The 144,179-nt window shown below is 39.0% G+C and overlaps 1 protein-coding gene across 1 annotated transcript; it reads left to right on the forward strand.

Annotated features, from left to right (window-relative positions):
* Positions 1-212: 212 nt before the first annotated feature.
* Positions 213-69,468, forward strand: SLC26A7 (solute carrier family 26 member 7). The gene is made up of 18 exons (XM_086609454.1): positions 213-405; positions 15,724-15,834; positions 18,526-18,698; positions 26,912-27,076; positions 34,985-35,137; positions 35,843-35,925; positions 37,501-37,648; positions 39,329-39,442; positions 43,500-43,577; positions 45,024-45,119; positions 52,145-52,251; positions 54,818-54,884; positions 59,448-59,564; positions 61,345-61,393; positions 64,062-64,162; positions 66,888-66,942; positions 67,032-67,135; positions 69,433-69,468. The coding sequence occupies exons 1-18, from the start codon at positions 213-215 to the stop codon at positions 69,466-69,468; spliced, it is 1,950 nt and encodes a 649-aa protein (XP_086465580.1).
* The last annotated feature ends 74,711 nt before the right edge of the window (positions 69,469-144,179 follow it).

The raw sequence follows: 144,179 nt of genomic DNA on the forward strand, positions 1-144,179 counted from the left end.
GCTGCTTATATGATTGAAGCGTTTAATAAGTGTTTTTATTGGGTATAGTTAGAGAGCAGCTGCAGAAATCTTAAGTGCTTCTGTTCTTTTTTTTTTTTTCTCTGTAGTTTTGCAGCTGCAAAATCTCAGAAGAAAACTGGAGACTGACACAGATTAGGGTGATTGTCAACTGTGTGCTCTTCTGAAAGAGGAACTGCTTTTGTGGGGTGGTAATGATGACAGGAGCAAAAAGGAAAAGAAATGCAGTCTGGAGGAAGGTCCAGGCTGTTCGCTTTGAAGATATCAAAGTCTGGTGTATGAGAAGGATACCCATCTTGAAATGGATGCCCATCTACAATTGGAAGGAAAATTTGATTCCCGATACTGTTTCTGGGACGATGCTAGCCATCCAACAGGTGACTCAAGGTACAGTTACCTCATTTCAGATTCATGTTTTGAAATCCGGTGGTGTTGAATTGGTCTGGTCTTCTTTTTCTTTTTTTTTCTTTTTCTTTCTTTCTTTTTTGATATTATAGTTAAGGTTTGGTTAAAACAAAGACATGTTATATATCTAATGTTGACTTAATCTAAATCAAAATATAAGGAAAAAATGTATAGTATTAACTCTTATGTCTATACAGTGGATGTGCAAATGTGGATAGAAATTCCTTATGTTACTGTAGCTGATTTCTGTGAGCTGGAACTTTACTATGTATCCCACCTCTTCGAGAATTTTTCAAAGACTTAAGATAGAATATAAGAGAGCAGTAACTCTATTCACACAGCATATGGTTATATACAATGTCTTATCGGTTAAATGACCACCTTTTCCCATACTTCCTATGGAAAACAAAATATATCTACATGGTAATTGCATTGTAACAGATGGTGTTCTGGAAGAAACATTGGCATTATACTATTACCTGTGGAAGCCCAGAGCACAACAGGATAATTAATGGCTTGTGAACTTGAGCTTCTGTGTTGATTTAATGCTGTATTACATTACCTACCACGTCCCTTTTCAAGCAGCAATACAAAGTAGGGGTGGAGCTAGACTCTATTCGGCAGCTTGGGAAAAAAAAAAAAAGGAAAAACTACCCCCCAAAAAGCCTGCACAAGGACCTTCAGAAACCTAAAGTCCCAGTCATCTGGGTTTGTAAAGCGGTTGCTACTGGGAAATAAATGCTTTTGTCGGTTTTTGATGTGTCTTTGATAGTGTCACCTTCTTTTGCAAATATTTTATATTTGTCTCAGGCAAATCACAGTTTCTTATCTGCCTCAGACGGACTTTAACTCTTTCCTTTATATAAAATGTAGATATGTTTTAACAATTTCCTATATTAGCTATGCTTAACTGTCATTCATGGTGTTAAAATATAAACACTCCTTTAATTGAATTATGCTGGAGCTGGAAACAACTGATTTGTGTAAGTATTTGTGCTTTTAAAGTAATTAGGAACATCTGCATTGGCATGATTTAACTTAAGAAACTTAATACCATAACACTGCAAAGTATCTAATTTCACTGGTATGTGTGTATACAACAATTGCAATTAAAATGCTGCTAACAGTATGTTGAAATTCATCAAAAATATTAAGTTAAAAAACAATTCGGCTCTGCTAGTAGTTTTAGCCAGGATTTTCTTGTTTGGGTCTTGTACCAAGAAGTAATTTAATATAACAGAAAAATTTAAGAAGATCCAGTGAAGACAGAAAACATTGGTTTTGTTTTTCTAGGTTACGTTTAAGTACTCCAGAAATAGTTTTATTATCATTTTATACTGTTTAAAACAAATACATTGAAACTCTTCCCTCCTGCTGTCCTGTTTTGCTTTCTCTCTCCTCACTGCTTCTCAAGATTTCAGAATGATTTTAGGAGATGGAAAAGGAGGAGAGTTAGATACCAAAGCGTTTCTTCCTGTTCATGATGCTTTAACTGGAACACAATATTTTTATTTAGACCTTGCTTGCATTAGCTGTTTTCCTAGTGTTGTAAGCCTCCTAGTTACCAGGACTATCCTTTAATTCTTCCACAGAGAGGGTTATGCAAGAAAATAAAAAGATCCATTTGTTATATAGCACGAAGGGAAAAGACCTCAAATTTTGAGAGGTTTTATTTTTGTGTCTGTTTCCTTCCACCCACAAATTAAACCATGAAATTTTGCAATGAAACGAAAGGCAGAAATTCTAACAATGGCAGGAAGAAATTAGTAACCTGTGATAACTGACATGCAGAGCACAGTGTCGTTTGGTGTTGCAGCAATATGTTTAAGTAAATTCAAGTATATAGAAATAAATACGGAAATATATGGAAAAACCTTCCGTTGTATTCATATGCAACAGTTTTCTGAGTGATGAAAGCTGAACACTCCAGGATAGAGAGGAGTCCAGTAGCCTGAGAATAATTCAGAAAGACCTTCCAACTGAGCTGTGTTTTTCGCAACTTCCTACTCTGAGATTTCTTACTTATGTGGCATTGGCCATGTTCAGACTATTCAGGTTGGCAACTGCTCTGATCTGGTGTAATGTGTCCATGTTCCAACTTCTAATCTAAATTTTAGATGATATAACTGACTTCTCTTTGTAAAGGAAGGAAGGAAAGAGGAAAGCCAATGTCCTTAGTATGTCATAGTGAATGCAACAAAGATAATGCTCGTAACTGCTCCTCACATAATTTTCAGAAATCATTTCTGGAGAATTCCTATACAATAGCATGTTTTGGTGTCTGCCTTATAAGTAAGAAACAAAAGAGCATAGAAATATCAGCAAACAATGTATGCAGATAATGTTTTCTCTGAAAAAATCTTTTATAAAGATATTAGATATTTCAGAATAGCTGTTCTTATGTCATCTTTCTTTTTGAATAAAGTTTTAAAGAGCTACTACCATTCATCTTCTGATTTTCAGAGCCAAAATTATTAGTTTCTAAATGTGACTTAAGTCTTCAAACTCCTGTAAGATACCTTCAAGTCAGCTACTTGAAAAATTTAAACTGAGCTCATATATCAGTTTAGGTTTAAATGTCTTCCATAATGACACACATAAACGAGAAACTATGTCCAGTGGTGTCAGAGTCTAGGAATGGTGTACGAGAAAGGCATGTTACCTGAGTATTTAATTGCCTTTACTTCTGTGTACAGTGTGGAAGAAACGGATCTTTAGAAGGTAAAGTGTTACCTTGCCTAACATTGAGCTAAGGTAAAATCATATGCCTGTGTGTCTAAGGTGTTATCCTACTCTCTCACAATGTTATCCAATAGACAATATAATTATTAGCAAAGAATCCATAAGAAATTAGATAATATTTTCTGAAGAGAGTGAATCTTCTGATGCTAATTTCAAATGCTTTTTAAACCCTTTTGAAACATGCCCAGGTCATATTTGAACATTCAGAGGAAATTAATTGATCAACAGCATTCAGTACAATGAATGAATTCAGTACTGGGGTGGGGAAGAGGAAACTGAGGACTATAGGGAGATGGCAAGGAAAGACGTGGGATTATCATGATGTGCTGCTTGGCATTTGTGATGAAAGAGTCGTTGTGAAACCAAGCAGTCATTCTCCAACTGCTTCTATAGTTTCATTATCTGCTAAAAGTGCCAAATTCATCTTAATTCATGAGTCCCAAATTTCACTGCTGAACACTTCCATCCTATTTACATATTGAGACAATTTGAGACCTTTAGCTAATTCCACAGAAGATGGAGAAAGAAGTGTCAAAGATAATTATGTTTCTACAAATTTTGGGAAAACTGCCAGTGGAAACAGACCCTATAAGCTCCAAAAAATGGTAATAAAAACTCATGCCTTGTCAGGCATTAGATAATCTGTGTAGAAAAAAAAATAAAAATATTCGCTTTCAAATACAGCAATTACTGGAAAGATTCAGTTGGAGTTTGCAGTGTCTCAGACTGCAAAGTCAGTCAGCCATGAGTCAAAACCAGTAAAAGAAACTTGGTTTCATTAGTTCCAGTTATCATTTAATATTAGTTCCAACTGTCATTTAATAATACAGAGCTCCACACCTTATTTTTCAGACACAGAATCTTTTTTCTCACTCTGATACCTAAGGTTGAAAATAACCCTTGAGTCTAAAATTAATTTTGTTATCCAGTCTTGAAGTTTGCTGTATGTTTTCACAGACAGTTAAGAAATTTGAGCTTTCGTATTTTGGTAATTGCTACCTAATTCGTCTATATTTCTCAAAAATCTGTTATTGATAGGCTAGAGCAAGATGTCTCTAAATTAACAAATCTTTAATTTGCTTCTTGAACATTTAATTGCTCTCTTTCCTCTCCCTTTAAAACTTGTTAATACCCCATCATCCTGGTTTCAGCTCGGATAGAGTTAATTTTCTTCTTAGTAACTGGTATAGTGCTGTGTTTTGGATTTAGTATGAGAATAATGTTGGTAACGCACTGATGTTTTAGTTGTTGGTAAGTAGTGCTTATGCTAAGTCAAGGACTTTTCAGCGTCCCATGCTCTGCTAGGTGCAGAAGAAGATGGGAGGGAACACAGCCAGGACAGCTGACCCCAACTGGCCAATGAGATGTTCCACACCATATGATGTAACGCTCAGTATATAAACTGGTTGGAGCTGGCTGAGGGCAGGGTTGGATTGCTGCTCCGGGACAGGCAGTGCATGGGTTGGTGGGTGGTGAACAATTGCACCGTGCATCACTCATTTTGTATATTCCATTATTATTACTTTCTTACTTTTCTGTCCTGTTAAACTGTCTTTATCTCAGCCTATGAATTTTACTTTTTTTCTGTTATCCTCCTCATCCCACTGTGGGGGGAAGGAGTGAGTGAGCTGCTGTGAGGTGCTTAGTTGTCAGCTGGGGTTAAACCATGACACACATCGACAGTCATCATATGAAGATTTTTCTTTTGTTTCATCCTGTGCTCCTAACCCAGACACACAAATTTAATTGGTAGGTTCATGTAGATGTCTCACAAGTGCCTAATCTGTTTTTTTTTTTTTTAATTTCCAAATTGAAATTGTGCTAGTAAAACAAAGTTTCTGCAGCTTAGGTATCTAGTTCTCAGCAAGACTCTCTTGCATTCCTTACCAGTCAATGGAGATTTAGTTGATAAGAACTTATGGTGTTCAATCGGCTTGTGGGAGGTGGTGAATGTCTACCATTACGTCACTTTTTTTTTCTTTTTTTTTTTTTCCCGTTCACTTATTAAACTGTCTTCATCTTGACCCATGAGTTTCCTCACTTTTGATTTTCTGATTCTCTCCCCCATCCCTGGAGGGCAAGTGAGTGAGCGCCTGGGTAGGTGCTTAACTGCTGGCCAGGATCAACACCGCACAGGCGTGATTCATCTGACTAAATCTAACTGCCTACTTTGTTAAGGTTGATTGATTATATTGGTAAGATTTCCACGAAGTGTAACAGAGGACTGGCTCAGGTGTAGACACCGATGATGTAGACATCAAAATTTAGGCAAGATGTGTCTCTGTCATTAAATCTGTGGCATTTTGGGTAATAAACTGTTCATGTTCAACATGGTTAAAGGCAGATCTCACTGTTTTTTTTTCCTGTAACTCATCCATTGACCTGTCACAACAACACAGAGCTCTTTTTGTGGCTTTTTCTTGGGACCTGAACACCACCTACTTGTACAAGAAGCATACTTTGATCAAGTTGTGTCTGAATTTTTCTCAGTTTCCTTGCATGCTAATATTAAGTTGCATCATGTTGCAGTCTTTCCATGCAGCTAAATCTCATAAAGCTGTCGTGTCTTTTTCTGTAGCCTTCTGAACATGTGCTATAGCCCCTACATATCTCTTCAGAATGCAGCTGCTTAGCTCATTTTCACAGTCTGTGGTAACTTTTTACTGCACCAAGCAAATTATTCATCTTTACTTTCAAGGCCTTTCATAGATGGTATTTCCTGGCATCATTTATTCATCACCAAGCTGTTGATCCATCTCTCATTAATCTATTTGCTAGCCTTCTTCACCCAATCTTGTCTTTTCAAACAAATAGCTTTGTGCCTTCTCTCAAGATTTAAATTATGTAATGTATATTGGTTGATACATCATCTGTTAGTATTTGCTTTTGGAATGTTATTTAGAATCTGTTTGATTCTGGGTTTTTTGTTTATTTGTTTGTTTGAGTGTTGTTTTTTTCTGGGCAGAACTACGCATACTGTCCATCTAGAAGCCATGTAAGTAATGCTGCAACCCATCAGTAAGCCTCTCTGACTGTCATGGACTGTAAAAATGTAAGTCTGAGTGTATCCGAAAAACTCTGTGCAAATACACGCTCTGTCGTGCCACTCAGTTCATCGCCAGAGAAATTATCCCCAAAGTTAGTCTGCTTGTATATATATATATTAGTGTACATAATTTATTTACATATTTCAGTTCTCTATATAGTTAGGGGACACAAATGTATCTGAAGTATTTTGGTTAGAAGATTATATAAGGTGAAAATCAAGTGCTCTGCATAACACCTGAAATTGACTTACTCTTTCTGGATGTAAGTTCTTAATGTAGGTACCTAACTTCAGGCAATGCCAACCTTTCCCCACAAGCTTCTTCCAAGATTTCATTTGAGGTTTTGACAATTATAGTCTTCTTCTGTGAGCCATTAATGATCAGAGAGAGTCCTGCTTAGACAAATACATGACTTAATTTCTTTTTGTCATTCACTGAGTGGTGACAATGCTTGCATCCTGGAGATTTCATTATAGCATCTTGGAGCTCTTTACATTGCCCAGTAATAGAAAAGTATATAAGCAGGGAAATTAGATACACAGAAGTGCTTTTGCTTGAAACACAGAAACAACTCATGCAATACTGTATTGACAATTTATGGTGCAAAGAACATAGGTTTCAATTGTTCACTACTAATATGAATGTTCAACATCACGACTGGGTTAGACTCTTCCAAAAAAACCAAAACCCACAAATGTTTTTTCAGCCTTAGGAAAAAAGAGGACAAAACAAAGACATGGTACTTTCTGCTTAAGTATTTGGTCTAAACTCAGTACAAAATTACGACTCAGTACAAAATTAGTACTTTGTCTCAGTTTTCCTGAAGAATGATGATTTTACCCACATGTGAAATGGTCAAGCGCATGGATATGTAACTATGATTAAACATAGGAAATGAAACACACTCAGATCAAGGGTAATGGCCGTATCACGATTCTGAAAGAATAAGTAAATGACATTGCAGATCCAGTAACAAGTACCTTTGATGACTATCAAATTTGGTATAATATTCGAAGATTGGATCATAGTTAGCACTGTGTTGTATCCAAGTTACAAGTCTGCATTGCAGTTGATGGACTGGACCAGATGAAAGCAATAGAGGTGTATTTCCCTCTAATGATAATAAAATAATATTTACATGGATAGCAATAAAAGATACTAGAGTGATTGATTCTGGACCCAATTCTGAAGCAAGGTTCTAGGACAGCTAGAGGGTTTTTCTTAAGATTTATATATGCATTCTAAAGACAAGTCTGCTGATGGTCTCAGTAAGGGGTAGTTTTAATGATCTGCTGAAAAATAATTAGCCTATTTGAAAAAAATGAGTTGTTAGGTGGGTTAGGAGCTGCAAAGAAGCTGATCACCACAGGTAGTGCTGACCGTTGATCCATTTTCTGAAACATAGTGTGCAATTTTGGTTGCCTCTGTTCATGGAAGATGATTTCAAACTTCAGTAGGAGAAGAAAAGGCTAGGAGAAGGATCATAAAACTAAAGATTGTATCTGGGAGAAGACTTAAATGGCTTGGACAGGTTAATTAAAACCTCATAAGGTTTTTCCTTATTAGGAAAGACATTTAAAGTAAAAGATAGTTGCATCACATGAACAGATGAGTATAAAATAGGATGCATATATGTAGACTCCAAACTGGAAGCAGTTCTAAAAATATTTCATTAAAATAATGGGACAAGAAGATGCATCTCCTTATCACATGATTCCATTCATAGATGTACTAAGCCATATGTTTGTCTGTTATAAGAGGGAACGGAACACAGGACACGAGGGGATTCCTTCGCAAGTTTATGTTTCCTTTCAATATCTGCTGCTGCTCAAAAAACCTGAGAAGCTTTGAACTGAGCTGTATCTATTAATAAGTTAAGACAAATGTTTGGAGTTTTTCAAACAAATACTGTCACTGTATTTCTGGATTCAATCTTTATCTTACTAATTTGCTGGTATTTGGCTGGATTCATGAACATTATGCTATTTGTTTTGAAATAAACATCTGTCCATGTGCTGTACTGTGTATACTCAAAATTTGCCTGTGGACAAGCATAACAGTATCAGATTTGGACTTTCAAATTTATCAGATTTGGGACTATGGCAGTGTTTGTAATTTTTAAAAAAATATATTTTTTGTAGTCAGGTAGCACATGGATATATTTCATATAGAATTTATATGTAGTGTTATACATTTGTTGCATTTCCTGTGACCTATCATGAACAAGAAATGCTTTGGCTCAAGCAAGTTTTGGTGGGCTGTTTTTCTGGGAGGTGGAGGGCCCTTGAGACATATTTCCTATAAAAGTGAAATATGTAGATGGCATCTGATGAAATCAGTATTGTTGTTCCTGCCAATTTCTTTTTTCATTCTGCAAGCCCAATAATAACTCACTGAGGATCGGTGTGCTTTGTATGTTTTAATTAAAGTTAATTTAATCTGGAGCTGGATTTATTGCTGAACAACTAATTCCTTAACATTGGCTGGAGACCTTGCCATTAAAATAATGAACTATACTGCCTTCATGCATTCCAGAGCTGGTGCCCAGTGTTTTGGAAGGTATGATGCCAAAAACTTTTATATATATATATTTTTTTTTTTAGCTTTTCATGGAGGAACTCCAGCTGTGTCTTCTCAAGAGTGATGGTTGCTGTTTTTTTTTTTCAGGCTCTGACCATAAATGTAGACGTAAATATACTCTGAGCAGACTAACTGGAGCTAATAATTTTATTAAGGGGTAGAGCTGTCTTGTAAATATACATCTGGCATACAAATAGCATGTGTAGATGAAATTGAATAAGCACATTTGGAAATAGAGCCAGAAAAATCTCCTAGAGAATGCATTGGAGAATCCATGTAGTTCATAAATGATTTGTGGAAGAGAGTCTCCAGCTGAACTCTGTTATAGTTCTCCCATACAAAGAACAGTGATGTAAGCTGATCATGAAATGTAACATGTTAGTACGTAACTGTAGGAAAATGTTTCACATTTATACATCTTTCCAGCAGAGGAGTGAGGCACTGATGCTGTTGCACACGCAATATTTCATTTCTAATGTCTATTAAATTCTTCCAAGTTACACATGTGCTAATACAGACCTGTGTGATAGACTACTAGAAATGTGAATTCAGCTTCTGAACAACCTCTGAAACGTTTGGCGTCTAATGTCCAGGTACACTTGTCTCAGAATGACCAGATAAGCTGTGCGGATGTCCGATCCCTGCGCCTGGGAGGTGCCTGAGCACCATGGACAGAGACTGACAAACCCAGGAAATGTTGATTCCTGAAAGGAAGAAGAAATAACTTCACCAATAATCTTCCAGGTCAGAGAGATCAGAAAAACTCTTAGTGCTGAGATCCTTGGCCATTAATTTGTCAAAATGGATACCCTTTTCATGGGTTTCAAAAAGTCTGGTTCATCTTAAGGCCTGTCACCAGTCATGACAGATCTGTGTGTTTCCACAGTGTTGATCCTTCTCAAAAGACTACCTCATAATTACCTGCTTACCAGAAACTTCTAACGGGTTTTGTTCTCTGTTTATTCTTACTGAGATGTAGAGGAATTTCCATATAATTCACTTTAAAAATGCCTCTTTAATTTTATTTTAGAGGTCGCCAGATTCTTCAGGTATTATGGCTGACCAGTGTATAACAGTTCATAGAATTCTCTGTATAATAGTTTATAAAATCTCTGTGGTGTTCAGATATTGTGTCAAATTCATCGTAAAGAGTCTAAACATCTAATCTCTGAATGTCTGTCAAGAGTCATAGTTTTTTTCCAGGAGCTCCACTAAAAGAAAAGAAAATGCTAGAATTATCTTTCTGTCTGTTTTGGGGTATATCCAAGCTTTTTTATGTGCAGAAAGGTCAAGCTAACTCGAATAGACAATTCATAAATGGGTCATGCAATTCACTTGTTTCTTCTACAGTAATACTTGCATACCCTTTCTTTGGAACATCAAGATAGAAGTTGTCAGTATCTGGAGATCTGCAAAGTGGCAGAATAGAACAGTGCTTTCTCAGATACACCTTTGATGTAGTTGTTAGGTGGTATAACAATTATATGGGAGAGCTGTGTTTCAGATACTGTGGAATACTGTGAATTCAGGTACTATGACTAAAACAGCTATGATGCTTAAATCTCAGCAGACTGAAGGAGACAGTTGCATGGGAAGGAACTGCACTGAAGCATCCTTCAAAAATAGTGAATGGTTGCTAAATCAACATTGTGTGGTCTCTGAAAGATTTATGGTACATTTCTCAGAATTTGACCTCACATCTTGCTTTTACATTCCTGATTTGTCTCAGGCTTCGAATGACAGAAGAACTAAGGAATGAATTTAAGCTCTTGGTACTTTGTCTTTAAGTAAGTCAGACAGAAGATACAATCCACACTTGCTGCTCCAGCAAAGAGTGCCGTTAGGAAACTGAGATCTTGCAAGCATGAGGTGTGTATATACACCATTGAGAGAACCGATACTGAGCTTTCTAGTTTTGGAAGCAAATGACATTTTTTCCGAAGGATCATTTTGAGTTAATAGCTCAATATAATAGATATGAAATGATAATAGATGAATATGAAATGCAATGAAATATATTATAAAAATACATTAATTTGAAATATATGAAATATATTACTTATACATATGAAATACAATATTAAAAATGTTTTCAGTGGTAGTTTTATTTTTCCTCAGTAAAAGTTACTGTCCTAGAGTTAGAAATTAAAGCCTGAGATATGAATCATTGAGTGTCTGATTTGTTGGTTCTCCAAGAAGGATTGATACGAGACTCATTAAATAGATGTTAATTCTACATTTTAGGGTATCTATAGGAAATACCTGTCTTGCTACATAATTCAGCTTTGTGAGCAAAGGGAGAAATTGTCTTTTTCTGACACTTCAGAGAGTGACCACAACTACAGATAGCATTTTGAGTGGAATAAGATGCATTAGTGCCATTTTGGGTTTCCTAAACTTGGGGTCTGACCATCTTAATATAGTCACATTTAAGAATAAAAGGTTACAATAGCAAAAAAGCTATTTGAATATATACACTACCAGAAAAATTTTTAAATTTATATCTTTTCACAGAAAATAGTAAATGGTACAAATTTTGAAGTGCCTTAAATGGATTATAGACTTACTACTTCTTCTGCTTCTTCATTTATATTTCGGGTATCAGATTTCTAAAAGACACGGTACAGCTTTCCTCAAAACATATGTATGTATCATGAGCGTATTTCCAGATGCAGAAAATTGTTAATTAGTTGATTGTACTCTGGTGATTCATAGCTCTTTCATGGAAAATATTTTTTTACTGCTGTAGTTTTGGCACTAGCCTAATTAGCAGAAACTATTGACTTAAAATGAGACCTTTCTCCTGTGGTAGGACATGGCCTTGTTTCTATTCATATCGAGCTTGTTATTTTGTAGTCACATGCATTTGACATTTACCAACAGCAGTGCAATGTCTCTTGCTTTTCGGCGTGGCGTGCCAGAGGATTGTTATGCATCTGGTGCTAGTCAGGGAGCAAGGTTTTCAATGAAAAGGTGTCGCACAATGTTATCTTATGATAAGGGGGCAGTTAAAACAACGAACCACAATATTAATGTACCGTATCCGAACTCACTGTTCATTTTTTGTTTACATTTCTTTCCATGGAATTTATATTCTTATTTAAAAATCTTAATGTCACTGCCATGGAGGATTTTCCATGTTACCAGTGAAGATTATGTGGGATCCTTATTTTATGATCTATTTCTTTTGAATATTATTACTGTTTGGAATGAAAAAATTAAAATAATAATTTCTGTCTTTTGACTAGTTCTTGAGCATATAGAATGCATTGTAGTGAAGTTTAATAAGAAAATTAGTGAAAGGAGCTGAAATATACTACTGATTATACCTTTAAAATTATTTGAACTTCCAGAGCATTATATGCCTAATCAGAAAGCCTGAATCTTTACTAATTCTGTTTTTCAATGCCTCTCTGCTCTTGCACACAATTAACATGCTTCAGTAATAGGAGCAAAAAGCTAACAAACAGATCCAGTACTAGAGTCAAAGGCTGGTAATTTTAGCTCTGTCCTGACTGCCATGACCACACCATGAACAAAACGAGACACTGCTTCTAGAAACTTAATACGAAAAGACTGTGAAAGGTCTACACGTGAAAGGGAAAAAACAAGGGCTGGATTTATGTTTAGATTATCTGCCTGTAAACAAGAGATATTTCTCAGCAGCAAAATTCCTGTTGGATGCTAGGGTTTTGCTGGACAGGGTAACCCCTTTTCCACAGTTTTACAGGACTCATGCCACATTTCTGTCAGCCAGTTCTTCTGACCATAAGGGTTCATTCAGGTTGTGCCTCTCTGTTGCCCTCAGCCCTATTTGGAGGGCTGAATTGAGATGTTGACACAGTTTCTGCGTGCGTGACCTAGGGCTGGGTTGAACTTCTTGTGCTTTACCCACAACATGTACAGTTTATGCTGGATCAAACACAGTCTGGCCATAATTATCGAATGTTTCAGATTCAGAAGGCCTTAGGAAACATAAACCCAAAGTAAACATGTGTAAAGAAGCGAGAACTGGCTTTTACAACCAGATGATGACAGAATATTCTGCGGTAGCTGCTTTTTTCCTTGTAAATGTTGAGAGGAAAGAACAATGTATAACGTTCTTAATCCTGGATCAACTGGAAGTATTTCATAGTAAAAGAGCTAGTGGTCTCTCTTGTGGAAATATTTTAGCTTAGCCTGAGGTGTATTACTGTACCCTTCAGTTTTGTTTTGTACAACTTCTAAGCTAACCTCCTCTTGAACTGAGTGATGAAGTTACTTTGGGTGAAAATCTATTAAAAGTGAACTGTGTAGATTTTAAAAGGAAAACTTCAAGGTCCGAAATCAAGACAATTGAAGCACAAACTTAAAAATGATATGCACATAATCTGTTTTCTGAAAAATGAACTTGATATTTCAAAACATATCTTTCAAAATTTTTAACTTTTCCTATCAAAGAGGGAGTTTTTATGCTTCACTTGTAATAACTGACGGAGTCCAAAAATTTGAAAAGAAAATACAAAGAAGAGAGCATGTAGGAACTCACTGAGGTGAGTTCTTTATGCATTGCATAGCTGTTCTGCAGTGTATGAATAGGAATTTTTCAAAATAGAGATGTTTTCAGATGAAAATGTTCTGTATTTGTAATTGTCTGGTTCAGTGCTAGAGAATTCCTTTCATTTAATGATTGAGTATTTAAACACAGGGAATTTTGCAGCTCATCTTAACCAGGATTTGCAGACCTCTTCCCAATAGTGCTTGTAAAGTACATACCTGGCTCAGCATACAGTACTGAATCTTTTGTATTTCCCTTAGGCTTGTCCACACAGAAAGGACACTTCATTTCAATTATGTTGTTATAGTTAAAATGTGGCTGAAGTTGTACTGATTTTGTTGGTTCCCTTAATTTTTGGAGAACAGAATAAATTAGTCTTGCATAATACTTTTTTTTCAAGACTGGAGTATCTCTGTGAGTGGCATTCCACTAGCAAATTAATTACAACATTTTTGTTTGGTTTTGGTTTTGTTTATAAAATGGTTATAATGGAAGAGCTTTTCAGTGTTGAACAAGTGTAAAAAATCTCCTTCTCCTTTTCCTTATTCTTTTTCCCCCATGCTCACTTTTGTCTGGATAAGGTCATGCAATCCTCTCCTATGCTGTTTTAATTCTCCTCAGGCACACCCTTCTGTGCTGCTCTTGGGTCAGAATCTTCTTTAACACCTATTGATCATGTGAACATGGACGTAGAACTATAATTTCAAAGATCTTTCTGGTTCCTGACAATGGTGTGCTAAGAGAAAAAAGCAGAAGTGATGATCACTAGATATGCTGATTAAAAGGCAAAAAGCAATCAAGTTCATTTCTGATTAAAAGAAGGCATCAGAGTTATTAACCATGTTTTAAAATATCCTCCCTGCTCTCCAAGTCATAACTGACAGTACTACTTTGTTGAGCACCGTGTGGATGAAGATGATCCATGTGAGATCCATCCTAGCAAAATTTTCACTGTGATGTTTTTTTAAGAACAGGTGAACTGCTTTGCAGTGAACGAGACGCTTCTGGCCTTTTGGCATTTTATTGCCTCCCTCCACCATGTGCTCCTTGGTGCAGACTCAAATGCAAATTCAAGAAGAGAAATCTTAAATCAAAACATTCCAAACTGAAAGAAGAAAGAAGAACTGAAAGCCTAAAAACAAAAATGTTCATTGGCACACTTTATATTATTAAAACCCCATACACCAACATTTCAGATACAAATACTTTCTGGAGCAGTCAGGAAAGTTTGATGAGAACAATTAATCCTACACATTTAATTGTCTTTGAAGATTTAAAATGTACACAGAAGGCAACTTCACTTCATAGATTTGAATCACCTCTGTCACAGACCATGCGTGATCATTCTCCCAATACACACACACACACTGGCTTAGACCAATCCTGTTTTTGCTGCTGCACAATAAGATATTCACCAAGATTTATAAAGCAACTTTGACAGGCAAATTTCTCCTGCTCTTAGTTTCTAGGAGTAAAAACTGTGAAACGGCAGTAGAGGCTGCTGGTCCAGAGCGCAGTCTGGGGAGTCCATTTCTGCTGACTTGCAAGAAGTCAGTGCAGACTTGCTTGCTATCTTAGGTATCTAAAATTGTACAGCAACAAAAGCTACTGCTTTGCAGGAATGTTTCTGTTTAAAAATGATTTCTTGGCGTATTCCGAGACTTTCTAAGAAAAATATGGATGCCGTCCTCAATAGCTAAGCAATGAAAGTAACTAGTAAGTCTGCAAAGCTAAATCCTAACCAATTCAGTTCATTCTCGGTCTCAACATGAAAGTCAAATACTTTTCGTTTCTAGACTGACAGCTTTACATGAGGAAAAAAAGTCTTAATATCTAAACGATTAAAAAACCCAGACACCTGAAGACAGTGAATTCTGGAAATTTTTTTTGTTTGTGAAATCAGAAGAAAGCAGACTAAAGGGGCTCTGTCCAAACCAAAATTGTAGGTTTTGAACTGTTTCTAAGAAATGACCATCTGAACACCTGGAGCCCTGGCAGTGTCAACTTGTGTTTGTGAGAGTGGGGATGAAACAGTGCTGCTTCTTCCTGTGAGGATAGTCTATTAAAAAAAAACGTTTGGAACCACTGACGGAGATAGCCTGGAAACATGGTAACTGGTGCCGTGGCTTATATCTGTGACCCATTTGTTTCTGCTGGTGATCAAGACTCAGAAGAAAGGGTGAGGAGTTTGATGACAGACAACAGATGAAAAACGATCTACAGTTCTTCCTGGTCCTCATTGTACAGTAGTAGGCTTATGCTTTGGGGTTTTGTAAATAAGGGCATTTTTTTTCCTGCTTTTAACAAAATTGTAGATGCTTCTCCATTAAAAAAAAAAAAAGCAGAACAGTTTTCTCTTCGTATCGTGAAGTAATTCTATTTAACTTTCCATAGGGCTGGCCTTTGCAGTTCTGTCTTCAGTCCATCCAGTTTTTGGTTTATATGGCTCTTTCTTCCCTGTCATTATATATGCCATATTTGGAATGGGACGTCATGTTGCAACAGGTAAGTGTCTATTTGCTGAAATAATTTTCAGAAAAATTGAATTGGAAACTGAACAGTATTTTTTTTTTGTAATAAGATCAATGGAAGGAAAATTGTCTAAGACTAAACATAGATAAGATGGCTTCGTGCTTCTTTTACGACTATTTTTGCCAGTTTAAGTGCTTTAAAAAGCTTTATTAAGAATATATTGAAGTTACTTCTTCAATTATAATTTAATATTGCTTTGACACTTCCTTTTTAAATGTAGTTTATGAAGAGCTTTTGTATTTTAACTCTACTTTAGAAATCTGCTTCAGGCTAAGATTTTAACAAAGGGCTCAGCCAACAAGATATATGTAAAAAGGAATGAAAAAGACTCAGCTGCTTCTAAAACCATAGAAAACATACATTACTTCTCACCTGTCTAAAACACAAACCCTGCATTTCTCAGAAAAAAAGCTTTCTGTGCTTATTACTTGTTAATGTATTAAAGCTAGAGATTCTCCCACTAAGTTCAGTACAACTCCTGTCCACTTGCAGAGTAATTAGGTAGGCAGCAAAAGGTGCTCTGTGGCTACCATGCTAGTAGTTATGAGCTACTTGTTTACCCTCAGCAGAGCCAACAGCAGCTGCAAGAGTTGAATGACTTAAATCTCCTAATAGGCTGATAAATGCTCTGTTTCTGACTCCAAAGAAACCAAATTGTAAATGGAAGTTGGAAAAAATACTCTTGAGACTGAACCATGAATGCTTTGGAGTGCAGAATCATAGAATCATAGATGCACAGAAAGTATTTGAGCCTTATGATGTCTGAGAAGGATTTGTGGATGCTGTTAGTGACCTGATGTTCTAATGAGTGATGGAATGTACTCAGCTCATGTGAAGAAGAGAAGCATTCATAAGAAAGTGAGAATTTAGATTTCGGAAAATAATTTTGACTCTTGCATAGGGTTAGATTAGTATACTTATTAAAACATGAACCTATGTTAAAAAACTTTTTCAAAATGAAAGAATTTAGCAGTGTATTGTCAGCAGTTTGTTGGTGTAAGATTATTAGGAAGACAAGAATCCATCATACGATCAAATGTAGGAAAGTAGATAAATCGGTCAAAACATATGCAGGAAGTTTAGAAGGCTAAAAGAAGAAATTTGAAGAATAGCATGGAGAGGATGATGGAACTTGGTAGCTAAAGGTTCTTTACATACATCAAAATCAAGATGCTGGGAAGGAAACTCACAGAACACCTTTCTAACAGAGGTGTAACAGGGACATTCTGTGACAAGGTCACAGGATTGTGAAGTTACCAGTGTGATTTCATTGTCAGAAGGGCTCTGGAAGGAATTCAGGGAACTGCACACCTGTCTATAACAAAAATAAGAACACTGAAAGATATGTGTAATCGGAGTCTAATAGGAGCCCTGTAAAGGAAAATCCCACCTCACTAACCTCCTAGAGTACCGTATGAGTTTCAGCAAGCACATGGAAAAAGGAAACACTTTGAATATAAGATATCAGAATGGCCAAACAGCTACCGATAAGGTTCCACACCAAAGGTTATTAAAGAAACTAAGTTGCCCTTGTGACAGAAGAAAAATCCTTTTATTAATTATTAGCAGGTTAAAGGATAAGAAGCAAAAGGTAGGACTTGGTGGTCATTTTTCAGGGTGGAGGTGTCCCTGGTAGATTCCTAGGGAATTCATGCTGGGACATTTACTCTATGAAGGCCAAGGTGAAAGTAGAACTGTGTTCACCAGGTCCTGCAACAGCAGAAATAAGGAGACATCAATGAAACTGGTGAGAGATCACTTTAAAAAACTTTTAAAGTATAGATTGAAGAAAATACTACAGCAGATGGTGAACTTTTGGAACCTGCTCCCAGAAGACATTATGGAGGCAGAAAATACAAGCAGGTTCAAAGCAAGCTTTGACAAACTCATGAATGCTTGTCCATAAACAAAATGTAAAAGGGTCAGATAAGGATGTACTTCCCTAACAAAACAGCTATGGATGCTGGGGGATTACGAGGGGAATGGCCTACAGAAAACAGCCAGGCTTTTGTGCTTTCCCTGGATAACACCTCCGATTGCCACTGCTGGAGGCAGAGTACTGTGCAAGATGGACCATTGGTCTGACATTGTAGGACATTTCTTATGCTCTTAGAGCTCTGAATGAATGTGTTTGTGCCTTTTAATATCGAGTTATCATCCTTATTTATCTGTGTGTCATTAAACTTTCTTTACCTCTCTCAGCAAGTTAATGTTTCTCTAGTAATCTGCCTCCATTTATTAGAGTGCAGATTGCTGAGTTTTGAAACATACACATCTGCTAACTATAACGGGCTAGGCACTCTCTATACAGCGTTAATTAATTGCCCTAGAAATTTTAATGGTGAACATTTGGGATTCTCAGACAAAAAATGTTCTGTCACATCCAAGGTGAGTTAAAAGCATTTCTGATAACTTGAAATATTTGTGACTTGTTGTGTTCGAACGTCTTTTGTTCACATGTCTAAATGAGTGTGCTCACAATAAATTTACTTTTAATTCACCTGTACAAATGGTATTTTATCGAAAGAAATGTGTGTTAAATAGAAAGATCGACAAGAATACACAAAATGGCACTTCTACTAATAATGGCCAAGTTTTGAAAAAGAGACTGTGTGTACAGACAGATATAGAATTATTGGTGACTAACAAGTGACTTTTTTATAGGAACTTTTGCTTTAACTTCCTTAATATCTGCCAATGCAGTTGAGCGTCTTGTTCCTTTGGTCAGCACTAATTTTACTGCAAACAATAATTCCGGAGTTTTGGGCCTATCGGAGTTTGAAATGCAGAGGATTGGAGTTGCAACAGCAGTTTCATTTCTAGGAGGAATCATTCAGGTTGGTGGTGAACACATATTCTGTATGCTATCGGTGCATCACATTTGGGACAGCTACAATTTTTGTAATATATTTTTTTTTCACTTCTCTGAGAAAAACTGACCATGGCTCTGGTTCGATGTTCATGAATGATTCAGTTAATGAGTTTTAAGAATTTGCTGTTTTTTTGTTGAGATGCAGTAATTGTCTGCATACATACTCCTAGAGTGTTGCAATATGAAGTAAAACCACATTCAGTCAGCTCTAATATAATATTTGGTTGCTGTTGATGCTTCCTTTCCTTCCCCTTCAGAAAAAAACATGAATCGTCTCCTGGTAAGCACTGACATATTACTGAGGTTCTCTATTGCTCTTGGCTTGAAGAGAAATACTGTACAATATTCAATAATTAAAAACAGTAGGGAAAATATCTTTAAATTCTCTTAAGAGTTCACACACCCATCATTAAAGCTAAATAAATTAGTAAAACAGATGTCTTCAAATGATTCTCCAAAGCTTACTCAAATGATCAGAGGCCTTTTAAATTTATTCTCTTTTCTTATTCTGACCACGAGCACTGAATTCCTTTATCCACTGCCAGTTGCTTAAGTCTTCAAAGAAGGCTTCCCTCTTTCCTTGTAAATATTAAAATGGAATAAATGTTCCAGCACTCAACATTGCAACGCCTCCTGGGTACCTGGCCTCCTGAAACAAACCCAGACCCCTACGCTTGATCCCTTGAATCCCTCTACCATGCAGATAGGATAAACAAAGGAGCCTAGAATGGGATCTCCAGTGACCTGCACACTTTGCAGGAACTGGGGTGTATGCTTATGTTAATCAGCTGGAAATATCAAGCAGCATGGTAATTTCTATTGCGTTTTTTAAATTCTCTTATTGGTTACAGAATTATGACTAGTGGCAGCAGTACGAAAGACAATATACAGAGTAGAGCTGATGCTGATTGTGGCTGGCTGCTGCATGTGTGGCACCAGTGTGTGCAACACAACACTGCATCATGTGCAGGGTGCTTGTAACAGCAGAGTCCTCAGAGCTTGCACAGAGCTCTTCATGTGAGAGTGCTGTGCTCACAGCCTGACAACCTCCTACATCGTCCCAGAGAGGCCAAAATGCCTCAAGCGGGAAGATGGTGTCTGCATTTGATCTAACTTCAGAATCCGATATAGAAATTCTTGGCTTAGCTGCTGCAGAATCCCATTAGGTGTGTAAATCCTCTAGACCTCTTACTCTTTCATTCTGAAAAGTTCTGCTTTTTCATATGCCTTCAACCGCACCAGCTGACGTATCTCAGCCTATGTTCTGTTAAGCCTGACTGGAATGAGAACTAGAAAATCCTTTGCCTGCACCTTCAAAGCAGGTCTGATTGATGGGGTACTGTGCCATGTGCGTGGGCTCCTCTCCCAGGTCAGTAATGTCACTCACATCAGAGTCACACTAATACAGCCGGTGCTTGTAGTGCTGCCGCTAGCCCTTTATGCGAGTTTAATGGTTAGAGACCAGATTAAAATATTTATTTCCTAGAGGAGTGCCTTGAAGCTACTGATGTGTGATATGCAAGTGAAAGTCTCGAGCAAGGCCGTGATTAAACTTTGCTGTCGTCCCAGGTGCTGTTGAGTGCGGGAATCCATGTTTCTCATCATGATTCCAGTCTCCTGACTAACAGCTGCTGCAATTCCTAGATAAGGTGACAGGGCACATCTTACTGATAAAGGAGAGCTAAGTCAGTAACTTCCTTCTACTTATCAGACTAAACTAAAAATTAATTAATAGCCTGGAATAGATGAGGTACTCTGGGACATGAAGAACAATATGATGTATTTTGGGACAGCAGTTTTCTGTTGAGGATATCCTGAAATATAAAGTAGAATCATCAGTGTAGTTGGGATGGTACTTCTTTGGGAAGAGAGCAGACCTGACTTATGATGTCTGCCCATAAAACTGTTTCTTTATACTGAAAAAAAGATAAAAACGTAGTGCTCTAACCAGCCACTAATTACCCAGAAACAACTGATGCTATGACTATTCCATAACTCGGGCAGCTTCTACAGGAGGGATGAAATGTACCTCTCCAAAACAGCTGATTCCTTTTGAGAAAGTGTAGGTAAAGACCTGAACCTCCTGGGCCAGAGAAGTAACTTGATATTAATTTTCCAGTAGCCTGGCTAAGTACTCTAATTAGCAAATAATTTTAAAGAAACAAAGGAAAAGCTTATGAAATAGTAAGTCACAGAGGGAAGGCAAAGGGAAGAGGTGTGTTTTGAGCTGTACTGCTGTTTAGGCTGCTTTGTGTTTTGTGAAGACCCCAAGTGTGCATTTGTGTGTGAGGCAAGCTCTGAGCAGGTTCTGTGAATCCCAGTGCCATCAAGACATGAAATAAGTTTGAACTGGTTTCTGATCACCAGGAGCTTATAAGATTTGAAATTTGAGGCTTAGCTGCCTAAATTTTTTCAGGTATTAATTTCAGATTCCTGAGTGCTCATAAAAGCGGGAAGATATTTAATTATCTTAAGAGGTATCCTGATGAAGATAACACAGTATTAAAAGAGAAAAAAAGTAACATAAAATAAAAACTGTAATTACCAAAAAGCTTTTAATATAATGCATTCACAGAGGCTATTTCCTTTTAAAAGCAGAATGGAAAGTACAATGCAGATTTTTTCTTATGTTTATGTAACTGCTACTGTAGAAAGATAAGCAGGGCATGGAAAGCTAATCAAGTTAACGGACTTATTCCCTGATATTAAGTACCTTAGCGGTATTGATGGGGAGAAGAAGTGACAGAACATAATAGATACTTGTGGGATGATTTTGTAATCAGAATTGGATGATGCTTTTACAGCTCATCCTCAAATAAAAGCTTTAGGTATTTTTTTTTTCTATTAGTACATTATATGTGAAAGAATGCTTTCATAAACATATGTGTCTATCAGAAACCTCAACATACTAAAGTGGAATTCAACATTAAATAAATAAATAGAGGAAAGCTACTTGCAGATCAGAGAGAGAAAAAAAAAGTAATTTTATCCTAGAAAAATGTTGTATTCTCTTAACAACCACAGTGCTACAAACTTCAGTTGTGTTACTCTTCTGTAAATGAGAAATGGCTCGTTATTGCATTCCAGCCTTCTACATTTTTACTGGTAAATTTTTCAGCTACCATATTTTAAAAACTTATATATAATTAGTTGGTGATGTACAGTATTGGAAAGAAAAAATATTTCTGATTATGTAGAAAAACAAATTTACATGGTCTATTATCACTTTGCCTAGTAATGAAGGAGAACATTTTAAGATGAAGCGTGTGTTTGTAAATCTTATATTCTCGTCCAAAGCTTGTTTCTCTGTGGGGAAAAAATATGCTGCACTATTCTATGTTATACACAGTTAATGAAGTACAAACATGAGTCTTCATCATACAGTGATAATTAGGAAAAGAGTTCATTTTCTTTCACAGTAGAAATAACTTCTTGCAGGATCATATTGTGTATCTTGAAAAGGACAACTAGGCTGAATGGGAGTCCTGGTTCTAACAATTACGGTACAGTATGATATGTGTTAGTCCAGAAAGAACACAGACAGAAGACTTTATCAAGTCCTGGAACTCACTCCACACACCCTCGGAAGCTACCAAACACTCTTAAGACACACACAAACTCAAAAGACTAAAAGCTCTCAATTATAATGTCTATTGAAATAGCGCGAAAAGAGTTTAAGTTGGTGACTAAGTCAAGCTGAACTGTCCATGTCTGACTGTTGTCTCCAGACAGTCCATGGATGTCTTCACTTTTCAACCTTTGATACTGAGATAACCAATACAACATACTAAATGGGAAACTCACAGCCTGTACTGTTTCCTTGCAAGAGGTATTGCCTGTGGCTGACCTTGTCCTTTTAGTCCGTGTAGCAAATGATCAGAAAGAGTACCACCACTTTCTGTCAGTCTAACAGTGAAAAAACAGCTGTACTTTCCAGAACGTGGAGTTTTGAGGGGTTTAAAATTTGTTCTCTAAAACTGAATCACGCAGCAGGTAACATGATATCAGCCTTTCAATTACTGTGAGCAAAATGTTTGAGAATAGTGATTTCCAAAGTGACTGTTATGTGATAAAATTTTTTACTGGCCATAAAGTTAGATTGACTACACAGTGAGAGTGGAATTTAACGATAATACATGGAGTGCGTTGTCATGGGAAGAAAGCATTGAAAGTGGACAAGAACCAAAGGGCTTGAATTAATGAAATTGAGGGATTTGCTTTTTGCAATTACTCGTTTCTTTTCTCCTGGCTAAATCCCCTTCTTCTACTTGTCAGGGTAAAAGGACAGTTGCAAGAAAAGGTTTCTTTGCATTATCTTTCTTCCATTCTTCATTTTATTTTTCTTTTTTTTTCCTATATTTTTTTTTAGAGATCCCACCTTACACCACTTCTGTCTAATCACTTGGTTTTATAATTTGTTTCCATGACCTTTTCTCTCGTACTGTGCGTTAACTCAAGGCTGCTTTCCCTCACTTTCTCCCTCTTTCCCTCATTTTCCCTCAATTTCTCCCTCAAATTCTCTTGAGATGAATTTTGAAAAGCAAAATTCATCTCAAGAAATTTACTTCTTAATGAGCCTTTTAACATAGTGTGATGAACTGAAAAAGCTGCACAAAAAACTGTAGCCACACACCTTTCAAACCGTTTTTGTTACTGTGATTGTTCTCTCTCTGAAATATTCCTTCCACTCCTAGGAACTAAATTTGAAAAATGAAAAATTCTGGTGGCAATCCTAAAATATGTGAAAATTCTGTTCCTTTTACAGTTTAAGAAAAGCCCAGTACTAGTACAAATAATGAAAAGAGAAAGCTATTTACCTTTAGCAATTTTTTTTGTATATTATGTTTTTACTGTTCTGACACTTCCTTGTTAGTTTTCCCTGTAGTTTTTCTGAATCAAGAAGGAAGAAAAATCATACAATAGATCAGAAAATAAGATGGGAAACCTACATCATGACCACAGCAAAGATAAAGGTTTAGAAGTATTAGGTTTAGTATTTAAAATATTAGAAATTTCTTTAAGAATATTGAACTTTCTACATTTTGGTTATTGCTTAGTGGGTGAAAGATTTTATGACATAACACAATGCGATGTAATTGTGTGCTTTCAACTCAGCTTAGTTTCAAATGGTGTTTATGCAAAAAGCATTGGCAACCAAGCTGTGAGCTGCACAGTTTAACTGGAGAGTTGATCTGGGCCCGTAGAAATGCTAAAAGTATCAGAATATCTGTCAAGAAAACTCACATGCAACTAGGTGTGAGAAGCTTGTTTCAAAATAACTTTTTGCCCTCTCTTCGTCTAAGCAGTTTCTGTACATTAGTCAAGTTGCAAGGGCAGCAGGATTTCCCAAACGAGTTTTTGCTGAAAATTGCACCTGCCTCCCTGAATATTTTCTGTTCTTGTTTTTTCATTGTTAGATCTTTGCCATGGAAGTTACATGGGTGCACATTATATTTATTTAACTATAATGTCAATAAGGTGTAGAAGGTACATAATGATGAAGCATTGCTGTTGTTCCTGGAAGTCCTGAGCTACCTTCTGAAGTAAGAGATGGGGGACCAGCGTAGGCCGCTGCTTGTTTAACTGAGTGACTACAGAAATTGTCTTCCTGAAACCATGCTCATGATTTGGATGTATTTTACATAACCCATGTTTATAAACTAATAATAAAAAGTATGTTTGAAATGTGACCTTTTATTTATTACCTCTGAAGGGGGGTTATATCCCCCTAACATGCTGAAGATTTAAAGTAAAAAAATTAAAGTTTTTTAAAAAAAAGTATGAGAATGATACTGGAATTTCTACATTCTGCAATCATGACACCATTTCCCTCTAATTCACCGTAGTAACTTTCTCTGAAATGGTAATATTAACTAGTGTTTCTCCATAATATTATACACTTCACAGAATTATCTCTATGGTTTTGAATCCACAGTTAAGTAAACATCCATCTCATTCTCTGGAAACTGAGCTATTACATAGAAATTTTACATCCATACAATACAAACTGATGTTAGAAAACAAACAAAAATTCACTAGGGAAGGGAGAATTTGTTTCTTATTGAACTTCGCTACTGTGAACATTGTTTTAAATATATGAATAGGCACACCGCTATAACAAACAGCTAAACAAGATACCCCAAGTTAGTAATTATCGATTTTAGGCCTGACTGACTAAATTACTACTCACTGAGAGTATAACAGTAATTATCATTATTGGGGTCTAATCTTGAATGGCAGTCAATGTTCTGATTGCTCATAGTACAGAGCCGTTTACATGCTATTAGTGGAAAATAGAAAAAAAAATCTCAGATTTAATCTCTCAAATGGTAGAGGAAATTGCTCACTAGAGGTTTTTCTGGTAAATTAAAAACCACTCACTTTGGTATTTTTGTTTCTTTTGTGCTATTATACCTGTAGCTCAATGCATACAGGTGAAATCTGTGGTGATGAAGAAAAAGATATTCAGGCATAAATAATGATAGTATTTGAAAATTATTCTTTTAACTTCAGAACAAAACAAAATAAAGCAAAGCAGAGGATACTGTGATATATTCCAAAAGGATTATTTTTATTATGGTAAACACAAAATAATCCTCTTAGAACGTATTGTAACAAACAACTCTGTGCCAAAAACATGTAATTTTCCGGCAGAAGAACAGCAAATGCAAAAGATTATAGAAGTAAGAAACTGCTTTTTTAGCTAATGAATCTGAAGAGCTCATTGTAAGGGGAGATGATTTAAAGGTAACTTAATATGGATCAGAGAAAGATTAAGTGTTATGGTAACCACAGTAGAGCATCTGTGGGTATGTAACAACCTTGTTAGAAGAATTAAGAGCTGTCAAATCTCATTTTCCAGAGGAAAAGAGTGATTGCAGTCTGGGATAAGGAGAGAAAACACAGTAGTACTTTGGGTATTTGTTCTATATTCTTACCAAGTATCTACAATAGTTGTAGATTCAGCTGTAGTCCAGATTTCTGGATTAGAGAGAATATTATTCTTTCATTACATGCCTGTACTCTGAAATAACTTCTGTAAAAATTGCAACAAACCTGAAATAATCTTAAAGCTGAAATATAGCTGAGCCAAAGACAACTCATTTTTCTAACAGAGAAATCCAGTTTGTATATAGGATTGTGTTTATGAAATTGAATGTTGAATTTTTCTTCCTGTTTTGAATTTTGTGATACAGATATTCTACTTTAAGTTTGTTCAAGTATTTCTCAAATGCACAGGAAGCAGATTTTAAAGATCTTTAAAATAGTTTACTTTTACTCTAAATTTATGAAGTTTGTTCATACAAACCACAAAACTATTATATAAACATTCTTGTTTCTCTGTAAAGAAGATATGCATTTTTATATCCTCCATCATCTGAAACTTCTGTCACTCCCTTACCTGAACACCTGCAAAACCAGAAACCTCAACTTACAAAGCTGATGTAACCAGAGGTAATGGACTGGCCATGCTTGATGTATTTGATATTATGACACTGTAGCATGAGAGCACCAAGTATCATGGTTTGTTAAACCATATGCATAGGGTCAGTGGGATGTCAGGAGGATAAGGGTCTGCTGTCAATCAGTTGTGTGACTGCGTGGGAGGGAAAACTGATGGCACAGCAGCCTAGGGTGGGGCAGGGCTCCGCGAGATGATGGGAATTTCACCATGAGACTCATCTCTGTGGTTTTAGCACCTCATAAGTTTGCTGGCTGTTTAAATTACTAACGTTGAGAATCCTGATATCATCAAGTCGGCAATTGATAAGGTGGACCAAGATACAACCCTTTGCCTACTCAGGCTGAATATCAGCGGAGTAGGAATGAGTCTTGGCACCACCCTCACCTTTTCAGTTGCTTTACTTTGCGTCACTGTGTTGAGTTCCTATTTTTCTAGTGTTTATTGTGCTCACGTATTTGAGCGAGAGAGAATAATAAGCATTGCATGAAGCCAGTTTCTCTGAGTCTGCTTTTGTTACTAAACTAATGTTAGAGTCTGGTAAACCAGTGATGTGAATAAGGCAATGCAGGTAAACCCAACTAGAGTCATCCTTCTGCTTTTCATCTTTATTTCATTTATCTTACAGTTTATTAAAAGGGCCCTGGCTCATTGTCCTATCACGAGGAGACTGCATTTTATTATAATTGCTGACGCACATACCTTTGCCTTTTTAGGTAGCAATGTTTATGCTGCAGTTGGGCAGTGCCACTTTCTTGTTAACAGAACCAGTGATAAGCGCAATGACAACAGGAGCAGCTACACATGTTGTGACTTCACAAGTGAAGTATCTGCTGGGAATGAAAATACCATATATATCAGGACCACTGGGATTTTTTCGTGTGAGTTCAGTAAAAGAGATGGGTTATTCCATTAGCTAACATTTTCTTCGATAACTGTGCTATTTGGCTGTATCTAAGTGTAAGGAATTTGCTATGCATGTGTGTGAATTAACAGAAGATGTAATACCAAAACCTTCATCTTTCTAGATCTGTTTGTAAGAACAGATTAGGAAAACTTGATGAAGAATTAGCAGGAATGGGTCTTCTTTTGAAAGGATACACTAATCAATTTAAAAAATGTGTTTTAGAGCATCAATAATTCCATTCATTAGACTGAGCAATTACACATTTGTAAAGGGAGGGTTAACTCTTTCTGGATCAGCATGTGGGAAGAACACATTGTGATACATTCCAAACGTAATTCTAACTATCCATTCTTAATATTTTGCTGAATGAAATCTGAGCATCATTATGATAAAAGGAACATGACCCATGATTTGTGAATGTCCTATGCAAAAATTACCCTGGATGTGTTACTTACTGCTTTATGTCATGATATTACTTTTCTATCAACACAGCAAGTGTATAGCTTTAAGGTAATTTTTGTAAAATGCATACAGCCTTTCACATAGGATCATGGTTACTCCCTTTGGAAAGTAAATATTGTTTACTGAAACCTTAAAGGGTAAAGTTATACGACCTTATTGCATAAAAGAGATGAGAACACATTCTTTAAGGTAACTTATTCCAGGAAACCCTATGTTTAGATGTTGTGAGCATAATCTCTTGACAGAAGCATTAGTAGTATTACAATAGTATCTGTCAAAATGATATTTTGCTCATAAGAAAACTTTAGTTACTTGCTGAGATGTTATTTACATTGCACATATCAATTGATGAACTGATTACCAGATCAAGTGAGGCTTCATCTAGTCAGTCACTAAATTAGGACACTTTATTTAAAAAAACTGACCATATTTTCTTGCACTGCTCTGCTCTTTATTTTCTCCTATTACTTTGAGAAATTTGTTAATTCAAACTCTGTGATAAGAAGATGTTGTTTTTTAGAATGTTATTTCATAGTATTTTATAAATTTGTTAATGTTTCATACGGATAATACATTGGTAAGTTTTTTACAGGATCAATTTATTACTGAGAATTAGGAGCACGTAATAAAAACAGGTAATTTATCTTGTAAGTACATAACTAAAAATGTCATAGACATTTTTATGAAGAGTCAGTTGGCCCGTGAGACTATTACAAATAATTCATCATATATTAAAATATTTTCTAATTCTTTAAAAACCTTTTCATAAATACTTCTTAATATAAAATGTGATTAGCTTCTTTTTCATGGTGTTTCCATGGAGACTATACTTACATGTAGGAATATTGTCATCTTGTAGAGACGACTGGTGTTAAGTACCACAGCCAAGACATAATCAAAATATACATTATGAACAATAATAAAGAACAGCAGTGATATGAAGAAATATTTCCACATTGGTGTGCTGATGATATAATAAATGAGGTCATTCAAATGCTTTGAAAGAAATATATTCCCTTACCCCTTGTATTTTTTAATGTGTCTGAAACAAGTTCTTTGCCCTTCACTTCACTTTTGAAATCAAACGCCTTTGAACATTTTCCAGATAAATTTTTTCCTGATATTTTTCAGGTTCTGAGTGGCTCTGTAGAATTGTGTGAAAGCAAATGAACAAACAAAAACCCCTCTGTACAACTTGAAAGAACACTAAAAATGTCTCCATATTTAAAAGGGACAATTTTACCATATAAGTAATTTAAAAGGCTTCTGGTACCTCTTCAGACTTATGGGTTGCCTTAGAAGGTCCAGTATCTCAGTCAGAAGCACCAGATTTAGATATTGACAAACTTTTTTTTGTGTTGGTAGTTTTATATGAAAATTATATTAATTAGATATAAGTTAGTGTGCACAAGTAACTAGACAGTGAAAGACAAATTTGGCATCTTTCCCCAGACATGTGCTTTACTCCAAATTCTTGAAACAGAAAGACTGGTATTTTTGCTTACATTTTTTTAATTTCTCCACTCTAAAACACCTCCCACTCACAAAGCTGATTGCTTTGCCTCAGGCAGCCTTTGGGTTGGCAAAGGAAGAATAAGAATGTTTAATAAAGTGTGATAGAAGAGTTGAAAGTAAAGCAAGCCAGTGAAATGGATTTTTTTATAGCAAGTGAGATCATGATTAAATATGTAAAAATGGGCTTTGTATATGGAGAACAAATCTACTACACTGGCATTGAGCCTATGGGATTTTTGTGTTTACACATAGTTTATGTCATTTATTAAATTTCGTTTTTCCTGTACATAGAATCATAGAATCGTTAGGGCTGGAAGGGACCTTCAAAGGTCATCTAGTCCAACCCCCCTGCAACAAACAGGGATATCTCCAACTAGATCAGGTTGCTCAGGGCCTCATCCAACCGGGCCTTGAACGTCTCCAGGGATGGAGCATCCACCACCTCTCTGGGCAACCTGTTCCAGTGTTCTACAACTCTCATGGTAAAAAAATTTTTTCCTAATATCCAACCTGAATCTACCTCCCTCTATTTTAAAACCATTACCCCTTGTCCTATCACAACAGGCCCTCCTGAACAGCCTCTCCCCATCTTTCTTGTAGGCCCCCTTGAGGTACTGGAAGACCGCTATAAGGTCACCCTGGAGCCTCCTCTTCTCCAGGCTGAACAGCCCCAACTCTTTCAGCCTGTCCTCATAGGAAAGGTGCTCCAGCCCTCTTATCATCTTCGTGGCCCTCCTCTGGACCCTCTCCAACTGGTCCATGTCCTTCTTATGTTGGGGACTCCAGAACTGGACGCAATACTCCAAGTGAGGTCTCACGAGGGCAGAGTAGAGGGGGAGAATCACCTCCCTTGACCTGCTGGCCACGCTCCTCTTGATGCAGCCCAGGACGCGGTTGGCCTTCTGGGCCGCAAGAGCACATTGCCGGCTCATATTGAGCTTCTCATCCACCAGTACTCCCAAGTCCTTCTCCTCAGGGCTGCTCTCGATCCATTCTCTGCCCAGTCTGTATTTGTGCCTGGGATTGCCATGACCCAGATGTAGGACCTTGCACTTGGCCTGGTTAAACTTCACGAGGTTGGTACGGGCCCACCTCTCCAGCCTGTCAAGGTCCCTCTGGATGGCATCCCTCCCTTCCAGCGTGTCGACGGCACCACACAGCTTGGTGTCGTCGGCGAACTTGCTGAGGGTGCACTCCATGCCACTGTCCACGTCACCGACAAAGATGTTGAAGAGGGCCGGGCCCAACACGGACCCCTGAGGGACGCCACTCGTGAAGTTTACATAGTTTGTAACGCTGCAGTAGAGCTGCACATTGCAGCATCAATTGTTATGTTACAAATGAGAAAGTCAAGCTGAAGGTGAAGAAGAAAAATAGTGAGGAAAGAATACATACAAAGTCTAATTTTTTACAAGGGACACAAGAAAACTGTCATCAAGTTTTAGGTAGTATCCAAAAACAGAAAAATATGTCTATATTTGCCTTCTATCTATGCATAGATATATTTATCCTTCCACAGGTTTCTGAGAAATTTCAGCACCGCAAAATAAACTTCTGCAACGTAACAAACCTACTTTGCAAAGAGGCACCTTTGTGGTTGTGTTGGAAGTTTGTCGAAAAAATCCTTGTGATTGTGCTGCAACTAGCTGAAAAAACCTTCATGTTCCTGCTACCAGTCCTTTTTTCCCTCTTTTTCCCCAGTTTGTTCCCTATATAGTGCAAAATAGTTGCCTGTACATTTTTCCCACAGTGTGTTATATTTGTCTAGCAAACATCAGAATGAAACATTTTTGAAAATGCAAGGAGACCATGTACTGTCAAGCTGTATTAAATATTTTAACCCATATGTTCCTTTAGTTATTTTGTTTGCTTCGGTGTCTATACTAATTTTAAAAACTAATCTTTTGGGTTTTTATGTATACATTAAAAAAAACACCTCAGAGGATTTCATTACTACATCAGAATACATGTTCTTTCTAGAATACAAACCATTACAATGTTCATTATTACCCTATGAATGTATGTGGAAAATATAGTGGAATTCAAAGTCATGAATTTCCCATGAGAACAGAGACATTCAATGTCTCTATATGTGCGTGTGCAAAGTTAGAATATTACTTTTTTCACTTATGTGCAAATTTATATCGGTTGCCAACATGTTCACTGATTCCTCATAATATTTCCAGATCATTTCTATTAAAAATCTTCACATGAAACTAGCAATAACAATAAAAAACAAGGGGCAAACAGCGCAATTCATATATTATTGCTGTATTTTAAAATGTTGTTAATTACATGATGACACAAAAAATTTCCTCATACACTGCACTATCAAACTAAGTTCTACTACAGTATTTCTAAATTATTTCATTAAGTACATCATCAAAATGTATAAAATGCTGAATTCACAATGGTTTGTGACAAAAGCATTTATAAATATTTCTTTGAAATCAGATGTCAGTGCTATTACAAGCTTGAGCTTTAGGTGCTTATATTGAGGATTTACACTTTGGATGAGTGCAGGAACTGACTGGACAGTATAATGTGTGAACTGTATAGCACAGAGAGATAGCTATAGTATATGTTAACCACATTCTCTTAAGAGCCACATGATTTTTTTTTCTTGAAGAGCCTGTGAGTGGTTTATTAAATGGTCTCCTGGCTTTGCTGGTCACATAATGAAATGAGTGTTTTTAAGTTTTCAGAGAAGGTTTACACAGGAACAGAGTAGTCAGTGGAAGCTCTTTAGTCTGCCATAGTAATTGATTTAATATTTATGTATTACCACCAGAACTGTTTCAGTGTAGTACAGACACTTTGGGAATAGGGCTGTTGGTGCTACAGAATTTGTATGAGCTACAAAACATTGGTAATCCCATGCTTTTTCATTTATTGGCTGATGTAGACTACATAGTGAAGGGTACAATTTGAAAAGAAACACCAAAGAGTATGCTAGGAAGTTCATATAAAGCGTTTGTTGTGAAATCTGAAAAAGCTGTGATAAAGGTCTACAAAAGTCAGTTACATATTTTAAAAATTAAACGGAAGTTTCATTTATAGTCAATTTGTAAAGAAAGACAGAAATTCTGAAAGCTTAAGCATACTTCTTTGTAATCTTTCATTAAAATTATATTTATTAACCCAATCTTATGTCTCACTTTGTCTGGGAAAATAAATTAAATGCCATAAACACAAGTAACTAACTGACACTTCAACAGACACCGTTCATTTCAAAACAAGCCCACATCTCTTCGACTTTGACAATTAGGAATCAATTTCTTCCCTTTTCTTATCACTTCACCTTAGATTTAGCCTTTGGTGAATTTGTGGACACAGTTTGCAATACAGTTTTCCAGATTGCCTCTTTTTGTCCTAATTAATCACAGCTTCTGCTTGCGCACTGAGCCAAGTCCTGTGCTCTCTTGAAAATGCATTCTTGGAAAATGATGGGTACAGAGACTAGTCCCAAGCCACTCAAGACACAGTCTGCATATTGTCTGATTACAGCTGGGCAATACGTGGTTAAAAACTGTGGTTTGGATACCGTTCTTCAGATTTATGACATACATAAATCATATTATTTAACAAGTTGATTTTAAAATGTTTCCCTAGGTTCTGAGAAATGTTTGTGCTGGATTATGCTGTGCATCCTAAATCAAAAGTCCAAGGGCTAAATTTCAAAGGACTGGGCTAAATTTTCCTCTTTGTGAGCAAAACGAACATCATCTCTTCAAGGAGTGACAGAATCAAAACAGTGGGCAAAAAATTTACCATCATATTGACCGCCTTTCTGCTAGAATAGGGTTCTTTCCTAAGATAATTTTTCTAGTACTTTTTCCTGTCCAATATGAATATATATATTTAAGCTCCAAACTGTTCAACCTTGTTAGTATTATACATCTATTTGAGAATAGGTTCTCTGAGGCAGAAAATGATTAATCTTTATTTTGAGAAAACTACAAGTGTCAATTTTCATTTATTTTGGTGATCTTCTTAGTTGTTGCCAGAGAAAACACTTTTAAAAAAATATTATTATTTTAAGCCTCAGTTGCTTGATTTTATTATCCTTAAAGTTGTGGTTTAAAAAGAAGTTACTTGTGATGCGGTCTAAATCTACATTCTAGATTGTAACTTCTGTTCTCTCTATGGTTTACATTTCAGGCTACACTATAGATCCCAGAATATAAACACAGAATTCAAGGGACTGAGCCTACCTTGTTGTATATTTTTCCCCTGCAGCATTAGTAAGCATGTGTATTATTACATCCATTTTCATGCCTCTTTGCTTCTCCATGCAATAGACTATTGCTTTTATTCATGAGGCCTGAAAATAACTTGTGATAGGGATCTTATTATTTCTTTGTTTATCGGAAGAGAAGTTGCCTCTAACTTTCTTCAGTCCTTCTTACCATTCTGGTAAGCTTGTACATTTTTTCATTACTGCCTGTTAATCTGTTATCATACTGATTTATGCCTCATTTTCTGGACTCTCAAATTCAGAGTAGAACTGAAATTACAGTTCACTGTGTTTTTGCCAGTGTAAAGACAACATTCTTCTGAATGTTGCTTACAACGCTGTATTCATCATCAGAGATCCCTGTTACTCATCACCATTGCTCATTCTATTCCTATTCCATATTTCTATTTCATATGTTCCTTACATTCAGCACCATATTTCCTTTCTTCCTCATAGACCCAACTATATTTTTCTAACCATGTTTCATGCATGTTGCACCACACCTTAACCTTTGAAAAGCTGAGCGCCTCCCATTTGCAGCTCCATATGGCTCTCCTTTAGTCTCCTCTTTCTCTCTTAACACTGCAGTCTACCTCTTGCTTGCAGCGATGTAGCCATTCCCCAACATCTCAGGGCCTGCTGCAGCAGGACCTTGAACCTCGTGGTCCAGCGTGTCCCACCCTCACACCCTTGCACCTGCAATTCCTGTACCTTGCCATGGAGAGTTTCCCCTGGAAAGTACTTGCCACTGGTGTGTGAATCACCTCTTCTTTCCCTACCATCTTTTTCCCTCTTGTTTTGCAGCTTTTAACTTGTAAGTTTATGCGAAGGAAAGAAACAGGGATTAGTAGACAACACTAATACAATATTTATTGTTTAAATAGCTAGTAACATAGGCACACAGAGTGTGACAGCTAATTAGTGTGTGCAGCATCTGGACCTGATCAAAGCATGCTCCATGGAGCACTGTTTGTACAATGGGCAAGAGCAACCCAAAGAGACTGAGTGTGCCCTGCTGAAGTTATACAGTTACTCTGGAAAAATATTTGAGTGGACCCCGTCATGCACTGGAAAGGATGCCCTGAAGAAGACGCACATCTAGGAAGATTCCTGTTACTTCTCTTCCCATCCAGCCACTAATGTATTTTTCTTTCTTTTTTTATTCTTCCTGTCTCTTTTTCTTTCCTCCTGTCTTTTAAAATTCTTCCTCAGAAGTAACTTCTAGTGTTAGAGTTGATGGATGTTATGAGCTAAGGACACTGAAAATAAATCTTTGTACATGTAAGCATCTCTCAACATTTTTGTGCAATGCTCATTTATCTCACTGAATTTAATGAGACTGAATAAGAAAAGGACACATATCACATTTACTGGAATTTTCTTGCTTGCTTCTACCAATATAAATTTGTAACTACACATATATATATATTCACTGATTTTTTTTGAGTTTTCCAAAACCCATAGTATTTTAGCAATAATAAATTGGTGATTTTCTTCCTTGCAAAATCTTAAGTGAAAGCCAGCTTGTCGGATAACTCAGTTCCTGCAGTATTGATTCAACTTTCAGGGATACTTTGAGTTTTCTGAATATGTGTAGAATATGCCATAAATCATGACCTAGAATGATGTATTTTTTGATCTGTCATTTTTATTTGTCGTTCACTGTAGATTTATGCCTACATATTTGAGAATATTGGATCAGTTCAGTTGGAGGCTTTACTTCTCTCCTTGCTGAGCATTGTCGTTCTTGTTCTTGTTAAAGAACTGAATGAGAAATTTCAGAGAAATGTTAAAGTTGTTCTTCCCATTGATCTAGTTTTGGTAAGTACAAAATCAAACATCAAACTTTCTGCTTTGCAGAGCTTTCAGTGGTACAACTAATCTGCTGCAGTTTACTGTGTTGTCTATAGCTACTCACAGCCACACCTGCTGCTTATTAAATGGATAACTAATTTTCATGGCTGCATGTTAAATGTAAGAACAGGAAACAGTCCGGCTAAATAATCAAGAAAGAAGTGACATACATTCCCAAACTGTATAATATTTTTCATGTGTTTACTACTTTTTACATAATCACAAGAACATGATGTCTAGAACATTGAAGCGTAAGTTTTAAACAGAAAATGAAAAGTAACTGGCACATCGTAACTCCAGGCAGGGCTTGTGCTGGGTAGTTGTGGCTTAGATGTTGCTTGTTATTTATCTGCAACAAAGTTAAATACTTGTGCTACTGCTTTCTTTAATTTTCCTTACAGTTTTCCTTTCATGTGGCATAGGCTAAATTGAAATTAGCTATTGCGTTGCAAATCCCTACTTTAAGGATTAAGCAAATAACTGAACCTTAGTTTCTTTTGCCTCTCTTCCATATTTGCAAATATTTTTGTAATATACTTCCCTGTCTTACTGTATTAATGTAAGAATAAATGTGTGAACACTGTCAGGTGTTTAGGTATGGCAATAATGGGGACCATGGGAGAAGCTAAAAGCGATACAAACATATCATCTTTTTCTGTATTGAATCAATAGATAATTGCTACATCTGTTGCCTGCTACTATGCTGATATGGAATACGTCTACGGGTTACAAGTTGTGGGACCTATTCCTGAAGGGTAATGTGTTTTTTATTAGCTTGTGGCTTTTAAATATGTTTAATTCTGAGAAGTCTCTGAAGAGGTCAAAGAAGCTTTCTGAAATAAGAAATGGCAAAAATCTATTGTGTTAATTTCCAACCTCTTCAAATACTATCTCACAATTCATCCCCATGTTAACAAGGTATATATGTATGCAGAATTTCTTGTACCTTTTCATAGCTTTTTCATGACTTTATGGAATAAAAAGTAGGTACTAAGTACCTGATGATGGCTGATGGATGTATGACAGGAGGGCAGAGCACCCTCTACAAGATTATTGCAATCTGCTTTTTGAAGGTTGCCTTGGGTTATTGTAGCAGAAAGGACTTGCAATGAGATAAGACTTGTAGATTATTACACTTCATTCTTCTCCACTCAATTATACAGTAATTTTAGAAAATAGGATTTCTGAGGAAAAGTAAAGGATTTAGATATGCTTGATCTAGAAAAGAACATTCTGACTACAGATAGTCATACATTTTTCTCTGTGACCCTGAAGACAAGGAAAAAAAAATTCAGTACGATTAGCTGGAAAGAGAAATTAGATTAGATATTAGGAGGAATGTTCAAACTCTAAGGGTTGGTAAGGAATAGCACAGCTATTTTGTAATGTCCCTTTTGGAAATTGTAGGGTTTCCCCAAATTTCACAAAGTAGACTCTTAAGCAGTCTAAGACAACATGGGTGCATGTGTGGCAGCTGGCGCTGATAGAAATAAAATAAGGGAAGTCACTGAGAAAGAAAATTGTTTTTAAGTGTATAGGGCATTATATTACATGCTATGTATCTGAGGTTAAAACAGGGTTAAGTATCTCCTTTTTATATATGTTATGAACAGCTAAATTGTATTGTAGCTTTACTCAGGAGCTTATTTTCTCTCTAACCTCACACGAGCAGATTCTGTAGTGTTGAAAAACACAAGCAGAATCTGGATCATTCCTATGTATTTTTAGGCACCTACCTGAAATATCTAACTGCCTTGTCAGTGGAGAGCATTAGAAACCTTCAGAGCACAGTTTGGCTCTTAGGCAGTGTCATTTGTGCTCTGGAGAGACTGAGATATTTTAGTGGAGCACGATCTGGGGCATTTCATTGCAATCTCCATTGGAAGGTCTCCATTAAATAGAATAAATGTCCACACTGTCCGTAACCTACAGGAATACTAAATTGTTTAAAAGGTTTAAATTAAACTTTATAGGAAAACAAACTATATAAAAAAAACCCCCAACAAAACATGATAGAGTTTCATTTATTGCGTATTACAAAATTTGGTAACGGAGCTAATTTATAAGGATCTCTTTATAATTTCTCAAATCTAAGCTTGCAAACAGAAGACTCTATCTGAAACTGTATCATCTTCCTGTACAAATTCTCCTCTGCAGTTCCTCATAGACCAAGATCTTACTAATCTAAAATATTGAAAAATGTAACTTCAAAAGTATTAAAAAAATCAACTGTTCATGTAAAGATTATTTCTATTGTATTTTCACGAATTGCAGCCGTATCGAGGCTATGTTACAGGCTTTGCAAAAAGGATTGTCTTTATTTTTTATAGGTTACCATCACCGAAAGCACCACCCATGAATGTCCTGCCTGAAGTAGTCACTGAAGCTTTTGGAGTAGCACTGGTTGGTTATGTAGCATCACTAGCTCTAGCCCAAAGCTCTGCTAAGAAGTTTAAGTACACTGTGGATGACAACCAGGTAAAGCTTTTTCTCCTTACTCTCAGTAAGCCTTGAAATGGCTTCACCATTTTGGAAATGTATTACAGATGAATGACCAGTAAGAAACGGTATGTTATGTTCCATATGGCATCCTGAGGCTTTCCAGTGATTACAGTAAAACCCAAATCTAGTCTGAATCAGCTCTGCAAAATGCCCTAGTTAGTCGAGATGCTCCTTTTGGGGAAGCGCATCCTTCAAGATAATCTCGTAATGCTGCATTCGGTGAAGCATTTGGGTGTTAATGCATTTTCCAGTGCTTGAAGATGAGACTTCTCCTCTGGCAGCTGAGCTCTTAAAGACCAGCTAAGATGTTAAATCAGCCACTGATCAAAGAAACAAAGCAGTTATAAAAATAAACCAGTTACTTATAGCCCCAGGACTTATCTGATGTTATAAGATGAAGCAGAAGTAGAAGTAGAAAGCAGAAGTCTCTTTTGAAATAAAGGTTTATTTGTATAAAAGAAGCAAGGTGTGTTCAGGAAGTGCTGCTAAATTTGCAGCCATAGGACCTTTCTGTGCAGAGTTCCACTTTGGAGTGGACACACTTAAATAAAAGTAGGATGTTACTTTCTGCATTACGCCACCGCTGATTATGGTGGGTGGGTAACTCCAAGCCAACTGGAAATCTGTGGAGACAACAGTTCAAGCACTGTGGTAAGAAATAACTCGATTTTAGATAACTGGCAATAGTGTCGTGTGATGAAAATGCTACCCCCACCTTTGTCTGAAGTGATTTACTGTAAATGAAAATATGATCAGAATGTTCTTGTCTACTCAACTGTCTACGATTCTATGATTCTATGATTCTATGATTGATTCTATGTGGTGTGTGAGGCTGCCTGGGGAGCTCTAAGGTGGTGCTGTTCTGTGCTGTGAAGACAAACTTATGATCTGGTGTTGCCCTGGCTGGATACAACACTATTTGTGTCCTAAGTACATCTAGCAGTACTGAGATCTCTTCTTACTCATTGCTCTCAGCAGATGAATGAGCTCTTTATAGTCTGGGGAAGAAGACTGGTGCTGGGTAGCCAAGTCGAGACACTTTTGCAGAAAACGCTATTCAGCTTAGGATGCAGATACGAGGTGGCTTCTCTACTTTTTCTTCTATGAACCTTTGTTCCGACATGGCTGCATTTTGACTGTGAATAAACACCAAACACATTTGTAATGAAAAACGGTATGCAGATAGTATTGCTACCATACTTCACTTTCACTAAAGCATGCTCCAAAAGAAAAAAAAAAAATCAGTGGCTGTCTTTTTTCAGTAGAGTCATAAGCCAGAAACAACCTGGACACTGTCCAGATCCCACTACTTGAGACTCTGGCCTGTTAAAAAGCAGATGTGGATCAAGATGTTAATATTTTGGCTGAACTTCATCTGCAAAACTCAGCAAAAGCATTTATTCTATGAATGAAATGTGCCTCCTGCTTGTGATGAATCTAGTTGAGCAGCTCTATTGTTCAAATTAGCTCTGAGTTGTGAGAAGATGTATTATGCTGGGAGATCTTTTATCATGTACATATGTGATTTTTTTCCCTGAAAAATATGGCCATCCTTTGTCATTGCTAATATTTACACAGAGGACTCCTTTGTTGGCAAGAAGCATTGAAATGACAGAACAATAGGAAAAAAACATATTCTATTTAACAACTTTGCAGGAATTTTTGGCTCATGGCCTCAGCAACGTGATTCCTTCATTTTTCTTTTGCATACCAAGTGCTGCGGCGATGGGACGGACGGCACTTTTGTACAGTACGGGCGCCAAAACACAGGTAACGGGTTAGAGTGAAGTACGTAGCAAAATTAAAGCTATGGTACAGCTCACTGGAACTTGTACTGATTTATCCATTGTATTTTTCTATTCTTCCTCTTCTGTCCTGGGAAACGACTCTGCCCTGCCATTTTTAACAATCTGCATGGAATTGTATCTGATCAGCAACTGTTTTACAAGAAACGCTGATAATTCCACTTATTCACTTTTGCCTGTTTAATTTAATGTAAGCTCTAAAGTCTGTGGCAGTAAGGCGGTTAGGAGTCAGGTTTTCAGACTGCAGGAAACTACGCACAAGTTCTTTCAGTTTTATGTGAATTTATCAGCACTGTAACAAAAGTGCCCTCTAATGGTGTTTAATAGATTTAATGGAACAGGCTAACTCAAGGTTTAGAACAAATCAGATTTGATTTAGTGCTTCCATCTGATTTTCAAAATAAAGTGAAAATAAACTTAAGAGTTGCTTCTTTAAAAAATGCAAGTAATCTCCCAACTTCTGCCTTATGACATGGTGTACTTGTCCTATGTCTCAGTATACATTGAGCCCATGGAGATGATACTCTGGTTTTTGAGGACTTTTTGGGCTCACAAGATCATATTGCAGCAGCTCAGAAAAGAGGGAACTACAGTTGATGAAAATGATAATTGTGATCCTGTAAGGCTGTTACCCCCTTGAGCCATGCCAGTAAATAAGAGAGGCAGCAAACTGCTCATCTGTGACCTTTGCGAACGGTGGCACCACATGGGCCACCGCAGCTGGGACATCCCTGGGACAGCTCCCTAAGTACTGCCTCTCCTTCCTTCCTCTGAAACTCAAGGGTCCATCGGTGGCATCCTGCTATATAAATGCTATGTCCTTTGGAGTTTGTTGTTATTGTCTTTTTATATCTGTTGCTCTTGCCTGTGTAAAGGACATTAATTACAAGGAAAAGGGTAATGAGGTATAACTGACAAGGCAAAGCATGGTCTATAGGTGGTGTTTCTTCTTGACCGTGTCCTGCAATTATTTCTCATCCAGATACCACAATATTAAGAAATGATACAGGGTTTTATTTCAAAACTCTACATGTTAATTACTTGCTGATTACCCTACACAGTACTCTGAACTCAATTAATCATAATGAATAATTTATCCAATAACCATCTTTAAAAGCATTTATATGCAAATAATTTAGCTACCACTTTGCTGTTAGCTATTTCTTAACTTTGAGTTGGATTCAATGTCATACCATGTGCTCTCATCCTCACAGAAATACTCTTTTGTTACTTGTTCACTTATTGTCTGTATAATTTGTGGTTGTACTGCATCATGGTTTTCCAAGGAAGTTTTAGGGTAACCTGAAGACCTATATGGGTAACCTGAAGGCATATAGGTTATCCTAGTACTTTGACTCTGGTACATGTAGGTAAAGGCGCTGATAGGTTATTCAAGATATGAAACGGAAAAAGAAACCACTGTGGTTTGATTTCAAGATAGAAAGTACATGGTAAAAATAATAAGTGTCTGATTGGTTTTATCTGTTGGTTTCACAGTGTAGCAGAGCCTGCGTCCAAAAGTTAAGAGTGTGGCCATGAGTCAGCACTATGAGAGTACTTTGGTAAACATAAAATTCTCTCTTCTGCCTTCCTTTTGGAAAGTGACACATCCCTCAATCCTCTACTTTTGGGAGTGTTGTGATAGGTTGACCTTGACTGGATACCAGGTGCCCACCAAAGCCTCTCTGTCACTCCCCTCCTCAGCTGGACAGGGGAAAGAAAATATAACAAAAAGCTCGTGGGTCGAGATAAGGACAGGGAGATCGCTCGCCAATTACCGTCATGGGCAAAACAGACTCGACTTGGGGAAAACTATTATTACAGATGACAAAACCAAATCTTTAAAAAACACCTTTCCCCCACTCCTCCGTTCTTCCCAGGCTCAACATCACTCCTGATATTTTCTACTTCTTCCTCCAGAGCAGTGCAGGGGGACAGGGAACGAGAGTCGAGGTCAGTTCATCACACATTGTCTCTGTTTTTCCTTCCTCTTCAGAGGGAGGACTCCTCAGACTCTTCCCCTGCTCCATTGTGGGTTCCCTCCCACGGGAGACAGTCCTCCACGAACTTCTCCAACATAAGTCTTTCCCATGGGTTGCAGTTCTTCATGAACTGCTTCAGCGCGAGTTCCCCACGGGGTCACAAGTCCTGCCAGCAAACCTGCTCCAGCATGGGCTCCTCTCTCCCTGGGTCCACAGGTCCTGCCAGGAGTCTGCTCCAGAGTGGGCTTCCCACAGGGTCACAGCCGCCTTCAGGCATCCACCTGCTCCAGCGTGGGGTCCTCCATGGTCTGCAGGGACACAGCCTGCCTCACCATGGTCTTCACCACAGGCTGCAGGGGAATCTCTGCTATGGTGGCTGGAGCACCTCCCGCCTCTTCTTCTTCACTGACCTTGGTGTCTGCAGAGTTTTTTCTGACATATTCTCACTCCTCGCTCCAGCAGCCATTGCGCAGCAGCTTTTTCCTTCTTCTTAACCATGTTATCTCAGAGGTACTGCCACCATTGCTGATGGGCTCGGCCTTGGCCAGTGGCGGGTACATCCTGGAGCCAGCTGGCATTGGCTCTATCGGACACAGGGAAAGCCTCTAGCAGCTTCTCAAAGAAGTGACCCCTGTAGCCTTCCCACTACAAAAACCTTTCCACACAAACCCAGTACAGCTGTCTAGGCAGAATGAAGAGATGAGACGAACATCATAGAATGAATGGTGGTCGGATTATAGACAAAAAGAAGAGCGAGGAGTTGCTTTGACTACATAGAGAGAAGTCAGTTTACTTTGGCATATGTCATGAAAGAAATGCAAAGAGCCTTCCAGGAGCTCAGAGCAGCCCTTTTGTCTCCAATGGCTATGGCTGAGATTCAGTGATGTCATTTATTCCCCAGTGATATCTTTTCCTGGGAGAAAACTGAAGTGAGGGATCATATCATGGGCTGGAAGTGTCCTTCAAATAGAATCAGCACGGGTTTTTTTTGCTTTTTGGGAAGGCAGAAAGAGGGAAAAGTTCCTTGTGACTTTACCAGCAGATTTTGTGTCCCTTTTTGTGTAAACACTCTGTCTATCCTTCTTGAGGGTATTTTTAAGTACACCATAGATTTAATTTTCTAGTGTTTTAACAACTTGTCTGGTTTTGTTTTTAACAACTTGTCTCTTAAAATGAAACTTAATTATTTTAGTAAAGAAACATATTATCAATATAAAAATAAAGTGAGCATCTGTCTACTTATCATCAAAAACCTTCTGTGAATCTGGACTGTATCTTAATGAGACCAAAAGAAGTCTACTTTGTGAGCAGTCATAGTGGAGTAGGAGACTGCAATTTTACTGTAGTCTTCCATCAGATTAATGCTATATAATACTCTGAAGAAATATAATTGTTATTTATTTTATAATTATAAAAGTTCTTAAAACATATGTTTGTCAGGATTCACGTCACTTGCATTAATTGTAATTTTTAATATATATTTAAAAATTTGTTCTGACATTTTCTAAAGTCTACTGATAATAACATGAAATTAGTGGTTTCTGACTTAACACAACCATTTCCTTTTAGCATTGATTCCAGTAAAAGATGTTAGAAATCTTCTCTTGTGCGAAAACAACACAGTTTTCCATAGATCAGTTTTGCTCCATGCTGTGACATGTCTGTGATTCAGTGCAACATAGGGTGCATGGCTATAAATACGTCACAGAATGACAGCAGGTTCTGCGAAACTTCTGGGAGGACGTGTTGCACACACGCTCCATTTAATAGCCGAGTGTGTAAGTGATGCTGTGGTCTGTCTGCGCTGTCAGCAGGGTCAAGCACAGATATTGAGATCTCTTACTATGTTTTTACTGTAGTTGGCTGAAGGTAATCACCAGAGATTAAACCTGAAATTATATGCATCTGCAATCCACAGAGATATTAATAGCTAAGATGTTCAATCATTCTCAACTTTATCTACAATATTTGCTAATTAATCCTTTAATATTTTTTTTTTGTTAGATTGAATGATCTGCTTTTCTTGTTTATTTGTTTTAGGTGGCTTGCCTTGTCTCTGGTGCATTAATTCTTGTGGTGATCTATGCAATTGGACCTATGCTATACTGGCTGCCTATGGTATGGTACTAATATTTTTTAAAGATTATGTCAGACATTTTCTTATTACTTAATTTCTTTTAAGGAAGGACAATGTTACCTCTAAAACAGCTCTATTGAATTTCGATGGAAGAAAGAATAGTAAGGGCACAGCAAGCCTCAAAATCATGAAATACAGCAGTGACAACACAATACAGACACATTTTACACATATATAGTTGAAATACAGGCTATTGCGTAAGTATATAAGAAAGCATTTCTCTTCTACTTACTTTTGGCATGTAGTTTATGAAACATAAACATCCAGATTGCTGTGGATTTGTAAATTGGCAAAGTGTGGTAGAAATTAATGAAGATCTACAAGTTTTCTCCAGTTATGCATATGATGTATGACTTTGCTTTTCAAATAAATATGACACAAATGATTGTAGATAGAGATCTAACTTAATTACTGAAAGAGATGAGATATTCTTATATCTCTGTCATGGAATACATCCTCTGAAGCAATGTGGTGTGTTTTCATGTGAACTATATCTAGCTTTTGGTATTACAAATTAATAGCTAATTTTAACTAGAGGCATGCCAAAGATGCAAACTACAGCTTCAAAATTATCTGTAATTCTGCCATGTTTGTATATGAAATTTCAGCTCAACTGTAATTTAAATTTACTTCGTGCTGTTGTTTAGTGTCACATGAAAGTTGTCACTTTTCAAACACATCCTTTTATAGTTTATTTTAATCATGCAAGGACACTCGAAGAAGGATACACAATATGTCTTTTTTCTTACTATACTGCTTTCCTCTCCTCATTTTTTATATAGATTATATGTTAATTTTGACTGTCTTTTTTTTACTGACTTTCTTCCCCATATTTTAAAAAAACCTTTTCATATGTTGCCTTCTTGATATTCTATTTCTTTTCTACTATGCTTTTTCAGCCCTCCCCACCCCTGCATTGCACATCCGTCGCTTTGTACTCCATCTTTTTGGCTTCAGATGATTTTTTCATCCCTCTCCTCCCCCTTTCTGATTTGGAGAACAATAAATTATTTTGTTTGCCTCAAAGTTAATGGATTTTTTGCTCTGGAGGCTTTCTCTAGGTGATGAAGAAGGGGAATTAAAATTCTTCACTCTGTAGAAACCGAGTGCTGAGTTGCTCCCGAGTCCCCCGGACTATGGCAGAATGTCATTGGTCTGGTGACACATGGAGGGTCTCAGGATGGCCTGAAGTTTCTGTTATTTTCTCACAATCGGATGGCCTATAGAATGCCTTCAGGAAAGAAAAATTAGGTTTGATACTGTTACGTTGCTGTCCGAAGGACACCTGTTCTTATCTCATTTTTGAAACACTAACCAGTTTTTTGATAATTTAAATACAATATTGACTGCTAAACTGAAGAAAGAGCATTCATTTTCACTACCAATTCTGCAAATGGATTTTTAAAAATGTGTTTATTTCTTTGCAGTGTGTGCTAGCAAGTATTATTGTTGTGGGCTTGAAGGGGATGTTAATGCAGTTCCGAGACTTAAAAAAATACTGGAATATGGATAAAATAGACTGGGTAAGTGAAACTCAATCTAAAGAGGTTTTCCTGAGACCCTTTAACAAATACCTGCTAAATAAACTTTATAAGTTCTGTGGCCCTAGAAAAGGTAATTGCAAGCCTTATTATTAGGTTTTTGCATACTATCAGCTTATTTTCTATATGAGAATAACAGCATTTGTAATGTCAATTGTATTTAAAAAATGGAATTTTAGCAAACGATAAAGAATCAAACCTAAATTTAATGCTAAAAATATTTATACAGACAGATGAGATTAATTTGAGTGGATGTGTGTCTAATTTTGTGTGTCTTCACTGGCTGGTTAGCATGCTGTTGTTACTGTAGTATTATCAAAGAGATTTTGGTATCTTTGTCCTCTGGAGATATGGAATGACCATACAGGACAAAGAGAACTGAAAACACTAGAGATGCAGAAAGATACATGTCGTAGGGTACTGTAGGTAAATTGTCTTAACTCTTTCAGATTTTGTGAACTGAGTATCTGTTGTTAGATAATTTGAAAGATTCTGCAGTATGAGAGGAGGAATACATCAGAAAAATCAGATAGATGGAAAGAGACATAGTATGAAAATCTAGCTTAATGCTTACACAGAATTCCTAGCAAATATTAAAGATGAGTCCATGTTTAGGAAGACTCCTAGATTTCTCTTCTGAGGGAGTTTTTGAATGTATTGACCAATTAGTGGAACCAAAACACTAACCACTTACACAAATACATACTGACATCCCATAAAGCTTTTGGAACTTTTATGTAGCTTCAGTTAACAGATCTTCAGAAAGGTATTTTGGCCATATCTTTGTGGTGGGAGACATAGGTTACTGGAGGTAATATTGGACTTTGTTGAACTCACCAGTGACTTAGAATTCTGCAGCAGTAATGGTAAATCTAGACTGAATAAAACATTTTTTTCTAAAAGTGTGGATTTCATTGGGAAAGCAGAGATGAGTAAACAACATCAATTTTGCCTATGCGAGATGTTTCACATTTCATTACAGAAGACTAGAGATTTTTTTTTTTTGTATCATCCAGAAGAAAAGCTCTATCTTTCATGAAATCTTATGTTCCTCAAGCAGCAAAATTATCAAAATATTTTCTACCACTTGTACTGTATTTGGTGTTCAGCTTAATCTAGATTTCCAGTGTCCCAAGGGGCAGATGATGCAGATCAAGAATTATTCTGGGGACAGCGTACTTAAGAAAATTGGTAGTTATGGGAGAGAAATATAGCTTCTCTATCAGTGCACTGTGGTAATAAGTAGTTAAGTTTTCCAGCAGGATCATCTGGACGATCACTAGACTTAATGCGTCTTTATAGACGGACTAACCTGACTGATTTTTACTTTTGCAGTTTTGGAAAAAATAATGAGTGAGTAATTAATTATTACATCTCTGACATCTGTCATTGTTTCTAATAGAGGTTATAGAGAGGGAGAGTTTTCTGGGTTTATATTTTTGACCGGGCATACTTGAACAATGATTTATCTTCAAGGATTTCCACCATCACTCCTTAGCCTGACACGGTAAATCATCTTGCTTTAAATAGCATCATCTGAAAAAAGGATATAAGCGTTGATCTTACATTGCTGCCTGGTCTGAGGAGCCCCACCAAGCCCAGTGATTTGAGTAACTACACTGGTGTTGATTTTGGCCTGAAAAGATTCACTCCAGCAATTGACAGCACATTGGAAACGAATCGGTTCCATTACCCAGGTTATCCAAACTGTTTTCAAGATAGACACTGTAAAAAAAAACATTTGGAAATAATTAGCAGCTGTCCTTTCTGGAACTGATTCTTTGAAGGGCGTGTGTCATGTAACATAGAAGTCAGGTTTGTTATGCTCATAGGCCTGGCAAACGAGACCGCATAGACACAGAATATTATGGCTTTTGTTACCTTGCTCCTGTGCACTTTTTTAAGCTTCTCATTGAACACAGACAAGAGGAGTAATTTTTATTTGTTGAGTAGTTCTTTATAAAACATAATCCTGTTAAATGTAAAAGGTACAGCTTGAAAGGTACAGCTCAGGAGTTGAACTCCTTGTAGGTCCCTTCCAACTCAGGATAGTCTGTGAGTCTATGCAATCTCCTTTCAGCCAGGGATTGCTTTTTCTTGCGGATTTAATGTTTAGGAGCAGCTGGGTTCAAAGGAGCAGGTAGGTTGACAGACCTAAGTAGCTAATATTAAATATTATCAGCTGAATATTATTATGTGTATTTGTTTCAGTTTTCTTTCAACTTGTTTTTTATCAGCCCTCAAGGATGTCTTATTTTTACATCCCACCTCTCAAATCACATTCAATTTCTTTCCAGCTAGAACTCCACCGCCCTTACTGCAAAGAGCCCTTTCCTGACATTCACAGCACTCAGATGAACTTCAAAGATCTCTTGCTTCACTTAGATGTTCTGTCAGTCCCTACAACCTCTTGGATGACTTCAATAATTTCAGATCAATAATTGCTCTATTCCCCTACATATGCTAAATACATAACTGTATGCATAAGAATATTTGTCCTTCCTCTTCTGTCTTCATCTTTTGCCTGTTTCCAAGGTGCTGATTCCTGTGTTATCTGTGATTTGTACATTAATCTGAGAATGATGTCTTGAATTTTTGCCTACTTTGGGGGAAATACCAGGAAGTTGATCTGGAATTCTTCTGTAAATGTATCTCATTTTTCGGGTCTTTAGATCAAGCTTAGTTCCATGTCCTTCCTGACAGCCTAATTTCTTATGCAGGTCTACTTCTTGACTGACTTCCCTTTTTTATTCTCCAGCTTGACAGTGCACTTTCCTAGTATCAGCAAAAAGGCCAATCAAGTTCTTGTTAACTCTTGTTTTTAAGGCTGAGCATCCCAGATGAGCTGCAACTATTCAAACTAGGCAAGGACTGCTGCCTGGTAATGGATTGCTGAAGAAAAATGTTCTTTTTGCTGTTAATAGTTGGACTTGAAAGTGACAAAAATGGGAAAAAGTATCTCAGAAGGTGACCCACTAAGTGAAAAATTACAATAGAATTAGGATTATTTACACAAGTTAATTATGTAACAGGGATTTGGGCTATTCAACAGAGAAATACTGTGGTGTTTAAAGAGAAAAACGTGTTAAAAATTGTACAAACAGCTCTGCCAGGAAATGACCACAGCTGAGGCAGAGCTAAGTTGTATGCCTGACTTGTAAAGCAGAAAAAAAGGCAACAATTTATGGTTAAAATTACACATTCCCTGCATGGTGCTGTGATGGTAGTTATGGATGTAAGAATTGTAAGTGTACGCACATGTATTTATACATAAGGATGTAAGGAACTCTACTAATTCAACAATTAAAGTAGAGGCAACAAAGACAGTCTCACTTTCGACAAGCGTCCTCCAAGGTCTTGCCAGTGTGAGTTTCTAAGACGTGGAGTCACCACCCTGTCAACCTATTTTGTCAAAATAGACTGGAGTAGGGGGCCCAGGGAAGGTCTTCCATGGAATTTAGGAGCTCACTGGTAATTTCACCTATTTTTAGAACTTTTGAACATATTATTCTCAGATGGGAGATGAACTTTTAGATTTTTTCAGGTATTCGTCACATAGGGGCCCTGATTCATACGAGAGCATTGAGGGCTTTGCTATATAAACAATTTTCCGAAGAGTAGGAAGCCATCTCTTGTATGATAATAATTTTACACGAATGACATCCTAGGGAGATTTTGTATTCTTCCCTCATTACTGAATATGCTACCCCGAGTTATATTTGTTTTGCTGTGGTTAGTCTCAGTGAGGGGAAAGAATTTACAAATGCTTAATCCCTTGAAAGTGTGATTGCCGTATAAATTATTTTTAAACAATAATATTTATATCAGTCCATCTGTCTCCAGAGCAATGTGTGCAAATAAATACCTTCTCAACCATCGTGTGTGGAATGTTTGTGAAAAATTCTATTAAAGAACTACCATGCCACTTTACTATTAAGTGGTTGCTGGTTTATGACTGTAGTGGTCTTCACTTCAGCACTCGAATCATAAGTTTTGATGAAGGATGCCCTGGGGATGTATGCACACAGTCATTTGCCTGCAGAAGGACATGGGACCCTGGCCATGCTACACAACCGCCCTGAAGCCAGAATCTCCTCCTGGACTTCAGCATCTTCTCTGCCAAAGCACCCCTTGAATGAACAGGACTTTTATAGGATTCTTCTTCTGGTTACATACTGGTGACTGCAGCAAGGGTCTCTATGAGCAAGTCATCACAGCCTCATGTTGTAGGCAGTACAGAGTTGATCAGTCAAGTCATATTAGGGTATCATTCATCTCTTCTTGAAGTAGGCAGCAGTGTAATCAGGTAAAAGTCAGGTGAACTGTTTCCTCACTTTCCCTCACTCTTATAACCAGGTCTATATTGATTAGGGTGAGATTAGCTGTAGACATCTGTGCAGTAGATAGTTATTGCCAAATGAAATGAACCCTACCCATACAGGCAATAGTTCATGACCTCCTCAGTTTGCAACAAAAAGGGAAATTTATAATCTGGTTTCAAAGTGGTAGAGAAACATTTGGTATCACAATATCTTAGTATTGCGTTGTTTAGCCATTGGCTCAGAGAGTATTCTCCCACTTCACCTATTTATATACTTTTTTACACACTAAGTTCCCATTTCACACTCTCCTCAAAAGTAGATGGGTAGACATGAAGTGAAGTCTACGTGGAAACACACTGTCCACAGAGTTTCAGAGGCAGCTGCTATGTATGCTATATCACAGTACTTCTCAATGCTTCTGACACTTTCTGTTATATACAGAATTCTACATAAATCCATATCTCCTACTTATTTCTTTTCTCTCTCTTTAGAATATTTTTAGATTAATACAGTACAAGCATATTTTGAAGTTGGAGTTTGTTTTGCCTTTTGGGAATAATATGTGTTTATAATACATAATTGCTAAGATTTGAAGAATGATTAGATTCTATCTGTCCTGGAATATACAATAACCGTCTTGAAGTAAGTTGCCAAAGAAAACTTTGATGTTTTTACGACTTCTTTGTTGAGCCTTGTGACAACTCATGAATTGAAAAAATGTCTAGCAGATCAACATCATTTCTTTCTACAAGTTTGATGCCACCCTACCTAAAAAAGCACTGACTAGGCCAATACAAAGCACTGAAAAGGTGATTGACAGAACACAGTATGATTGTTTTGGCTCATCCTCTACAAAAATGGCGATCTCTGGTTATGGTTAAGATACGCGATACTAGGCTGCTTAGTACTCAGCAGTACTTAAACATTTTTTACTTTGATTCTTCCCATGTAGAGTTTGTATTGAGTTTTCATGCTTTCTATTTTCTTCTGAGACAAAATAGTTTTGCAGGTCTTGCAGCAGTGATTTAGTTAGATGTGATGAGCCTTAGGTCTGCAGTTGATGTGGATTGCTTGAGCTCAGGCTTTGTCACGGGTTTAGCCTTATCAGGACGGGCTAATTCTTGATCCCACCTGAATTTCAAGTTTGTAGTACTTGTTAGCCTTTTCATGTCCAGCAATCTTCTATATAAATATATATTGGATTCATAAATCTTAGAATTTCTTTGTCATTGATTAATCAGAACTAAATATTTGTTGCTTGTAAAGGTATTCTTTGCAAATATATACAAAACAATCTGTATAAAATGTCATTTTAAAATGTAACTAGAGATTGAACACTGTTTCAAAGAATAAACTACTTTTTATTTAGCAGCTGTGCTGTTGAAGAGACTGCAAAACTTTTTGCAGTAGCTTGGAGCTTTGAAGATGAGGGAGGAAAAGGTTTCTGGGTAGAGTCATGTAACACGCTGTCCTCTGTGAAGCACAAATTAGCATGGTATAACTTACATTTTATAATTCATAAGATAACAGTTCTGAAATCTGCTCAAGCAAAATTCCTGTGGTTAGACTGAAAGTATTCTATTGTCTCTGGCTTTCCTGAGCTAAGTGAAAGCATCAGAAAGGATAATTTTAACACTGATTGCGCCATTGTAATGTGATCTGTTCCTCTGCAAACATTAACAAGAAACACTGTAATTGTTGAAATGGACACCTGTGGAGATCAGTATATCCAGAGGAATGAAAATACTTTCCATTCTTCTTTAACATTTTTTTTATATAAAGATTAGGTGACAGCCTTTGCTTAAGGCTCCCTCAAGGAAATAAATATGTGCTGATGTTAGATTGGTACAAAAAATCGACTAATCTGTACTTTGGTCCTTTAAATTGTAAAATCTGTATATCTCTCTACCATATACATCATTGTAGTATGGAAATGTGAGTGATCATTTCTGTTTAGAAAATAATTAAGCAAAAAATTTGAAATGTTAAAATATTTTTGTATTTTAAATTCCTTTTCAAAGTTACTTTTGTTTCAGATAGACTTCTTTGTATTTTTTTAAAATTATATTTAAAATGAATCCAAGGTTTTATTAATCAAATATTGAAAGATGAGGAAATAATCAGAAATCTCACCATTTCCATGTGAAGAAATTAATTCCTCAATAACTTTTATTTGTTATAGGGTTGGTTTAGTCAACTGTATTCTGATAAATGCCACTTTTAATCAACCTCCTTGTTAATTATAATTCCTGCTTATACAATTAGTGGGAGAAGAGCTCTCTGTATGTGACCTTTAGGATACCTCATTGCGTGAAAGGAAAGGAGCATTCTAAATGCAGTGAAGGTGACAAAAACTTGCTGTGTGAAAAATAAAATATATGTTCTACAAAGCAACTGAGTTTGTTCTGAGTTATGCTATTAGCACAACTACATATGCTATTTTAAGTAATTCTGAAAGGAATCTCTATGAGCATTGGGATGAGTAGCACCATGTCATATGTGTTGCCCTATGGGGAGGCATTATTTTAATCAGTAATTCAGTATTCAGTATTTTCCAGTTCCAAGTCCCAAATGCTCACCTTTAAGAAACTATCTTTATTTTAAAAATCTTTATTTCTGATTCATAAAATTCATATTGTCACAAAAATTAAAACTAATCACCTCTTTCTGTTTCCCTCCTTAAAGAGCATATGGGTTAGTACCTACGTGTTTACAATATGCTTTGCTGCTAACGTGGGACTGTTGTATGGCGTTGTCTGCACTATAGTAATTGTGATTTTCCGCTTTTCCAGGTGAGAAATAAATTCCTTGAAACGTTCTTGTAGCACATTATTATGTCTTCTTTCTAGCATATTGCTTCACAGTTGGGATTAAATTTAACGATGAAACTTCAGGTTTTTGGTTGCAGAAAATTACAAGATAAGACAATTCAAAAGGAAAAGTCACACCTGTGCATTTATTCTACGCTAAGGATCCCTAAAACAATTCTTACTATGGTATTCTGGGGCCTACAAGAAAGCTGGAGAGGAACTTTTTACAAGGGCATGTAGTGACAAGGGACAATGGCTTTAAACTGAAAGAGGGTAGATTTTCATTAGATCTAAGGAAGAAATTTTTTACAATGAGGGTGGTGAAACACTGGAACAGGTTGCCCAGAGGAGTTGTGGATGTCCCATCCCTGGAAGTGTTCAAGGCCAGGTTGGATGAGGCTTTAAGCAACCTGATCTAGTGGAAGGTGTCCCTGCCTGTGGTAGAGGCATTGGAACTAGATGATCTTTGAGGTCCCTTCCAACCCAAACCGTTCTATCATTCTATGATTATTTTGTAATTTATCCTAGCATTACACATCTCTATGACTCATTAGATGAAAATAGCATAAGATCAACAGAAATATCAATAATATAAATTATTTTTCATTAGATATTTCTTTGCTCCTTAAGGAGCAAGTATGTCTGGCAAGTCGTAGTAACTAAGCGTCTTTATATACTCCTAGATACTCTGTTGCACAGGAATTCATAGTTGACATTTGCACTTTTATTTATTTATACTTATGTCTTAGTGAAATGTAACTGCACAGCTATTCTAGTGTCTAATGAAAAGTATAAATTCTATGTTTGAATTAGAAAAGCCAGGACAAAGAAATTAGAGCTAACACAGATTTGTATATACTTTTGCATATATTATATTTGCTACCCTGGATCATGAGTAAAGGAAAATATCAGTTGAGATTCATGACTATTTTGTGCTACAAAATTAATCCATAGATCATTAGTCCTGCAAATGACTTGCTGCTTGCAGACAGTCGTTTCCATGAACATTGAATCCCACTGAAATTAAGTACAACACGGAGAGCTCAATTCAATGCTTGTTAAAGTTAATGGTGTTAACCATTTATGCATAGCTTTATTCTCATAGAGTAAGTTGCAGAACCAGTATGAAAATAGCTCAAAATTGCAAGGCAATTACAAATTATGGAAGACAGCTTCTGCTTGAATCCATCAGTACCTTTTTGGTAACCTCCTGTTACTCAGCCAACTAAAATTTTTGTAAATTCTGCCAGTAAAGAAAAAGATAAGTTTTCATGTTGTTTGCACCCTGTGCCTGAATGTCTGAGGTTCTCCAACAGAAGAAAAAGAGAGATATCTGATGCAAAAAAGCATGATCTTCTGTTGTCTGATCTAAGAGAGACCTCAGTTTGAACCTGCACTAATTAAAGTAAATAAGACTCTCAGTGATTTCTGTGGTCTTCAGACAGGCTGCACATGATTGTCCATGCAATCTAAAGGCACCGAACAAGCTAATAGCCTTAAAATCTGTACTGCACAGGTGAGGTTAGCAAGACAACATGCAGTAAACCATCCAGTTGTGGGCAAAAGTGTTGACAGAAGCGAAGCAAGAAAAATACCGTAGATGATTTATTGTGAAGCTTCTGTTCAGATGCCAGAGAATTGGACGTAGTACATGTTATGTACCAGAGTGTATTAAAACCAGCAGCAGCTACAGTTTGATTTATGCAAACAGGAGAGAACAGCTGACTTTTGCAAGCCTCATTTAGCTAAGCCCAGTACCTGCAAATACTCTTTGCACATTGAAGCATCTTTTAAATGTTCGTATTCTGGGATTATTTCCATTGCTTAGTTTTAGGCACAGAGCTCAGCTGATAGCTGGTTCCAGTCTTCTTGTTCAGCAATTAAATGTGCCTCTGCAAATGATATGTTGAAGCAGAAGACCCTACACTGAGCTGCTTTTTCAAGGAAATTTTCTCTTTCCACTGATCGTGTAGACAGCATAAGGATACTGTTTTTTCCAGTTAAGTTCCCCACTTTAACAGCCAGAGTGCAATGTTCTGCTTCATCATACAGAGATGCATCAAATTCAATGATAAATAAAACATTATTAGTTTTCATGACCCATAGCTGTTCTATATCTTTTTTTCTTTCCTTACAATATGATTTTACAGGTAAAAAATATTCATTGAATCTCTGTACTTTTGAAGTTGTAGATTATATATTAACTACCTTGACTTGAGAATAGCTCTCTGGCCAGCTGTGAAACAATATTGAAACTTAAAATTAAGATTTTATTTACCATAAATTTTAACTATTCATATTTAAATAAAAATAATAATATAAAATTTTCAAAATCGTCTACCTTAGTTTTAAAATGTGCTTTTTACTCTTTTAACTGGATCTTTATAACAAAAAATAAGCTTTATAAGCACAAGAATATGTATGGATTGCATCATCACAACTTTAAACTTCTATACTGTAGTTTTGTGCTGTGTCTCTTCCTCTTCCTGTTTCTGTAAAAGATTCCTGATGATTTGACTTACAGATTTTCTCTGTTTATTGATTACAGAGTAAAGACACTGAATTTGAAAAATTTGAAAGAAGTGGAATATAAATACAAATCAGAAGATAATTGTGTAAGTTAAATTATCTTTTTCTTTTCTTTTTTTTTCCTATGTTCCACTAATTCAGATTTGTTTATTTTCTCTAGTTGGTTACCAGATTGTAATCAGTGAGTCAAGGGATCGTTTTTATGAAACGACCACTTGAAATCTAAAGCCAGTATGACGTAGTAAATACAAAACTAGTCTAGGCATCAGAAATTGGAATATCTTCCTGGTTCTGCTATTGGTCTGCAAAGTGAAGTTATGCAAGTCCTCTTAGTTCTCCGTATCTTAGTTTATTTGTTACTTTATTTGTTACTTTTAAGTTAGGAATCACTCTTTGTAAAAGTTTCCTAATTCCTAAGTCTAAGGAAATCTCTTGGCAGCAAGGGCCATCTGAGCAGACAATCGCTGTGTCTATTTCCTCATTTCCTGAAAGTCCTTTGATATTCTTTTCATCCACAGTCTCTTTTCTGACCCCTTTTCTGCCACCAGCACCTTGTGATGGGACTGTCCTAGAGTGTGTGGCTGGGGAAGGAGAGACAGCAACATGAAGTTGTCGCAGACTTCTTCACATATCTCACCACCCTGTACTCAACAAGGGTACCCTCATGTGAAAAATGGAAGAATGTCTCTCAAAGACTCTGCTTTAAAAAACTGGCTTCCTACAAACTTCAACCTACAAGAGATTTTAAATTCTTTCAGTTATTTTCATTGCAATTATCATCAAAGTTGCTTGTGGTGAGGCCTACGGTAAGACGAGAAGGGTAATGACCCAGAGAGGTGAACTCCCTCCTCCAAGATGAAATGGTAGCTCAGCAGCCAGGAGAGAAGTAGAACCACGAGTCCTTTCAGCACAGAGTCCCATCACTAGGACATCCTGCCTTCTCTACCGTGGCAGTTTCTACTATGTCTTCTTTCCTTTCCTAATGCTTATGAAGGGCCTTGTGTATCAGCAAGCAAATGCTCAGCAGTTATTGTCTTGGGCTCAAAATCTGAACTTGGCTCAGAGGCGTTTACTTCTTTGGCACACTGAACAATGCTGGAATGTCACAAGTAGATGAGAATGGGGATGAGACTGAAACGTGAATTGAAAAGACTGTTGTCGAGGCTGAACAATCTGTCAATTATTATATCACTTTTCATTCTCAAGAAAAATATTGAAGTAACTTTGTCAGAGATGGATAACCAAAGTTTGATTTGCCTCCTTTTTTTCCTTATCGGTTCACGAAGTATTTTTGTACAAATCCCTATGAGTCTTTTTTTAAAGCTAAGTGCTCCCCTGCTTTTTTGCCTTAATCATTAAGATTAATGCCTGTAACCAAGTAATAACAAACTAGTGTCTGCAGACAGTGGGGAAAATAACATTTTGTTAAGAAAGCAAATTGCTCAAGAGCTTATTACACAGAACAAAGAAGGAAAATATTTTTAAGATTTAGAAAAATGTCTTTAATTGAATTTAGAGTCACTGGGTTGCAGCAGGCATTTAGGGTAATTTTTAATGTATGAATGTTAGTCTGATCCAAGTTCCCCTGGTTAATAACAGCTTAGACATAAACAACAGGACTTTTAAACATGAAAATATGCAAGCTTAATGATCTACCCTGCCATTAAGGTCTGTGGATTTATAGGGGTTATTTCATCAATAGGAGAAAAGACATTTTAATGTGGAAAAAATCAAGAGGGTATTTAGAAGCTTATGTGAAACACATTGCATCACAGGCGTTCGCTGAACTGAACTCTTACCCAGGCACAGACAGTGCTGTGCAGACTGCACAGGGCAATTGCCAATATCCTTCTAAGTGACAGCAAGGATAGGCCACTTCAGACAATTATCTTTCCTTTTGAGCAAGGACATGACAAAGAGGAAGTCTATTTTTCTCAGAACAGTTCTTATTAAGAAAGGAGATAGAACCAAATCAGAGCCAGGAATAACTGAGCCAAATTCGGCACAGTTGTCCGTGCCCATCCTGGACAAAAGATTACACCTAAGTCTGCCATCTGCTTGATTTGGCTTTACTATTTGAGCCTTTCAGGTTTTCCACATTGTATTTTTGGAAGCTTATTAACATCTTGATCACCACAGGCGCTGATCTTGTGCATCAGTCTTCCTTTTTCTTAATTTTTTTCTTCCACTTTTCCAGTTCTGGTGTGGCACCAAAGTGCCTACTTGTCTCCACGTCAAGCTGCATATAGCATCATTTCTATGTGAATCTGTGGGATGTTGGAGTATTTCTGCATTCAAGCGTATATTGCCCTCTGTTTTGCCCTTGTTTTAGAGCTTTCTTTCACATAATCTTAGCCATTTCGGTTGCCAGTTAGACTTTGCCACTTGACTGACCAAGGTATGTTGGTGGTGTGATATTTGCCACAATCACATTTATAGGTAAATTGTGCAAAGACTCTACACACAGACTGGCATTTATTGCCCCAGTTTTGGGTGTTTGAAATGTTTTCTTAGTCTGTATGATGGTCGCTGCGGTGGTGTCTGAGAGGTCGTCTGGTTCCCAGAAGTCTGACTAGCAGTCTACAATAAGGAGGTAGTTTGTGTGGTTTGTGGTGAAGATTTCCATTCCTGTTTTGCTTGAAGGTCTGTTGGGGAAACTGCGTATCTTCAATGCAATCCCACGCTTTTTTGAACTACTTAAAAAATTATCTGTGTCAGCTCCACTTACTTGAATTTGAGTGTGACCTTGTTACACGTCTCTGACTTTCGTCAGGAAGAAGAGAGGCTTTTTGAACCTGCATTCTCTTGTGAATTCTTGGTTTTTTGTTTCCTGTTACCCATTGTCACAAGTAGTTCATTTTTGAGTGCTGATACTCACACAAATCAGATATTTTATTTCAGTAGTATATGGATGTTTTCTGTATCCAGACCCCTTTTTGCACTTAGCAGTAGGATACTTTTTTGCATATAACACTTTTGTGGAGTGAAATTCTTTTGGAGAACTTCTCGGAATCAGATCTTTTGATCTGCCCTCACAGTCTACTGCTGACCTGCTGAGGTGATGTCAGCTGCAGTGTTTGCTCGTTAAAATCAGCAGAATGGTGTCTCTCACACTGTTTTTATTCTTCCAAAGGGGGCAAAGATTTTTATAAGACTGTTGAAGCTGATGCTCGGCTGTACTATGTTTTGTATGTGAAGATACCTAGGGGGAATCATTGCTGTGCAATGTTCACGTGGTGCATTCAAGGATCATCTTTTCCTCTCACCTAGAAGGAGAATGCTCTGAACTTCCACATGTAACCTAGAGATCGCCAGCTTCCATAAAAGACATACCTGAAAGGCAAATTAATCCTATTACTTTTTTGGCAACTGGCGCTTATGAGCAGTGTTATTGTGGCTATTTAAGATTCTCTAGTTGCGTACATTCTTGTCAGATACTGAAAATATTGGTAACTTCTACAGACCTCCCATGATCCTGCTTATTTCTGTTTACAGCACTAGATGTGTAAAAACTTAATACAGTTATTTAGTGGAGTATGCATAAAGAAATTTATAAGTAAATGTAGTATCTTTTACTAGATCAAATAATACAACTGGAAAAAGTAGAAAACCCTTATGACTGACAGACTTTTCCTCAAGTCTGAAGTAGAAGCGGCAGAAATCAAAGCAGCTGGGCTCCACATTAAACTTGGTCTGTCTCAAACCTAATTTTCCTACGGAAGAGAGACATGGTTCACAACCTGTGGAAAATTAGTTTAATTCTACCTCCTTACAAAACCAGTATTTCAACTGAGTTTATGATTGCTGATAGCCAATATATTTATATATAAATATTAACTTTCTTGAGAATGAGAAAAATTGGGCTTGTTTTGTAGGAATCATTCCCCACTGGGAAGTTTACCTAGGATTTCTGACCTTTATCTGATGTCTTTCAGAAATCTTTCTGCAGTGTAACTTCTATGATTTGAGCTACACAGTTTCATTCAAAGTAGCTGGTGAATTGGTTGAAACTTATTCAAGGAAGCGCAGAGACAGGATCAGGGGCAGCTGTTGGTTCTCGTGCTGATTATTTATTGTGTTGGTTGTAGATACGTACTGGCAAAGTTTTAAATGTGTTGCCCAACCTTGGTCTGGATCCACTAAGTATTTCTATAGAGAAATATCCCTGTTGTACTAAAGTTATCTCCAGATGACCAAGAAGAACATTTTCAGCATTCCCCAAACCACCTGCAGTGTTTGCCCCAAAACCATGTCGACTTTTTCCAATACATGTGTTCGTCTAATAAAAGATGTTCCCTGTCTGCAAACCTTATCTTGCCTATGTTTGGGGATCATATCAACTGAAACAGTGCTGCTATTATTTACCAAATGATAGTTCTCAGTATTAGGTATTGTAATGAATATGACTTTTCTTTTATGCTAACTTGAGTTAAGGATAATTTTCCTTATAGGTTACTTATATTTCCTTTTTTACTTCGGTTGTGTGTGAAGACTGATCAAGACAGTAGTGTGCTAATGCATTCTCACAATCCAAATCTCCTTCTAGGTTGATTTACAGAAATTTTCAGGGTTTTTAAACAAATTAATTTGTTTTTTAGTCTCCAAACCCAAGAAAATCTTTTCAGTATTGTGTTTATTTCATTCCACAGGAATCATTAAAACAGGTAAAGATACTTTCAGTCAACAACCCATTAGTCTTTCTGAATGCTAGAAAATTTCACGCTGACCTGATAAACATAATCCAAAAGGATAGTACGAGCAGCCAGGCATGTGAAGATGCAAACAAGGTAGGATGTGCTATATGCTTCAGTAATCATGGTGATCGTGTTGAAGATTATGATTGCTTTCCTTCCATTTCTTAGAGAACGCAATCAGATACTGAAACACGTATAAAAAGGTAATATTGCAATGATTAATTTAGAACAGAATAAGCGTAATACTTATTTTAATCAGATTCAATATGGATTGTTTTCTTATTATTACTTGAAAACATCATCTCTGCTGTTTCTGTATATGATCCTGTAAAAGGCATTAAAGCACTGATCCAAAACTCTTCAAAATTTCTGGCATAATTTACACAACCTCAGCTAACACAAGGTTATGATTTTAAAAAGACAATGAGTAGCTGCAAATCTACTTGAATGAAATATGGTGGTGGTTTTTTGTTTTTTTTTTTTTTTTTCTGGAGATGAGTCCATGAGAGATAAACAATTGATTTCTGTTTCTAACTGTAAATAATTCCAGTAGAATTAGGAGGAAGGTACAAACTGTCTAAAGTTTTTTCCAGAGTTAGTGTTTTCATTTTCTGCACTGATTATATTGGAAAAATAAACAGCATACAAATTATGTGTAGCTTGGTTTTGGAGAAAATCTCCATAAAGTTTTCATCTGCACATAACTACTGCAACTTCCTACAATGCTCCCTAAAAGGAAAGAAAAAACCTTGTTATTTTTCTATCATTACAATGAAGACTGCTTATTGTAGGCAATTTCATTCAGTTTGGCAAATTGGACTGAGAAAATCACAGCCATGTCTTAGATGAGTTGTTAAGACAGTGTATAGCAATGTGTGTCTACCACTTCTGCTGTCTCTTGCCAAAGAGTTGTGCTACCCACACGTACTTTGATGGATGGCTTCTCCTCGTGGTTCAGAAATTCAGCTCAGAAATTGTGCTGCTTTTTTCTCTTGGTTCTGCTAGGCTAACTGATTTGGATTAGTATGATAACAAACCCCCAAACAGAGACAAATTACTTAGGATTTGCATTGAATTAATTTATGAGTTATTTTTATAAGTGTAATAAGTTAATAATTTAATAAGTTAATTTATAAGCTACTTAGGAGGGAGATTTTATCCTTTGTCTCTTCTGTAAGGTACTTGGCAGCACAGCTGCCTGAAATACTGTGCGTGCTTTTTTTTGTGGAATAAAGGTCTCTCTGCAACACATAATGAAAGTAAAAAAAAATTGGACTTTGGATTTTATTTCTGTGTGGTATTTCTGATTTTAACTCGTATTTCTAATGAGAACTTAACATTCATATTGAAATCATTATTAAAAAATTTCTCCAGATAAAGGTAATTCTTTTAAAAATTTACAAGTCAAAAACGTGCTCACTAAAATATTAGCATAGCAGATGAGATTACAGCAAGCAGAAAATGAATCAAAAGTTAATCTTATCAAATCAATGACTAGAATTTATCAAGATCATCTTTCCCATCTTTTGACCATTTCTTAACCTATCCCTGCTTTGCCAGAAGCATCGTGTTCAAAATATGCTTTCTAGTGGATCCAAACATGACAGAGGTGGAGTCATCTAAAAAGAAAAGCAAGGAAACAGTTTGGTACACCTTTACAAGAATACTGAGAGACATACTCAGCAAATATTATATATCCAATAGACTGTTGTGTACAACATGACTTCGGAGAGAAGGAGTTAGCTTTGATATTGAGAGACAGAATTCTTATGTGTAGCATTGATTTTCTCTGGTTACTATGCATTTGACTAGTTTTCCTTGCTATGTTAATAGTTTGCTGCTTTCATTTCAGTGTGATCAGAACACGTTGCTCTGTTCATTTTCCAACGGAAGTTGTCCTGGTGAGTTTATTATCTACGAATGATATTAAAACCAAGATGGATATAAGTGTGAAAAGTGGCTCCACGCTTATCTATTTATTTCTAAGTGAACTCAAGTTTTTTGGAAATGAATGTTTTCAGTTAGACCACACATTCAGTGAAGCATGAGCGCTAAACAGTGTTAAACTCTGTTAACCTTTGCCTAACAGGTCTTATTTTTATTCTGTTCTTGACTTTTTAAGATTTTGAAAGCAGGGAACCAATGAAAATACCTTTTCTGTGGGAGTCCCTGCTTGTCTGTCATGAACCACCATGTGCATACTGAGGCAGGTATGCAGTGGGGGGAGCTGCTTCTCATGCTGCTACCAGGATTAGTCTTCAGTCAAAGGCCTAAGGGGCTGTTTTGTTGAGCTCTGGTCTTGTTTCCTGATTTTTTTTTGCATTCACAGTGGGACTTGAATATTAGCATGCAAAAGTAAAAATAGGATGAGATCTGAGCTATGTTAAATTTTTGCGATCTGTAAAGCCACTCAGGAGAAAATCTCAGAAAACATCAACCGAATTATCAGTGACATAATGGCCACCAATATTGTACAGTATAGAATAGAGAAAAAGGATTAAGCTGGATAATTCCACTCATTCCACATTTTATAATGCTTAAATCAAACCACAGCACGTATGTTCCCATGGGAGAGCCGCAGCAACCTTTTGCAGAAGATACTTTATGCAGATGACTTCATTATGGATGGAATTAAAGTATTGTGTTTATTTAAAACACTTACAAGCATTAAGGCCACAGCAGAGAATCTGATTTGGGGGCTGTTGTCTGAATGTTTACATTTATAAACTAGACTCATGATATTTTTATGATACTACTGTGTTTAGTTTGCTTGAGGGTGATGGAGTTCTTTGCTGTAACACACAGCAACACAATGATAATGGCTGCTGAAGACTATACAGCACTATACTGTAAAATACTAAAAGAGTGCAAAGCATGTTATATGTGAGGAGATTTTTGGAAGGTCTCGGCAGTACATATTTCAGTCTTCTTTTGGATGAACTGGTTTCTCATGTTACAGAAGCGACAGACAGCACAAGACATCTTTTCTGATTGCTTAAGTCCTGCCTTGAGGACTTAAACGCTCTGCTGTTCCTTGTACCAATCAGTCTATGGTGACTCTTCATAGGAGCTTTTAAATAAAAACCAGAGAGAAAAAAAAGGGAAATCTCTATAAAAAGGAAAACAAAACATGGGGCTTACATTTTTAGGAAGGCGGGGAGCAGGAAGACATAATCCTTAATCCTTACCACAGTTGGCCTGGAAGGCGCGGTAATGTATATCGTTGTCAAAACCTTTCCTTTCTCCCTCTGGGGAATACCAATTTGCCACTAGTCTGTATCAGCACTAAATTAAACAGTTGCTGTTGTCATTGCTGCTGGTTCCGAGAGGGAGCAGGTCTGTACCCACCCCCCCCGCTCAGAGGCCAGGCAGCCTCTACTGGAGAGCAGGATGCCGGCTGGGTGGGAAGGTAGCACGAGTAAGTAACAGGGAGGAAGACTAAGTTCTTTTGTTTCAGGGGCAGAGGAGATGTGTAGAGAAGATTGCAATGAGCAGCCAAGCCGATCTCATAAATCCTTTCTTGGTTTTCATCACAGTAATGTCAGGCAGGAGGTTTCCTTCGAAATTCTGTATTTTTGCTTGGTGTATATCTATTAATGTACATTGGACAGTACAAAGACAGTAAATCTCTGGAGATACAAGACCAAAAGGCTCTGGCTCTCAGAGTACTGTCAGAAAGGAATTAGCACCATTATAAATCTACAATGTGGAGAAATTCTACGTTCTCTCTAGAGTTTAAAATCTTCGCTCTGTCAAAACCATTTAGCTTAACCGATCTTTACATTCAGAATTCCTTTTCTTCATTTTTTTTTTAGTTTTCTGCATTATGATAACTAATATTTGTTCGCAGAGCAATGTAAATAAGATGTGCATTATTTTCTAGTTTTCCCTTTATGGAAGACAGGAATTATTTATCTATGTGTTAGTTCAGGACGCATTTAGTACAGAGTGTGTTAAGTTTAAGCACAAGACAGCCTGAGGGTGAAGAATGAGTATAAGATCTTCGCAAATTTTACCATCTTTTTTTTTCTCCAGCCTCAATACATGACAGTATATAAAAAATTAACCAAACAAAAACCAGCACAGTAAAATCCAAGGAAAATTAAACACTCAACTTTACATATTTTTCTTCCTTTGGGAGGATGTTTGTTGACCCATAGGCAGGCATTTAGGTACTACAGAAATGAATGTCATATCAGAACTTAGAAGAGAGATATATTTTCTGTGTATCCCATGTAAACTCTTCCAAACAAGCCAAGATATTTTCCTGACTCATTTAGAAATTCAGATCTGAAGAAGAAATCATTTAATTCTTGAGAGACTATTCCTGTCTAAAACATCTCACTAATATATTCTGTCCGTCATCACACCATTCCATTGCTTTGAAGGTCCTTCATTTGCATTTGTGCTTCTGAAATGTGCCATTTGCTTGACTGATACCCCAGTACATAATACTAACATTTTTATTATGATAATTTGGGATTATTTTGTTGAACTATCATTATTCTTACAAGAATTTCTTGACTATTCTCCCTTTTAATTAAAGTTTTTCATTTATCAAATGTTTAGGTGAGTTGTTGCAGTCATGTCAGAGTGAGCGACGTGTTTTGATATTAGACTGCAGTGGACTGAATTTCTTTGACTACACTGGAATATCAGTTCTGCTTCAGGTATTCATGACATCAGACAAATGCTGTACATAGAAATATAATTACACATACAAGTTGTTTGGGCCACCTACTAGTCACCTCACCTATATCAGTGGATAAACATATCCCTTGTGGAAAGGATGAACACAGATTTGGTATTAAACTGCACTTATATAAAATTATGTAAGAAATAACTCTAAAGACTTTGAGTGACATTCAGTGCAAATGTAAGTATCTATGTAATGGAGGTGAGTTTCTGAACTTTTTTAAAAAGAAAAAATTAAAGCTGTTGTAGGTCATATTAGACCCTCTCATGTCGGTTATATCAGTTGCAGTGGATTTACCCCTTTAAAATTTCAGCTTTTCATTCCGTGATTTTATCTGTATGTCCTGCTTTCCTCTAAGCCAGAAGTCTTAATGTTCTTCATGTTTTCTTCTGTGGATTACATACCTAGCAGGCTGGATTCCTCAGGCATTGCAGGAGTTCCAAAAAGCTCCCAAAAGACCTAAACCAGTAAACACATAATGAGCAGTTCGATATAGTGGGTGAAAAATTACATTCAAAAGCTATTTCTTACATTTCCATTGGGTCTGGCATTTAATAGATGTGTAGTGGGTACTGATTTAAGCCGATATGCAAGGTTTGGTCATATAATTTTTCTAAGTAAAATAGAAGACCAGATTTGGACTTGGATCTCAACCCAGGCCTTTTCTTATTCTAACCATTTTGACAATTTCCTGCAGTGATTAAGCAGTGAAGTAAGTATTGCCTTAAAAATGTTAAATTAAAACTACATATAGAATCACGGAATCATAGAATCGTTTAGTTTGGAAAAGACTTTGAAGAGGTCTTTTAAGTCCAGCTGTTCACCTGGCACTGTCAAGTCCACCACTGAACCAGGTCACTAAGCACAACTTCTACATGTCTTTTAAATGTTTCTGGAGATGGTGACTCCACCACTTTTCTGGGCAGCCTTTTCCAATGCTTGACAACTCTTTCAGTGACAAAATTTTTCCTAATATCCAATCTAAACCTCCCCTGGCAGAATTTCTTCCGGCCATTTCTTCTTGCCCTACTGCTTATTACTTGAAAGAAGAGACCAACACCCACCTCTCTACAACCTCCTTTCAGGTAGTTGTAGACAGGGCTAAGGTTTCCCTTCAACCTTTTTTTCTCCAGGCTAAACAACCTCAGTTCCCTCAGCCACTCCATGTAAGACTTGTGCTCTAGAGCCTTCGCCAGCTTGGTTTCTCATCTTCAGATGGGCTCCAGCATCTCAATGTCTTTCTTGTAGTGAGGGGCCCAAAACTGATCACAATATTCAAGGTGCAGCTTCACCAGTGCCAAGTACAAGCACAATCACTGCCCTAGTCCTTCTGGCCACACTATTTCTGATACAAGCCAGGATGCTATTAGCCTTCTTGGCCAGCTGGGCACACTGCTGGCTCATATTCAGCCGGCTGTCAACCAACACCCCCAGATCCTTTTCCACCAGGCAGCTTTCCAACCATTCCTCCCCAAAGGTTGTGTGAGGTTGTTCTGACCCAAGTGCAGGACCCGACACTCAGCCTTATTGATCCACATACAGTTGGCCCTGGCCCATCAATCCAGCCTGTCCAGATCCCTCTGTAGAGCCTTCCTAGCCTCAAGCAGATCAACAATCCAGCCCAAGTGGGGACACAGTCAAAAATAAAACTGGAAAAATTAAATGAAGTGAATAGGAGTTACTCTTTGTTATGTCCCATCTCAAAATGTAAAACATTGAATAAAATTAGTAGATAAAGCATTAATTTTTTAAAAAGAGATTTATGATACCAATTTTCAAAAGATCTTAGAGACCTCAGAACTACAAATTATATCAAAGAAGTGTCAGATAGATTTTGTGAAAGTTAAGTCCATCATGGGCTGTGAAGTGTGCAGGCTGGGAGCGCAGCCTCTGAGTGGTCCAAAACTGAGAACACACTCGATGTGTCTGCTTCATGAAACTCATGCCCAAAGTATTGTCTTTGGAGCTGGAGTTAGAGAGATTTTTAGTCTGAGTCAGGCTTTTAGTTTCTTTTTGAAAATAAGGTATTCTGATGTGGTTCTCATTGAATCTCCTCTCAGAATTGTTCCACTTTATGTGGATTATTTAAACTCTTTTTTTTTTTTTTTTTTTTTTAACCAGGGACTGCTTTGCATGTTTGTTATCTGCCAGAAAAGGCCCTACTCTGTTTCTAGAACTATTTTCACTTTTTAAAAATTTCTAATTTATTGAGTATTTAGTCTCTGTGAGGTTGAATATTTTCAAAAAAGAATAAAGAACAACTTACCACAGAATGTAAATGATGGTTATGGTGCTTTTCTGATAGATTACTGGAAGTTTCAAAGTTTCTTAGGCCTGATTCCGGTCTTTGTGGACTAGTAGGTAAGCCTGTGGCGAGGAGATGAGCAAACTTCCTGAAAAAGGAAAACTGGAGCAAAAAACCCCTAAGAAATATAATTTTAAAAATGCTAACTTTTAAATCAAATTCAGATTTAATATATTTTATCACCAGCAGAGCTGTAGAGTACTTTGAGGGGGTGGGAAATGATGGGTGTGTGGTGTTCACATTACAGGATGGCTCACTCTGGTGGCTGCTGGCAGTATAGTTTCAACAGCAGCGCTTCGTGCTCTGCCTGCTTGGAGTGTGTTCTTCTAGCGTATTTTATTCTCTGTTGGTATTCTGAACAGTTTTTTTGAATTTCCTGTTTTCACACATATAGATTTACATGGACTGTAGAAACAGACACATCGACATGTTGCTAGCACACTGCAAAGGCAAGTATTGGCTCACAGCAACATTTTTAACATGATGGTTTGTATACACTCACTACCTTATCAGTGCTCGTGTGTTTGTTTTATTGCAGCTTCCTTGATAAAAGCAATGCAGTACGGAGGAAATCTTGAATCTGAAAATCCCATCTTCTTTGAATCTATTTCTTCAGCAATCGATGCCATTCAAATTCACAGGGTGAGACTTGCAGCAGCAGTAGGTGAAGCCTGGGGGGCTGCTTGGATGTGCACGGCAATTTGTTAAAAGTCTGGGAAAATCTTAGTTACCCAATGAACCTTTTGTATATAAATTTTTTATCTGTCTATTCTCTACAACTGGTCCTCAGCCTCTGGACTGCAGTTACCAAGTTTTTCCTACTAGCACTCTCTCCCTGTCACCTTCTCTCTTTTAGCAACAACTTCTTGGCCTTTTATGCTAGATCCAGAGGCTTGGTGTTCTAGTGCATTAATCTGGGGACATTCTCCACTGGAGAGCTTAATGTCATCTGGAAACACCTAACGTAGCCTCTCGGTAAGGCAAATAAATTCCCACCCATTTCTGCCTTACTGAAACTACACTCCTCTCTTCCTCAGCATGGCTTGCTTAAAGCTACTTCACACAGCATCGCAATGTTCTGGATCCTTAGCAATTTGTTTTCTAGCTAGTAAGCTTGTCTCTGTCTGGCACTGCAGTGTGGTGGAAAGAGGGGAGAGGAATTGCACAAAGTGGAAGAGAGAGCTAGAAGGAGAAGGAAGACGGCTCAGAAATTAAAGCTTGAGACTTGAAAACACGCATTTGCATGAACATATATTTACTTGCTCAATAATAATTCTTGCATTCCTTGTTAAAGGGCTGTAAACCTGGGCTTTCCTCATAAATTATGTGAGCCTTTTCCACTGTAATCCCAGCATAACTGAGCATGCAATGCAAGTAGTATGCTTTCCCATGGTTTTATTTATGATTCCAAACATGGCTGGAGCATGGCTCAGAGCCTTCTCCAAGAAACATTAAACTCATCACCATCTGTGGTTTGGGTGTTGTTTTCTTTTCTCCACTTTATATTTTACTAATTAAATTAGAGTTGCCTATGGGCAAAATCACTTTCCATTGATTTACCCAGATAAGATGAGTTGGCACAGTTGGTCTAGTGGATTGACCAGAAAAACATGTTCTCTTCAGAGCTTTACAATATTTTTTATTTTGTTGCTGTGCAAAAAAAAAAAAAAAATTACTAAATGGTTACTGCAGGGCAAAAATAATGGGGATGGCTATTGTATATTTTGTCTGGGACTGATTAGATGAATTAGGATGATTGTTGTGTTATAAAATGTCTGCATTTTTTATAGACATCCATTAGCCTTCCTAACATTCTTGAAAGATAGTTAGGTACTAGCATTCCTATTTTATGGAAATGGGACATGGAAAGACCAAGACAAATGTTCAAAACGAAAAGGAGGAATTAGAGCTCAGAAGTGCACTTTTCTAGGAACTCATCCCATGTTTCTACCAGAGCTGCTAAGCAAATCAAAACTCGGAAGAGTGACTTATCGAATTAGCCTGAAAGGTTTGCATGCAGCCTCAAATTGTAAATGTAATTATGAGTAGTGCATATATCTGCTGGTGCCTCTTCAGAGTATTCAAAGTATGTGTTTTGGGGTTTTTTTGTGTGTTTTCCTTACATTTCACACCTGAAGATAGAATGAACAGGAGTAGAAAGGCAGGATGAGAGCAATAGCAGCACCACACTCTAACTAACACAATCTATGCATCCTTCCCATGCCTCTTTAAGATGCTGATGTTAGTAGGAATTTTGAGTGTTTATATGAAGAAAAAATGACAGGATAGGATAAGATAGGATAGGAGAGAAAAGAAAAGAGAAGAAAAGAGAAGAAAAGAAAAGAGAAGAAAAGAGAAGAAAAGAGAAGAAAAGAAAAGAAAAGAAAAGGAAAGGAAAAGAAAAGAAAAGAAAAGAAAAGAAAAGAAAAGAAAAGAAAAGAAAAGAAAAGAAAAGAAAAGAAAAGAAAAGAAAAGAAAAGAAAAGAAAAGAAAAGAAAAGAAAAGAAAAGAAAAGAAAAGAAAAGAAAAGAAAAGAAAAGGAAAAAGAAAAGAAGGAGTTGGAGATTTACGGAAAGTGATTCGCGCCTATTTACATTTCAGCTTCCCCCCACAGCAGGAAATAGTCTGTCACTGGCAGAAAGGTAGAGGCATGAGGACTTCGTGGTTCCTTTTCATTCCTGCTGCTGTTCAGAAATGCAAAGGTGCTCTTATCTACATCCTTCAAGGATAATGTTGTGTAACTCTAATTTTTATGTTGATAAGTTGATGAGAGACTCATCTGTTGCTTTATGCAGTTTATCTTCATCATAAATAACTTTTTGATTTATTAGTCTTTATAATGACGATATTTCCAAACTAGCACTGCTTCATCTGCTAATTTTACATGATATTCTAGGAAAAAATTATAATACACTTTTTTTCCGTTTCTCCCAATTTAGAACTACAGCAAGTTCAGTGAACAGAGTGAAGTGTGATGTCAACTCATTGCATATGACTAGTTTGATCTGTTCATATTCAGAATGAACTACACCAAGGTTTCTCCTTAGCTTTTTTCTCCATGGAATCTCAGCGATGATCTTCTGTATGCCATATATATTTACAACATTCAGTAACAACAGATCTGCCATTCAGAAAAAAAAAAATTCTACTGCCATCACTCAGAGAATGTTCATATAATTGTTCTATAGTGGTTCTGTATAATATTTTTATATATCTTTAGATACGAATTATTAGAAAACAGACATGAGGTAGTGACTGTGTTTACCAGTAAGGTATATTCTTTTAGATATATTCTATTGTAACATTAGTTGTAATATGCACCTATAGTTCTGTGCATAGAATAATAAGACATTATGAATTCTTAAAACCAGTGTGTAATGATTGATACAGTATATGCAGGAAGTCACATACCAGTCTATACTCTGTTTCTAATGGCTTTACTTATCCTTTCTTCTGTTCAAGACAGCCACTTGCAATAACAGCATCACATCACAGCTAACATATTGTTCCATTTCTTGTACTTGGTTTTGTATGCTTTTTAATGCCTGCTAAGGTCAGCAGGAGCACTGTATAGCCAGAGAAGGCAGATGTGTGTTGGCTAAGTGCACTGGGTTGTCTCCCCCTCTAGTAGTTGTCATGAGTTATTACTATGGTTTGCTACATTTCCAAAGCCACAGGTATTCTTTAGCTCAGATTGAAGAGGAAAAACTGGTAATATTTTTCCTAAACCTGTTCTTGTTTCCAGCACAGAGTAGTTTGCATTTCCAGTTTGAGCTGTGATTTACTTGATGTTGAAATCTTCAGCTGTGGTAGCTGAGGGATGGTAGTGGAGAGGCACATAAGGTGTGTGCCACGTCTCATCCCCAGTTCTGGTGTGCAGTACTGTGTGCAAGCACACAAATGAGGTGGAGGAATTCACGAGTTGAGTATTTGGCTTGTAATTATGGATTGCCACCAATCGTATCAGATTATGTTAGCACATCAGTATCATATTATGTGGCAACATGCATGATTTTTTCTCCTCTTGTCTTTGTTGCCATACATGAACACTAGCAGTAGAATGTGACTTGAGCAAAAGCCAATCAAAAAATGAAAAAGGATGAGGAAGTAGAATTTTTACTCAATGACTTAAGAAAATCTATGGAAGCTAAAAAATAGATTAAAATGGCACAGCCATAATGGTCATCTTAGTACTACAGAGAGGGGACAAGCACAAGGGTACTTTGTGCAGTTGGAGTGTATAGGTAAAATCTAATGTTAAGTATCCTGTTTTCAGCAGCGTTTACATGTGTATGCTTGTCCAGACTCCTCTTGCTCTGACTGCCCAAAACAGCTGCCTGCAGTAGATGAGGTGGCTCGTGGACTGATTTTCACATCTCTGCATAGTTGTGCTAAGGTGTCTATAGGCTTTTCTTCTGGTCTTGGTGGTTCTACATTACTAGAAGACAATGAGAGAGACTCATCGGGTTTTCCAGCCCTTCAGTTATAGATGACTCTTGCAGTTGTTCCCCACTTTGTCCCACAGATGACCAGAAGCATTCTGTACGTGTTATTCTGAGACTGCTTTCATATTTATTATGCAAATTGGTTGTAATTGTGAAGGTTGATTAGAAATTGTGAGAAACTTGTTATACACAGGAGAAATAAATTCTGTACATTGTCCCAAGTGCATTCATTTCAGATGCTGTAGTTGATTGCAAATGACTCACTACATCCTCAGACTCAGTAACAGGCTGTAACATTTGATTAATAATTTCCTTAAACAGTTTTAGTAATTTATTAACACTTTAGAATCTATTTACAATGTACTTTAATTGTAGAAACATCAGTTTTATGTCACAGCTAAATGGAGAGCTCTACTTAACTGCAAACTGAATAAATGCTATCTTTTCTACTAAGTTCAGTATTTATTCTTTGATGGCTAAATGTTTTTTCTAAAATTTTACAGATAAGTCGATTAATGAAATTGTTAAAAATGGGGTCATTAGCAAAGATAACATCTACCAGGAGGCTTTCAGTTTTGTTCTGAATGATCTTGTAAATGGAACAACACGGATGCTTTTTAAATTCTTTTCAGTGTTAGCCCTTGATGAAATCCTCTGCATCTCTGCATCAAATTAACAATTTTGTAGTGCTAATCAAACTGTCTTCCATTATCCACTGCTTTCAATAGGAATAACTTTTCCACAATGAAATGGCAGTTTTGGGATGAACATTTATCTCCCATTAGCTCAGAGACCTTCTTGTGACCCAATGTCATTTAAAAAGTGTTTCATCAGTGTAAGACTTCAAACTCAAAATGTCTTAATGCTGTGATTACTGCTTGATTGTCTCTCAGGGCAGAAACAGGGATGAAACACATTTCTTTAAATTAAAACATTTAATCATAACTCTAAATTTCTTAACCTTTCAATACTGGGCTTTGGGATACTTGTAATATTCCTGTAATGTCTTTTACCTTATATAATTAGCCTAAATTTTTCTTCATGAGGGACTCACGAAGATAGCTGCCCTTTCAATTGCTTCTAAAACACCTGTACTGGGCTTAAGCACTGTCAGACCATGGTTAATGGGTGAGGGAGGGTCATTTCTTTTCTACCATTGATCTAGGAGGGCAAATTACTTCACTACTGGTGCAGTTTCCATTTTTCCAACACCACTGCTCTGAGTTATTGACGTTTGCTAAAACTAGTGATTGCCTGTCTTCAGGTGACCAGGATGACATGCCATTAGATTTCATACACCAGTGATCAACCATCGGGAGATCACTGGTCGCTCTACTGGTGGGCTGGGAGTTGCTTAGCATCTTCTCTGAGTTGCTCTCTGCAAATCTCTGCGGGTGGTGTGTTTGCTTTACTTGCAGAGTAAACTGACAAACAACTGCTCAATTCTTTGCTGAAGTTTTAAGGAAACACCCTAACATTCCAGATTAAGTTTTGGAGTTTACTATCAGTTTCAACCCTTTTCTCAGTGCTCCTTTGTACACACTGTCCACTGGCTTCCTTCTTGCTCTCAGAAAGAATTAGTATGTAAAAATATAGGAACTTAACCCAAAACATCCCAATAAGCTTCACCAGAATAGAAGAGAATAGGATAGCGTATTTCAGTTGAAAGAGACCTACGTTGATCGTCTAATCCAATTATTGTGGTTATAAAGTAACAGAATATTATAAAATAGAATAAGTCACATTTATTCTTCTGATTCAGAAAGCTGAAGTGAGACAAACTCACCTTGTAGCAAAGAGACTACATAAAGTCTGTGTCTCCTTATGGCAGTGCAGACCTTAGTCTTGCTATCCACATGGAGATGAACTACGGTCAGTAAGAACAAGGGTTTTCGTTCTTGTGCCCTCCTGATGCAGACATCCATCTCACTGCCTTCCAGCCTTATTTACCTGAATGAACATCCCTAGGGAGTTTTCAGAGTAATGCAAAGTGTTATTAACTGTAAATGCATCCATAAGCTTGTGCAGTGTTAGCAGTAAGGGCAGAGTCCTGCAAAGTGCTAAGCTCTCTCCGTTCCCATCAATGTCTACAGGTGTAAGAGATACTTTGCAGCCTGCAGCAGAGGCTCGGAGAAGTGTCTCATTTACTTCCAGGTTTAACTAACGAAACCCATGAGTTTACTACTCTGAGTAGTAAGCAGTTCTGAAAATCTAACCATTCACTTTGATTCCTGTATGCATACTTAGATGCTCAGATTTTACGTTCTTAAATTCAAAATGTATGAATTGTTTAGCTGATGAAAATCAATGCTTCGATTTTGCACATTTTGTTGTATTCTGCACTTCATAGGAAAACATTAATAAAAGATTGTTTTAAAGAGATAGCCCAATATGTTCAGAGATGTATTTGCTTGATATGTTCAGGAATTTTTAGCTATTTTTAGGAATAAATTCTAAATGTTAGATAGTACATTATGTGAATGAAGAGTTCTCCACAAAATTTAAGATGTGCTAATCGGAATATGCTAAAATGGGGATCCGATCATATGCTTCATCCAGAATTTGTGTTTCACACATTCCAAAACAAAGCGAGCAACGAGGAAAAAAAAAAAAAAGAGTGCAAACTGATGTTAAGAAATGAATATAGTGACAATTATAAATTAGGCATAAAATATGTAATAAGGAAAAGACTGTTAACATTATATTTATGCAAATTAAATGTTTCCAATTCTCATCATATGTCTTTCATTTTAAAGGTTATTTGCCCTGATTCTATGATTCAAGTGTCATGAGGTCTGACTTTAGCTGTTTTGACATAATTTATTTGACAGCTCTGTGTGTCATAAATATATAATGTAACAAGGAAAGGTATCTTCCCTGTTGAATGAAAACATTAATGCGTCAATACTGTGTATGAATACTGTTTGACATTTACTAGTAACAAAAATAAAATATACAGTATGCCCTGAAAATATGGCACTCCTATATTTGGAAGATACTTTCTTTGTCTACAGAAAGTAGTGTCTCATAAATAAATGAACGAGTGCAGTTCCAGAGTGGGTGCTAAATGGTGCTTTCATCATTAAGATGGATTTTTAGTAAAGATCACATAATCTGTATGTTTCCATATGTTTTACAATGCGTTTAATTTTTTTTGCTTGTTTCAATTCTGTGTATTAGCATATGCAACGTATATTTATGTGGAAATAAATCGGAATATGAGTCAATTTACATGTGGAAGGAGGAAAATGCCCTCATTATTTCAATACTTAGCAGCCTTTTTTTTTTCACATTCCGTACTAACCAGTCTGTAATGAGGTATGTTGCGTTCTCCAACCTCAAAAAAGTATTAAACCTTAATAATGAAAGAGGAGAAATTGAATTACTTTCAGAATTTTGACTTCCTCACAGTTCTTAGGGGAGTATGGCATCTAATAGACATTTTCACCTCTGTAAGAGATACAGAAATCTTGGGCCAATTTTTCCAATATTACCTCTATTCATGCACAGTTATTTGAATACATATATTTTAATTGTCATTTTAACCTACAGATAGTGCACCTCGTATCCAATTTGTACATACTGGTAGTACTGCTTATATACAGTCTGTGGCTTATCCCAGTAGAGGGAAAATTATGGGTAAATCCTCCCATGCCCCCAATAACTGGGATGACATTAATGGAAAATACATTGACATACTTTTAAAAATTTGGCCTTGAAAGTAGCAGCTTAATTTTTGAAGCCTGGTAATTTACAAAAGCATTTGCCTCTACCCAAATTAATGCAACCTCTACATTTTTGATTTTACAGTGATTTGCAAAAGTATAAACAATTTACAGTACTGTAAACTCCTAGCTGCTATACAGCTAAATATTCTTAACGATATTCTTAATGATAAATGCTACCTTCTAGAGCTATGCTGCTCAATTACACTCACACAATGGCAAGGAAACCACTTTTGAATGAGACGGCTTTTCCTTCCCAGATCTAGAGAGTAGAAGTCTAAGATCAGCTCCCACCACTGACTCGAAAAGTAGCTTGGGGAGCAACTCCTTCCCTAAGGGTAATCCTCTGGCTTCATGGCATTTCAGGAGAGCATGACATGTAAAAGCAGAAAAATATCTGTTTGGTTAATTATTGGCTCAATGGCCGTACTCAGAGAGTAGTGGTCAACGGCTCGATGTCCATGTGGAGACCGGTCACGAGTGGCGTCCCTCAGGGGTCCGTGTTGGGCCCGGCCCTCTTCAACATCTTTGTCGGTGACGTGGACAGTGGCATGGAGTGCACCCTCAGCAAGTTTGCCGACGACACCAAGCTGTGTGGTGCCGTCGACACGCTGGAAGGGAGGGATGCCATCCAGAGGGACCTCGACAGGCTGGAGAGGTGGGCCCGTACCAACCTCATGAAGTTTAACCAGGCCAAGTGCAAGGTCCTACATCTGGCTCATGGCAATCCCAGGCACAATTACAGACTGGGTGGAGAATGGATCGTGAGCAGCCCTGAGGAGAAGGACTTGGGAGTACTGGTGGACGAGAAGCTCAATATGAGCCGGCAATGTGCTCTTGCGGCCCAGAAGGCCAACCGCGTCCTGGGCTGCATCAAGAGGAGCGTGGCCAGCAGGTCGAGGGAGATGATTCTCCCCCTCTACTCTGCCCTCGTGAGACCTCACCTGGAGTACTGCGTCCAGTTCTGGAGCCCCCGACATAAGAAGGACATGGACCAGTTGGAGAGGGTCCAGAGGAGGGCCACGAAGATGATAAGAGGGCTGGAGCACCTTTCCTATGAGGACAGGCTGAAAGAGTTGGGGCTGTTCAGCCTGGAGAAGAGGAGGCTCCGGGGTGACCTTATAGCGGTCTTCCAGTACCTCAAGGGGGCCTACAAGAAAGATGGGGAGAGGCTGTTCAGGAGGGCCAGTTGTGATAGGACAAGGGGTAATGGTTTTAAAATAGAGGGAGGTAGATTCAGGTTGGATATTAGGAAAAAATTTTTTACCATGAGAGTTGTAGAACACTGGAACAGGTTGCCCAGAGAGGTGGTGGATGCTCCATCCCTGGAGACGTTCAAGGCCAGGTTGGATGAGGCCCTGAGCAACCTGATCTAGTTGGAGATATCCCTGTTCCTTGCAGGGGGGTTGGACTAGATGACCTTTGAAGGTCCCTTCCAGCCCTAACGATTCTATGATTCTATGATTCTAATTCTTTTTGAATGTGTTTTCGAATAATGAAGAGACCTTTTGCGCTGGATACATTAAGGTGATTAAGGATTGAGGAGAACCAAAGGAGTGCCTCATAATGCTGCACAGGTTGTCATAAAAGTCCATGCTGTTGCTTTGACTGACTTGGTGATGGTAAATACTTTTTACTCCCATTGTGCTTTGACTGATGTCACAGCTTAAAAATGTAGCCAAATCCTTGGAATCCTTAAAAACTCCACAATGCTGAATTAAGCTGCACCCTTTACATTCACTCAAATCCCACAAAGTATGTACCACTAATTGGATACACTGTTTTATATTCCATTTGAGAGACACAATTGCAGAGGGACTTTTTACAAGGGCATGTAGTGATAGGACAAGCGGCAATGGATTTAAATTGAAAGAGGGGAGATTTAAATTGGATATAAGGAAGAAGTTTTTCACTCAGAGGGTGGTGAGGCACTGGAACAGGTTGTCCAGAGAAGTTGTAAATGCCCCATCCCTTCAAGTGTTCAAGGCCAGGTTGGATGAGGCTTTGGGCAACCTGGTGTAGTGGAGGGTTTCCCTGCCCATGGCAGGGGGGTTGGAACTAGATGATCTTTGAGGTCCCTTCCAACCCTAACCATTCCATGATTCTGTGATTCTATGATTATTTGATCTCTTAATTGTTACTTACAACTCACAGTTGTAAGGTTTTGGTGAAGATACTTTTTGCACATTTTTTGCTTTGTTGAGTAAATCACAGATTTATATAAACAAAGCCATCAGTGAATACGAAACTTAGGCTGTCAGTTGTAGACCCAGGTAGTAGAGTTACAAATGTTTGCTGCTTATCAGTTCAGGAAATGAGATCTCTATTAGTCCACAGGCAAAGTGGTGCAGCATCACAGGATAACACACAACATCCCTTGGATTGCTACAGATTTGTACCACTTGCAGCTTCTGGGGTCTTTGAACCATTAAACTGATAGAAAAAGTGTATTATTTTAGAAACAGAGGACTGGACGGGGCCTGTTCCATCACTGAGTTGCATTTCCTGTGTGATCTGGTAACCATTCTTTGTAATCTCAAAGAATGATCTTTAAACTCATGATTGCTTGGGACATGAAATGCTATTTCAAATATTTGAAGCCTGAACAGGCTGTAGTAATTACAGCAACAATTCCTTCGTGGTAGTCTACAGATGGAGAGAGTTTTCAGAAATGAGAAGTAGTATTATCCAAAGAGCAGTCGTACGTCTCCACCCTGAAGTACTTCATACGCCTCCACTCCCAATTACCTTCCCTATTCCTGATGACTTTCACACACACATGTTCCTCATGCAACTTCTTCAATGTATAATGATCATATTTGCTAATTAAGTGTTGAGAATAAGGTAACTGGTAGATCACATCCATCCTCCATGCTCTCCATAACAAAGGAAGAAGTGCAGTTGTCTTGTTAGTCCTGTTGTTATGAGGAGGACTGCCTATTTCTGTACATCATACATCAGATACTGAACATCGATGCCTGCCATAGGATCCAGCTCATCTGTGGTATCAGTGGTCACGACAGTATTTTGCTGTAATGTATGTAGCTGATTTTCCATTCTGCCTCTGTGGACCTGCTGTGTTTACATCTCTATGAGTAAAGTCCTTCTAAAATATGTTTTAAAATAACATCATGACATTTCCTATCCAAGAGAGTTTAGTACTCACAGAATTGGAATTGTTAGCTGATACTCCAACGTACTCAGTTTATACCCCAGTATAAACTAACAATTTCAAATGCTCAAATTCAAACACATTTTGCTTCAAGTTCTTTTTTCTCTCTGCACTCTCTGCAACTGTTTTTAAATCTCTGGAACTTATTCCTTTCTGGTTTAGCTTGGTTCCTACAGCCAAATTCTTAATTCAGAGCACCTCCATAAAGGAAGACATGTTTTGAAAGAATGAGAGCATAACTGATAAGAAAAAAAGTGCACTTTTTTGGTCTTGGAGCGCTTCCAGATTTGAAACAGGTTTTAGAATATTACATTTGCAATCTGCAATTTGTGATCATTGTCACTTTATTTTCAGTAGGAAAATTGTGTTTAAATCTGCCAATCATAGCTCAGGTTCAGTGCTGGCCTGGCTCTACAGTTGCCCTCATTTCACGCATCTCCTGTGTGCCTCTTCTCTTCAGTTCCCAATCCCATGAAACAGAAATGGTGACCTGTGGGGGACCTGTGATGCTCTGCAGACCAGGGGATGGCTTTCTTCCCTCCTTCCTCTTTCCTATCTCTCCTATCAGCAGACAGTCTGCTCTACAGACTGAATAGCACAAGTGCTGGTGAGTGCCGTAGTGACCGAACGCCACGTGGGACAGTGCAAACGCGGAGCTGGAGACCAGTGCTGAGATGCTGGTGGGCTTTGAGGCCATGGTGCAGCGGGAGGAAGGCACTGAGGGTGGGCAGCGGGGTGTGGGGAGAGAGTATACAGGGAAAGAAACCTGGAGGGAATGAGGCTGTGTGATATTGTGCATGGATGAAAAATCTGAAGAGCCCATGGTGCAGCTGGGATGTCAGCCTGCATGGGGAAGCTGGATGAAGGAGAGGTAGACCATAAAAACTTCAATCAGTTGCTATTGGCAGGCTCTTGATCAGCAGTGAGGTTGTTTTCTTCAGAAGTGCAGCTGGCCTCACACAAGGATGATTCCCCCCACTGCCATTGATCCTACTAATGCGGTTTTAGCAGCATTTGAATTACTTCATAGCAATATAAGAGAGTGGTTTTTTTTCTACAGTAAGACTTGTATTTCAGACAAAACACAGCATTTATACGTGTTTCATCCATATGAGCATGAAGTACACATATAAGCAAACTCACATCTGCCTCTTTTCAACTTCACAGACTACACCTTTTCAGAGACAGGTGGTCCATAAGGAGGAGCAGGTGTATCCTGAACATTACTACTTTCATGTTATGGACAGTCATTGCAAATACTGCGCTCAAAGCAGTTCAATCATTTCTCCATCAATGCCACCACTCAGATACTTCACAAGGAACCAGCAGGGGCAGCAGCAGCTCCATTCGTGGCATGTATCCATGAAAATTTAGGATAACCAAAAGACAGAAAGATAAAGGGGAAATACTTTCAGTCAAAAGATTAATTAGAAACTAGGATAATAGTTTTAGAATAACCAGTCAATTAGAACTTGGCAAGTTGGCTATGAACAATGATAGAGTTTCACACGGACATGGCACCCTGTGCCTTGGTGTGTGCCACCACTTTGCTCACGTAGGGGCCCATGGAACCAGGCAGTGTAGAGGACAGAGGTCTGTAGTACTGTCCCTGCACCCCCCACAGCTGCACTGGGGTACCCCAGAGATGTGTGGGCACTACACAGAGGACTGCTCTTAGCCACTTAGCACAGGGCAACCAGGTGGTAGTGCAGCCAGAGGCATTATTGCACTGTTTATCAGGAGAGAGAGAGACATCCGTGTGGGTTTGGGCAGTTGCCGAATCCGCCTTCTACACAGTCCTCAGCTTAGAAAGGCAACTTCCTGCCGCCTGGGCTTTGTGCACTAAGGTGAGGTCTGAGACCTTAAACTGAATATTACCAGATCAATGAAATCTACTGTGCCCAGGTCCGGGCTTCCCAGTAGCAGAGATATGGCCATATTGAAGTGAGTCTAGCAAAAGTCAAAAAGCCTGACATAGGAGGAGAGGCTGATAGAGCTGGGGCCATTCAGTCTGGAGAATGCAAGGCTCAGGGGCATCTTATCCATGTGTATAAACACCTGATAGAGGGAGTAAAGAAGACAGAGTCAGATCCTTCTCAATGGTGCCCAGAAACAGGACAAGAAACAATAGGACAAACTGAAGTACAGGAAATGTCACTCAAACATACTTTTGCTGTGAGGGTGGTCAAATACCAAAGCAGATTGCTCAGAGAGGCTGTGAAGTCTCCATCCTTGGAGATACTCATATATGAAGCACCTTCCAACCTCAGAGACTCTCTGTGTGCCTGGAGGACCACAACAACTTTGGCCAATTAAAGTGTGCCATTCTGCTATGTGTGCTGGTTGCCACTATGCATCTCATCAGCTCTTGTACAAGGACCTTCATGCCCAGGAGCTCTACACTCATTTGTCTTGCCCAGGCACTAAAACAGAGTTGATCCTTTTCCCAGACGGTCCATTTCAGGCTTGAACTACTTGTGGCATAGCTTTGGTGGAAGGTATCCTCACTCACTGGTGGGCAAGGTATTCCCCTGAAGGTAAAATGGTAGATTTGAACCTTATCAACCTGAGAAGGAGATTGTTTCTGGATTTCTAACCTTATATGGTAAAAACTGGGCTATTGTATTGAAGGAGCTGCACTAGCTTATGTCTGAAATGAGAGCCACCGCTACATTTTGTTAGCTCTGCTGTCGAAATGGAGGAAACACTGAAAGATCGAGGGGGAGCATTTTACATTTCTCCAAGGAGTAAGAGAAGTGCCTTGTTGCTTGGCCTGGTTAGTGGTGGGACAACTCTGGTGACACCAGAGCCTGGGTACTAGCTAAAAACAAATAAAGTGTTCTAATACCGCGGCACCACCCAAAGTCAGGAACAACTGCCAAAACCTTCCCCAGGTGTTGGAGGTGCTGCCTCTGCCCGTGCAGTTGTCAAAAGGGATTTTTCCACATAAATACTATTTCCTTTAGCAAGTACCAGCAAAAAAAATAGTGATGTTTAGTTCTGTGGTATGTAAAGTGTGTCTGCATCAGCGATTTCTTCCCCATGGAAAACAGCAGGTAAGTTTTGGTGAGAGTCAAGCTTTGGCTTTTTTCCCCTCCTCCAATTTCCTGGCATTTGTGAATTTAAGATAGGTCTTTAATGTTATATTAACATAGATTTTTATGTGTCAATTAACTGATAAATTCATTATGAAAACTCATTTAGGAAAGGGCTGACACCAGACAAAGCCTTGAGGCAGCTGTGGAGTGCTGGGATGCAACATCTGCTCCATCAAATCGCACTCAGATGCTCCAATTCCTCGGCTGTTCACCACTGCTCTGCAGCATCTCAAGCAGCTACTTACCTCCCCAGGACATACAAGTTCGGACACAGACTCACAAAGTCCAAATGTCTCCGTTAATTCTCCCAGGCATAACCAGCTAAAGAAAGTTGTCAAGATACACAACCGTTTGACATTCTGAAAGAAAAAAAATCTGAACAAGCTATATGCCGTGCTGATTTGTCATGTGAGATTTGCTTTTGTTGGTTTATTTACTCAGTATTGAACTTGACATCCATCTGAAATATTGAATCTACCTTTGGAGCCCACCTATTCTCTATGTTATGAACCTCATTTAGTGATTGAGCTAATGTAAAAATGTCTTCCATTACTAACGGTGGTGCTTCTCATGACATAACAGAAACTGACTCAGAAAGGAGCATATGCTGTTATCACCCATAATAGATCAGCCACATCTCAAAGATTGGAAGCCAAAATTACCATTTGGCATGTCTGTAAATTCAAATATACCGTCTGTCCCGAGTTGAAAATTAATGGAATTTTATCTATTTTATATATATATATCTCAAAGGCTTTGCTTTTGCTACTGCCATAAAAGATTTTTCATTTAGTATTTCTACTATAGTAACTCTCCATGGGTGTTTAATGTTGTTGCAGAGCTCATCAGGATGCAATTTGTAAAACAGATCCCCTTCTGCTTCTCTGCAGATAATTTCCTCCACATGGAGGTTCAGTGCTTCCAGACACACAGCGCTGGGAGAAGGACCATGACCATCTCTCTGTCCCAAGGCAGGACCCACTAAACCATTCCCAAAAGGTATTCATTAATAAAGACAATACTAAAGTATCATACATATGTACTTATACGCGTCTCTCCATATATGCATAGTGTATGTCAAAAATTCCTCCACATGGTCTGGCATTATTTAATTCTTGTTTTAAAGGGACTATAAGTCAGAAAAGGACAATTACTGAGGAGGAACCTTATCAGCACACTTTCTGAACAGAAAACTCCTCGACAGCAGGCGGATTTTCATGCATACACATGGCAGGATCAGACCTTTCACGGGAAGCTCATTTCTGTACCTGTAGTCGCGGTGCATTTTCAGCCAGCACACAAACTCTTTTTGAGGGTATGTGGTGGGGTTTTTTTGCCCATTTGAATTCACAGACATTTTTTTGAGTCAGCCTCTGCCACTCAAGTGTTTTTTATGAAGGCTTCTTTTCGACAGCTACAGTTTCTAAAAGGGACAAATTATGCGTCCAGTCCTGCAAGCCTGCCTGTGATGAACGCCTTTAGAAATCAGTGGAGCTTTCACATGGCAGATGGCTCCCTAGGATTGAGCTCTACATAATTTTGCGATATTTTAGCTGGGGATATTTTAGTGGCTTTTTCCCTATGCATGACAGCATGATTTGTTGGCTGCTAGAAAATGTCATCAGACCCTTTCTCATTCCACAGTGAAACCTTTGGATTTTTTTTGAACGAGCAAAAATGTTTTCTTTCCCCGTTGTATAGGACACTCCTATTTGATGAAAAATATTCCCAGATAAAAATAGTGACAGTAGAAAGGTAAAAGGGCAAAATAGCCATGATACTTTTCAAAATAGATCTAAAGCCAAAAGAAGGGAGGAGAGGTTTTTCTAAAAGTCTTTAAACAAATTTCTTGCTATTGAAAATAATTCTGTTCCTTAAAATCTTTGTGGAGGACTCTCACGATTTCATTTGTGATTTCACCTGATTTCTCCTATAATACCATAAATGCAAAAATGTGATAAATTCCTCAAAAAGGGTAGTTGCTTAAGTGCAAATTCAGTGGTTATTGCAGATCAGTCCACAGCCAGCCTGTCTCCTACAGAAACACAGCAAAAGAAAAAAATCAGTGCAAACCTCCCTGCTTTGCCAGCATTTGTCTCAGTCCCAGAGAGAATTAAGTCATTATCCCTGGCCAGGCCTATATCTGCATGCAGAGATTGCAGCAGATTACTTTGCACTAGTTTTATCAACAGACTTTGCACTGCAGATACTTCTTTTTGAAGTTGGTCATACAGAGGGTTAGTGGTAACAAGATATTCTGACCAGCTACTCTAGTGCTTAAAATGGACTTGCACACCCAACAGATGTTTAAGTTCAAGGTACCAGTTAGTGAGTGAAGCAAAGATTGTCTGGCTTGTTGGGCAGTCTATAGAATGACATAGGAGACCTATTCAGACAGTTTATGTTTCCCAGTGTCTCATTGCCATTGAATGTATACATATGACTTAATGGCTCTGGCTAGTAAGACTGATTCTGACATCAAATTTTTTTGAACATAGGTGTAATTCTAAGCACTTGTCTATGTATCATAGACCAAGAGAGGTGGTCTGAATATATCTCACTCCTCCCTAGGCTTAGTAGTCTGTAATGTCATTTACAGCACACAAAAATATACAACTGCCTTTGTAGTTTTTTCATTCCGATCTTTGTGAATAATTTTTCGCTTCCAATGTTTCCCGTTTTTTTCATTAGACACTAACTTTTCTTTGACATTTCACTATGATGGGTATTCAACAAAACTAAAATTAATGTGACTTCCTCATTTTCTTCTTTATACAACAGCGTAATCAATGACATCAAGGGATCTCTGGAGACAGGAACTGCTAGTTAACCGCCCTTACCACTCTTGGCTGAACAGTTGCCTGGCTTTGCAGGGCGTAAGACATTGTAAATTACAGAAAAATAGTGACTATCCTTAAAAATATGGCAATACGACACAGATATTAAGAGCAGGATGTTTTTATTCATTGTTCACATAATAAACATTTCAGGATTTGAATGTGGGCTATTTAAGAGAGTTTTTTTGTTCAGAATAATGCTTAACTATTGGACCAACGATACTCTGAGCCAGACACTAGATTAGAAAGGTCTGGAGGTTTGGGAGGGAGTATTTAGAATCCCACCTGAGATCTCCATGTGAATTTCATGCATTGACCTACCTGAGCCTGGAAATACAAATGGGTAAAAAGTTCCACAAAAATACAGTACTAGGAATAATATGGGATCAGTCTTTCCTTTGGAGGATGATACTATAGCAAATGGACAAAACAAAGTTATAAGAAAAGAGAATGGATAACAAAGAATTTGCCTTGGCAGTTGAGGGTCATTAATGTTTTTTGCATCTGGTAACCAGCGCAGCCAGGGTGGAAAAGAGCTCATTACTGCACCAGTGACGAGCTAGTACATGAAGCGTTAATAACCCCACGTTGAGAAAATTAGGGAAATGGGACCTTGAGGAAGCACTCTAAGGCATAACATGCAGAGCCATTTTTGCTAATCAAAGAGGCATTGCAAACTTGGCTGACATTTGATTTAATGGAAGACTTTCATTGTTGTCCAGCTCCTCCACGGAGTTCAAAACTGTGTAGCTGTACTCCAAACTGTCTAATATTTTGCGTTGAAGGACTGAACTTGTTTCGCCAACAGAGGAATCAAAGGAATATGAGTTCCCATTTTCCAAAATCTGTCCAGCCTGCATGAGTGGCCTCTTTGCTTACATCCCTAGACTTGTAAACCTAATTTAGTTCATGAGGATTAAAAGAGAATTCATTTTGTTACAGGATGAATACATCAGAATTAGCATTCTTTGGACAAACTTACTGAACCAGACCAGTAAGATCCTCTATACACGTCATTTCAAATTTCTCACCGTTTCCTAAGTACGCAAACACTTCTCTCTGTATTTTGGAGGAGCCTATGGTTTTTGAGAGCTTAACATAATGCCATATAAGTAGTAACTTTCATGTATGTATGTGCTAAGCAATACTTCAGAAAAGAGGCAGGCTCTTAGTCTCCTTTTATATTCCAAAAACTAAGTTACACATTGGATTATAACCATGAAACTGATACATCCATTAAAGATCCTCTCCATCAGGAGTCCTTGAAAAGTTTCATTAGTGTAACTTACATCAAAATTCAGTCACAAAGGAGAGAAAATAGAGAATATTCATTATCCGAGGTAAAACTTTTTGGAATTGTAAGAATTTTTCAAAATGTTTTTGTGGAGTCACATCTGGAATAAAGGCAATAGTGATGCCTTCACCAATCTGGGATTTGAAGGGAGCTAGTCCTTGCAGTGACAGAAAAGGCAGAGCATACCTGAGACCAGTTCATTGGTCATCAAAAAACATCATGGAGAAGTGTCAGATTCATGGACTGACTCCTGAAGAAGAGTTGACGTGCCTGAGATATTCTCTGTCCTGCCTAGAATGTGAATTCTGACACTACCCAGCAGCATTGTAAAACATTCTGGAAAAATAAACACTTTATTTTTGTCCTTTTAGGATAGACTGGGGAGGGGAAATAAACTGTTTTGACTAAAAAAACCCCTTGTTCCACCAGTTATATTGATTTGGTGCCTAAAACATGAAAGTGAAATTCTCTTTGTCCAGCAGTGACAGAAAATATTTTTAGATTTCCCATTTGAATTTGTGTACCATTAATTAAAAGGATCAACATGCTTGAATTCTTTTAGTAAAACTTTCATGTTAATTGCAAAACCATTTTTCACAGGGGAAAATATTTTGATAGAAAATTGTCAATTGAGCCTGATGTAAATGAGAATTAAATCCTTCCATATTGATGGAGAATAACAGTGGTGTAGATGAAATTATAATCTACTGTGGAAAAGAAAGTTTAATTTATGGGAGGCAAGAGCCTCAGTGGCTGTTCATTTTTATTCAGAAGATGGAGTTACCTTGACCAAAACTTCTGTGATGTTGTGTTTCCGAGTTGTTACCCTTTCCAGGACACGCTAAGACAGGCAGACTGTGAAGGGCTGACACCTTCTAATACTTTGATGTTGTTCCACTAACATTAACTGTGCTGAATGATTTTTTTTTTCCAACCACAACACTCAGTTAATTAATCCATGTATTTTATGGACACTCGATATTGAAAAAAGATGAATTTTAGTCAATATTTTGCACCTAATTCTTACTAACATTTGAAAAACAGACCTGTACAGATGCTCTGCTTCATTGGTAGTGAGTTTGAAGTATGCACAGCTATGCTTGGACACTATTTCCAAGAATGAAATGAAAAATAAAAATACTCTTAATCTAAGAACAGAAACAATGTCATTTGATTGCTCTGACCATTTGCACTAGATGTTTATAACAATAATATTGATTATACAATTCACTTATTATTATACAATTGTAATTATTATTAATTGATTCCATTATTTTGTTTGAATTAACTGGAGTCCTGCTGAAAAATGTTTGAGCTTGTGTTTGAAACTGTTTACAAAAAGCTGAACTAAAACTGAATAATAAACTATATGGGAATTTCACTGACTAACCAGACTCATGACTTGTTATCTAAGAGTAGCACTGCCTGAAAACAATTTTATAGAACAGCTTCTAGATAAAAGTGCAGTTTCATTATTTTCAAAATACTTAATATATTGATCTTGATAAAATGTACCATGAAAACAGTAAAAAAAAGATTTACTGCTTCTTTAATTGGTTTAATTTACTATCCCATTCAAACGCATTGAACATTGTCTTGCAAGTAATGAACATTATAATATAACATAAAATCCAAATAAAATAGCTAAAATGATAACTGGAAATTCAGACTTTTTACAATCTTAACTTGAAGGATTTTTATGTTGTTAGAATGATGTTATTGAGGTCAGAATAAAATAACACTAGATAAACTGCTGAAATAGATTGCTTCAATGAACACGTACTAACATTTTCTAGAATTTTTATTCCATGAGAAATTTTGGAATTTCAGCTCACCATTTCAGTTAATTCAGAACAGAGAAGAAGAAATATATTAAACAAAATTGAATGACACTGCACAATAAATTAAATTAAAAACTATGAAAAAAAAAGATAGAAAATCTTGGTCTGTGAGGTTGTGCTTGTATGCATAAGGACTGACATTACTTATTCTATTAACAAATCTGCACACGGATTTTGACACGATAGTTAAAATATTTGGGCTTCATCCTCTGTTTTGCCTTACCTTGTAGAATATATTTATCACTTTTATGAGGACAGATACTTTACAGCTACTCTTCACTTGACCCATGCCGTTAAAGCAAACGGATTACCATCAGTTCAAGTCTCAGTTTATACAAAGACTCTTTTCACTGACAACGCGCTGCTCCAGCACAATAACCTAACAAAGGCCCCACATAAAAGACTTTGTAGTGTATTTTAGGATACTCCGTATAATTTTGATCTACTTCTGTATACTTTGCATACCTTCTCTGTGTTGATATTATTTGAGTTCTAACTATAATGGACTTTGAATAAAATTACAGAGGAACCAAACAGGGAATTAAAGGAAAAAAAAAGAAGAATCCCTTCTATGCTTTCATTTGTGGTCAGTCACCACTGTAGTCCCTCTCATTTCTTTTGAGATTTGTAGTCAAGAGCAGATCTACGACCATCTGTTTTTAATCTGCTATTCAGGATGATACTCTGTGGATCAATGAACTCTAGCCATAGTCTATAGAGAAACTGCAAATCTTGTTGCGATAATTTCCAGAGGATAATAATATTCACAAGAGACTTCTTTTGCCTTCCATATCTCAAACTACAGTTTTTCATAAAAGAATGGTATCATAGCTGCCTGTTCCAACAATTGCTTCTGTCACGATGCATTATTGCCAGCCAGCTAAACAATTGAAGTCATAAATCCTTGAGCTTTTAACTATGCTACCACTGCCCAAAGGAGATTTTGTGAGACAGCAGTGAGCTAAAGAGAGTCAAGCGACTAAACACAAGACGGTAAAACGGGAGAGAAGCTTTCCTTCTAAAATATTGTTTGGATTTTCTTTCAAGAAGAACACAGCATGAAATACAGTTCCTTGGCAAGTCTGAAATTAAACAGGGTGCACTTCTTTCAGTTAATGCCCAGTAGACACTAACCATACTGACATAAATGAGTAATTCTACTGACTGTGCATTATGCTGAGAAAGACATTTCAGCAGGAAATAAAAACTACTGCTTGCTGTCCTGGTGCCCATGGCCTTGGCATCTGCTGAGAACAAAACACACAAATGTATATGCTAAAAAGTGCTAATCTCCCTGGCTATCGTACAGTTCATCTGATTACCACTCCCCTACATGCACACTTCTGTCCACAACCTGCAGCTATCCTGCCAAAGCCAAAAAATATGTGGCTTAATACACCCCTGAGAAGGGTCTGCAATGCTGGTGGCTTCTTCTCCCTTCCCAGTCCTGAAAAAAAAAGCGGGGAGAGTATTTTGAACTGAAGGAGATGCAGGTTCTTCATTCCCAAACTGAATTCAGTACAATACTGCTGAACAACACAGTCCTCTCCACAGAGTTGGCTGATCCCTAAGGATGTGCATTACCCCACATGCATTGCCATTCTTTGCAGAGGGGCACAAAGGCAGGAAAAGCCACCCTACCAAACTGCTCCAAATAAATACAAATGTGCAGCAGTCCTTAACCGTTAACTCTCCCAACACATTTGGTTACTTCTTTCAGAAAGCTGTCCGAAATGAAACCACCATAAGCTGAGGAACACTTTCTGATCTGAAAAGCAGGTCTGCTATCTGAAGTGCATCACTGCACTGAAAAATCCTTGTTGATGTGAATAGCCATCCTTTAAAATTATTGTTATACATCTCACATAAGCTGCAGCATCCTCATGTTTCGTGAGAAAAACCTAAGCTGACCACTCTTTCAGATTCTTGTAACATTATTTAAGTATGTTGAGATTCTGCATTTTAAATATGAACAGCTGAATTCTCCCCTTAGATACATAAGTGCAATTCCCACTGAAATCAATTAAAGCTGTCTTGAAATCTCACAAAGTATCCTAAGCTTTATAGCCATTTATATCGTGGAAGTAATTGGAGATATATCATGTGAATTGTCTAATGGAATGATGAATAGCCCCCATTTCACTATCTGGAAGGAGAATTTGGATACTTGATCCACAGTTTTTCACTTGCTGTAATTTTTCAGAACCCTAGCTTCTCTGTACACCTCGATTTGTATAAATTATTTCAATTTCATGGTGCTAATCCTCTTTTTTTGAGCCTTATATGGATTTCCTGCCAAGAAAGAAAGAACTATGGGGAAAAAAAATCTGTATTTTAAGTTTTAAACAAGGCAACTCTTATATAAAATATTTCTACCATATAATGTTACGGAGACCATTTTACAGCAAAACAAATTTTATACAGAAAACTGAAAGGTTATGATTTTACCCTGGGAAGTATTTGCCAGGGAAATGACTGCAACGATGGAAGTGCTTGCCCCATCCAAGTCAATAGAGCTTTTGTTGATGATTTTTGTGCTGGGCAAGATTTCACTTTGCCCAAGGGGTGAGACTTCTCTGTTGCCTGTGGAATCTTTAGAGCATCTTAGAAAAAACGGAATGGAAATATCTTCCAAAATATTTTTTCAAGAGCACCTAGAAACACTGGTAAGCTCACTACTGATTCTAAAAAGACTTTTTACTTCCAAGCTATCTCTATTTCCCATTAAAAATAGTAAGGATTAGCTTATAAAAATATTCCAAAGTAATTACAAAATATTTTGTCTGAAGCAACTTCTGAGATACCACTTTCTTTGTTTTAATAGAAATGGTTTTAACAGTTTTAATTTAGATGGAATTAGAGTTAGGTTGAGGTGGGAAATCCATTCTTAAGGACATGGATGGCTGGGAGATATAAATAAAGGTCAGAATCTATCTGTAGCCCTTCTAGATGGCCAGTGTGAAGCATCATTGTTGAGAATAGGAGTGTGAGGAGTTTTATAACCCGGAGGCAGAACCTAGAACCAGGGAGAGGGAAAAGCAGCTTCTCTGTCTTCCTTTCATGTCTGCCACAGAGCTAGTTAGCTTCAGCTTTACATAAGAAATTGCCTTCCCGACCATGCTTTTAATAAAACAGCCATAAACTTCTAATTAAGAGATAATCTGAATGAAACAGAATATTTTCATAGAGTAGTAGTATCCTGCTGTCAGGCAGGCACGGCCCTTACTGACATGAGATTTATCTTCAAAGTAGAAGATATTGATCATGTGCTACTACAATAACAGTATTATTTATTTTACCAGGCACTTGATGGTGATGCAATGATTTTGACTGATGGATGTCAGTACACAGGAGAGAGAGTGGTTTAATGTGAAGTTACTCAATAGCAAATCTCTGAATAGTTCAAATCATAATTATGTCTTCTGGAGGTCAGAAAACCCGGAAAGTTTTAAAAACAGTGGATATTTCTTCTATAGAACAGATTTTCCATTTAAAATAGCATATGATTAGGATACTTCTTAATCAATGGGCTCATAAGTACTTAATTACATTAATTTTAAAATCTTTCTATACATGTTTCCTAGCAATAAAACAATTTTACTAATAAAGAATAATAAAGAATAATTTTTTACATTCACCCTCAGACTTTCATCCAAGATTCGTGAAGTATTTTTATGAACACAGAATGCACCTGTTGCAGTCACCCAGTTGTGGATTTTGGAGTGTGACTTTATTTGTCCATGAATTTCCTGCTGGGGTTTCCAGTGCCCCTCTCCCAGGTGTGTGAGAATCTACATTATCTGTTAACACAGGTGAGGAATTTTGTGTGTGTGTGTGTGTATGTGTGAGGTGGGGGAGACACTGTCCCTCCTGGTCACCACTTGGCACACAGCCCTGCCTAATCTTACTGGTGTGATCCATTTTCCCCTTAAAAGCATCCACCGTTAATTCATCCTTTCTCAGTATATACAGAACGCATATGAAAATGAAAAGATATTCCTTTAAAGACAGATGGGAAAAAGCAGTTCTCTTTTATGCTGGCCATTTTGTGCTGAAAGCCATAGGCAGGATATCCTTTTTAACAAAAATGGTAAGAACTTTAGCTATGGTTTCCCTTCTTTTTTCAATTTATTTCATGTCCTGTTCCTGAGGACTTGGTGTATCTCATGAACCACTAAATCTGCCCTAAAGATTGTGGTTTATTAGTTTTTCAAAGTTTTAGGCCTTTCTGACCTCAACAAAACAATACAATGCCATTGGGTAAAAGCGCTTAAGCATTTATGTCTTTTTTTTTCTATTCCTTTAATTCATTTGCTGGGGTTTTAGCAGCTGTGGAAAAATATTTGTTTCCTGTAGCCTGTTAGATATTATGGTGGGTTGGGAGCCTTACAGAAAAAATGAGAAATAGTACTCGTCTCTATTTTCACAAGTTTGTTTGGTTGTCTGCAAGTCCTCTATGCTTTCAAAGAAAAATAGATAGATTAGATCTAGATCTAGATCTAGATACGAATAAATCATTTTTAGAAGATTGAAAAAGTGTTTTGCAGAAGATAGGGCATAACAGGTCTGGCACTGTCTGCCAAATGTAGATCTATGCTGTGAGTTCCTAATGAAGCAGTCCTGCCAAACTTAGTGCTTGTGTCCCCTAAACAGGTGACCAAGAGAGAGTTGAGGGGCTTTGAAGATCTCCAGAGGCAGATTTTTTCTGGCAAGTTAAGGCATCTAATGAGCAACAGCATTTCCCTCTGGGGGCCTTAAGAGGAATCTAGGGTTTCCTATTGATTTACTTTAGCCAGGCAGACTATGACAAAGTTTAGGTGCCCATCTTTGGTGACCCTTTTGACCAAATAGTGCATCCCTCCTGCTTCTGCTGAGGGACAGGGACAGGAACAGGGACAGGGTGCATGAACTGGAGTTGTGGCTTTCCCCAGGCATTTTCTTGGCACACACCTCGCTCTCTGTGTCTGCTCTGGCATCGAACCCAGCAAGTGTGGGCTTGTGTTGCCACACAGCAGCTATGCTACAGTGAGACACAGGGATGTACCGAAGTTTGGGCATGAAATGAGGAGCTAGGATACAAGTAAGGATGAATACAGGACTTCCCTTCTATTTTCAAACTTACCTTTGTTCTCTTGCTAGGTAGGATTGAGCAATCTTGGTGTTTCGGAGCCTCAGAGAGCTGTGTATTTCACCTCGCCCCTTGCCCGGCTCACCGAGCTCTCCCCCTGCGGCACTGGTAAGGACGGTGACCTGCGATGGGGCTTGGGCAGCTGCCTGTCCCCCGGAATCCCACAGCCACCCACCCCATCCTGCTCCTTCCAGCCACGGGGAAGGGCAAAGCAGCCAGCTCCGGGTCCCTGGGGGACGGCGGAGGTGAACCCCGTCCCCGCTCCTCAGCTCCTGCGGCAAGAGGGCGGTGTGGGGACCGCCACCCGGCGGGCTGGCCGCCCCGCCCCGCGGGCGCTGGGGGGCAGCCGGGCTCTGCGCAGGGCACACATGCTGCCCGCCGCCCCGCCGGTCCCGTCCCGCTGGCCGCCGGGGGCCGCCTCTCCCTGCCCGCCCCTCCGCCGCTCGCGCTGCAGGCGCAGCGTGTCCTTCATTTGAATAAAACCGTCATCAAAACCATTCGGTCGAGTCAGCTATTAAAGCACTTAATTCCAAAATCCATACCATGGGTGATTTAGAAAGGACAATTAAAAACCAGAGAACGGTCTCTATGGTTTTTTTAATTGTGAACTTCATCAGCCCGCAGTGCTGCTTGCCATCCGCTCCGCTAATAAAAGTCTCGATACACAAATTGAAATAGTGTTTTATAGGGGCCTGCTTTGCTTCCCCTCCTCTACCCTAGTCTGTCAGAAAATGCTTTCTTGGATATAAATCACTTTTTTATTTTATTTTATTTTGTTCTGATTGCAGATTCAGGGCTAGATTAAGAAGGGCCATGACATAACCGACAGAGAGGGAAAGGCAATGAAACCATCACCCAGCGGGAGCTGTGGGGCTCTTCACAGCTGGGTGCAAGACCAGCCCTGGCCATGTTGGGAGCTTAACACTCTTCTCCTGGTCAAAGTAAAGCCACAGCAGGGCTTGGGAATGAGCCAGCTCCATCGCAGCGCTGCTACTGCAACAGCAACCCCTGAACACAACCCCTCCTCAGGGCTGGGACCAAGGGCTCAATCTCACCCTTGCCAGCCAAAGGCAAAGAAGACAAGGCTTATATCTGCCGTTAAAGTGGGAAAAATCCTACTTTAATACCTACTAATTCCAGAGTAACAAAGCTGAGAGGAGAGGGACTAAAACGAGAGAGTCACAGCAGGATTAATCTGAAGATAATGTTTTGTTCTCGTGTTGTCCTCCTGGCTGCTCAAGAAAAAGGCTAATATCATGCTAATGTTCCTTTTCATAGACACTGCATGGAACTTGCCTGTTCGCATTCTGCAGTGTCTGAACAAGAACCTGGCCCAGATCATATGTTCTGTGTCTCCATCTGTGCTGGTGGGTCAAACAGTTCTGTGAAAAGATCTCTCCCATAGCTCTTCATACTCAGCTAAACCATCGAGAATTTGAAGTGCCAGGAATTGGGATTGAACAAAGATTTCCTTTTGATTAAAAAAATCCAGACGAACACACAGCTGAAAACCTTCCCCTCTTTTCCCAGGTGAAAGAGAAGGTGAGCTGGAGCAGTAAGGGGGGGCAGAGCTTTGCCCACGCTGCTGGAGCAGAGCGGGGGGACGATGCTAAAGCAGCAGGAGTAGGACCTGCCTCACGCCTGAAGTGAAACTTAGTAGACAGAAGTCTCCAGAAAGAGCTAATCTAGCCCACAACAGAGATCCCTGACTGTGCTATGTCCAGCGTGTGGGCCTTTGTGAAAACACTTTCTTACATGTTCTTCTCTTTGACAATTTGCCATCCCAAAGGCAGCGCTGGATAGCATTAGTGGAGGTATGTTTCCTTGCAGTTTCTACAACCGTCTGCTTTTCTACTTCTTTCCTCCTTTCCGTTTCCTATTGGCACTGCATCCTAAACTCCTAACCTCTTACACACATGCACCTTTTTTTTTTTTTTTCCGTTTGCTGGGAGGTGCTGCACAATGAGATCCATGTAGTGAGAGTTCAGTTGCTGTATGTCGTAGCAACACATATGCTAGCCAGTTTTCTCACCCACACCCTTCTCCGTGGGATTTCTCAGCACACTTGCTTCCCAGCTCCTGCACTCAACATGTGGTGCAAAGTGTGGTGGAATATCCGGGTCTGAGGCCCTGCACTGTACAGAAGGACTCTTCCTGACTCGTATTAATGTTGCTGCCAGTGAAATCTGTGGCATTTTGATTGCTTTGGAGCTCCGAAATGCATTTCTCTCTGCTTACCCATATGACTCTCCTTTCAGCTTTTTGTCTTCACATGAAAGAGAGGGCAAAAAAATTCTTTTGATGTTTTTGAGAATATTGCAAGATATTCTGAAGAAAACACCATTTCATTTGCTCAGTCTCGTGTTCATATAGGCTTTCATGACTTCCAGGATTGACTATTTTAATTTGTTCCTGGTGGTGTTCCAGATTGTTTGCTAAACTGGCTGCAGATGGTTTTGAATGTTGCTGCTGCCAGAATTGTTCCTGGGACTTGATCTACAGATCATATTTCTCCAGTCTCATGTTCCCTCTACCCTGGTGCCTGTTAAGCAGCATATGGCTTTAAAATTCTTTTACTGACTTATAAAGCTTGCAGTGGCCCTGATTCTCTTTACCACCCTGACCTTTTAACTCTTTAAACTTTGACTTAGGCTCATACCTTATCTGATGTGATGTCCACCGACAGTGCAGAGCCAGCATCCAGAAACTTTGGGTTTTGCTCGTTGTCATGTTTTTCTGTAACCTCGATGAAGTTCAGGGAGTGGGTTGTTTTTAGCTTCTGTTGCCTAATATTCAAATTATTATCCCAGGCTTTATGCTAAGCTTTTCTACACAGATTTACACACAGACACAGGCACAAGTCAACATACAAACAGCACACTGCTCCTTCAAAATTGAAAAATGCAGACAAGAGCAATTTGATCCCTAGCTGATGTAGGAGAGAGCTGGTCTGATAAATTCTGGTGAGCCACTTCCCCACTACACCAAGTAAAGAGGGAGAGCTACTTGTATGTGCATGGCACAAAAAAATTGGGAAGACCACCTTCTTTTAGTTTCAAGCTCTTCAAATATTCTAATTACTGAAAGTTTAGGAGTGTCACTCTTAGCTTTCGATCAACTTTGCGACACATCAACTGAAAAGCAGGTATACACAAACACTGCCTTGCCTGGGTACATTTAGTTACATGGTATTTGGTTCCCTCTTAACTCATCAGACCCTGTTGCCTGTTTTATCAACAGTGGTACAACAAAAATGCACAGTGAGTGAAATTTTGAATTTACTGAAATCTATGGGAATTTTGTCGGTGGCTTTGTTGCAGCTGAAGCTTTAAGGAGTTAGGCTTAGAAGCAGCTTGGGTTACTAAAATTGGCAAGTGTATGGAAAGAGTTCTTACTGTCAACAATCTAAGTCAGGGTTTCTTTGGGGGCTACTGAAATATAATCAGGGGGTGTCATAATTTTAGCGCTCTCTTCCAGAGAAGAGCCACTCTGCAAGCCTAACTTCCTACTTTTATTTTTCAAGGGTTATTCCAGGGTGGATTCCAGTCCTCCTGCTACCCTTGAGCCCCTCTGGAGCACTGAGCTGATTGTCTCCATCTGGAAGGAATTCAAAGTGTTCTCTTCTGCTCGCACTTCAATCTGCAAAATGAGACCAGGAACCCCAGTGCCCTTACCAACTGCAATGCAGTTATTCCTGAGAAGATACATACAAGTTTCTTCCATCTGAGTAGCTCTGACTTGACAGATCTATTTCACTTCTTAGGCTCCCCAAACTGATTCTTTTGTGAGCTCCAGTATCTATTGTACTTATTCCTTTTTATTTTTTATTTTTTTTTCTACAAGCTCTCTTCTACTTTCCTTATGAAATAACATCCCAGCCTTTTTTGCTTCTCTTGCTTTTTCTGGAATTGATTACAGTTGCATGTTATATCATCCCGTACAGCTTAAAAAAAAAAAAAAAAAAAAAAAAGAGGAAATATTGGACTAGGAAAAAAGGGGGAAAAAGAAAAAAAAAAAACAAAAAGCCGAGAAATTTGAAAACTTATCTCCACTTCTCTTTAATCTGACTGCATTCTGGCTGTTGCATTCTGGCTATTCTGCTTTTGTATTGTTTTGTCAAACAAAATGGGGAGGAGAGAGAAGAAAGAACGGAAACATCAACACTTCTTCATAAAAATCCTTCTCTCAAGAGAATTATATGTTTTATGGAAAAAGAAGTCAAAGTTCAGATTATTCTTTGGAGCACAGAATATAGTAATTTTACTCCTGTAAGGTAAATTCGTCAAGGGAGAGTTGCAGTGCTCTATAAAAAATTAGAGTGCCCTAGCAGAGTTTGTGAGGTATATGGAAAGGAACTGTAGCTATAGGACAGGGAACATAAGACACAGCTGTGATGTTGAAATCAAATGACTTATGAAGTTCTCAGGTATACAAGCAGGTCGGCGATAAGTGAAAATTAGGAGTTTTCTCCTGTGTGCACAAGAGCAAGACTAATATGGAACATGGCACATGGGTCTACAGTTAGCTTTTTTAACAAGATGTTGAGCAATTGGAAAAAAAGAGTAAAAGAAAATGAGGAAAAAGAGTAAACAAAATTATCCGAAAGCTAGAGAAATTACTTTGCCTTCACAAACTTGATGCTCAGTGTGTTTATTCAAGTGAAAAGATGGATGTTGATGTAATCTTTCATCAAACAGATACGGCCACAACAAGAGTTATGGCTGGAAGCTCTGGCCAGATGAAGTCAGAAGAAAACATGAAGCATACTCTGAGCAGTGAGGGCCAGTAACTGCTGCAACACAATACCAAAAAAAACAGTGATATTGCCTAAACAAGTCTGAATGCTTTTCTGGAAGACTTGTGTTTACTCAACACAAGTTTCGCTTTAGTCACACATATTATTTAGCTCACTCAGTATGTGGAGACTGGATAAAACATTGTGATCTGGGATGTGCAGGAGAACAGACTAAAAGACTTGTTGGTCCATCCTGGCCTTAAACTTTAGCAACCTGGGAGACAAATTACTGGGCAAGGCCAGGTTTATGTCACCCTTTGCTTCACACATAAAGGTGGAAACACAACCCTGAGGGATTATTTGTCTTTGCTTTTAAAAGGAGGAAAACAATAAATATAAATCTTTTTAGAGAACTAGTTAAAATGCATTTCAGCAGATCTTTTCAGTTCCTTTGACTGAAGTTGAATGCCTGAAGATTTCAAAATTAAAATGTCAAATTTTGGTCTGTTGACTTGAACATTTTAGTTCAGAGTCAGAGGGACTCTGATTCCTTGTGGCAACTATAGTTCAAATGCAGCATTCCCATTTTTCCACTGTGTTTTGGGGTCACCAGCTGAACTGGATCTTGTCTGATGTTTCAGCTTCAGGAACGTCTATGGTGTAGCTCAGTCAAGGAAGTTTTTGCAAAAAGAACCACTGGGACATGCACTATCTGAACTAAACTCCCATGAGGCATTGCTATGACTTTTGTGACCATGAAGTAAAGTTTAAATGATCTGGTCTGAAGTATTTAAACTAACTAAAATGTTTCCCTTGGAGTCAGTCTTTCCTGACTGGTGAAGACTCAGAAACGTCAAGGAATATTATTACTATTTCCTCGCAATAAAGTTCAGTTTTGCAGAAAATGTGTTTTCTATGAGAAAGCGTTCATGGAAATTTCCTGACTAGTTTTATTTAAGAACTAGAGAACCAGCTCTTAATTGAAAGGGGGAGAGTGCCAAATATTAACACCCCAGGGACAGCAAAACTGATTAAATACGTGTCTAAAGTTCTGTTTTTAATCCAAGGGAAACTGCATCGATGGCATACATGTTGTTTTAAGTTTTTTTCATTTTTATGAAAAAATGTCTAAGTAAAACAGCATGTTCCTTATACTGGGGTCCCATTTCCTCAGGTTACTCTCATCATGCTCATGGTGCATAAGTGCTGCTGTTTCCTGTGAGCAAGCAGACAGACCAGCAATGTGAAAGCTAGAAGCAACAATGAAGAAAACACTGAAGCAGTCCTTGTATGTGCCTGACTAATTGCTAGGTCGTGAGCCGTGATGATCTAGAGACCTGAGCTCTCTTATACAGGCATGGTTATAGTTTCCGTTGGTCCATCCTGGCCTGACTTCCCACACAGTGCTCACTTTTACCCTCTTGTGTACTGGTAGTGGAAGTGAAACAACCAGGCCATGTTGAGGCCAGAAAAAGACAATTGTCCTCAGTGTCTTGTACTTTCCTGAAGCTACAGCTGTTATGAACAGCCTCACTTGATGACTAAAATGGGTGGTACTAAAAATGACAGTTTTGCTGCTGAAAAATCCAGCTTTTCTTAGAATCACAGAATCACAGATTGGTTGAAGTTTCTTGGGACCTCTGGAGGTCATCTGGTCCAAACCCCTCTGCTCAACCAGGGCCACCTAAAGCCGGTTGCCCAAGACCATGTCTAGACAGCTTTCGAATATTTCCAAAGACAGAGACTCCACAACCTCTTTGGGCAATCTGTGCCGGTGTTTGGTCATGCTCACAGTATAAAAATGCTTCGTGATGTTCAGAGGGAACCTCCTGTGTTTCACTTTGTGCCTATTGACACTGATCCTGTCACTAGGTGCCACTGAAAAGAACTCCATCCTCTTTGCACTCTCAGGTATTTGTACACATCGATAAGATTTCCCCTAAGCTTTCTTTTCTCCAGGCTAAACAGTTCCAGCTCTCTCAGCCTTTCCTTGTAGGAGAGATACTCCGATCCCTTAGTGATCTTCGTGGCCCATTGTTGGAGTCTCTCCAGCATGTCCATGTCTCTCTTGTACTGTGGAGTCCAGAACTGGACAGAGGACTATAGGTGTGGCCTCACCGGTGCTGAGTAGAGGGGAAGGATCACCTCCCTTGACCTACTTACTGGTAATGGCTTGTCTAATATGGCCTAGGATATCATTAGCCACCTTTGCCACAGGGGCACATTGTTAGGTGCCAACTTGGTGTCCACCATGACCCCCAGGTCCCTTTCTGTATAGCTGTTTCCTAGCTGGGTGGCTCCCAGCATTTAGTGGTGCATGAGGTTGCTCCTCCTCAGGGGCAGGACTTTGTGCTTGCCTTTACTGAACTTCATGAGGATTTCCTTATAAAACTAGGTGTTATCAGATAATAATCTTTGATGGATAGACATAAGTTACATTAAAATGTAGTAGATGATTTAAAGAAAATCATTCTGATCTTCTATCAACACTCACTGTTTATGTGTCCACCAACAGCACTATTAGAGTCATTAAAATATCTTATCTTCTGCTATCCACCTTTTCCAGAAAATCATAGAATCATGGAATCATAGAATGGCATAGGCTGGAAGGGACCTCAGAGATCATTTAATCCAACCTCCCTGTCATGGGCAGGGAGGCCTCTCAACTAGACCAGGCTACTCAAGGCACCATCCAACCTGGCCTTGAACACCTCCAGAGAGGGGGCATCCACAACTTCTCTGGGCAATTTATTCCAAAGTCTTACCACCCTCGTACTGAAGAATTTCTTCCTAAAATCTAATCTAAATCTGTTCTCCTTCAACTTAAACCCATTTCCCCTTGTCCTATCAGTGGACACTCTTGTAAAAAGTCCCTCCCCAGCCTTCCTGTAGGGTCCCTTCAGGTACTGGAAGGCAGCTATTAGGTCCCCCCGAAGTCTTCACTTTTCAAGGTGTCGTGGTTTTAGGCTGATCCAGCAACTAAAACTCACACAGTCTCTCCTTCTCCAGTAAAGTAGAGAGGAGAGAAAAAAAAACCAAAGGGCCTGGGGGTTGAGACAAGAACAGAGGGAGCACCCACCAACCATGGTCCTGGGCAAAACAGGCAGAGCTTTTCTCAAAGCAAAACAGTTTATTAATGATTACTTAGAAGGACAAAGGGAAACAAAAACCGATTACTTGAGAGGACAGAAAGAAACAAAACCAGATCTTAAAACCGACACCTTCCCGCCCCCCTTCCTTTTCCTCCCGGCTCTACCTCCTCCCCCCAGCAGCACAGGGGGCAGAGACTGGGGGAGTGCAGGTCAGTTCATTCCGTGCTGTTACTGCTGCTTCTTTCTTAAAGGAGAAGGAGTCCTTACACCCTTTTCCCCTGCTCCAATGGATCCCCTACCCACGAGGAAAAATCCACAAACTTCTCCAGCGTGAGTCCAGCCCACTGGAAACAATCCTTCCCCACAGATTGCTCCGGTGTGGGCTTTACCACAGTCTCGGGTACTTAGGGAGCTGTAGCCACTCGCTCCGGCGTGAGTCGTCACGCAGACTCCAGATGCCTCTCTGCTTTGCCGTGCACCCCAACACGACCATCCTCAGGCTCAGGCATCTTCTCCCCACGGGCTGCGAGTGGGTCTCTGCTCCACCGAGGCCATCCTGGTTGCAGGGGGGCCGCCTGCCATCTCACCATCAGCCACAGGGGAAACTCGGCTCCGGCACACCTCCTCCCGCTCCATCCTCACTGACCTGCTGTTGATGCAGCTGTTTCTCTCAGATCTCAGTCCTCTCCAGGTGAACTCAGCCCAGTGGGCACCCCAGGAGTGGGGTGCCCCCGAGTTCCCCAGCTGGCTCCGCCGCCGCCATTCTCCGTGGGCGGCGCCGGCCCGACGCAGGCAGCTGCCCAGCCGGGAGCCAGGGAGCGGGGGCAGTGCCCTCCTCCCTTCTCTGCTCGATCCTGGGCAAAGCACCTTTTTTCCGGTTCCTTTGTCCTGACTTAAATAGGGCAATTCGCAGAGGCGCCCTATTGGCTCAACCCTGAGGGGGATGGCAGTCTGATCTGGTGGCCAGAACTAAGCCTAACCCGGTTCCAAAACCGGGGAGGTCGCAGGGAGCAAAACCCCTCTCCTGCCACCAGAACCACCCCCCCCTCCACATCAAACCATGACACAAGGCTAAACAATCCCAGCTCCTGCAACCTGTCCTCGTAGCAGAGGTGCTCCAGCCCCTGGCTCATCTTTGTGGCCCTCCTCTGAACACGCTCCAACAAATCTATGTCTCTCTTATGGTGGGGACACCAGAACTGGACACAATATTCGAGGTGGGGTCTCACAAGAGCAGAGTAGAGGGGAAGAATCACCTCTCTTGACCTGCTGACCACAAAATGTGCATGTCATTGGTCAATATACTCTAACAATGATGAAAATCTAAACATGTGGAGCTATTGAGCCTACTCTTAACACTGAAATAACATTACCAAAGCTTTCAAATCTCTGCTGCCAAGAGGACAAAGCAAACATCTTGGTTTATGTCCCTTGACCTATTACCATTGCTGCACATGCTGAGAGGCGCAATGTAGTGTCTCTGAAAACAAGTCCACATCTCTGTAGTACAGACATTTAACTTACTGACAGTGATCAGATGGTCTATTTCCATACAGCCAGGTGACTTAAGGAGATAGGGGTAAGGGTCCAAACTACCTTAGCAGCTCTGGATTCTCAAAGGTTTTATACTTGTAGGACGGGTTACAGCAATGTTATTGCAATATCTGTAATATCATCTGTCTTAGCGCACATTAAGTTACACCAAACTACATGATTTTTCTTGAAATCTATTGCATATTTATATGTATGTGTATACATATACAGTTTTTAAAAATTAAATTAGTAAAATAGCCAGCTGACTTAAATCTAGGTACAGTGCCACACTCTCCACTGGTACTTATTTCCTGCAAAGGCTGAGAGATAATTTTAACTCTGGCAAAAATATTTGCTTAGGTGACTCTAAGGCTGAAAGCCATCTTCATAATCTGAAGTATTAAATATCTTCTAAGAAAAATATGTCTCATCCAAAAGTCACATGTAACTATAGGCAAAGATTAAATAAAATCTGAAACTCTTTTACAGTATAGAAATGCAGAGCTGAGGTCACATTAAAACCACCGTCCAGTTCTGTAGACAACACCCTGAGAAAAAGCAGAAACTCTGAAAAAAAATTAATGAATCCATAACAAGCAGGTTCTTCTCATCAGGGAGCACAAAATCAGAGAAGCAGAAACGACCGGCGAAGCATTAGTTCACTTTTACCATTAATTTGTGGATGACTAATTGGAGAGCATTGTGTGACAGCAAGCAACAAATGCTCAGTGTTTATACCAAGTAATCCAGTGGAATGGTCAAAGACAAGCCAAATCATTTGCAGGAGGCTTTCAGTGTGGCAAAGGGTTTCAGAGTGGCTTTGCCAATACACAGCTAAGCTCCGCTGGAGACGTTGCACGTAACTGATTCTCAGTGGCCGATCCTGGTCTCCATATACAAGAGTAGTGACCATGTCTATGTGCATAAAAGCATTAGGTTTCTGGCTGCTGTTACCTCTCAAGTGGTTAGGAACATGGAGTTGGAAAGAAACCCTGGGAATGCCAAATACAAATGCACTAAGTGTTTCCTTTCATAAAGACATCTTTAAATTACGATATAGAGCTAATAAATCTTAAAGTGACTATATATTAAAAATAGATAAAAGAGTGAAACTCTTGAATAGCGACATTAGAAGAAAGATGAACGTAGCAGTTCAGTGTGATGTGGACAGGTAGCACATCTCTGATCTGCAGTGCCAGAGATATGCCTGAAGGAGGAAGAGCTGCAGTGATTGGCACTTGTTTCCAGATCTTCTCCTGGATTAGATTAGGACTGCAGTATTTGTGACAAGGGTTTCCTGGCCAGAAATATGTGTGCATGCACCACCCAGATGGCCTACACATGGACTGGAAGTGCAACCCAACCTCAGCATGTCTGATGTACTGTGCATGTGCTATGCAGCTGTGCACACACAGTCAGTTGGATGGATCCAGTACATGCTACATTTACACTGTCATCTGTATAGTCTATAAACTCCCTGGGAAATCAGGCATATGGCACATGTACACAATCTAGGATTTCTGGTTGCTTTTGGACTTCCTACATCCTAAAATCCAGCATGGGGGTAAAAAGAGGACATGCCCGGGATAACCCAGACAAATGGGGAACATTCTTTCTTACGTATGATTTACCCAAAGGGTGACTTTGAAGAAGTTGCAAGATACCTGTTGTGCATTTACAGACTGGGACACAGACCGTGTAAGCAAACTTGATGTTTTGTTCATCTAGTGAAAGAAAGTAAATGTTTAATACATGACTCCTGGCCCAAGCTGAGAATGAAATCATATCAAAGCAAAAATGCACCATTCTAGCAATGCAACATAGCTCCCAGATGCATAACCTTTGGAGTAAAATAAAACCACATGATCCCCATTCATAAAAGCAGCCTTTGGTGGCATTTGCTCTGCATTTGACTTGCAAACTTTCAAGTGTGAAGGCTTTTGTTCATGAGGATGTCTGAAGGGCTGTAAATACTCCTACATGTACACTACTGGCATTAAAAAGTATATATGTATGCAAAGCTCTGTGTAAATAGGCATCTACTATAGCGACTATCTTGAATGCTTGTCTTCATTTTGGGAGTCAGGAAGCAGCCAGTGTGTGGTTTTGATGAGCAAATGCAGAGTTGGATGAACAGAGCAGATAAGCAGTTTGTATAAACTGCTATTACACAGAATTGTTTGAAGAAATGTGTGAAAATCAATTCTGTACCTTGGTAAGTCACTGTCTAGGAAAGGGAATATAATGGAGATGATACATTGCTCATAGTGATAGGTGTGCACAGCTTTCAGCTGTGTAAGTTAAAATCTTATTGTGCACAAGGAGAGATGTTCAAAAGATTTACAGAAAGGAAATTCACAATAAAAATGCAGTGAGCATTTTTGCCAATAACAGAACCCCTTGCAGAACATTTCTTCCCCTTGTCATTTCAATTCAAGACCTGAATGTTATTCACTGACACGCAAACTAACAATGACATTTTAAAGCTTGCACAGTGCACATGCTTCCAGCTCCCCTAGGAAAAGTCAGGCAAACACCTGACGCCTGCTGGGAATTTCGCTGTGGGTGCCAGACAGCTGCTGCCCATCAGTGTTTCCAGGTGTGCTTATTCAGTTGGGAGGTTGCTCCAGCTGCAGACACAATCATAGCAGGGACCCAGGCAGGCTGGAGAGACAGAGGACATGCTCAGATTTTGCTGCTTGGGCTGCCTTGGTTTTGCCCTGATTTAGAGCACCTGGCTTGTTGCAGGATGCAGATGTTTGCTGTGTTGCCCAAGAACCAGCACTTCATTCCCTTTATAATGAGCACTGTGACCTAGGGGAGTTATTAAATCTCTGGTTCAAAAGAGTGTAGTTTTCCTCTCTTTTTGTTTCTCAGCTGACAGTCTAAAGTTCACAAACAGATTAGTGAAAGGAGTATATAGAAATTAAAAACTTAATTTTCAAACTCCTCTGAGTCAAATCTAATTGACAATTTGAATTATAGGCTGCGTTGTTCTTTGTTTCATTTTTCTTTGGGGAAATCGCTGGTTATAGTTTTGCTTTGTCCTTTACTATAATTTTACAAGCCTATATTTAAAAATTATTCTGAAGCAACTTTGAGGGTTTGAAGCAATTTTAGAACTACTGCAGTGCTGGTGTGAGACCAGGCAATATTGAAAATTGAAGAGATTATACCTTGCTCAGGAGAATAGGTACCTTTTTTAAGATCATTGGTTTAATTAAAAAACACAGGCACTATATTAGCAGCAAGCTTATGGATCACCATATGCCAGTCAAACATAATGAAATATATGCAAATGTTAGATGGGATATTCTTTTGTCTCTGAAATTAGCAATCTCAGGGAACACTCTCTATGTTGTGTGTAGGGATTTACTTATTTATTTGGCTTTATATTAAAATAAAAAAAAAGTGCCTATCCAAGTGTGTACCCTTTGAATGACAAGAAAGGTTATAAATAATCCATTGGCAAGAACGCTTTCTTTATAGGTTATGGTTTGGCATTCGCACTTTCCATCAGGGATGTCTGCATCCTGCACAGCATTGACATAGAGTCGAGATGCCCCTTTTCCTATAAACATGCTTTTGCCTTTGGAGTTTAGTTGCATTGAAGGGGAAAAAAGTCATGAAATCGAAGCCCTGGAGAAAATCACTTATGCTCAAGAAACACATTTCAACCTTTCTGTCTGAACAGGTTTGTTTTCTTTTCCAACTTCATTCTTCATCATTGTCACCCAGCCACTCGGCCATTTGTATTTAGGAAGTCAGGGGACAGGAGAACATTTGCTCTTTGTATTGCTGCTACTTTCAAGAGCTGTGGCAGAAACTGGAGAGCCATATTGTAACAGTTCCCATGACTATGTGTCTCTGAGAATCTTAACAAAAGCATACTAAATTTAAGTAACAGACAACCTCACAACTGAGAAATATGGAGATAGCACAACGTATATTGGGAAAAAATTCCAGAGTGTGAATCTGCTTTGAGGAAAATGGCAGAAATATTTTTTCTGATTTGTACATCTGGAAATAAAATAGAGTCTTAAGGCAAGTTCTTAAAGATGTCACCAGTATATGACATGAAGTTTATGCCAAGGAGAAGGCATTCTGCAGTTCTTTTCTCCTATATAAATATGATTTTGATACTATTGCAAGGTCTTTGTGGAGTTCTGTTGGCATAATTTTTAGAATGTTATCATGAATTGTTACGGCCCTTTCTAAAGATACTATTTCTATCAGTACAGGATGATCAGAAGTTTTGTAATGACCAAAGTAGCATAGTTTAAAAGGGTCTTGTGAGGAAATTGCCTTTTAGATCTATATGTCAGAATACTTTTCCCGCCCCCCTTCATGACTATAACCATTCTTCACTCAATTATTACATTTGCTAGTGCTCTTGGCTTACTCTGGAAATATGCTGTCATATTCTGATTAAGGTCTATTCCTTCAAATACGTTCTGGTAACTGTGGTAATCAGAATAGTTCCAAAGATGATAAGTCCTAAAGACATTTATGAAAGAAAGAGCTAGATTCTAGGCATGTTGTAACTTTGTTTTTCAAAAGCCACTTGTCACATATATTTTAAAATTATTATTATCTAAACTATTTTCCATTATTATTATCTATTTTTAAATGACCCTCATCTATATTGATTAGCATAAAAGTGAAAAAAAAAAGTCACATATATTAAATGTCTTAAATTTCCTGAAACTTGTAATCCTACATATACAGAAAGTTTATTGCACTTGTAAAGTCCTGTTTGGGACTATTTGATCAATATTTTTTTTCATAGCCAAAATTTATATTTTTCTTGGTAAGTTATATAGAAAAAGAGAAATTACTTCTCAGAAAGTGTAACGATAAAATATACACTTTTCCTACAGTTGAACCACAGGATGTCACTGTTTCTCTTTCACAAGAAACAAGCTTCAGATGTGAAAGTAGACCAGATTCTTTTTAAAATGACAGAAATACACAAAATGACATAAAAAGCATAGAAATTAAGTCAGACGTTTCCTTTTGTATGTGTGAGTCAACCTAGGCAATGTGTTGCCTATGTAGAATAACAATTTAATATTCAATTCCGTCTCATAATGTACCAAGATTGATATATTTTTGGTACATCCCTCCAGACAGAACTGACACATATCAATATGTCCCATATTGCATAAAGAGTCAGGCAGAGCTGAATAGAGTTCAAGAGAAAGTTAATGTAAGACATTAAAACTTCTTGTAGCCTTCCCTATTTAACACTGAATTTCTAAAATTTAGCACTCTTTGCTACCACAAAGCTGGATCTTGACAAACACATGCTGCTTCTTGAGATTTAATATGGTCCCACTACAAGATCCTTGGTTGCTTTCATATGTAGGGTTGCCCCATCCTAGATGCCCCAGTTGGATGCTGGAAACCAACTTGGAGATGCTTTAAGGGGCCGGTGTGGCTCAGGCAGTATTTTTCAGGAATTTCTGAGGGCATTGCAGAATAAAGTCCTTTTCACATAGTCATCTTGCTGCTTCCTTTTACACATGGCAGGCTTTCCTCATTGCAGTGCGTGAGGAAACTCCCTCACTCTTTCCAAATCTCCTTCCAAAGTACCTTGTCCAGAACTCCAGTAATATCGATCTGGCAGTTCCCACAAGCCAAAATCCTGTTTATTTACTTACTGTTGGCTGTTGATTTCACTTTCAACTTTCTTGGGCTTTCTTGGGCAGCAGTCTTATTCTTTGTAAATGTCTTCTCTATCCTGAGCATACTGCTTGCACATGATAAACAATGAAGGCCTTGTATTAGTGTCATGGATTTTTCTCATACAGTAAGGTCTAGTGGCACAGGTTTTAAGAAATATTGTGTGTGGGAGAAGACTGCTCCCTGCTCTTTCTGGAAGGGCTTGTGTAAAATTGAAGACACTCTGGCACACTTCACTCACCTCTCTGGTTTCTATCTTCTTCTCACAGCTTCAGTAGAATGGGCTCTTCTATTTTCACTCATTTTGTGGGATGACATGTGAAATATATGGAAAACGTGTAGGAAGATTTTTCACTATTGCCAATTTCATCCCTGCAACCCACTGAGATCTCGAACTGAATCACACCCCATCTTCTACATGTCTGAAATAATTCCATGCTATTCTTTAAAATGGCAGTCAGGAGTCAGTGAGAGGCGGGTGCAGTGACATGAAACAGAAGAGAGTGCCCTACCTGTGGAAATCTTTTTTCTGAAGTCAAGGACTAGATCATCTGACATTGGTCTCTGAAGCCTAAAATTTTCTACCACTGAGGAGCTCCTAAAAATAATTATGGTTTTAATCTTCGTTATAAACAATGAGGGTACTTTGCATGAATCAGTCTCACTAGTTCTCCTTCCAAAAAAAGAGAGGAGCTAACAGTTTGGGGTGAGGGATTGTGTGGTGGTTAGCGAGACATATGGTGCGCAGCATAAGGACCATACTGGATGCAACTGAAGCAGTAGCAAAATTCCCACCCACATCAGCAGATTCGAACCTGGCCCATAAACACTTTCTTTATTTGACAAACCATAATATAAATGTCTTTCCATTTTATAAATGGACTTCAAAGAGGAATTATGAATGCCATTGAGCTCTCCCATGCCAACGGCATCCTCATTGCCACAGGAGCTAATGCACTTGAAAAGAGGGTCAAACTTATGGAGATTAAGGAGGGCTTGTACGACAGGAACCTAAATCAAATACATGGTGACAAGCAGTTCCTAGAAGAATTTCCATTGTTTTGGGGAATATTTAACTGATTTAGGCAGAGGCATCCATAGGCTGGAGGACAGGGTTGTGGTATTTTATCTATTGATACAATTGGCTGGATAATACATTTCTTCCTTGAGTTGGTCATTTTCCACAAACTGCAATGAAAACTGCCTCCAGACGATAAATCTGTGCTCCTGCTGGGTCAGCTTGGGTCTCGCAGAGTAACTGGGGGGGTCTTCAACAGCCTCAATCAGGCAAAAGACAGGAAGTAGCAGAAAGGAAGGTGCAGCAGCACAGATATCTGCATAGGCTACCAGCTAAGCACTCTTCTGGTATGGCAAAATGTAATCCATGGCTTTCACTACAGTATGACTGGGGCTGGTCAAAACATGGCATCTTTGCTGCAGTCATACCTTGTGCAGTGGTGAGTTACGCTGTGAAGGGACTTTTGTTGGAGCTTCCTTCTGTATGCACAGCTAGCAGAGTACGCAAACAAACACGCCAACAGCCCTAATTCACACCAGACAGTGGAGTTATGCCAGTAATCATTTTTGTCTTTTCCAGACCATGTATCAAATTGTACTTTGCTCTGAATGAGAGTTTTCTTTAGAATAAAAGATGGAGGACATTCTATCAGATAGAAGACAGGACACTGTAGGGAGAGCGAGGGGGTTACAAAGCTCTCCGGTGTCTTCTTTTTAGTTGTATTGAGTGTTTTTTTTTTCTAATTTCTATTTCATTTTAAATGAATAAAAATAATTTGTAGGTCTTAGGACCCTCAGGGATACTGAAGCCTGCAGCAAATTTAAGCATACTTACCACTTCAAAGTGAACTGGGCTTTCTCTCACAGCAGACTAGTTAGCATTTCAGGGGGAAAAATTCCAGGGTATTTCTCACCGGAGATGATTGTGGAGGAAATGTACTTGGATTCCAGCAGAAATAAGGTGTTTTTGAAATGTTACCTTTCTCATATGGGGCTGTTCCCTTTAATATCATCTCAATCCTCTGTTGTCCAGGCAGTCACAGCTTCAGTCAATAACTGAGCTGCAACATTCAAAATCTCTCTGAATTTGGGCAGATGGACACTTTACGGGCTTTCATATCCAATGAATTCTGGCTTTGGTAATCTTAGGGATTTGTGGAAAGCTGTTCTGATTTGAACGGACAATTATTATAGGATTTTTTGATGTGTTATGGCTGCACTATCATATCCCAGGAGAGATCTCTGCCAGCTGTGCCATGTATCTCTCCATGGGGTCAGATGATAGTAGATGTGAGGTCTTCATCAGTATGGGAGTATCTGAAGCCATATACTTAGTGCTTTCTGCCTTGTTTACATACTGTTCTGGTGGTGGACAAAATTAAGAGCTTGGATGAAAACCCCTAAATTTAACTCATAATCTAGCTGAGAGTGATGACTGGAAAAAAGATTGCATGGGGTTTTAAGTGGCAGAAATTGGAGGGCCAAACTCCTTTTTGTGCAGCTGGAGCAGTGGTAATGACCCATGGAGGCCACAGGTGCTTGAGTGCTGCCTCCTTGGGGAGTACTGCCACAACTTCAGAGCCAGAAAATTGGTTTGGCACTGACGGCATGTTGGCAATTCCCAGCATCAGACACTTAGTAACCTGTGAACCTCAAGCACTTCCAGGATAAAGCCACAAATTAGGGGAATAAGTCTAAAAGAGCAGAGATAGGTGCCAAGTCCCTTGATGGCTCTACCTATAACTGAAAATTTCATGAATAATTTTTCTCAGTTTCCTTTCTCCAATATTAAGACTATATCGGATCAGTAAATGGTGTCTTAAAAAAACCTTATTCCTGTTTAAATCTGTCTGAACAGCTGCAAAATGGTGTTTCTATTGTGCTGAATGAGATCAGTTCTAAACTGGGGACAATTAGCAACAAGAACACAGTGAACACCTTGGTTCACTTCAAAACCCATCGTGAAGGCACATCAACTGTTTCTCATATTTCTCTCCACTCGGAAGTACACAGGCTACATTTCTGAAGATCAGAACTTCACAGGCTTCCTGAAATAAACAGAGTGCAGAAGAAAAGGGGAAGAAATGGGTGGCTGGAGACTAATGTCCTTACTTAAGTTAGCAGGTCTCATTATGATTTTGCATAACTTTCAACTAATTCTGAACAGAAACAAAGTCCAGCACTCAGTGATATTGTGCTCATTTATTTTATGGGCTAGATCTCTATGGGCTCATAAAACAAGGACTGGATAATGCTTATTCTTGGATTTATTATATTTTATTCTCTAGTACAAACGTACAAGAAAATACATCTGGTATTCCAGGCTTCTTTGTCATAAATCTAAAATAAAATCAACCTAAAACCCAACTAATTTCAAGCACTGCCAAAAAATATCTTGCATTCGTTCTTTCAAAGCCTTCCCTGCAACAACCTCCAAGTCTTTAAAGGCAAGCACTGCACTGGGAAGATCATTTAAAACTTTTTTTTTTTTTGACCAAGTGGAGGAAGCAGGTTCAAAGGAGAAGGCTTCCCACAGAGAGCAAATTATTCTGTGAACATCTAAACTACCGGAGTGAGAGTTTCTACTAAGCTGTGTCTTGAGATTAACTTTGGTGTCTGAGAAGGTGCTATTTTGATTGACATTTGAGGGAAAATTATTTCTTGTTTGTTGAGATTTTTTCCCCTTTTTCTCCTGTAGCATGAGTAGCACATTCCTTTCAAAGTAGATTCTTCGGTTGCTTTCACATGAGTGTCTTGTAAGGTCTCTCTCTCCTTAACTGTTCATATCCTTTAAAGATGTTAATTACCTTTGAAACCTCTGTGCCTGTGCCAAATTTGGCTGAATCGATCCAGAAGGGTCAAAAAGCTTTGCGTCTGTGTGGGAAGCTGGACTTACGAAACACCTACAGACTCTAATGCAGGAACCCTGATTCTTTAATGATTTCATTTTCTAAGTAATAGGGGCTGACCAGTCTCTGCTGATTGTAGCTGTGGCGGTATCCTACAGGTGTGGGATCTCCCTTGTACAACAAGCGTGATGTGACTGTGTCATAGCTTGATGAGCTACCCTGATACAAAATGAGAGGTGACTCGCAAGTGGGATCATTTTACACAGGAAGTCAAGTTTGCTGTCACTCACGTTTGCTTCCTTTGCCTGGTTGTGGTACCAAAGCTAACTTCAAAGGTAGCTCAGTCAGAGATCCCATCACCAATGCTTCCCTGGACTAAATGGTTTCCTTTCCCATGGAGCAAACTGCAGAGCGACTCGGACTGTGCAAGATGCTTCCTTCTGACCTGCAGATGTTGCCTTCCTTCCACACTTGTCTCAAGACCATCTTTTTGAAAAAAACCTACTGACTTCCCAAAGAGCCAAGCAAAAGTCTCCTTTCACTTTCCAACCTCTCCTGCCCAAATGTCTGTTTTAGTAATCCAACAGCAAGGTTGGCCCAGAGACAGGTACCACCACCTGGCTTTCCTCATGGTGTAGCACCAGCTTATGACTGGTGGCTAGAATTTGACACCACCTTGCGAGATCTAGCAGTTTATTTTTGTGACAGAATCAGAAAAAAATAGAAAAATGGCTAATGGGCGAACAGAAAGAGGACGTGAACTCCAAGGGGATCACCTCAGGGTTGAGCATAGCAATTCCCTACTCTTAAAACCACATGCAGCCCAGAGTGACTTGCTTTGAAGCACTTAAAAATGCAACTGAGTGGAAATTGCTGAACGAAACATGTTATAATGAGTGTGGGTGTTTCATTGAAGTGAGAGACATGTCGCACTCTGTTTTGTTTACTGACGAATGCCACAGTCTAAGGGACAGGCATCACATCAAACAGATGAGAACAAGAAAACTCAGTGGCAACCCCCACTCACCCCAGCTGTGCTCTCTTGGCTCCGTACTGAACATGGTGATCATAAGCTGGCAGAGCTGTTGTAGAAAATGAGGTCTGGAACATTTAAAAACATTTTTGAGTGAATTCTGTTTACTAAACACCACTGAGACCTTTTATATTAATTTTCAATCCTTTCAATAACTTGTTTTCCAACAGCACTAAATCACCCACCTCTTCTTCAGATCTTAATTAGGCCATCAATTAGGTAAATCACATCTGCTTGTCCTTTTCACCACGGTTCCCCATGTACAGTAGCTCTGGATATTTTAGAGTATACATCCACGTTGGCAAGGCAGGTTTGGCATGGCTCCCACTGCTATTGCCACCCACCCTCTGTTTTCGCAAGGGTGCACACAGATGCGGCAGGGTTGAGGATCACTTCTGCTGCAAATGAGTTAGGTTTGAACAAGAGAGTTACTCTTGGCTGAAAACCCCTTAGTATACGCAAGTATAAACAAAATCAGCAATAAATGTGATCGGTTTGCATAACTGTGTACTTAGACTAACGATGAAATAGTTGCCTGGGCTTAAGCGGCTGCCAACTGCTGTCACTCTGCATGTTCCGTGTTGTACACAACTTTTCCATAGCATGGAAAAGCAGGCACTGTTTCAAAGAGGGTGCAGGTGTGGATTCACACCTGGCACGTTAGGAACGTGCTGCAACTCGCTCTTGCTGTTGTTGCAGGCACCCAACCGTTTACCTCCCTTGTTTGCAACGAGGCTGAGCCCACCCAGGGTCCTTCATCAGTCCATAAGTCTGGACCAGCCTTACATTGTATGCCTTAAGCTCTTGTTATAGTGTAGATAGTATCAAGAGATCCTGAATCCTCCTGGGCTGAATTGCTCTCACTCATCGGATGGCTTTCTCTTCAGTACCTCGCAACTTCAGGTTTCTTACGTTACTGGACACAACTGAGGAAAGAACATTCAAGTGGGTGGAGGCGGCAAAGTCTGGCTTTGAGATTATAGGTCCTAACTCTTCAATTCTGAGGTGGGTGGAGGCAGCACAGTCTGGCTTTGAGATTATAGGTCCTAACTCTTCAATTCTGAGCTCCTTACAGAGTCATTGTCTCTAAGAAAATACAAGTATGGAGTGGATGTAAAACACTACTACTCAAAAGTCCCCTCTCAGAAAGAAATGTACTTATTCATAGATTCATAGATTTCTAGGTTGGAAAAGACCTTAGAGATCATCGAGTCCAACCATCCCTAATCCCCATTAAACCATATCCTCAAGTAGCTCATCCACCCTATTCTTAAACACATCCAGGGATGGGGACTCAACCACCTCCCTGGGCAGCTTATTCCAGTGGCTGACAACCCTTTCAGAGAAGAAATACTTCCTAACATCCAACCTGAATCTCCCCTGACTAAGCTTATGCCCATTTCCTCTTGTTCTATCACCCATCACTAATGTAAAGAGCCCTTCCCCTACCTCCCCACCATCTTTTCTCAAGTATTTATAGGCCGTAATCAGGTCTCCCCTCAGCCTCCTCTTCTCCAGACTAAACAGCCCCAACTCCCTCAGCCGCTCCTCATAAGTTTTATTTTCCAGCCCCTTGACCAGTTTAGTTGCCCTTCTTTGGACTCGCTCCAGGAGCTCAATATCTCTCTTAAAGCGAGGGGCCGAAAACTGGACACAATATTCCAGGTGCGGCCTCACCAATGCCGAGTACAGGGGCAGGATCACTTCCCTGCTCCTGCTGGTCACACTATTCTTGATACACGCCAGTATCCCATTGGCCTTTTTGGCCACCTGGGCACACTGCTGGCTCATATCAAGCCGGTAGTCAACCAACACCCCCAGGTCCTTCTCCGCCAGGCAGTTCTCCAGCCACTCCTCCCCGGTGCTTTAGTGAAGGAGGGTGCTGTTAGCTGGAGGATCCTTGTTAAAAAATTTGAGAATCTAGTTCAGTGGGATGCAGGCAAAGAAATGATTTCATCATTAGTTTAATGAAATGCATGTTTAGAGAGCTGGATTCTAAATCTATGGCGCAAGATCCCTCTATGATGCTAGACAAGTCACGTAAAACCTTATTTTCCTTATTGCGCTTCCCACACTTGGAAATTACTCACCTAACATGAAAGGCAGTGTACAATTGGTCCTTCATAGTTAACATGCTTGTGGAACATAATAATAGTGTGCATATTACTGAAGAAGGCAGATTCTACAAGTATTCCTTTAGCAACTTGAAACAGTTGGATGAGACATTTTAAAATTATACTATACTTTTCAAAACCTAGAAAATAGATTACAAATTTTAGCCTTCAAAAGTTAAAAAAATACTGTATTAATATTGCATCTAAGACTGTCTTGCTGCCATGTGTGTGGACTTTGAAGCAGACTATTTGTATGAACTTGCAACTTCTCTGCTATATCCATCTCATTTGATGAACAGGATGAGATACTGTGGTGTACAGTTACGATGCTTTAGTGAAGGAGGGTGCTGTTAGCTGGAGGATCCTTGTTAAAAAATTTGAGAATCTAGTTCAGTGGGATGCAGGCAAAGAAATGATTTCATCATTAGTTTAATGAAATGCATGTTTAGAGAGCTGGATTCTAAATCTATGGCGCAAGATCCCTCTATGATGCTAGACAAGTCACGTAAAACCTTATTTTCCTCTGAGGTTCACTAACCTTTCTGCTCCTTGTTTTCGAGACTCCCAGTGCCAGTTTCTGAAGGCCAGGTTGACAGAGATGCCAAGTGCTCACAAAGGTAGGACTGGTGGATTGGAGCCATGAGAGAACATGCTATGGGCTAAAAATCACTGAATCATCTGAAATATCAGGACCTCATCATCTCCAGTGTTCATCCAAAGGAAGGAGCTCAGACTTGCCTGTGATTCAGTTTTTCGGAAGTTAAACAGTGTGGCAGGAATGTCATATAATTGAGCTTGATAATGTCTGTGGAAGAACCAGAAAGAAAAATTCAATGAGAATTAAAACTGTACTCAGTATCTAATTTGAATGATGTCTGCTAAAATAGTCCTGGCAATGCCTGGCTATGTGTTTAATGGGGAACTCCGAAGGTACTGAATGGGATCCTTCAGTCTGAAAATGATGTGGCTGTTTTGTTAGGGTATTAAACCTGCACAGCCAGTGTGCAGAAAGGAACATCACACCTTCACGGGCAAGATAGACATCCTCAGTGTTCCCTTGGGCACGATCCACTCCTCAAATTCATCTGGCGCTGAGTATGGAAATATCTAAGGCATTACTCAGTTTCTCTTTCTGAGGTAAAAGAACGACACACATATGACATATGTCAATCACATCACTCCATCATCTAGAAAGCAGCGGGAGATTCTGCGATGAGGGAATGAGCTCCAGTGGGAGCTGCAGTACTCTAATGGTCCCAGGGCTCATAACAGCATAATTTTGTCAATTAATTAGTTTCTCATTTTCTTCCATGTTTTCTGCCCTATTGACTACCACCTTCCAGTCTTCCCTCTCTTCTGTTGAGATGGAATTCATCACAGGAGCAAAAATCACACACAATGGGAAAGTTACTCCCAGCCAATATAACATCAAAAGTTATTTTCCTTCCTCTTGTTTTGACAAAAGAAATGCATTCCAAGTAACTCTTACCTTTCTTGGGAGGGGGCTATGAGAACTCTGGGAGCATCCTGCTCTGACGGTCTGGCTGTCAACTCAAGGCTGGCTCAGAGACAGGGCTGCCTCGGGTGGTCCCTTCCTTTGCTGAACATGAGGAGGGGCTCCCAGACAGCCTGGACTCCTGTCCCAGCCTTGGTCCATCCCTGTCCCCAAGGAGGTGCCTGATGCCCTGGGATGAGGCTGCCCTGGCTGCCCTCTGTCCCATCCTGCTCTTGGCTGGGCCAGTGGGACAGGATGGGCAGTGAGGGAACCCCCAGTCTCTGCAGTGTCCTCATAGCAGGAGAGAAAATCCTCATCAAAGATGTCTTGCTCATCTTTTGATTGTTATAAATCAGATTTCCATTTTAAAATAACAAGAAAATGTTCTGAGACAGTGCTACTGATATACGTAACAAAAAAAACGAAATTAAATATGAGGGAGAAAATAATTTGCAATATCATTGCGCAACCCTCATTTTCTGAACCTGTATATAAAACCCAGTACACAAAAGTTGACCTTTTTTGATAAAATTAAAACTTCATTCCTGCTCTGAATCAATTGATCACGCTTTCCTGACCACAACAGTGTCTGGCTGAACTCCCGTTTGCAAGGCTGGACACCCTGAGACCACTTATTCTTCTGCTGAGGACAGCGTTCCCCAACTCAGCGGATTGCCAAAAAGCTTATCATTGTGCAACAAGGATCAGTCAAGCCACAGCATTCCCAAGCTAAGTTCAAACCACTGCACTTTTCCCAGAGGATGTCACAGAGTTCTCCTACCTCAGATCAGGTGTTCTCCGGTGCTATTTAACATGACATTTTTAAGGAAGCATAACTAATTTTAAAGGTTTCCATCTTCTTCCCACCAGCCTCTCATCGTTTTCTGTCTGCCTCCTTCCCCTCACTTGTGCTGATGCAATGGGCTATGGGAGAGTGACGTCAAACAAATCAGGAGAAAGATCAAGGATAAAACACACATGCACACACATAAAACTAATCTTCTTTTTTCTTCTTCTTTTTTGCTTTTTTCTTCCTGTGGGCCCCAAGCTGAGAGCACTGGCTTCAGCATAATCAGTGTCACAACTACAGAGATTTTGCCTTCTGTATTGCCACAAAGTAAACTGCTATCCTCAACCCTAAAATGCCTTCCTGTGGTCGTGTATGTGACAAGCTCTTCTAAGAATTATCACTTTCATCTAGTATTAAAAAAAAAACCACAGTAATAATGGGAAAAAACAGGGCTATACACAATATTCACAGAAGTGTTACAATCTGTTGTAGCACCCTTCCTTCATTAACCAGCTATGTCCTCAAATATTTTTTGCTCCTTGCCTCAGCATTGACTATAGTTTCCAAAAGCTAGAAGTTATGAGTTGCGCAAAACCAAAATGTTTCTCCAGTCCAGCTGCTTGTAGTCTCCAGAGGTTTTTTCCTGGCCTTTCTCAGCTGCAGAAGGGAAGATCGCCTTTTCTTTAAATTCCCAGATGAGACATGATAAAAACAGTGTGGCACTTGTATTTGTACTAATGCACCTGCAGTATCATCTGTCTCCCAGCTATGAGGCTGCAAATTTCTTCACTTATCCATGCATAAGTTAAAATGCTTATAACTCTCTGCCAGAATAAAACATGTCTGCAACTATGCAAGCTCTGCAGAAACTGAGCAGAGAGACAGGAGAAAGTCTCTGTCCTGAACAGTCCTGAGTGATGGGAAATACGCAAAACATTATACAAGTTATTTAGAGTCACATGGTCAGATTTAGATTTAGATTTAAAATCATGTGATTTGAGACTTTTTAGGGCAGACTCCAAAATATTTTTATGCTGATACAGTGTTAGTTCCACAGTAATGAATTAGTTTCGGTTATTCTTCTTTTGTTCGCAACTACTTTGTTCTAGATCCCATTTGTCAGTGCTAGCCCTAGTTTCATACCCAAAAAAAATGTTTAATTGATCTTTTTATAACATTTTAAGTAATTATTCAGCCCACCATGGCTTAGTAAGACATCAACCTTGAATATGTTTTTAAAAATTAATAAATACATGATTGCCAAATTTTGTATTCAGTTTGATTCTGTCTGAGAGATACCACTCAACGTTGTTCTTATTCTCCTCCCGTCCCCACAGGACTCAGCCTGCTGCTTGCGATTCTGTTCCAGTTCTGACAGCTTTGTGCGACTCTCTCACTGGGCCCATTAGCAAACTGCATATTTTTCATTTCTAGTACACAGCTTTTGCTTCTAGTGCTACTTCTTGCTAACTTAAATGACCTGCTGCTTTTGCGACATATTCTGAGGATATTCTCAAAACCACCATAAGTTAATTTGGAACTTAAACCTAATGGAAAATGAAAAAGAGTTAGACAACTTTGAAAATTCATTTCCTCCTTCGTCTTCTATGTAATCTTACTGTTTGCTTTGATGTCTTGTGTTCAGTTATTGAATCTTGATGCATGCAGTGTAAGTGAATGTGGAGACACTCAACTGATGGATTCAATAACTGTACATCCTACTTACATAAACCAAGACTCAGGGGGAAAAAAAACAACCAAAAGCAGCTTGGGGGCATTTTACATGTATATCACGATCTCACAATCTCCTCCAAGTTAACAAATTGCATTTTAGAACTGTGTTTGGTAATTATTGCATTCATACCTCAGAAGCAAGACCTAGGCATTATGGTTGGTTGGAATTCATCTGAATAAATAGCAGTTTGCCACATTCTTAACAAAAACATTATTCATTAGAACTACTACGTATTAGCAGCACTGAATAACATTTGGCAATTGCTTTGGGTATACATTACTAAAAGGTCCAGAGACGCATACAAATTGCTCGGTGCGCTAATATAAAGCAGGGGAAGTAATGAAATAGTAGAGTGAGTATTAAGCTCCAGGACTGCAGTTTTATTCTGCAAAATGTTCCTCTTGCAATTTGTAAACATCTTAGAAACTTGAATGTTTTTAAGCTATTTAATGACTGTTAGTCAAAAGACTTGATTTGTATTTGCTGCATGACCCGCCTTCCGCTTTCCTTCTGCAAAGGACATTAGTCGCAGGCTGAGTTGGTCAAACGATTTTCAGGTATGACAGCAATAACCACTAAGGTCTTTAAAGTTTTCTTAATACAGGTTCCTGCAGGTAGCTATCATTAAAAGGTACTTAGAAGAAAGTAGCCAAATGGGTGGTATGGCTAGTAGTGCTGACTGGTAGGGTAGTAGGAAGTGTATGGATATGATGGGAGACTTCCTTGGCAGCTCCTTAAAAAGAAATGACATCAGTTCGGATCATGTATGACCTGCCTCTGCCCCTGTGCATGGCCCTGGATTGTAAGAAAAGGAGAAGACATTTCTAATGAGCCAGTAAATGAATGCACTTACAAGAAGCTTAAGTTTTTCCTCACTCATAATAGGTGTAGCCAGGAAGAAGGTGGCTTCTCTGTATGTGCTGTTTTGGGCTGGGTTAAAGTTAATTTTCTTCATAGTAGTTAGTATGGGTCAATGTTTCGGATTTGTGCTGGAAACAGTGTTGAAAATACAGGGATGTTTTCATTATTGCTAAGCAGTGCTTACACTACAAGAGCCAAGGCCTTTTTTGCTTCTCACCTCACCCCACCAGGGAATAAGGTAGACGTGCGCAAGAAACTGGGAGGGGACGCAACTGGAACAGCTGACCTCAACTGACCAAAGGGATATTGCATACCATACGACGTCATGCTCAGCATCTAAAGCTGGGGGAAGAAGAAGGAAGGGGAGGACATTCCGAGTGATAGTGTTTGTCTTCCCAAGTAACCATTACGCGTGATGGAGCCCTGCTTTCCTGGAGATGGTTGAACACTTGCCAGCCAATGGGAAGTGATGACTGAATTCCTTGTTTTGCTTTGCCTCATGTGCGGCTTTTGCTTTCCCTATTAAACTGTCTGTATCTCAGCCCACAAGTTTTTTCACTTTTACCCTTCCAATTCTCTCCCCTATCCCACCAGGAGGGAGGGAGGGAGGCTTAGCTGCCCGCTGGGGTTAAACCACAACACTGTACATGTAAAATTTTCTTTATCATACACAACATAATTTCACCAAAAAAAAATAAAGGCTCTAACAAAAGAATTTGTAAGATCTCAGTATAGTATCTGGATACTTCTGGGCCTCTAAAGAATCTAACTATGAATGGTGCTGTGGGATGGTTCTATTGTTCCAAAGAACAGAAAATGTTAGACATACTTCCTCGAAAGTATTGGAAATTCTTAACTTCCATATTAGTCTAAATTACTTGCTCAAAATCTTGCAGAAAGTCTCTGAACAGGCAAGAAGCTGAATTTCATTACCTCAAGCTCTAGTTTTGTGGCTTATGACTCCAGTCCAACCACTGAAATCTGTACATAATCATTAACCAAATAAAGGCTCCTTCCTTTATTGAAATCCAAATGGTTTCCAAAGCATCTGCTTTCAGTTCTCTCGGCAATCTGGAGGATACATTGCAGGTACTTTAAGGTAGAAATAAGGTTCAAGCGTCATAGATTTGTATACATGTTACCCATCACTGTGACAATGTATAGGAAATGAATCTGTAGTGGAGCCAATTTTAAAAGCTGGAAGGAACAGTGTATTTTCTAAAAGGGGAGAGGACTAGAGTGTTACTTTAAAAATATTTTGTAGAAAGGTAAGACAACAGTTAAGCAAGCCTTAATCTGACTTCTGATTCATTGGTATGAGATGATATTTGAAGTGGAGGGAAGCACTAAAAGAGGGGATGTGGAAGGGAAGTGTAACCACAGCCAATTGTTTCTTGTGTTCTGCGTGGTAGTGATCTATGGGCCTGGACTTGCGGAAATGCATTTGGGAGAACAAAAATGCCAAGAAGGAAATCTGAACAGAGTGTTTTGCCTCTGATGTTTGTAACAGTCTTTCTAATATCTGTTAGGATGCTTTCAGGACAGCCAGGATTTCTTCGCTCTTAAAAGGAACATGCCACTGAGGCTTCGGTGTCTCCAGATCAGTTCAGGACCAGTCAGGCATCAGAAAGATGACATTTATCACAAAGACTTCCTCCTTTATATTGGAAGTTACGATTTTCCCTTACCATCAGCAGAATACACGGCAAATGATTTGCTGTAATTCCTTGATGCAACTGTCTGGTTTGCTTGCCATCAGCCTTTTAGGAGGGTGTCTAACAGAATGCAGAAATTCACATTTCATAATCAACATTTGATTTCTGTTAGGCTTAAGAAAGGTTTTTATAAGGTTCTGGTAACAGAAGACTTTTACTTAGCCTTGAGAGAAAACACATTAGTTCCATAGCAGAACAGTAATCATAAAAGGGATGGGAGTGTGATAGAGAGCTGTAATTTATTGCCTTTGAGCATCTACTGTGAACTGAAATTAGCACATTCTTATTGTGGTTTCCAGTGATGAAGTATTTAATTACTGGGAATAGCATCACCTAACTATATTTTAGAAATGGACATAAACTTGCTTTCTGTGTTTAAATTATTTGAAAGGCTTTTTGCTTTCCAGTAGCCAATTTAAATAGGAAGAAGAATCTACAGTTAAAGGCTGGCAGGCTCAGATCATCACAAGAAGCCAGTGGCTTCACCTGAACTTTTGCACCAGCATAATTCAACTCTAATTCACATGTACGATATTATTCATTCTTCTATAGTTAGGCCATAGAATCAACACAACAAATTTTAAATGCAGCCATGAACAGAATAACCTCATTGCTTCTTGAAAAGTAGAAAGAAAGAGTGAAACTGCTTGATTAGATAAGACTGCCCTTCACTTTGAGGTGCTCTTTGGAAAATGGGTCTGCGAGGCAAATATGTGACACGCAGAGCTCAACTCTCATTCCCTGTAGTCTTGGATAAGCAGGCTGGGAGAAACACAGGTCAGAGCTGCTTCCAACAACAGCTGGCAAAGTCATTACTCATCTTTTCTTAGCAGGGTCTAACAGGCTGCTCTGAGCAGGAGCTCATCCCTCCGAGCTGCTGTCTCTGCTCGTTCAGTAGCACAACACATGGGAAAATGGCAACCCTCCCTTCCTCTCCTGGACGGTTGTAAAATTATGGTTGGAAAGGGGAGACCTTGGCTTACATGGGCAGCAAAAATGGCAAAAGGAGTGTGTAGTTTTTCTGTCTGTTGAAAATTTATAATTACTGCTCTGGGATCCCTTTTTATTCAAGTAATAAAATAATACTAAGGAGAAATGCTATTTATGATATCAGATATTCTTTATTATTTATTATACAACATTGTTAACATACTGGCATTGGAATTCATTTACCTGAAGTGTGATCATTTAGAAAATGCTGAGAAACCTGAGGTTCCACTCAAATAGTGCTAGTTACATGCATCCATATACAGTAAAATTGCTGGAAGGCATATTCATAGCATATATAGCACATCACCACTGAAAGACTGGCAACCATGCAGAGAGTATGAAAAAGCCTGTCAGTGCATTTTCTCTCACTGTACTCTGAAGCTAAACAAAGAGCATTGTGCTGCATTGACTAATGCTTGAAAAGACTCCGGGTTATATAATAAAGACTATATTTACTGACTCTGAGGTTAACATGGGGCACCTGAAGAAAAGGATGATCACAGGCTTGCCTGTCTTTTAGCTGTAGGTAAGAGGTCAGTAAAGAGAGGAAACTATCCATGCTTTTAGCTTAAGTATCATTGAATTTAATGAAAGATTAGTGGCTAAAACCTTGCACAACACTTTGAACATACAGGGGTCACTCGGTCTTCTAGTCTCTTGGAATGACTGACAAACCAGCCAGGAACTGTATGTATTTTGAAATAAGCAAATAAGCCAGCATTACAGTAACACTGGTATGTTTGGACAAATAAATCAAAATATTAGGGGAAATTAATTGTACAAAAATAGGGCAAGTTATAACTGACTACATGACAGCTGAATTGAGCTACTACGGAACACTTTTGAAGACATCTCCATCAAATTACAAGATAACAATAAATAAAACGGCATAATTTAGCAAGACAGCAGAGCTGGCTTTTGATTAATTTTGTTTAATGTGTTTGTTTAGAGCTAAATATGATATTAGAAAACACACATCTGAAGTGCCCTTTGATATTCAACTCACAGTACACAAATAATTACAAAGCTACAGCAGGGATGAACTCAGTTCTTGGCAACAACATAATGGTACTGACCATCAAACAATTACAGAACAAAATGTTCTGCCCACAGATTAGAGCTACGCAGTTATCAGAGCCTGCTCTTACCTTCCCACCTCCCATCTCTGACACTCTTCAGATGGCTGTTTAACCAGCTTGGCTTTGCCTGGAAGCTTTTCCAGAGGCCAAGAGACTCTAGATACTCAGCACTTGCTTTTTTGAACAAGGGCAGTGTCAGTTGTTGCATTTAGGCTGGTTTTGCCTAGAGGAGGAACTTGAGGCAGGAACGGTGAGTGAACAGACACTAAATACGTATTTCCTATGAAAATACTCTTCAGAACACGCTGGTAAATTGAATGAATAGTTGAGAAGGTTATTGGGCACTCTTATCTGGAAGAAATCCTTTGTTTTGTCATTTTCTCCTAGCAACATTGCTGTGCGTATTATTGTCACCTAGAACAGCCACCCAGTCTTGTGGTTGGCTGGCACAATTCACTATCCTTCACCCCAAATCAGGGATTATTATGGCCATCACTCCCTCAGGTTTTATTAGAATTTGCCTCTCCAGATGAGTCTTTGAGCAAAGGCGTGGAAGTGTCGCCGCAGCCAAGATTGTCCAGGGGAAGATAAGATTTCTAAGCAGATGTTTTTCTTTCGACAAACTGATAGAGCTGGAAGATGAGACACTTTTGGTGCACCAAAGTTCTTCTACTCTGAAGAAAACACATTTGGCCATTTCTGTGTACTGAGCTTGGCAGTTTTTACACAATGCTTCTTTGAGTCTGTTGTTAACTACTAACCTGGTTACGCAGAAGTAGCCATTAGCATCTTAGTCCTGCATTAGTGTTCATATGAACATGGTCTTGACTATAAAAATGGTGGTGAGGGATTCACATTTATTGTGCCTGAGTGACTTGAATGACATTTTCTCAGTTTAGAACCATCTCCACTTGCAAACTCAGCTTGGGATCTGAAAGTCAAGCTGTTCATTTTCTGACTCATACAGCTTTGCTATTAAAACTTCATTACATCAAATTCTGCTCACAATTAAACCTTCACAAATAAACTGTCCTCTGAGTTTCCAAAGGAATAGTTGAGAAGGCAGCATTTGGTCCTGGAATCCGAAAGTATTTAATAAATCTTTTAGTGATACATAAGCCAGAACAGATTTCAACTTTTTCTCTCGTACCTTTGTTGACACTAAGAGGTGAAAAAAAAAAAGTTATAAAAATTTATTTTAGTACTAAATACATCAGATGAAAATACAGACAGGGAATAGATCAATTGACTGAAACGATGCAATTTTTTGATAGTAGCTTTTCAGAATAAAGACATTTGAAGAAAAACACAGGTGTGTGTCAGAATAAAGAATTTTCTTTTATATGTGAAGATGAGTCATACTATCTTGGGATTTCATTTGCTTAACTGACAGGCAAAAAATAGGATTCTGACTAGTACTGCAGCTCCTCTAGCTTCATATGGGAGTTGAAATTGAAAGCAATAATAAACTGTAATGTTAATCACTCCTTTATTAGAGCAGGGACTGAGAATCAAAGGTCCTAAGTTCTTTCTTTCACTCTTTCATTGAATTCTTAGCTGATTTGAAAAATATTAACTTAAATATCAGTTCGATGTTCACAGATTGGTACCACTTGGTCCTGACTGACAGTCTCAGGGCCAGGCAGTTTCAGCTCCCAGGCTGGCAGCCCAACATAGCCAGCAAAACTGGCATGTATGCTCATACACAGACAGGGCACCTCTTCATATTATTTCTCACATAAATACAGTGCCAAGACATAAGGCTAGTGTACAGAAAGAGCAAAATACCGTCTCAAAGCACCTCCTGGTGTCTGAGAAGAACAGCAGGCTCAGCCAGTTCCAACATTTCTTCCTATGGCAGCATCGCTGTTTCCTCTAGAAATGTTTTGCGGATCAAACGTGATATCCAGGACAAAGTGCTGTACCACACCGGGCACGTCTCCCACATGGCAAAGGAAGTCTAACCATGTTAGAAATAAAAGGATTTTGTTCTCTTGAGATCCTAGGGACTGCAAGGCAACCCACATCACTGAGGACAGTGGTGAGCACCAAGAGACGGAGAAAAAGTTTTTCTTTCTGTCACAGTTTTTTCCTGAGGCTGCAGCAGACTACAGTGCACATCGTAACGGCTTTCAGAACAAATCTTCCAGCCACACATGAGTCCTAGCACTATTCACCCCTCTCAAAACTCTTTCCTAGCAGTGACAGCTAAGTCGGATATCCTGTGCCTGCGCCTCTGAACAAGAAGCAGTCGGTCTATCCGGTACAGCTGTGTTGCGGCTCCTAGAAAGCTGAGTGTGATAGTATTACCCACTCCAAAATATGCCTTTTTTCAAACTTGTGCAATGGTTAGGCTGACCCACATGATAATAAGATTTATAATGAAAGAAAAGAAAACAAAAACATTTCAGAGAAACACAACATAATTCTTCGTGCACTCAGCACTTATGAGCCATCTTTTTACTTGTTCAGGCCTGCAAATTAGACCCTAAAATGCTCTCCAGGCATGATCTGAACTGAGACTTCAGAGGATGCTTATGTTTTGATCCCATTTCAACTCACTTGTAATCACATGTCAGCCACCTGCCTTCCTTGAGTCTCTATTAACCCAGCTGGACTTTTTCTTTTTTTTTTGGTAAAATTGAGGATTTCAATGAAAACCAGATGTTGCATCTGATCCAAACTTTCCTGGGTAAATAAACGCTCACTCTGTTCCATCCACTTAGTTATAATATACCAAATCATCTCTAATGGAAATGCTTTCACAGGCCATTTAGTAAAAATAAGGTCCCAGTTCTCCTAGAGAGACGTTGATTCTCTGCACTAATGCAGAAAATAGTGGCAATAGACAGCAGGTGCCTGTCCTTCCCGTGTGCTGTAGTGGTCTTCTTAGATGAGAAGAGAGCTTAGCAGAGACCGTGAAAGCCAGGTAAAAGCCTAGGGTGGAATCTGCAGCCCACGGTTTAGTGTAAATGTGAGGAACTTGGAAGGAGATTGTGCATGGATCGGAACATGAAGCAGTGTGGATCAACCACGTAAAAGAGTGGGGCCACAGCAGCAAGCAGTAACAATAGGAATATTTGGAGACAAAATGTGCTGAAGAATAACATTTTCCTACCTTGTTGTCAGTCCACCCTTTCCCCCACCTCAGGCAGGGAAGCCAGATGTCCCTGAAAAACAATTCATTAAATTGATGCAACAGAAGACAATTAATTCTCAGTGGCAACATTTGGTACTGCCGTTGGTTGTGTTCACATCACAGACAGCCTGCCCCATGGCAGTGGGGGATTTCTGAGGTCTCATAGACAAACGATAAGGTGAAGCAGTAAATGCAGGGTGCCCAGTACACAATTCACAAAATGATATGTTCATGTGAATCCACTCTCATCTTTTGTTCCTTCAGCTCTAATAGTCACCTCAAGCAAGGGGTGATAATGTGCTGCTTCTGGCTAGGAAGCAAGAATTGGGAATCTAACAAAACAGTATCGGGGTAATTGGGGGCTATCTCTCTGGTCTTTGACTAGTAGACAATGTTTGGGATGGTTTCATCAGCACCTACTCAAAATTATTTGGGTATGAGTAAACAAATGCTCATTATTTTAGGAAGAATGTGACAGTCCTTTGTGGAAAAAAAAAAATTATGCCGGTTCCTCTCTGTTAAGGGGAGACTGTGGCTTTTATAGTCATCCCTGACGTCAATGCTCTTTAGCTTGAGATAGAGCTGACCATGGCATTTTTTAAGTAGATCTGTGAAAATATTTTTTATTCCCTTAGACTTCCAACATAAACAGATTCTGCTTAACCATGTTTCTATCACCTTGTACTATGCAGAATTGAGAATCTTAGAAGAAGACAGCAGGCTATTCTAGGTATCAAATTAAAATCATTTTGTATAAAAAAGGAAGGAGGACGACATATACCTTTCACTGTGTTTCAAGTGTATATGACTATAACCCACTTGTTTTTGCTGGCAAATTTTTCTTTTCAATATTTAAAAAGGCTTATTAAGAGATTTTGCAGACAAACACAGACCATCTTCTCCAGGAGTGCCCAGAAGAGCTCCAGTGAGAAGCAGGGCGTTGGCTGAACTCTGCAAGTGGTGGGCAGCAAGTCTGCCTGCGAAGGCAGGGCATCACTAGCCCTGTGTGCCTGGCATCTTGCTCCTGGGAGAGGCAAGTTTTTGCTGTGCTCTGTGCTCACGGGAGCTCAGGATGAGGGAGTTGTCTCTAGTGAGGCAGCAGCTCTTATCCTACAGCTCCCACTCACTTATGGCAACAGCAAGAGTCGGGAAGGTAGTTGGAGGTGGAAATCTGTGAACCCACACTCCAGGAAGACAAAATACTTCCAGTCAGCTTCAGTGGGACTGGGTTGGGTGAACCTAAAGAGATCCAAACAATGTGACTCTCTTTTGCAGCTCTTCACATTGCTCCCTCCTTACTTTTAGGTTTCAGAGTCCCACACGGATCTGATATGTACCAAAGCCTGTGCTGGTCAATATGTATCTGATCTGAGGAATGGAGAGTGGGATGACAGTTAGTTGGTTATGCATAGTTCTAAGTTGTAGTCAAGACTCAAGCTACCTGTGGTGAGTCGCAGGAGAATTTCACAATAGAGCACCTTCACAAGAACTGGATGAGGGAACAAGGGAAAAATAAGCCAGACTGTATTTAGGCTCCCAGGGACAAAGTCTTGGAGGCACACAGGTGGTTGGAACCTCATAGAACTGTTAGGAATGGAGAAGAAAGTAGAGAACAGCTTTATACAGCTATATCCATCCTTGGAAGGATCTCTTCTCTTCTAACTTCTAACTTAACCTTTGTCCCCTGCTTCCAGTATGACACGGTAAAGCTCAGGGATCAGCAGTGAATGAGGGCACAGCCTCTGCATACTGTGCTGAAGGTCTTGAGCCCTGCCAGCTGCAGCCTACCCTCATGAGCAGGCTGAATATCCACTCTCCTGCCCTGTCCCCACTCTCAAAACCGCTCCATTAAAACAGACATTTGCAAAAGGCAGTCTGCTGAAAGCATGTGAATTGATCTCTCTGCACAATATGCCTTAAGGCCAGTAAAAATGAGTTTTCCCATTCTGCCAAGAGGGAAATGAAACGAAAATTGTGAAGTGGCTTGCTCAAGACTGAAGATGGAGCCCGTATTGGAGCTTGGAAGAGACGGTGGAAATCACAGTGTGTTTCCCAGGATGAATCCTTTCTGAAGGACTCACGCATCTCCTGAGGCTCTTCTGCTCAGAGAGGGACAATCACAGCTTCAGTCAAAGAGGCAGAAGTGTTCAGTGATATTTCTGTTAGTACTGAGGTCTCAAACCTCCTCAGGTTGTCTGAAAAATATCTGGACTTGACTTAAAACAAAAGTGGGCTCTGATTCTCACAGAACACGAAATCCGGCCCCACACACCACCAGAGAGGCCATTAACCAAATGTGGTCTTGAGGGGAAACAATGACAGCTTTTTAATCCAAGGCTTTTCTTTTACCAGATCCCAAAATGCTGGCTTAAGGTTGATAAATTAGAGATTAGAATGTATACAGAGTTTTCAACAAATTACTCAGTCATGGTGCATTGAAGGATTTTTTATATAGAGAATTAAATGCATTTTTAGAAAATATGTAACGTCTTAGAGCCACTCTGGAGTTGGAACAAAACATGTTTTCTTTATTTAAAATGTAATTTTTATGGATGCATTAGACTTGGAGCCAGAGAAAACATTTTTAACTGCTGAGGTTTTACAGCCACTCTAGAGTTAGGAAAGAAAGCTGAAAAAATATTCTGCCTGGCAGATTTTTTAATGCTTCATTTAAAAGTAAAATAAAAAATAAAAAATATTGTAACCCTTCCACCTGTACCATAGTTCATCCAAGTGAAAGAGACACCCTTCATTCCATCTCTCACTGCTGCAGTGAGCCCAAATTCGGGACAACTTGTCTTGTGTGAAAAGAAGGGGCTACCTCCAGGCTAAGGACCATAGCAGAAACACTGGGGCCAATCCTTGGTCCACAACAGAGGGCTTAATGGTAAGTTTTGGCTCGTTGTGTGTAAAATGAAGGTCTTTCCTTCTATCTGATTCATTTAGGTGTGTTGGGAAGCAATTTGGACTGTCACTATATCTTGTTTGTATGATGCCTTTTGCAGAGAAACCTCCAGAGATACCTGTTTTTTGACATAATTCAAGGCAATTGATGGCAGTCTGAAAATCTGCTTCTGAAGGTTAAAATGTGATTGTTTATTTGCTTAATCAAGTAAATAAAAAGGCATAGTATCTTGATTAGTTAAAACTAAATGGATTCCCTCTTCAAGTGTTACACCTAGGAAAAGATCTAAGGAAGGTCCTAAACAAACAGGATCTCCCAAACATCAATGTTTGGAAAGCTCAGGGCCTGGCACGGTGCTTCGTGTATTGCTAAGAGGGAAAAACATGCCAGGCTTGTGTGTAACTTAGTGTCTGGTGAGTCAGAGTTAAAAGAGGCTTTCTGTCCGCGTTTCTATCCACATTTTTTCTTGTTGACATTCTTGCACGCGGAACCTGCAGATCTGTGAGTGAGAGCAGATCCTGCTGATGAACATACCCTATAGGAAAAGGCAGAGGAGTAGACACACTTTTTGTTTACATGCACAAAGAGGCTAATCTACTCAGATGAATAACGGTGTGCTGTTCTCCCTCGCTCATATGAGGACTTGTCCTGAAGTACTTGATTTTCATATGTGGTAAAATCAGAAGTCTGGCATGTGCTCCTGTACTGTGTTCCATATAGGGTGACTGAAGTCTGATTTCTGCGTAGAGCTCTTAGAGGCACTATCTTTGAAATGTGAGTGTTCCTGAACTGGGTGGTTTTGTTTGTAGCACAGGGCAAAAAGTCAGACTCGCAGTATGATTGTACAGCCCACAGAAATGAAGAAAATAGGACTGAAAAAGAGCAGGAAAGGCCAACTAATCCACTCCCTTGCTCAACGGGGAGATCAATGTTATCAAATAAACACCTCACCTGATTCTATCTGAAAACAAAAGTAGATATGTGTAAGGATGACCAAAGTTTTTCTCTTTCAACCATAGAACTGAAGTCTGAGAGGTGGTACAGCCCACCAGCCCTCAGGATTTGAGGTCCACAGCAAGACATGAGGTAGTCCTTTCATCTTTCCCTGTTTCCAGCTTGCACTTTCTACTCTGTGGACAGTGCTGATCTCCCAGTCTTATCCTAGGTCATATGTAGATCATTCTTTTAATCAGTACTGAAAATTTGGTTTGTTTTGTCTTCAGTCCTTAGTTTGGAACTATAGAACATGTAGACATTCATAGTACAGCCTTTTGTAAAGTATCTGGAGATGTCTTGGCATGATAAGGTGCCACACAACTTTGGTGTTATGTTGCTAGGTGTGTAGAAGTTGTCAGTCAGCACACATTTGTGAAGAGAATACTTACTTTCAGACATTACTTCATGAAGAGAAAGTTTGCCATTTTGAAAAAGGAAGGAAAGCAATGGGTTATCATACATATTTTTATTCACATGCAACACGTTTCTTTTGTCAATCCTAAGTGTGTTAGTGGAGTCAATTATTCCAATTTCTCCTGCATGGTCAAAAATGTCTCATTGCTACTACAGGACTTCGCCTCCAACATTAGAGGAAAATGTAAAACACTAACAACAAGCATCTGGTTATGTTGGGAAGGAAAGCAAATGACGAACGGATAATCCTCTGACAATGTCAATGTCAAGTACCTGAATCTGAATGTCAAAGATCAGATCTTATCAGGTCTGAGGAGTTTTTCTGCAGGAGTGCTTTAGGAGACAACCATAACTGACAAATACTCATTGGGATCCCTAGGAGTCCACATGATTAGGGGTCCAGATAGACTAGCAAAAGAAATGAAGTAGCTACACATATAGCTTGGCAGAGATGGATAATTTAATGAAAAAGACGAAGGTGAGGGTGAGGAGAGGTCCAGAAGGATAACAGTCTTTAAAATCATAGTAAAGGATGGAATACAGAAAGGCAAGCCAGGGGAAGGATTTGCTGAGGCTGGAGACAACCAAAGCAATCAAAGGTGTATGCTTTTCCCAGCAGAATTTTTTGATAATGGTGAGAAGAGGATGAGGTTCATAGTGGGAGCACCACAGAAAATGGGAGAACCATGGGTTTCACTTACAGTGTGACTGCTGTCCTGACTGACGACCTGCTGCAAAAGCTGAACCCAGGACCTGAAGGAAATGGCAGCCTGGATCACAGAGATGGTGTAAGTAATTCTTAGGAAAAAAATATGAAAATTTATAGGCAATAATATGGGAGAAAAGAAGGGAAACAGGGATTTAAAAGCAGCAGCAGTGCAGGGACAAGGGCAGTGTACTTTTGGGGCTACATATGAATGTTGTCTCCTTTGCAGTTTAAGCACCAGAACTGCTCAGCTTTGCTTCATGGTTCTCACACCTATTCTGCTCATGAGACAACACTTTAATATCACCAGATGTAACCCAGATGGTATGTATTAATTTATATATGGATGCTGGAAAATACACATATACTTTCCATTTGAAGTCTTTTAAGTATGATTTTTATATTCATTTGAAAATTGTTCATTTTTATTTGAGCCATAAGGCAGCCAAAATACAGCTCCCAGGTGAATGAACATTTATCTATTCCACCCTGAATGATTCCAGGTTTCTGTGAGACTACTTTTGAAGGTGTGTGCTCATTTCATTTCAGAAATTATTCTCAACAACGTGTTACTGTCAAACGTCCGTTATTATGCTGAATGGAAATGCTAGGGAGATAAATTTAGAACATCGTTCATCTCATTTTCAATATTAACAACTGTTCCATAGACTTGCCAGCAGACCCAAGTGTGTGACAGAGTAGAATGCCTTGATTTAAGCATTTAATTATTTTTCTGTGTCAAACTTGATTTAATAAGTAATGATAATTGGAGTCGGACATGATCTTTAGATAATCAAGCAATTGAGCTCACTCATCCGACAGAGCAGGAAGAACTGGTGGTGGTGTTTGTCATAATAATCTATGCGGCATAAACACCAGTATTTCCCCAGTGTTTGGAATCACTGAGAAAAGGTGATGCAAAAAAGAATATATACAACAACTACAGATAGAATATCAAAACAGCATTAAAGAACAAACTACGTCTCTCAGTTGGTAGCTCCTAGTTCCTTCCATCTCTCCACCCCACTTCTTGTCCTCTACTTCCACACTATTTCTGCAATCACATATTCTAGGCTCAAAAACTGGAATCTTAAGTGCTATTTTTCAGCCAGAGGTGGGCCCTTTGACCCAAAAGACAACATGGAGTAAGTAAGCACATAAAAATATCAATGAGTAAATAAATACATTCATTTTTTAAGGACTAACCCACAGAATAGTCACCTATTATTTCTGTTGTATAAAAGCAGGTATACAGAAATGAATATAAACTCAAAACGTAAGTTTTATACCCTTAAGAACAACTGGAAAAGGTATTTTCAGGCCAATATGGTCAATCTTTGCCATAACACGTATTATGCCATGAGACTACAGAAAACCTTTTCCTGGGAAGATCACATTTCCATCAACAGAGCAGACAGTGGGGGTGGTGCAAGGGTGGAAGGTAGTCTTCAGTGTGTGTATCTGAAATGTTCAGTGTAGGATGCTCATCCCACCTGCTCCCAACAGCTTCATTCCCAAAGTCCCTCAAACCTCAGACCTACCACCTTCCTTCCCACCAGCAAATTCAAAGTTGTGTCACTCCTACCAGCTCCTCTCCCATAACTAGTCCATGCTTACCAAAACTGGTTGTTCTCTTTTCATAGCTAGTAGGTCCAAATTCCTACACTTAGTTGAGACAACACCAGAAGATGAAATGTATTCAAAAAACAATAAGCTGTGCGTGTGGTTAACATGATTTTATTAGAATAACCAACGAAATGGCAAATTGTTCTTCCTACCTCAGGATGGAAAATGCCACAATTTCTAGATATTAGGCAGCAACTTCTCCTACAGATATATTGTTTTATTGTTGTCTGGTGTAAAGATATTACGCACCTTGAACAATTTGTTGTTGGGTGCTGCCAGACAACAGTCAATGGATTAGATGGATTGTTGGTCTGATGAGATAGGACAGTGTCTTTACTCTGTCTCACCTGTCCCCTCTTAGTCTAATCTCCTACTTAAATTATATTTAGCTACTTCCCATAAATCCACTGCTAATTCCAGTTGTCATTCTCTGGGTTCTTTTTGGTTTGTGGCATTCAGTATTTACATCATCCTTTTGTCAATGCCAAACTCCAGCACAGTATTTCGCGTATATTCACAAGGTACAGTCACATTTGGAGAAAGTACCAAGGGACTTTCCCACAGAAGAGGATTGTAAGGCATCCTGCAGTATCAATGGCACACATTTTCCAGCAATCACTGCCCAGTGCTTTGGAAATAAACACTCTCGTGTTATGCTGCTGCCTGTTAAATATCTTGGCATTTATCTCACAGCAGAGACCATTCGCCTGTGCCAGGGTTCTGTTCCATTGACAATGTCTCTTAATTGCCTTGTTGTTTAAATAAACAAGACGAGATAATTAAGAGATAATGACAAAGAAATAGGATGTTAGTGATAATGGGTGGTAGTTCCCTCTTCCACTCTAATTTCACTATCTAGAGCAGCCTAGACTCTGCCTGCATTAAATCTCACAGCAACCTGTTGAGTTTTGAAAGGGGCTTTTTGTCCTTGTTGTTTGTCTGAATTAAATCAGTAAAAGTGAAAAAGTCTGGAGGAAGAGCTCAGGACTGGGAATCTGAGAGGACTGAGTGATGCAAAGGTTTTGGAAATGTAGAGGGATGGACCTGCAGCACAAGGGAAAGTGATTCCGTGTGGAGAATGACGCAGCAGCAGGAGCTGCCTGTTTGCTGCTTTACTGGTCCTGGTAGTCCGGTACTGGCTGGTCTGAGCAGTCCCGTTCCTGCTCCTGACCAAAGCTCTTCAGCCATGCAGCTTCTTCCAGGGCTGGTCAGCAGGAATGTCTTCCTGCTGATGCCAGCTACCTGGGCTGCTGTTGCACACATGCCTTTTTGGTGTTTCAGCTCACACTTTTCCTTGCTATTCTCCCATACTGAGGGCTAATGAAAAAGGTAGCAGTCATCCTTGGAGCAATCTGTTAGGCAAAAATTAACTGAAGCGGGATATTCAGCTATTCGGAGCTAGGAACAAAGCAATTTTAAAGTGTATTCATCCACTTGGGAGACTGATAAAATAGATCAGTGGTCTTTTCCATTTATTACCTTGTTCCCTCAACTGAGGCTAACAGACAGAGATACAAATCCCAAAAGATTTGATATGTAAAAGAAGTCTGGGAGTATTTTTTCTGACTCAGCCTACTAAGAAGCCATGAAGACTCCAGACTGATGGATCTTATTGCTCGTCTGAGACTTTTGATTTATTTCCATACTTAATTGTGTATATAGCTGACAATGACCAGTTCTGCATACTATGATGTCGTTGTACATTTCACAGTATCAGAACAGATTATTCTGGCAGAAACGCATAGCTAAAAGCCAACTTCTGCTGAGCAAATAGTAGTAGTGAAAGGAAAGTGAAGTTCCTATTCTCTCTTCTGGCTACCAGCTTGGCTGTACACTTTGCTTCAAAGACTAAAGCAGTATCATAATGGATTTGTTTCCAGTTGTCTCAGTCCAAACATCTCTCCTGCTGGTTATCGATACTCATCTGACAGGCTCCATCAGAGGTTTTTAAAGTATTCTTAAAGCATCTTAAAATGTCCAAGCCATCTGAATGTAAAAAACCACCATGCAGCCTTTGAGCCTGATTTTTTGTCTATCCTAGAATGGATTATACCAAGAAAGTTTTAATAGTGAGAATAAGAAGTGAATTTGTCAGACAGAAGTGCAGTGTTTGCTGCATGGTCATGTTTGTCTATACCCCGAGTCAGCAGCCATGACAGACTTGAAGGACTGGTTATGCGGTCTTGTCAGATTCTCAGACGTTGAAGACAAGAGCAGAAATGCCCAGCTATCTTGCTGAGTGCTGTTTTCTTCAGTTATTGCATATGGCTTTACAGTCAATCAAAGGAGGGGTTAATTTTGGAAATGAAGGAAATATGAGAAATATTGCTTCTCATGTAGTGGGAGATCTACCAAGACACAAACACTCGTCAACAGTTTCAAGCCTGCTTCTGGCAAATCTGGCAGTTGTTTGTGTAAGGCTGGCCTGGAGCAGGTTGAAGAACGACTGCTGGTTTTAAAATATTTTTAGTAAGACTGAAAATCTTACACAGTGCTGCAGAGACATTAGGAAATTCTATAGGTCTTATGAGCTTTGAATTTGATTTTTTTTATTAGCTATTATCTTCAGAGTTACAGACTAAATAGGTAGATTGATGAATAGGTAGCTTTTATAAAGGCTGGGCTTGTGTTAGAGAGGTAGATTACACTGCAGCTCAGGAAAGATTGAATTGTGTAATATTTCCATATAGCAGACTAGGAATCTAGTTTATTGACATTGAGGAATTTGATCAAATCAGTACAACAGTTTGGTGGCAGAACCAAACCTGAAACCTGAATCCTTCAAATCCTAGAGACAGCATGCTGTTAGCATAGCGTGTTTAAATTGTTCCTTAAAGGATAATGATTAGGATACCTAGTTCAGGCACTTTGGTGAGAGAAAATAAGGATGCATGGTATGTGAGTCACCGGCACGTATATGACACATATGTGTTTGTGTGAGCTGAAAATAACAGGCAAAGAGCTTTTACAAAAATACAGCATTACAGTGTGCTACAACGCTGCCCACACCAGCGCTGCGTTCATGAAGAGGGCCCTGATAGACAAATGCCTGGTTCTGTGGTGGTTTTTGTGATAGGAATAGTATTTTTGTCATTTCATATTCATATGTTTGATTCTGGCTTGCGTTTTGAAGTCATTCACAGGCAAAGACATAGGTTCATTTTATTCATGGGAAGGGAACTTGCTATGCCCCTATCCCCCAGGAAATCTCTTCGAATAATAGAGGCATTGAGTTTTAAAATAAGTGTTGAGCGTCTGATCAATTAACTGTGCCACTATTGGAAAGAAACAAAGAAAAGACAAATAAAATGGCAGCTTATTTGCATCTGATTTACATTATCGTCATGAGCATTGATTCAATTTTTATTTCATTCCTCCTAATACTATTCAGATTGCAGACTGTAACCTTGCTGTGCATTTACAGCTGGGTTTCATTGTTCATTTAATCATCTCAGGTGTTACTGAAATAGGGAACACTGCTGCTTGAAAGATTTCCCCTGGGGTTCATGAGAGCTGCTTGTATCCTGAGGCTGGAGGAGGGGGCCTGCAGATACATTCTGGCAGCTCAGCTCTGAATTTTGATGATCATCTGTTGAAAAATCACATGGGCCATCCTGCGTGAAGACCATCATTGCTGTCTCCTCCTTTTAGTCAGCAATTCGCCTTGAAGCTTGCTGCTTAGGTTATCTCTTTTTCTTCTCCATCCCTAAACCTTTGTTTCAGCTTAAATATTTGCAATAACACACATTCACCTCTCCCTCGTTCCTCTTGTCTGCAGGAACAAACACGTAACATCAACACTGTGCAGATATTCTTTAATCCAGCAGTTTATTTCAGTGAATTTGGTGGTTAGTTATGAAATCTATGTGGTAAGCTCACAATACAAGAGGATTTTTTAATAAATGTAAGTAATTGGAATTTGCCACTCAAGTATCATCACCAGGGTTTTTCTTCCTGTTTCCTAGAGCATTGCTTGCTCTGGGTCAGAGATCCAAAAAGTGAACAGTCTTGGGCAATAAACAGTAGTACCTATGATTTGAAATTCTGTTTTAACTAATGTTTTATAATGTTTGCTTAAAATCTACTGCGTCAGCAAGCAAACCCACCTGTAAAATTATTTACCATTGAATATTTGCTGAAAGCAAATACAAAAAGCATTATCATGTTCCAAGTTTATTTGTTTAAAAATTTAAACAAATAGCAGTTTAAAATGTATTGAAATCTTTGTTTAGCTGTAGTGTGTTTCTATTGACATAGGCCTACAAGAATCTACTGGCTGGGAGCTCTGATCTGATGTTTGCATTTGAATTCTTCAAATCAAGATTATTCTCCGTTTTTGACAGGCAAAATGGTGCTTGAGTGCTTACACGGTGGCACCATAACGAACAAATGATTGAATAAATAAAAATGTAAACATTTCCCCTCAGGCAACAAATTCACTGATTTTAATGCTGGAAGTGAGGGTTAAGTGCTTTGTGGCAGAAACAGAACTAGCTGTTGCAAAAGGAGCTGTTCATTTTGATCAACAGCAAAACATTTGCTTTCGAATCTTGAGACTCCAGTCCCAGTTGGAGCAACAACCTTTCCCCTATAATTAATTTTTGTGTGCTGTAGTCCATTAGAGAAGAGAGTGACAGCCTCTGGACACAGATTACTGTCTTATGTATGGCCCAAAGGAACATTATGGTCTTAATTAAAGGTGGCTCAGCATGTCAGCCATTGCAATAATTTGAGAATTTTTAATACTGTGTCAGTATCTAACCACCTTAAAAGAATCCTGGTAGCAAGCAAACTAAGTCATTTAAAGGCAGCTCATGTTCTCTGTAAGTTTTGCAGGACTGCTATTGGGAATACTTGATAATTTATGAAGGCTTACACCACCAAATTAATTACATTTTCCTGATGCCACATGTCTTTTTCATACAAGCTAGCTCTGAATTATAAGTAACAATATTGTCCTTGTTCATTTCTTCAGTACAGGAGACAGCTTACTAATAACACCAGTAGCATTCAGTTGCTATATTTTAGAAGTGTCATTTATTAAAGCATCGCTACAGTTGAGGTGGTGTATGCTCCTCTAATATTAACCTGGGTTTCTGCCGTACGTAATACTGAATCTCGTTTCTAAGTCTTTGGCACGGATTTGATTTGGGAGCATTTTTTACATGGTTTGGAAAAAACAAAGTGGCCCATGAAGAGACTTGCTGTGATATGCAGGAGGTATAAAGACACACACTCTACTGTTTCATGTGGGAAATAGATTATATTACAAGCTTCTGTTCTGACAAACAAAAACTCCTTGGGGTCCTGACCATACATAACTCATTGTTTTCTGTTGTCAGTGGGCTTCATCCGAGGCCCTGCAATCTTGAATTGTACTTGGGTTTTGCATAGCAGATACTTCTTGGAAAGTCTGACAAACTCTCTTTATGAGGTTGACTTAGAAAGAATGAACTTTTTTCCTTTTTTTTAAAAAAAAATAAAATAAAATCAATTTGAATAGATGGTATAGAAATACAGCTAACCCCTGAAATTCCAATTAATAAGGAAAGAAATAAATGGAACACCTATTTTCTTGAATAAGATTTTGGAATATTGAAACTTTCTTTTGTGTTTCTTCCTTTTTTTTTTAGTTTTCAAGAGAGTGATTTGTACAATGACACATGCTTCCATAATACACTATCGCTTGAAATTAAAATTGGATTGGAGATAAAATTCCAGGAGGATAATATTTCACAGGAAGTCTCACTTTCCTGCAGTTCCTTTAAATACTGAAATTTGGTCTGTGAAAGAAATTTGCTGTTGTGAAGTTTCAGCAGACTCAGGGGAATTCAGTGGCCTGGTACCCTTTAAGCTCAGTCTTAAAAGATATAGAAAAAGCTGCTTCCATTCAACAAAGATCAGAAGTAAGAACGAAGAAAATCACTTCATCTGTCTTCATCCTTTTAAAAAAATCGTAAGTATCAAATCTAATTGAATTGTGTAAATAATATCATTCTAAGGCAATTTATTTTATTCTCCAAACAAACAAATATTCCACAGCACAAGTCAGAATAGAAAACGAAATAATGAAAATTAAATGCAAATAAACCCTCTTAATGTAATATTAAGGGCTAGATCTTGGTAAACCATTGGTGCTCAGAATGCATTTTGATGTGTGGGTCCCAAAGAAACAGATCCCAAAGCTACTTACAATATGGTTATTTTCTATTTTCAATTATCGGTGCTGGGTGGCCCCATTGCTGCAAAAACATGTAGAAACCACAACGTTTAAGAATTTGCATTAAACTTCATAACATTAATAGTGGGCTTAATGTAGATCACACGAGTGTTTTCAGAACATAGACATGAACACTACTAACCATTTGAGCTATTCCAGTTATTTATACTTCAATTTTTCATCAAAAAACCAACCCTCTCTCTCCCTAACTAGCTTTATTTCAGTGCATATTGAATTCAACTTTGAAAGACAAGGCAAGGTGTAGGACAGTCATGTCCTCTTTTGGCTTTTTCTCTTAGAGGAAGTTGGCAGGTTCTTATGGGGACAGGAAGAAGAGGGAGTCAGAAGAATGAATGGTTTGAGGAATGAATCAGGAATGCTGAAAAGTGTGCTGGCATGGAAAGCTTGGAATATGGTTATCTTGAAGGTGGAGCATGGTTTAGGTTGGAAGATAAGCCAAGAAAGAGAGAATAAAGTAACATTGGAAAAGCCAGTGGGATCACAAGAGTTCTGCCAGAAATATTTTGTCAAAACCATGCAGGAGTAGAGGAAAGAAATATAAGCGTAAATCAAGTCTGACATTAGCAGGACTGACCGTTAGTGGGAAAAGGGGTAAATGAGGGAGAGCTAAAAATGAAGAAAAATGAACCTGTATAATGGAAGGAAAAGCAAAGAACAGAGAGGATGAGTTCGGTTTGCTGAGTTTAGCTTACTGATGCTGATAAACTAATGTTCACCCAAAGGCCAAGTTATAGGATACTGACGGTTGACAGTGAGAGAGATCAGATAATAGTTGAATGCATGATTGAACTCCATAGCGAAGACAGTGGAGAGAGGGATATGGAGGGATTAACCGGCAAGTCGGTGGCAGCGATACCCAGGACAAGTCAAATGTCGCATGACTCTGGAGGTGTCAGAAGAGATGGAGATATATAGGAAAGCTGAGTGAATGACCATGGCTTGAATCAGTTGCTGTGTGGACAAGGTAAAAGAAGACTGCACTCACTATCAATTACCATTTTAACCTGAAGTGTTTGACCCACAACAAGAGGTGTTATGACAGAGTCTCACACCCTTTTGATCTCCTGCTAGATTCTTGCTTAATCCACAGGGTGACAGATGTAAAAGGGGGCTCTTGGTAATAGAAACACTGAAAAGATAGGTTCAGCCATGACATCCAGACCTCTGTGAGAATCAGCAACTTGGGGGAATGAAGTTGGGAGAGAGAAGGAAGTGAGAGAAGGGGGTAGGTTAGGAATGAGGATGTGAAAACTAGGGAAGAAAAGGTGGAAAAGATGAGATGTTAAGATCAAGTCTAGAAAGTGAAGAGGAGCAGATGTTGCAGTGAGTTCTGTGTTTGTTTTGATGTGAAGAGCAGTAGTGCTGGGAGAGAGAAGGGAGGACAATTCCCCTGGTGCTAACAGGAACATGACAAAGATGTGATGAGTGAAGGGAGCAGTAGGATGCAGAGGACAAAAATGAGCAGGATGAAATTCTGCAGAATAGGAATGGGGTGAAAAGAGCCTATTTCAACACAATTATTGGCAAGTACAACAGAGAAAAACCCAAAAAGTACCATCGAAAACAACATATATAGATGTACTCTACTTGGAACATGCTGGAGGATCTTACATCCTCTTCCTAGAGAGGAGTGAAAATGTTATTGGACAATGGCACTACAGGATCAGTGCAGCAGAAATAATCTTGGAGCTAGCAGCTCTCCAGCACTTAGACTTAACACTTCCTCTGTTGAGGTCTTCTGGTCCAGTATTTTCCTTTCTGCTGCGTTACAGAGCCACGTGCCACTTTTCAGCTATATCAGTGACGTGTATTAAAGGTCAGGCTCCAAATATTAGTGATTCTGCAGAGAAGACCGTGCTGAACTAATGGTAAGTTACATTTTCTGCTGCATTTAGTGTTCAGCTCCGAATAATGTTTGGTCATCTTCACATTATGTTATGTACAACGGATGCTGAAGGCCTTCCAGGTAGTGACATCTGGTTGTGCTACTTCACGGTACAAAAAATGCCTCAAGGAACTAAGCTTCAAGTAGTTCAGCATCTGTTTCAGGTTGTTTCAAGAGATAGTATACTCCTTGTAAGCTTGCCCATGAAGAATTCTTACATGAGCTTTGACAGCAGCAACATTTTTCTGCTTTTTCTGCAGTATGCAGTTAGAAGTTTATTTTTTTAAGGATTTCTTTGTGCTCTGAAATTTAAATCTACCTGAAAGTGGCTGATAAAAACTGTTAATTAAACATCAATAACACTTGCAAGGGTAAAGATATACTCAACAGCCCTTCACACATTCAGGACTTTTTGGCTGGAATGGTACTGAACATATTTTGTCTCCATCTCTGCTTAGAACTAAAGGCAATCCAAGTCTTTGTCAGCCCATTCAGAAGTTTGCCACCCATTCTCATCCTCAGTCTTCTGACAGCAAAAATGTCCTTTAATTTCTCTTTGTCACTAGTAGCAAAATTTTCTGTAATAGTTGCACCGCAGGCAGTAACTCAAATCAAAATCCTTCCTAGAAGATAAAGGAAATTAAATTATTTTTGACCAAAACTGAAGTCCTCCATCTTTTGCTCTGTCTTGAGTCAATGACTTACACAGTTCACACAATCCAGATTGTTTTATTTTGATCTAAACCTGAAATCTAACAAATTGGAAAGAACCGGTTGCCCAGAGAGGTGGTGGATGCTCCATCCCTGGAGACGTTCAAGGCCAGGTTGGACGAGGCCCTGAGCAACCTGATCTAGTTGGAGATATCCCTGTTCCTTGCAGGGGGGTTGGACTAGATGACCTTTGAAGGTCCCTTCCAGCCCTAACCATTCTATGATTCTATGATGAGTTAAATAGTATTGTGACTTTTTAGTGATACAAGTATAAATTGACAACAAATAGCTTCCCTAGGCCGGGGCATATTAACTGGGGACCACGAGACGGTGCTGCTATAATTGGGCTCGGTTTAGTCTAGCTCAGCTCAATAAACAAGAAAATACTTTACCTTCTCTCCTAAAAAGGCAACAAGAAATGACTCAACATGAGTCATTTAATCTGTTGTTCCCCAACACATTTACAGAAATGTGGAATTTGTTTTCAAAGTGTCAGGATGACAGACAGAGCTACATCCTCTTGTTGTCTCTCCTTCAGTGCCTCTGACGGTTGGGCAACTCTACCTTGTGGGAGCTTCTTTATAAAATATAGTTATATTACAAACAATTATCTGCCATGGAATGTGTTAGGGAAGAAATAATTTGAGATCCCTGGTGATGACATATCCAGACACAACACTGCAGCCAGATCTGTGCATATCCCAGGAGCTGTCACCATAACTTGACATCTTCCATTGTAATTGTTTGACAGGGATGACCAGAACAGTTGCGTATTTGCCAGCCACATCAGGGTGTGAATAATTCTCTCAGCTCTGTACATATTCATTGCAGCCCTCCTCAGAGCCAAATAGTATTCGGGATCCAGAGCTGATCCCTAAGAAAATAAACAGTCACAGACTTTCTAGCAAAACTCTCCAAGGATTATCGTAAAGGTCTTCTGATACATCTTGCTGGGAAGCCTAGAAAGTAATTATCTTTGCCTGCCCCTCTGATGAGTTTATATTCCTCCAGCCATTGCCCGTGTCCCCTGGGTCCACCAATGGATATATGGAGGTCCACATGAGCAGAAAGCTGCTGTGCTGATTTAAAAATTCCCCCTGTTCCCTCATGCCAGTTTTGTTCCGTCACAGCTGCTGAGCTACAGTGGGAGGGAAAACGTGCCCATGCCTTGGGGCCACCAGTCCCTGAAGTTGACGTGCTAAAATGACCAGCAAAGGTGACTTTGTGCTCTGGCTGAGGGCAGCACTTGGGGGCCTTCATTGGCACACGTTCCCTTCTGCCATCTCTGCTGCGGGGCGATAACTGCTGGCAGATGACTGTGAGCATCTAGGAGATTTAAATTGTCCCAGAAAATTCCCTGTGGGTTTTTTGTCAGAGTTTTCACATTGTGCCACTCTCATGAGCTTCCTTGTATTGCTTGTCCTAGTCCAAGTGAAACTGTTGAATGAAAAGGACATATTTTATGCTAATAATAACAACATTAATCTCTGCTGGATTATGACTTCATTTATCTATTAGTAAAAAATGACAGCAAAAAAGTGTATGCAGGAGCTCCTTGAATAAACCCACAATAAGAATGTCGTTGTTGTTACAGTGAACTCAGTAAATAGCCTGTTGGCTGCAATGAAAGAGAAGCTTAGAATAAACTGTGCTGAGAAATAGTATGGATATGTCCATATCAACCATGAAGCAATCAGGAGGGACAAATAAGGAAAGTCAAATCTTTTCCTAGAACTAAAATGTAGTGGTTTTCAGCACACGCACACATGCACAGTAGTTGTGCATTCGTTCTTTGTTTATTGCATTTTCACCAAGGAGTGATGCTAAAATGTTATGAGGGACAGTTCTTGAAATATTATATAGAATCGTAGAATGGCATAGGGTGGAAGGGACCTCAGAGATCATCTAATCCAACCTCCCTGTCATGGGCAGGGAGGCCTCTCAACTAGACCAGGCTACTCAAGGCTCTGTCCAACCTGGCCTTGAACACCTCCAGGGAGGGGGCATCCACAACCTCGCTGGGCAATCTATTCCAAAGTCTCACCACCCTCGTACTGAAGAATTTCTTCCTAAGATCTAATCTAAATCTGTTCTCCTTCAACTTAAACCCATTTCCCCTTGTCCTATTAGTGGACACTCTTGTAAAAAGTCCCTCCCCAGCCTTCCTGTAGGTTCCCTTCAGGTATTGGAAGGCAGCTATTAGGTCCTCCCGAAGTCTTCTCTTTTCAAGGCTGAACAATCCCAGCTCCCGCAACCTGTCCTCGTAGCAGAGGTGCTCCAGCCTCTGGATCATCTTTGTGGCCCTCCTCTGAACACGCTTCAACAGATCTATGTCTCTCTTATGGTGGGGACACCAGAACTGGACGCAGTATTCGAGGTGGGGTCTCACAAGAGCAGAGTAGAGGGGAAGAATCACCTCTCTTGACCTGCTGACCACGCTTCTCTTGATACATCCCAAGATGCGGTTGGCCTTCTGGGCCACATGAGCGCACTGCCAGCTCATGTTGAGCTTCTCATCTATAAACACCCCCAAATCCTTCTCTTCAGGGCTACTCTCAACCCACTCTGTGCCCAGTTTGTATTTGTGCCTAGGATTGGCCCGACCCAGGTGAAGGACCTTGCATTTTGACTTGTTGAAGCTCATGCAGTTGGCACTGGCCCATTTCTCAAGCCTATCAAGATCCCTCTGGATGGCACCTCTTCCCTCAAGTGAGTCCACGGCATCACACAACTTGGTGTCATTGGCAAACTTACTGAGGGTGCACTCAATGCCGTCATCCATGTGGCTGACAAAGATGTT

The sequence above is a fragment of the Tauraco erythrolophus genome, chromosome 3 (genome assembly GCF_009769465.1).
Source record: "Tauraco erythrolophus isolate bTauEry1 chromosome 3, bTauEry1.pri, whole genome shotgun sequence".
In the NCBI taxonomy this organism is placed as follows: Eukaryota; Metazoa; Chordata; class Aves; order Musophagiformes; family Musophagidae; genus Tauraco; species Tauraco erythrolophus.

Coding starts and splice junctions, on each gene's coding strand:
- SLC26A7 (XM_086609454.1), top strand. CDS start 213: ATGATGACAGGAGCAAAAAGGAAAAGAAATGCAGTCTGGAGGAAGGTC. Junction 37,649..39,328: donor ACACTGTGGATGACAACCAG/GTAAAGCTTTTT, acceptor ACAACTTTGCAG/GAATTTTTGGCTCATGGCCT. Junction 45,120..52,144: donor ATATGGATAAAATAGACTGG/GTAAGTGAAACT, acceptor CCCTCCTTAAAG/AGCATATGGGTTAGTACCTA.